The 116,191-nt window shown below is 48.2% G+C and overlaps 3 protein-coding genes across 12 annotated transcripts; 1 reads left to right on the top strand and 2 right to left on the bottom strand.

The window, feature by feature from the left end:
- The first annotated feature begins 16,638 nt into the window (after positions 1 to 16,638).
- CLK3 (CDC like kinase 3) lies at positions 16,639 to 30,697 on the top strand. 2 transcript variants are annotated; one of them, XM_003986949.5, is made up of 13 exons: positions 16,639 to 16,768; positions 20,245 to 20,396; positions 21,014 to 21,230; positions 23,094 to 23,190; positions 23,468 to 23,534; positions 25,866 to 25,982; positions 26,668 to 26,834; positions 28,032 to 28,126; positions 28,217 to 28,346; positions 28,599 to 28,681; positions 29,096 to 29,175; positions 29,473 to 29,563; positions 30,202 to 30,697. In XM_003986949.5, the coding sequence occupies exons 2-13, from the start codon at positions 20,245 to 20,247 to the stop codon at positions 30,376 to 30,378; spliced, it is 1,473 nt and encodes a 490-aa protein (XP_003986998.1). In that variant the 5' UTR covers positions 16,639 to 16,768; the 3' UTR covers positions 30,379 to 30,697. The 2 variants fall into 2 exon arrangements, with proteins under 2 accessions (XP_003986998.1, XP_006932433.1); XM_006932371.5 differs by having other exon boundaries at positions 16,707 to 16,816.
- Positions 30,698 to 31,052: 355 nt separating this feature from the next.
- On the bottom strand, positions 31,053 to 92,214 carry EDC3 (enhancer of mRNA decapping 3). 6 transcript variants are annotated; one of them, XR_890413.4, is made up of 8 exons: positions 91,667 to 91,857; positions 73,716 to 73,897; positions 70,164 to 70,483; positions 53,256 to 53,591; positions 38,855 to 39,008; positions 36,190 to 36,407; positions 31,346 to 33,532; positions 31,053 to 31,260 (listed from the first exon to the last, which is right to left on the bottom strand). XR_890413.4 is itself a non-coding variant. In XM_011282969.4 (7 exons), the coding sequence occupies exons 2-7, from the start codon at positions 73,877 to 73,879 to the stop codon at positions 33,198 to 33,200; spliced, it is 1,527 nt and encodes a 508-aa protein (XP_011281271.1). In that variant the 5' UTR covers positions 73,880 to 73,897; positions 92,056 to 92,214; the 3' UTR covers positions 31,053 to 33,197. The 6 variants fall into 6 exon arrangements, 5 of the variants coding, with proteins under 5 accessions (XP_011281271.1, XP_019687604.1, XP_011281270.1 ...); XM_011282969.4 differs by lacking the exon at positions 91,667 to 91,857 and adding an exon at positions 92,056 to 92,214 and having other exon boundaries at positions 31,053 to 33,532; XM_019832045.3 differs by lacking the exon at positions 91,667 to 91,857 and adding an exon at positions 92,157 to 92,179 and having other exon boundaries at positions 31,053 to 33,532.
- A 13,723-nt stretch (positions 92,215 to 105,937) lies between these two features.
- CYP1A1 (cytochrome P450 family 1 subfamily A member 1) lies at positions 105,938 to 112,196 on the bottom strand. Of its 4 annotated transcripts, none has more exons than XM_019831733.2 (8): positions 112,039 to 112,189; positions 109,553 to 109,663; positions 108,579 to 109,443; positions 107,903 to 108,029; positions 107,722 to 107,811; positions 107,514 to 107,637; positions 107,282 to 107,368; positions 105,938 to 107,130 (listed from the first exon to the last, which is right to left on the bottom strand). In XM_019831733.2, exons 3-8 carry the CDS (start codon positions 109,416 to 109,418, stop codon positions 106,845 to 106,847), a joined length of 1,554 nt encoding a protein of 517 aa, XP_019687292.1. In that variant the 5' UTR covers positions 109,419 to 109,443; positions 109,553 to 109,663; positions 112,039 to 112,189; the 3' UTR covers positions 105,938 to 106,844.
- Between the last annotated feature and the right edge of the window lie 3,995 nt (positions 112,197 to 116,191).

Raw genomic sequence — 116,191 nt, 5'->3', positions numbered from 1 at the left:
TACGGAGTCCAGAGTCTGCCCTCCCAGCAAGCACTAAGCATTCTATACACGCTTATTCCCACTCCACCCACACCCCTATGAGGCAGTAACTTCGTTCATTTTACAGATGCAAAAACTGAAAAGCAGAAATGTGCTCGAGGTCACATATCTAGTGAATGGCAGGGCTGGGAATGGACTCCAATCAGCTGCCCTAAACTCTCCTGCATGTGCCTCCCTTCAGTGAGGGGCAGGGGCGACCCAGCCCGGTGACAGAAGGAAGCAGAAGTTGGAGGGGGTGTCTGGTCGTCCCAAGTCTCCGTTCCGCCCATGTCCCCCTTGCTGTGCAGTCGGGAGTCACCTGACAGTCCTGAGAGGCTCCAAGATTCTCCTGGACCAGCCTTCCCGGCTCCGCGCCACGCCGCAACCTCCCCCCACCTCATTGGCCAGGACTGGCCACGTGCCCTCCGTATAGCCAATGGGGGGGAGGGGGCGGGGCGCGGGAGGGAAGACCGGACGCCTCCTGCACCTTCTCCTGGGAGTCTCCGCCCTGAAAAGGGGAGTTGGTGGCTTGCGGCTTCTGAGAGCTCGGAATCACCACTGGAGGGAAAGGAAGAAGGAACCAACCAGAAAAGCAGGACCGGGACGAGTGGGGACCTTGCTGCGCTTGGAGGCAGAGAGGTACCGTCTCTCTGGGGGGGGAGGGGGGGGGCACGCCATCTGTGCCAGGAAGCAAACAGGAACCGGCCTGAGGGAGTGAGCGGCTGGAGGGTGGGTGCCCGGCCTGAAGGGAGGGCCCTCCGGGGAGGGCAGCGCCCTGGTTTGGAGCGCACTGGGGATGCGCCCTGGCAGGGGTCCCAAACCACTCATCTCATGTGAGCAGAAAGGAGAAGAATTTATTTTCGGAGTCTGGGGGAGCCCAAGGACAGCGGGGCGTGGGACTGGCCTTGGCAAGTGCTGCCCTTGGAAGGTACTCCTTTTCTTCTGAAGACCAGCTCACCATGCTGCCCAGGCCACAGAGCAACGTGAGATGACCACCCTAAAGGTCAAGTTTATGTCTTCTCCATACAAGAGACCTCCTGGGATGAGCTAAAGTGTCTCCGTCCCAATTCCACGTCCTGGGACCTGTCGGCTCCATTTGCCCTCACTGAAATCCAGCTTTTGACACCATGAAAAACAGGGAAGTTAACAGTTCCCAAGTTTTCTGTGTCCAGTCTTCAGCCCCGAGAGACTACGATTTTGTCTCAAGTCCAGTGATCAGGACAGGGCCACTGGCTCTGTTGGGCTCAGGACCCAGTGCTGGACCCATCAGCTGGGAACTCTGCAGCTCCCACAGCAGCTGTGTGAATGGCAGGGAGGGCAGAGAACATTTTGCAGGAGACGATGCTGGAGAAACAATCTGAGAGCTGTTCTGTCCTTCCATCCTGCCAGGGTCCTCCTCTGCCAAACTCTGCTTAAGTCAGTAGATGGAGGGAATGTTCAGTGACAGAGTTGAGGGAGGTTCTGGAAGCACGTGGCCCAGCTGACGGAGCTCTGTAGGGGAAGGAAGTACACAGCAGGGTGGGGAGGGAAGTTCAGAAGGAGAAAAATGGCCAGATAACCTCAAGGGGGACAACTCTAAGCCACCCTTGCCTCTGGCCATCTTTGATGGCCATTGTATCAAGCTCAGAAACGAGAAACTACCTTTCTGGAACAGGTTAAGGGACCAGGGGGCTTAGCTGCCGTTTTGCTGTGTGACTTTGGGCACATTACTGCCTTGTCTGGGCAAGTTCCCTGTGAAATGGGGACTATAGAGTGATGTGAGGCACAAATGTATCAGAACTCACTTTGAAAAGTCTAAAGCCCAATACCCAAGGCCTTCACCAGTAAGACAGAAGGTTTGTGGTCATCATTCTGCTGGGACAGGGCAGTGAATGGACCAACCAAGCCCCACAAGGACCTCAGCACCCCACTGGGCACTCTCTGCCCAGCTCTACTTCTAGCCACAGGGTCCCCCTGGGAAAGGGCAGGTGGTCTCATCCACTAAGAGTCAAGAACCTTGTACTGACGTGGGCATTTCAGGCCCTATTTCAGGCAGGGGACAGGGAGGCTTATGACTGAAGCCACCTATGACAGGTCCCCTGCCTCAGGCCTGACAGAAACCCTGGTGGGGGGGGGGGGGCTCCACTCTCCCCAGGGAGTCCTTGCCCACCCTTGGTTCTTGAAGCCTGACAGTCTGCTGTCAGCTCACTGGGGGCAAAGGGCTGACCTCGGTCTCTTGTGCAGCAGAGTGAGGCTATAAACCTGGACCCTGGTGGCTCTGGGCCTCAGTGGGCACAACACCTTTCTCCTCCAGCTAGGGCACTGCCCCAAGTGCCAACGTTTCTCAGATGCTCCTCTCCTCCATGGTTCTTGGGCTATGGCTGACACCTGGGGACAAATGAAGCAGAAGCTGACCCCACAGAGGGCAGAGAGGCAGGGCAGGTAACCAGGTATGGAGTAGTTCCGGTTCTATCCAGGGAAAGGGAGGCCAGCTGAGGAATCCATTCAGAATCGCCAAAGGCCCACGCTGGAAGGACCTTGTGGGCCTCTGTCTCCCCCCCACTCTGGCTTGCAGATGGGGAAACAAAGGCAGAGAGAGAAACAGGGTCTGGGTCACACAGGGAGGCAGGGGTTACTCTGCCTGTTCCTCTAGGGAGTCCCCAGGTGTCACCTTCAGGGGTTGAGAGATGGCTGGAGGCTCCCGCCCTCCCAGTGCTAGAGCCCTCGATGCTCAGAGCTACACCAGCTCCTCTCCCTGGGGACACAGTTCTCAGCCTGAGGGTCGGAACTCTTGGAGTCTCCCAGGTCCCACTGGCAGATGTGACCCCATTCTCTAGGGGTCCCCAGAGAGAAGCTAAGGCAAAAGATAGAAGTCCGCACCCCATCAAGCTCCTCCACACAGGGTCATAAAGATGAGAACCCGCGTCAAGGTGAAATGGTATTTAAGCCTAAAGCAGGAGCTGTTCCAGGCCGTGGAACGTGCTATATTGTCCATCACTGGCAGCCCCCTTTGTCTCCTGAATGTATTAAGTGCACATAATGCCTCATTGATAGAATACCGGACAAATAGACTTTGCGACTAAAGCCCTATAGGTAGGTAGTCTTGGGCCCACCTCCATGGTTTTGTGACTTTAGTACCAACTCACTCTAACTGGACCCCAGGTATAGGGAAACTCAGGGCCACCGGCCAGGCGCACTGTCTCGTGTAATCCTCACATCATCCTTTGAGATAGGTATGATAGGCAGTATCCCCCTTTCACAGAAGAGCAAACTGAGGCCCAGAGAAGGCAGACTTGCTCACGCTCACTGAGCTGGTCAGTGGTGGAGGTGACTTGAGCATAAGAAGGCCACTCTCCTTCCTTCCATGACCCCAGGCCCAGAACCCAGAGGTCCTAATCCCTGTGCCTCCAGAGCCCACCCAGCCATGCCCCCTCTTGCTTCTTCCCCGTGTTCCGTTCCTCCGAGAGAATAAGGCAGACCAGGAGATACATCAAGTTCCAGGCCTGGCAGTGTCCCCCCTGGGATTCTCTTAGCATGTCCCTAAATGCCCTCTCCCATCTACCCCCAAATCCTCACGGGAAGGGGAAGAGCTGTGAGGGTCTCTGTGAAGGAAGGTGGTTTCTCCCCACAGAGCCCCTCAGATCCGGGTGCCCCTCACTCCGTGGTCCTCACTTTTCTGCCAGCTCCTGCTCAGAGCCCTCAGCTTCTCAGCAAGCCTCTCTGCCACCTTGGGGAGGAAGGCAGAAAGACAGTGAGCACATTGTAGGGCCCGGGCCCTCCTGGGGGCAGTGCGAGGTTGGGAGGGATTTGACTGAGTCCGGGGAGGGCAGGTCAGTGGCACTGGGGACTGAGCACAGGGGACCGTGCCCCCCCCACCCCCCACCCCCCACCGGGGCATGCAGGCCTGGCAGAGGCACAGAGGCGGAGGGATGCTGAGCACCTGGTTCTGGGCACCTCCGGGGCCGGCTGGTGAGCCTCCAGCTCTGGGTCCCGGATTTTCTGGAGCCCAGCTCGCCTCTGGGCCAGCTCCAAGCCTGCCTCCTTCAGGGAAGTCTAGGAATGGGGGGAGAGTCTGAGAGGGAGTCAGTCACTGGCTCCTACCCTGATCTGGTGCTTCAGGACATCGCCCACCCTGGTTCTCGCGGGGGCCTGCCTGGGACTCTGCCTTGCTGTCGGGCAGGGAGAGGCAGGTAGAACAGCACTTGGAGGAGGGAGCAGACAGCCTCTGCCTCTCCACACCGTACAGGTGACTACAAATTCCCCTGAATACAAAAATATGAATGGGTGATACTCCCTCAGTGCTCCCTATGGGGCTACGCTGCTCAGCCCAAGGGCTCCCCGAGGGCAGGCCAGGTCTCCAAACCCTTTACATCTCCAGATCGTCCCCTGTCTCCCTGCATGGGATCCCTGTGCACTTGCTTTGCATTGACTGGTGAGCCTGCCCTGTGTGCCTGGGCTCCTCCCAGGGCCACCCTGCAATAGTACAAGGTCAAGGCCGCCTGGGGCTCCAGCCTAGAGTGGGTCTAGGCTCTGCTCTTGGCCCTCAGTGAAAACACCCTGATCCTGACTCACGGGCTCCAACAAGTTAGGCACCTCCCCTCCCCACCTTCACCTCCCTGGGGGCCCTTGGTCTCAGTTCCTCCCACCCCTGGTCACAAGGGCCCAGTGTGGGATCAGAGCCTTGTCCTCTGCTTGGGAGGCCCGGTCTCTAGCCCTGCCCCCACCCTGATCTGAGGGAGGGCAGCCAGCACCCCAAGCTAGCTCTCACCTCCTGTGGGGGCTGGAGCAGCTCCCGCCCTGCCTGCCCGTGAGCTCTCCCCTCCGCCTCTGGTGGGGCCCACGCTCGACACTCCTCTGGCTCCTCTGTGGTCCTTGGCTCTGGCAGCTCCTGGGGCCTGGTGGGGACAGCAAGACCTGTACCTTCATCCCCACCCCCATTCTAACATCATTAGCCCAACCAAGGCGAATGGGCCACTCGGCTGGGGCATCGGCCTCGTTCTTAAAAGCTGGAGAGAGTGCGACCCAGGGACAGTAACCCAATGGGTACACCGAACAGGGTCATAGGACCAATGAGGATCAGAACCCCTGAGTACTGCCAACACCACTCCCAGTGTACAGATGGAGACCTGAGCCAAAACAGCAAGGGCCACCAGGCCACCATCCCATCTGTGTCTTTTGGAACCCAGCTGCCTGAGAGGCCCAGGGAAGATTCCACAGTGGCCTTCCCCACAGGCTGTGTCTGGAGGCCGAGGGAGTGGGCTTGACTGGTGCCCACTCAGTAGGTGGCAGTCTGGTCCCCAGACTTCCACAGGGTGGGGAGCCCACCCTCCACGTGCAGACTCCGAGAGCTTGCCTGGGGGCCCTGCTGGGGGAAGAGGGTGGGCGGCTAGGACTCTGGGACTGCTGGCCTCCCTTCTAGGCTGGCTGAACTGTCCAGGTTCTCGTCCTTGTTCTGGGGTGTGAGCAGGCCCACGCCTTGCTGACCCGAGGGCACCTGGCCCTGCGGGTTCCAGTGTCAGCTGCGCCCAAAGTCCTAGAGCTCCCCGGCATCCAGCTCAGCCAGGAGTGCAAGGCTCTTGTCCACTTGTGGACAGATGGGCTGCCCAGGGCCCCACAGCCCCGCCCCTGAGCCCCTGGGTACGACAGGGGCCAGGGCAGGGAGTTTGGGACTCTTTGGGACAGGGAAGCTGAGACCTCTTGAGGGGAAGTGGCTGGTAACTGGCAGAGCCTGGGCCTCCCACTCTTTTGCACCAGGTCCCTAATCTCGGGTTTGGGAAACACTCTAGGGTCATCAGGAAGGGCTCCTTGGGGGCCCCGCTCCCAGGTGGGCCCCATATCATCCCAGCCTCGGGCAGCCTCCAGCTCCTCGCCACCTGCCACTTCTACATCCTGGCAGCCACCTGGCTGTTTTCCTTCTCCAGAGTCTGCATCTTGCTCTGTCGCCGGCCAGATGGAGGGCGGCCCTCACCCCATCTTCTCATGCCCACGAACACTCACACGCGCTTGTGTGTGATCTCCATCCTGGCCCCTCGCCTGCCTCTCCCACCCGGATGCGGACAGGCTGCCTGGGGGCTCACTAAACAGTGCCCACCCCTCCTCACAGCGGCCCCTCCTGTGGCCCCTCCAGCCTTTCTGCAGCCGTGTCAGGGCCTTGGGGCTAAATGAGGGGAAAGAGAAGACGGAACAGCTGGGTCCCCGAGATCCCAAGTCCTACCCAACCCACCCGACAGGAAGGTAGCAGGATGCAAATTGGGAGGCATAAGCTATGTTTGTGTTCTAACCCCTAGTACGTCAGAATGTGACCTTAAAGATAAGGTCTTTACAGAGGTAATTGGAGAGAGCTCTGATCTCATCTGGCTGGTGTTCTTACAAAAGGGAAATTTGGACACAAACATGTGCACAGGGAGAGCACCCTGTGCACATGGAGGCAGAGGCTGGGGTGATGCGTCCGCAAGCCAAGGAACATTGGGGACTGCCAGCAGCCACCAGAAGCCCTGGGAGAGGCAGGAACAGAATCCCCCCCTCAGGGGGAACCACCCCTGCGGCACCTGGAGCTCAGACTTCCAGCCTCCAGAGCCGTGAGACAGGAAGTATCTGCTGCCGAAGCCCCCTGGTTTGCGGTACTTTGTTCTGGCAGCCCTGGCAGACTGCCAGAGGGCGAGTGACATGGAGCCCCAGTGGATCCCCGGTTGGAAAAGGGGATTTTCGCCTCCAAGCGGCCACGCCAGCAAGCAGCGTGAAGTGTGTGGCAACAGGAGCGAACATTTCCTGGCTGCATGCCGACACTGCTCTGAGCCTTCTACATGCGTGTCCAGTTTACCCCTGTTAGCAGATGGGGGAGAACCGTAACTGTTCTTGGTTTGGGGGTTTCTTCCTTACAGATGAGGCCCAGAGAGGTAGAGTAACTTGCCTGAGGTCACGTAGCAAGTACACGGCGGAGGCAGAATTGGAGCCCAGTACTCGGGCTCTGGGGCCCACGGTCTCAACCACTGATCTGGGGACAGTGCAGAGCACAGAATCCTGGGCTGGCGCAGAGGAAGAGAGACTGAGATAGAGACCGGGAGAGGGTCAGGGTGGAAGGAGCTTGAGGTTGGGGATGAGACTGTAGGTGGAGAGCGCCGGAGGCCCCGGGAGCCCCTCGCACCCTCCTGCCAGCCAGATGTTGCCCAGTTTCCCTGGGAGCCCCGGGCCCTGCTCCCCAGAGGACCCCTGCCCACGGCCCAGGGTGGAATTCTAGATCACTCTCCCTGGACAGGCGCAGGGCCTGGGGCACCACTTGCTCACAGGTGAGTCCAGGCCGGGCCTCCCTGGGGACTGGGGAGAGAGAAATGGCCTGGGCAGTCCCCGAGAAGCAAAGGACTGGAAGGCCCTCCGGTTGGGGCCCAAACTGACACTGGTTTACGGGTCATTTGCATGTTGCTTTCGCAGGGCTCGCTCCGCACCACTTCCTTCCCGGCACCTGAATCTGCCCAGAGGTCCCAGCCCTCAGTCACCACGCTTTCTCGCCGGCGTTGTCCGCCCGCAGGCCCCCATCCTGACTGGGGTGCACACCCCATAAAGAGTAGTGTCTCTCCAGGCCCTGAGGAGGCAACCTCCAACCCACAGGGGTCTGGGTTGATAAACAGACAAAAACTGAGATTTCTTTCTGTACAAATGCGCAGTTGCAGACAATCACTGCAAATCTGCTTCCTTGAGGAGCTAACAGCCCTCTCGGAGCAAAGCTCTGGGCCCCAGTTTGAGACACCGATTTAGACCAACTCCACCTTTCGTGAGGCTCAAGGCCAGCTAAGCACTGCTGCTGAGACCCGCTCTCACGCTCCTTCATCTCACGCAGACGAGCCCCACTGCGGCACAGCAGGACCCCCCTCCTGGGTCCCTGCAGCTCCACATCCCTGGGCCTCCAGGCCGCCTCCTTGCTGACTCTCTGTGTCTGTGTCCGTGTGCGCACATCTGGGAACATGTGCGTGTCTCTGGGTGAGTGTCTCGCGTGTATCCTGGTGGGGGGGAGGGAGTGTCCACCAGTCTATCTGCTTGTGCATGTACACGTTTGCCCTAGACACTAAGGGAGGACACTGGCTGGGAGGAGGCCGTCACCAAACTGGACTCGAAGTCTGGTGGACACGGCCCGGGACACCCAAGCCCTTGCCCTGGCCCCCGTCCCACCATTCACCCCCTTGCCCTCTCTACTCCTCATCTGGGTCAGGGACTGTTCTCACTCTGCCACCTCCACATCTGTCCTCTCTGGGCCTCCGCATGCACCCCTCTCTCTTGCTGAAGTGCCCTTCATTCTTTCACTGAGGATGCCCAGTTCATCCTTCAGGGATGGTTCAGAGGCTCAGAAACCCTTCAATTGGGAGGATTTACCTATCCGCTGCCCCCCTCCCCAACTCCTACAATGCCTTTCCCCTCATCAGGCATATATATTTTTTAATGTTTTTTTAATGTTTATTTTTGAAAGAGAAAGACAGAGTGTGAGCAGGGGAGGGGCAGAGAGAGAGGGAGACACAGAATCTGAAGCAGGTTCCAGGCTCCACGCTGTCAGCACAGAGCCCAATGAGGGGCTCGAACTCACAAACCATGAGATCACGACCTGAGCCGAAGTCGGATGCTCAACTGACTGAGCCACCCAGGTGTCCCTAAAAAAAAATTTTTAATGTTTATTTTTGAGAGAGAGAGAGAGAGAGAGAGAGCGAGCATGAGTGGGGGAGGGTCAAAGAGAGAGGGAGACACAGAATCTTAAATAGCCTCCAGGCTCTGAGCTGTCAACACAGAGCCCGACACGGGGCTCAAGCTCACGGACTGCGAGATCATGACCTGAGCCAAAGTTGGACGCTTAACCAATTGAGCCACCCAGGCACCCCAGACATATTTTTAAATGTTGATGTATTTATTTTTGAGAGAGGAAGAGAGAGAGCAAGCAGGGGAGGGGCAGAGAGAGAGAGAGAGAGAGAATCCCAAGCAGGCTCCGTGCTGTCAGCACGTGGGGCTTGAACCCACAAACCATGATCATGACCTGAGCTGAAACCAAGAATCAGATGCTCAACCAACTGAGCCACCAAGGTGCCCCTCTCCTCATCACACATATTAAATTGTAATTGCCCACTTGATGACTGTGTGGCCCCAAACCATAAACTTTTGGGACGAGGAGTGGTCTGATCTGACTTTGGTTCTCCTGCACACAGAAGAGGGCCAGACATGCAGTAGATGTTCAGGGAAGGTATGCTGGATGAACAGGGGGGATGGAAAGAAGGATGGATGGGTGGGTGGGTGGAGCGTAATGAGGAGGATGCAGGAGAAGAGAAGGAAGTGTAGGATAAAGCTAGTGGGCAGTCTAAGAGCAGAAAGACACTAAATGGCTCGCAGTAGGAAAGACTGGCAGTGGGGAAGAGAACGAGGAGAGGGGGCACGTGGGGAGGGAGAGGAAGGTGGGCAGAGAGCACCCACCTGGGGAGACCAGGCCTCGGTCTCTGTCTGGGGTCTCTGCAGTTCTTTAAATTTCAGGGCAACTACCACCTGGTGCCAGCGTGCCTTCCAGCACTCAGCCACCTTCTCTTGAAGCCTGGGATGTGATTCTTCCTTTTCTAGCTCTTTCCTTAGGGGCACTGGCACCTCCTGGACCTAGAGTGTGTTAGTAGAAATGGACACAGTATGGGCCCCAGATCGCCCCCAACCCATTTTCAATGGTTTCTTTCCAAGTTGCATGGACGTCCTCACGGTGTGTTACTGGCTGGGATGGGGACTGGGGCAGAGACACCTCCTCTGTGGCCCCTACACACACAGAGCCCTCTGTCCTGGGCACTTCCACTCCCAAGCATCCTGACTTGAGCCCAGCAGCTAAGGTCATCTTGCCTCCCCCCAGCCTGGCCCTGGGCCAGCAGGAAAGGTTTGGCCATACGTGGCAGAGACAGGACTTGTGGAAGCTGAAAGATTTCCCCCGTGCTCCCCTAAAAGGGCCAGAATGGGACACCCAGGAGTGTTAATACCCAGGGAAGGGAATCTGGGAATTTGGCCACATGATTCAGGATTTGGGGACAGAGGCTGGCCCGCCTCCTGCCCACAGGGCCATCTCACCCAGTGTGAGACGATCTGAGGGTGGGCCTGAGTGGCTACTTGCCAGGCCTCCGGGGGGCACCCCCAGTGCTGCTCGCCACACCACCCTTTCCGCACGCAGCCCTGGTGCTCTGCCCCCGGGGCCTGCACGGGGCCCTCTGACACCGTCTGTGCTCTCCTAGAGGCTGTGGAGACCAGCCTCTAGGCTGCTCTAAGCAGACCACTGGTCACCGGGGGTTCTGCCCAGCTCTTCTGAGAGTCTCCTGTTCACTTGTGAAGACCCCCCTTCCCCCCACTCATGGCTCGGCCTCCACCAGGACTGTGGGGCTCACCTAGCTGGGATCGGTCTGCTCAGGCTAGCCACCAGGCCTTTACCCTCTCCCAGAGCCCTTTTTTCCCTCATCCTCTGGGACTCAACTCTTCCAAGAGGCCTCCTCTGACCTCCCCAGCCCCCAAGGGACTTCTCCAAACCCCAAGCTTTCAATCTGGACCAGACAGGTTAAGGCAGACTGCGTACCACCAAAGGGCGCTTTCTGGGGCCACAGTGGGAACGGTGCATGCTGGAGTTGCGTTGTGTGGAGGCCCTGCTCCAATCTGTCCCTTCTGGGCATTCCCTTTTCCATGGTGTCCCTAGGCCCCTCACCCAACTTTGGAATCCCCAAGGTCAGGGCCTAGAATCCCCTGGTTCTCTGCCTCCCTGGTATAGGTGGGCACAGGCTGGCTCAGCTGGTGCCCTGGATTCCCCTGGGGGGGGGGGGTGCGATCCTGCCAGCTGTCTTGGGCCACTTGACCCAAGGATCAACAGCTGCTCCTGCAGGAAGGCTATATCCTGAGCCTGGGCAGGGGTCTCAGCTGCCCCCATCAAGACGTCATCCGGGCTCTAAAGTGCCCGGGCCCTGTCCCCATCGCAGCTCAGCTCCTGGCCCTGCAGGCCTGACACCAGCATCTCCTGCAGGTACATTCGGTCCAGGATCCTGAGGTCTCCTCACAGCCGCCAGACCACACTGTCTGGAGCCTGAACAAGTTCTTCCCTACCTTCTAGGCTTTGTTTTCCCATCTGGACCCGGAGGGGAGGAGGCCGGGTGATGGCAGCGTCTTCCCAAATGTTGACGGGGAGGGAGCTGAACAGAAATCTTCGCACTGCCCTCCTCTGCCAGCTGCTGCTCTAAGAATGAAGACCAAAGAATGAAGTAGAAGGCAGGGCCAGTGTTCAGCGCCCTGCCAGGCACCCACTTAGAGAAGGGCTCTGGCCCACGGGGCCCTTGGCTCCTCTGGTCCAAACACGGCTGGGCTTTTTCCATTTCTGTCTGCAGTAGCACAATCTTGCCCGTCCTCTGCCACCATGCCCTTCACCCATAACCGGGCACCCTGACCTGTCTTGTGTGTCCCGGTCTGGCCTCCACTCCTGTCTCTGGGATCCCTGCAGCTGGTGCCTCTCCTGCGCCAGGTGGGCCAGGGAGCTTTCCACCTGTTGCCAAGAGGGCTGAAGGCAGCACAGAGCCCCTGCAGAGGGCCATCCCTGTCCCCAGGCACGGCAGTGTCTGTAGATTTTGATAAAGCAGGCAGACTCCACAAGGCCCTGCCTGCTCCACCGCTGCGATAAGCCCCACCAAGGGCCCGGCTGCTAGCCCAGCACAGACCCGAGTCCTGGCTTGTATGCCTGGGACTGTGCCCCACAGCTCTGAGGGGCTGCTGTTACCACTATAGGCTCCAGACACGTAACCCTCCACTTCCAGCTGGACCTGAGACAGCACTCCTCCACACTAGCTGCTGATGGCTTTGGAGCTCCAGCAAAAGGAGTAGGGATGCGACAGGAGCAGACAGGTGGGTCCCCAGGGTCACCCCCAGCATGGTAGGGAGCAGGAGCTCTAGGAGGGTCAGCTGTGGGCTGAGACCCCCGGTGACTAAAAGCTTAGGAGCCTAGGCCATCACAGTGTGGTGCTGCCCACATGGGGCAGGGGTTCTGGGGGCCTCCCCTAGAATCTTCAACTTGCATGAGCCTTCACCTTCCTCACTCCCTGGGGATTGCAGTTTTCGCCAGGGGCAACTGGGCCTTGGAAACTATTCTATCCACTGAGCTGAAACCACCTGCCTCCCTCCCTCTGACTCTCTGGCCAGGGGGTGGGTGGGTGTCACAGGGACCCTGGCCCTTCCTTTGCCTCCAATCCAGTGCCCCCAGCCACACCAGATAATGCACTGCACACCTCCAGGGGCGCCATCACAGAAATGACACTATTCACAGAAGCTCTGTTGGGGACTCGATTCCTGTTTCGTTTGGATGCCCCAGACCTTGACAAGCCTTCCTGAGAACCTGACCCCAGATGTGGGCAACCAGCCCGGAGCATTCTAGAGCTCTCGGCCTGGGAAGAGGATTTTCTAGCTCAGGGGTGCTCCCTGGGCCTGCAGATAAGCAAGGAAGACCAGGGAGAGAAGGACGGGAACCTCACTCTGTGCCCCAGAGTGAGGAGCTCACACAGGGCCCTGCAGAGTCCCAGCTCGCATCCCTGCATCTGCGGCGCCTGTACTCGCTCAATAGGGCCTCCAGGGCCATCCACAGGTGGTCAGCCAACGCTGCCAGGTGCGCTCTGCCAGCCATACCCGCAGGTCCTTCTCTGACGGCCTCCAGTCCTGCTCCAGGGCTCGCTCTGAGCACCTGCCAGGAAAGAGGAGCCCAGCCTCGGCTTGGGCCTCAGGGGCAGCTGTGCCCACCTTCCCCACACTCACTTGCATCCTTCAGTGGGGCTTGGTGAGCAGGCACAGTCCAGTGGCCAGAAGTGACGGGAGTGCCAGGGAGAGCAGAAGGGGCCAGGCATCAGGTCCACGGGGCTCTGCCTCAGTGTGGGTCCTGAGAGCAGGACAGATGGGAAACCCTGGAGTTGGGGCAGTCCTGCCTTCCCAGAGCATCAGCTTCTGAGACCCCTCTTCAGACATGGAAACTGAGGCCCCGGGGCTGAACATGCACCTAAACCTGTCAACCCCAACCACTTGGCCTCGACTTTTCCCTGATGATTCAGACTACAAATAAACACCAGCCTCAGCCCCCCTGAAGTTTTCCGTTCCAACAGCTTCTATGAGCTGTGATGCTGACCACGGCCTGGCCACTTGCTAAACAACCAAGCTCATCTGGCGCTCTCCATCTTGGGCAGGGGGAGCTGAAGCTCAGAAGGGCTCACCCGTTGCCCCAAGGTGATGAAGGGAGTCCACTGTGAACTGGGCCCACACTCCCCCACCCCTGCTGCTCCCCTTCCCAGTGTGGGAGTCTGGAAATGGTAGGGGACAGGGGAACATCTGGGGGACATGGTAGTTTAGCTCTAATGTGGGGGTCAGAGCCCTTAAGCCAAATTACTGCTTCAGTGCCCTCTTTGGCTTCTATAGCCTCAGCTGTAAGGTGGGGGCCCTGAGCCCTAGGCCCCACCAGTTTGGTTAAGGGGCCTCGTGGGGTTGATAGCGGCTGCACACTCCACTTGTCCTTATGCCCACCCACTTCACCTCCAGGGTTTGGGCTTCAGAATCCTAGCACTGTCTCTCTACCCACACCCCTGGGCACCAGGCACCCTGCCCCAGCTCTGTGCAGGCACAGGGAGAAGGTGCTCACTGAGGACAGCGTCACTGGGCTGAGCTCCCCCACCCCCTAAGTGACTTGCTCATGCCTCACATTCCCAGACCCGCCCCCTGTTCAGGATGGCACTACCACCCACCAGCCCTCTCCCCTCAGACACCTTGCCACTCTCCTCTCCCGTCTCCAGACCCACATTCTTGCAGCCCCTCCGGAGCTGTCTCTCCACATTTCCTCTCCAAAATGGACCATGAGGACTGGCCACCGCCCTGCTCTCCCAGGCCCTGGGGAGCACCCACAACTCCCCTCCAGCTGGGTGCTCTGTCTTCCCACTAAAAACAGGCGCTCCCCACGGTAGCCCCCAGCGACCCCTGAGAACCCGAACTCTGCCTGGCTTGGTCGTGGAAGGGCTCGTGGTCTGTCGGAGTAGGGAGTGGCACAGACCAGATGTTGAACTTGCAGAGCCTGTGCAGCGGAAGGCACGGCCCTCAGTGCTGTGGGAGCGCAGGGAAGGGGAGCCTGACTCCCCCTTGGAGCACCCAGGAAGGCTTTCCAGACAGGTGACCCTACAGCCGAGGCTCAAAGATGAATTAACAGCCCCAGAGAAGACAAAGATGGATGCGGTAGTCAGGGTGGGCAGGACAAGGAGGGGATCAGAGGAACTGGGGCCTGGAGGGGGCAGCACGCTGAGCTAGGAGCCCAGCAGGGCAAAAGGGACATCAAGAGGGGCAAGAGTTGCTGGGGGTGTCAGGTGGCTGGCAGCACGGCACAGGGCAGGGGCATTTCCCTGGGGCCTTTGAACCAGGCTGCAGTTCTCAGCCCACACGGAAAAAGACTTGGTGCGCACAAGGGTAGAGGCCTGGGGAAAGAGGCTGGTCCTTGAAGGTCAGAGGATGTGGAACAAGGTTCCTGGAAAGGCATGGAGCAAGGCTCCTGGAGACGACCCACTCGCTTGAGCTCCCCAGGCGAGTTCCCAAAATCTCAGCCTTGGAGGGATGAGGTGAGAGGGTTGGGGGTGGGAGAGTTACCTTTACTTCACCTCAGGTCACATCTTTTTCCAAGTGCCTGATACTCTGCCTCTTTTTCTTCTAGGTGTGATTTCTTTCAGGAACAAAAAGACAAGCCCTGATGAAAAAAATGAAGCTCTGATGGTAGAATCTGAGGCACGGACAGCTACTGAACTGCAGATTTTGGAGAAGGGGCTGGGAGATGGCTCCTGTTCCATTTCAGAAAATGAGATCGGCTTCCTTACTGGGAGGCAGGGCTCCTGGGTTCCTAATATGGAAAGGGATGGTGGGAAGATGGGCCGGCTTAACCCTTAAGAACCTGGCTCCCAGGGCAGGGCTGGAGACGGGAGTTCCCCTCTCAGCTCCTCCACCCTCAGCTGCCCACGCGGTCCTGGCTTCCAGAAGCCTTGGAAAACGCGGGCAACGCGACGCGGTGCGGGGAGGAGACACAGAGTCCATTCACCTCGTGTGAGTGGATGAAACCCCAGATGAAAGCAGGCTGGTGTGGCCGCGGCCTGTGGCCAAGCACGGGGGCCGGGCAAGAATGGCAACTCATTGCCTCCAGCCCTGAGGCAGGATTCTAAGGGAATGGGGACTGCAAGGCTCTCGGTCACCCACAGCACAATCGAAGCACCTCCTGAATTTCTGTATTGGGGGGCGGGGGTGCCTTTAGTTGGAAGGGGACCGGGAGCCGTTCTTGAGGCTGCGTTAGCGTAGCAAGCCTCCCGTTTTCCCCTAGCTTCGGTTGTTTACTTCGGATGGGGGGCGGGAGAGCATCTAACATAGAATTGGGGGAATTAAGCAGCCCCTAGAGCCACGCCGTCAGTGTAAGGGAACGCCAGAGACAGAAGGCGAGGTGAAGCACCGCGCCTCTGGGAAGGGTGGCTCCGCAAGCACTGCGGGGGCGGGGGCACGATGCCTCGCATCAGGGGCGTGCCCAGCCCTCATTGGGGAGTGGGCGCGGCCTGGAGGCGGGAAGGCGGGCGGCCCGCCCTCACAGAGCCGTCCCGGGAGGGCGGGGCATCGTGCCGTTCGGGCCCTGGCGTGGGGTGGGGGCAGTGAGGGGCCGCAGCCTCCCGCTTAGCCGGGCGACGCTAGCGAGGGCCCTGGGGCGCGAACTCTCACAAACCGTGAGGTCTCCACAAAGGACCACACCTCGGCTTTTCTCCCGTGGAAAAGTGGGGTCTCGTCGTCCCGCCCTCACCAGGGGCGGGGCAGCGGGTGGGCGGGGCAGCGGGTGGGCGGGGCTTCAGCGATACTGTCCGCGCGACCTCGGCCAAAGGGGGCGTCGAGTGATTCGCAAAAAAAGGCCAGCAGGGCTTGGCCGCGGCCGAGCGCGGGCTTTCCTCTGGCGGGGGTCTATTAAGCGGAGACACACTGCGAGTCCGCTCACTGCGCCGCTCAGGGAGAACGAGACTCCCTTTCCCCCAGACCCCGTGCCTCCAGAAGCCCCGCCGACGTGGCTCTCGGGTATCTTCCGCGAATCTGCTCTGCATGCACATGGGAATGTGGGCGTGCCGCATGTCTTTAACCTCCCCGCCCCCCCTCCCCTCCGCCACACACACAAAGAATAAGATCTCATTTGCTTCTTCCACAAAACCGAGAGTCGCGACCGTCTTCCTGAACCTCGGGACACAGACTTCCGTCATCTCTGGCGCCCTCCGGGGTCCCGGGGCCAGGCGGGCGCTCAAGGCCCGTCCGATTTTCACTGAGGCGTCAGCGAAACAATGCCCGCTTCTCCGCGCAGAAAGGGTTGGCGGGCACGGGGGGGTGGGGGTCGGGTCCGAGGAGCAGGCACGATCCCCGGCCGGGTCGGGGCTCCCAAAGCCCGCAGCGCGGGACGGCACCCTTGCGGAGTCCTGGGGCCTACGTGCGTCGCGACACGGCGGGGGGCGGGCCGCAGTCGGGGACGTCCCCTCTGCCCTCCCGGAACCAGTCTCCACTGCTGTCGCCTGGACCGGGGCGGCGAAGACGGGTCCTCCAGAGCCTTCGAGTCGGGGGCTAGAGCGACCAGACCACCGAGCGAGGTCGAGCGAGGACTGGCGACGGCTGCGTCACGCGAGGGGCGGGGCCGCCGCGGGCGGAGGCCGGAGCCGGAAGCGGAAGAGGCGCTCGGAGCGGGGAGTGGGGCCTAGCCGCAGCCGGATCCTGGGAGACGGTGAGTGTGGGCCTGGGCCCGCGACGGCGGCGGCGGCAGCGGCGGGGGGTGAGTTGGTGAAGAGGACGTGCTGGGTACGGGTCCCCGAGTTGCCGGTTCGGTCTCGGCCTACTCTCTTTCTTTCTCCTCCTCGGCCCGCCTCTGGCCGCGGCCCCGACCTCTCACCCCTGACCCGCCGCTTCTCCCCCGGAGGGGCGGTCACCACAGACCCCAACCTCTGGATCCCGCGGTGTCGGAATCTGAGCTGCCTTTGAGGCCCCTGCAGGGATTCAGTTTCGGCCCTGCACCTCCCGCGGAATGGGGCCGGGGTCCTACCTGGGAGAGCCTGGAGGGGCCTTCAGACCCCTCCCATACCCTTGGCTCCAGGCTGGGTCTGTAGACTCCTCCTCCCCGCGCGGCCTGGAGTTTGATTCTGGCTCAGGCTGGCCATCCGCCTGCCCCCGGAGTCTCCCCTGGCCGCCACTGGCGGCGGTTATGGGGGAAGGGGCTCAGGTCTCTAAGACCCAGGGCACGTCTGGAAGGGACGCGAGCGAGAGCCGCGGGCCTCCAACGCGTTTTGTTGTGATGATGGAGCCGCTCCAGCCCGGGGGAGGGGCCAGCCCAAGTTGACAGTACAAATGCCCGGGCTGCTCCCTGGTCCGGGAGTCCCTGTGTGCTTTAGTTCCGGGTGCGGGTGCCCTGGTGTGGACCTGGGGTGGGAGTTGCCTGAGCCAGGCCCCCGTCGAGGCGGAGTTGGCGATCTTCCAGCTTCCCTCCTCCATGCCCTTGAAAAGGAGGAGCGTTTCACCCGGTGGTGGCGACTTGTAAGGTGGCAGGTTTGAGGTTGCAGTGGTGGGGCAGCGTCAGCCAAAAATAACCATGGGGCGCTGGAGTGGCTGGGAACCGGGAGGGCAGACGCTGACCTGGCTGGCTGCTCTTCTCGTCAACCCAGTTCTCTGGCCAGGAACAGCAAATGAGAAGCCGACTAGGCCTATGCTTAGAGAAAAGCTGGCATCCTTGGCCTGGTTTCCTTTACGTTATCTCTTTCTTCTTTGTGTAAGAGTAGAGCCTTCCTGAACATAATTGTGACCCTTAACCTCTTTAAATAATCCATAGGCTGGCGTTTCAGAGAATCAGAGGTAATTGATGAGAAATGGGACCTAGAGCCCTGACTAGGAAGATAATGAGGGATATCTGGTATTTCCAAAATTTCAGCTGCTCAGAATGTGTTAAGGGAGAAGTTATCTCTGCTGTGATTACTTTATGTGGTACTTAATAGCTCTCATACCTGTCATCTCCTTTGCCAAGTTGGCTGGGAGGTGTTATCTCCAATTTTCAGGTATGGTAACCGAGGCCTAGAGTGACTTATGTAAGGTCACAAGGCCAGTAAGTGGCAGCACTGGGATTTAGTTCAGGGTTTTCTACCCAGAGCTCGCTCTCTCCTTGAGGAAGGGTCTTAGGGAGGAAAAAAAATCCTTTATGCCCTAAGGCATTTAACATAGACCCAGAGGTGTTACCTTGAACTTTTTTTTGTTTTTACGAAAAAGTTGACTTCAGTAAAGCATTTGACCTGAAGGCATGTGCTAGGCATGTTAAAGAAGTGGCATGATTTAATCCTTGCAGAGCCCTGTAAGAAGTTACTATCCCCTTGTTGCAAGAGGAAGTTGAAGGTCAGAGTAGTTTGTTAACTTGCCTGAAGGCACACAGCTAGAAGTGGCACAGTGTCAGGATTCAGCCTGACATCTGTCTGACTCTAAACCTGTGCTCGGTCTACTAACATGAACACGCACAGACCTAAGAATCCTCTAGGTCTCAGGAGGGAGTCTTTGGCCTGGTGCAGACCAAACCACGTCCCTCCTCCAGCTCTGGCGCCTTGTCCACCCAGCGAGGATGGGCAGACCTCTGCCTGGCCACTGGAGCATCTTCCGTGTCACTCAGTGAGGTGTGAGATGCTGCCTTCATTCCATAATTTGGGCACCTGACCCAGGGTGATTGCAGGAAAGCAGTGAAACATTAGTCACCTGATCAAAACAGAACAGCAGTTTAAGCTTGGGGGAGCTGCTGGTAATTTTACATAGTATTTACCTCTAAGAGTTGCTGCGCCCTGGGCTTCCAGGTGGATAGGAGAAGAAACCTGCTGGGGGGGAGATCGAGGGCAGTGACTTTCTCAGGATCATGGAGAAGCTTCTGGGGCTTTAGTCAGATATGCCTTGCTGCCCTGCTCATCCAAGGGGAGCGGTTGCATTCTGCTCTTCTGATAGACCCTTCTCAGGAGATCGAGCAGCCGCAGTGGGTTTGTCCAAATGTGCTTAGTCAGGCAAGCCCAGGATTGACCACCATTGGAGGTTGGCTAAGGCCAAATAAAGGGTTGGGAGGAAGGCTGGCCACCGTCTCTGGCCCAGCCTTCCAATGGAGCCAATGTCAGAGTTTTGGGTGTGGGTGGAACAGGGAGCTGCTCTCACACATCCATCTTTCCCAGCTGGTGTCTGATCTAGCCTGGCAATTTCCTGTGGTGGATTTAAGTCCCTGCGGAACAGGGATAGTGAGGTGGGGCCCTTTTGGCCTGCCACTCCAAGCTCACAAGCTTGCCAGGCACTCAGCCCTCCGGCTACTCCTGAGATGAGCACAGGAGAAGGTACTGGAACAGGGAATCTGGAAGGGGGCAGTAGTGGTACAGTTAGAGGGGAGGCACTGCTTAGCATGGCACCACAGGTGGCCTGAGGGGCCTTGGACAAGAAACTTGGATGCCCTGAGGATGCTGGCATCATTTACTGGTGCTGAGACAGAGCATAGAGCAGCAGCAGGGGCTGGCCAGACCCCCACGTCTGTTTGGCCAGACCTTCAGATGGCCTAGGGAATGTTGGAGAGACCCTGTGCACCTCCTTCTCCAAGGGCTGGTCTTCTTGTCTCTGCCTATGGCTCCTCCCATTGGTGTGTGGTCTTTGCTCCCTTGAGTGGGGTCCAGTTCAGGGTTTCAGCCAGGCAACTTGGCTTTAAACTTGAGGGCTTTCACCCTTTGCTCCTGTGTGTTGGCTTCCTGCCAACAGCCCTTTGACTCTGGCCTCTGGCTTGCAGACCAGTCGCTTCATACAGCCCCACAGACAGGAGGGAATTGAACCCAGGAGGCTCTCCTTTCTCCCGGGCCTTGATCTCCTGTGATGGTGCTCACCATCACCCCCTACCCACCGCCCCCAATCCACATTCTATCTCCGCACCTGTGCTGGCTCCCCTGGTGCCCCGAGTGCTCAGGACGACGGTGCTGTGCTGGGGAGGCAGCTGTTTGTTTGTTCACTGGTGGAGAAGGGTGTTGCCCATTGTCTGCTGTTTGACCAGTGTGACCTCAGAGTTCTTCTTCACTTCATAAACCCCTGGGAGGGGCTGCCCCCAAACAGAACAATGGGCCTCTTCTTCAGGAGCTCCTAGGCTTCCCGAGCAGCCCTGTGGCTAGAGGTGGCTGGCTGCGTGTTTAGCAGGGCTCTCTGTTCCTTGTGGCCTAGATGCATCACTGTAAGCGATACCGCTCCCCTGAGCCAGACCCGTACCTGAGCTACCGATGGAAGAGGAGGAGGTCTTACAGTCGGGAGCACGAAGGGAGGCTGCGGTATCCGTCTCGAAGGGAGCCTCCGCCCCGGAGATCTCGGTCCAGAAGGTGACAGGGGATTAGGTGGGAGGAAAGGGCTCCTTCCCTCACTGGGACCAGCGAGACGGCCTGGAGGCGTGTGGCAGCCCTGGGTCCCATCAGCTGCCTGCCGCCTCTGCCCTGCGGCACCTTGCTTACTGCCCCTGACCTCATGCGTTTCTGGGCCTCCGTATTCGCTGCCGTCCTTGCTGCCCCTTTCTCTATCCTTGAGCCTTTTTTTCTCCAGCCACGTCCCCCCATTTTCAAAGCCAGCATCTTCCCTGCTGACCCCTGAGCCTTCCTCGATGGGGTTAGGAACACAGTCTTTGTCCTTTCCAGAGGTTGGTCCCTTTGCCCTGTCTTAGCAGCCACAGGGAGTTCTGGGGCGCTGGGACCCTCTGAAGCCCTCTCGCTGCTCACCTGCCCTGGTGCCCTGCCGCCTGCACTGGAGAGTTGCCACCAGCGGCCGAGGTTCTGGAGGCTGGACTTCACACATACACCCTCTCTCCCCTCCCCTCAGCTCCAACAGGCTGCCCTTGTGAGCTCTGTGTAGGGGTCTCCCCACATGCCTTTGGCCCAGAAGCAGAAACCTGGCCGGTGGGAGGAAGGTCCCCATCTCACCAGTGTCTTCGTCCCCCTCCTGGCAGCCACGACCGCCTGCCCTACCAGAGGAGATACCGGGAGCGCCGCGACAGTGACACATACCGGTGTGAAGAGCGGAGCCCATCCTTTGGAGAGGACTGCTACGGATCTTCCCGTTCCCATCATCGTCGGCGGTCGCGGGAGAGGGAGCCGTACCGGACCCGCAAGCACGCCCACCACTGCCACAAACGCCGCACCAGGTCTTGTAGCAGCGCCTCCTCGGTGAGTGGTGGCCAGAGTGTGCCGGCTGGGGCTTAAAGGCCTCACCTCTTTCTAGCCTTCTCTCAGGCTGGCTGGTGTGGGTGAGTACTGCCAGCCCCGTGCACGCGCATTTGGTGTGTGTGCGCGTGTACGTGTGCGTGTGTGTGTGTGTGTGTGTGTGTGTGTGTGTGTGTTGTCTGGTCCAGGTGCAGGGCTGAGCAGCAGGCCCGGCTCCTCTGTCTTCTGGCCCGTTGGCAGTGGCAGTGATAGGGGCTCTGGTTCCGGCGCTGGCTGGCCCCCGGCCTGTCTATGTCTCCGCACGGCTCCAGGCACAGGCCACATGGCGCGAGTGGCTAGGGACACGTAGAGAACCTGATAGGGTTGCCGGTCTGGAGCTGCGTGGCCTGGTCCTTCCCCCCCAGAGATTGCCCGCACGTGCAGCCGCGTGTTCTGACTGGTGTGGACGGCACCCACCTCCGCGGTCTCGTCTCAACACCCCTCCCGAAAGGCCTGGAGGCTGGAGTGCCCGCGGGTAGGGGACGTCTGCCTGTCAGTCAGCTCAGACCGGGAGCTTCCCCTCCGACCTCCAGCCAGGCCCTCTTCAGACCAGCCTCTTCCTGTGAGAGGCGGTCAGGATGAGGGGGACGGGCTGCCTGTGTGATCGCGCACCGGAAGAAATGGCAGAAAGGCCCGCAGCCCCAGGCCTTGTCCGCTCGCGGGCCGCGTGCCAAGAGCGGGGCCTGGCGGTGTTCTTAGCACGGAGGTTGTATAGCTCTCTGCCGAGACTGGGAGCCCCTGCGGCACTCGGGCCCCTGCAAGGAAGGCCACTCGTGTGTCTCTCGGGTTACGTGCTGTCTTCTCTTCTCCTCCCCACCCCTCTTCCCTCCCGCCGGCCTGAGGAGTAGTGGCGGAGGACAGGCAGCCAGGCATCTTCTCTGCACAGCTTTCCTGGACTTCCTTGAGTGGCCACGGGTTGAGGGTTGACTGCAGGTGCCCTGCGTGGCCTGGTGGCCTCCCGCACACTGCCACACGCTGCTGCAGATGGCGGTGCGGGTCTGTGGCTCTGCTGCGTCTCTTTTTGGTGCCTTCTGTCATCACGAGGCTCAGGATGGCCTGGCCTGTGAGTATCACGGGTGTCAGGGCAGGAGCTGGCTTGGGGCCTGTGTGGGCCATCGTGGTAGGAGGCCGGCTGGCCCAGAGGATCCCGGGCTCCTTCCTCGCTCGAGGCCGGTGGCACAAGGGCTGCTGACAGAAGGCCTTTTCTGGTGGCGATGTGAAGTCTGGCCTCGGATGCTGTCTGGGGGCAGGTAGCAGCTTGGCTCTGAGTGGCAGCTGTCGGGCACGTGCAGGGCTGCGTGTGCAAACAGAGGCAGGCAAGGACGGGCTGGGCGTTCTGCAGCTGCCACCCACGCTGGACGATCGGACCCGGGCTGAGCCAGCCACCTTCTTGCGCCGTTCTCGCTGCGTCTTCGTCCCGGCCGGAGCCATCACGGGAGGGCCCGGGAGGGGGACACTCAGTGGAGAAGGGAGTCGGGCTGTGGCTCTCTGCGTGGCCCGGCCCCCCGGCAGCAGAGGCTGGTCGTCTTTCTGAGCGTTTGCGGCGCCCTTCTCTTAGATAATGTCCGAGTTTTCTTTACATACCTGTAGCTGTTTTTACTTTTCTGTTTTTGAAGTCAGTTTGTGTCTTGACGTGTCCCTTGCAATATCCCTATCGTTATATATGCTGTGTGCCTTATGAAATGCTGGGATCTGGAAAATCCAACCAACCAACCCACCGGCTCCTCACCGTCTCCACCTCTGCCTTTGACTGACACCTCAATCTGTCAATCGGAACCGCCTACCATGCGATTGGTCGGATGGCGTTTCGGGGGGCGGTGCATGCAGAGAAGCCAACAGAGCAGTAAGCGCAGCAGCCGGAGTGTGGAAGATGACAAGGAGGGCCACCTGGTGTGCCGGATCGGCGATTGGCTCCAAGAGCGATGTACAGCCACCTTTCGTAAAACTTTACCTCTCTACTTTCTACCCCCCTTGTTAGACGAGACCTCTCCTGCCCGGAGGGGCCTCTATTGCGCGTGGCGCCTTAGCGGGGCCACCAGTAATTGCCTGAATGACACAGACGCTAGCAACTTCTGTTTTTAAGAGTGTAGCAGTGAGAGAGAAACCTTTTTTGTTTTTGAGAATTTGAATGCTGTGAACTTGCAGGAGCTGCCGACCCTCTGCCCTCCAGACCCTCACGCCCTGCTTCTTTTCTCTCCTAGATGAGATCGTGGGGAACCTGGGTGAAGGCACCTTTGGCAAGGTGGTGGAGTGCTTGGACCACGCCAGGTGAGCCTTCCTCCTGGGAAGAGCTAGCCTGGGGCTCCTGAGGGTGGCGGCGATCGGTTTATCCTTTTGCTTTTTGAAGGGTAGCACCATAGCAGGGTGCTGACCTGCACGCGTTGGGGTTCTTCTGCTCCCCGAAGGTCGGGAGACATTCCTGGGGTTCCGCAGGCACGCGCACCCCTGCCCAGGTAGTGCCGGCCAGTGAGCGGGGCTGCCCGCGTTGCCCCACGTCCCCAGGGCCGTGGTGGTGGGTGTTGGAGCAGGGCCAAGGCCCTGGCCCTTACGTGGTCTGGGGCCGCGTCTTGCGATCTCTTTTAGGGTTTGGGCCTGGCGGGGGGGTTGACATACTGCTGCGCCCACACCAAGCATGGGCCCCCACCCTCGGAGGCCTGCCTGAGAGGCCACGCACGTCCCAGTCGAGAGAGACCCGGGCTCTCTTACGTCACAGGCCGTCGCCTCCCCGGAGGTGGCCAGGGTTGATTGTGGGTCCCTCTGAGTGTGCTCAGGTAGAGTTGGGGGTATACCTGTGTGTGTTCGGGTGCTTCGGGGGAACCTTGCTGCCTTCTAGGCTGAACAGGGAAACGCTCTCGTCCCCTTGCCGTTCCTCAAGGCCAGAACTCTTACCTTAGGCTGGGAGGCCACCTCCCTGGAGCCCGTGACCTCCCTTAATGGCACTCTCTTTGGTTTGGTGCGCTGGCTACAGAGTGCTCGTGTCCATGCTGTCTCACTTGAGCCACGTGCCACCTGTCCCGACCCTTCCACGGTGTTAGAGGTGAAGAACGCGCTCGGGGTTTACCTGTACCCCCAGTTGTTGAGGGCTGGCACCAAGAACCACCACACGGGGAGCTCGGAAAGGACAGTTAGAGCCAGCAATCCAGTTAGCCCTGTCGTCCCCAATAAGGTGGTGACGGTGACTGCGAGGAAACCTCCCTGGGCTCCCAGTTCCTGTTTCAACACCCCTCGGACCCAGCAGGGCCCAAAAGGTCCGGGCTGGGACCAGTGGGCCTAGCGATGGGTAGACCACACTGGCCAGAGAGACATGTGGCAGATCTGCGAGCTGTGGCACGTGGGCGCAGCTGAGCTCTCTGGGCTGTGGCATTCTGAGCAACCAGAGGGAAACCGAGCCAAGTCCCTAACGGGCAGGCACAAGGCTCAGGGAACTTTCAGGGGCTCCAAAGGGAGTTGGCCAGTGGGGGTGTTATGAGGAGGTGACCTCCAGCTCAGCAAAGGGAAGGGCCTTATCCCCAGAGCCCTCCAGCCCTAATGCTGGCTGCCTGTGGAAATGATGAGCTCCCTGTGTTGAAGAGGAGAATGCCATTGAGGGGTCCTGTTCTAGGAGCCTGGAGCAGGGTAGCCTTTCCTCTGAGGTCCTTCCCTGCCCTGGAAATCCAGGAAAACGGGATAGGGAGAGAAAAACCGGGTGTTCTCCAGAACATGCCTCTGCCCTGGGGCCAGGGAGACTTTCCTTAGGCACCATGGCCAGCCTCCCAGACACCTCACGGTGTCACGTCCTTGTGGACCAGGGCTGTGTCACTCCCGTCCCCCACCAGGCCTCTGAAGTCTGGCTGTCCCTCCCTGATAGCCATTGGGCCCGGCCGCCAAATCTCAGCAGGTCTCCTGCTCTGCTGGCATCCTGCAGGCGGCCTGCGGGGCAGGGCTGGGGGCTGGGAAATGCAGGGCAGGAATTGTTAAAATCCTCACTGGACACCAAAGAGGACTCCTGGCGCTCGGTGGTCTCTGAGAAATGTTGTGGCCGGTTGGTAGGCAGGCTGGTGGGGCTGCAGGGAGTGTGGTAAAGGGAGTGATCCTGGGGCTCCCAATGAGGTGCTCCCCGGGGCGCCCTTCTACTGGCACCCTTAACCTTCTTGCCAAGGCTTCGTTCCCCCCCCTAGAACCCCCACCCCAGGGGGAGCTGTTTGGAGACGTGCTTATTAGGAAGGTCAGGAGGTGCTGCAAGAAAGTTCTGGGTGGGATGGCCTGGCCAGGGTCAGGGCTGACGGGCCTACAGGTTGGGTTACTGAGTGAGCTGGTGCTGGTCCGTGGGCTAGGCCTCTGCTCCTCTGCCCACTGCCCTCTGGTTGCTGGCAGCTGGCTGACATCAGATAAGCCTAGGCTGGCACGGATGCCAAGAGCGCTAACTCACAGATGCCAGGGGAGAGTAGAGGTCTGGTGTCACCTGGGTGGCAGGGGTGTCCGGTGTCTGCTGTCTTCAGAGCAGGCCCTGTTCCTGGAGTCCTGGATGGTATTTGCCAGGAGGTGCCAGGTGGGGGTGGGGGTGGGGGGACGGGCCGGGGCGCTTCTCACAAGAACGTGCACTTCCTTCCCTGGTCCCAGAGGGAAGTCTCAGGTTGCCCTGAAGATCATCCGCAACGTGGGCAAGTACCGGGAGGCCGCCCGACTAGAAATCAATGTTCTCAAAAAAATCAAGGAGAAGGACAAAGAGAACAAATTGTGAGTGTCGGCCGGGAGCAGGAGGGAAGCCTTCAGTGGGGATGGCGTCCCCTCCAGCCCCGGCTGCCTAGACCCGGGGGCAGAGCCATGTCCTCTCACTGGCCCCGGGCCTGCTCCCAGCTCCCAGAGCCAGGGGAGCTGGGCCAGTGAGTCTCGCCAAAGGAGCCTTTGGATTTCAGTCCAGCCTCCACCCCAAACATTTCTGTGTTCCCAGGCAGTCCCCCAAGCCCCCTATTCTGTGAATAGGGGCCTTGGGGGTCACGGCAGGTGTAGACAAGACGCACGCCTGAAGCCGTTGGGGCTCTGGCATGGTCAGAGAGCTCCGAAGGAGAGCCACCTCCGCACACACAGGCTAAGCAGCTCCTCTCCCACGAGCACTGCGCTGAGCCCTGCAGACTCGAGAAGCTCGGTTAAGGGAGCTGGAAAAAGTGTGTGATGCCATCACTCTCTGAGGTGTAGGGATTATGCCCAGGTCATAATAGATGGGGCAGAACACCTAGGACCGGAATTCCCCCTACAGCAACAGAACTTTAGTCCTTGCCCTGAGCTGGTCTGGGGGACTTCTGTTGGGGAGACGTGCCCCAGTGGCCCGGAGTGGGGACTGGCTTCACCTGAGGGAGGGGCGGGGAGCCAGCCCCCCGCCCTCCAGCAGAGCCTGAGCCCCCCACCCATCGTCCTTCTCTAGCCTGTGTGTCTTGATGTCTGACTGGTTCAACTTCCACGGTCACATGTGCATCGCCTTTGAGCTCCTGGGCAAGAACACCTTTGAGTTCCTGAAGGAGAATAACTTCCAGCCTTACCCCCTACCACACGTCCGGCACATGGCCTACCAGCTCTGCCACGCCCTTAGATGTAAGTGACCACACTTCACGGGGCATGTGGGGTGGCAAACTCGCCCGGCGGTCTTACGCTCCCCCGTTCACACCAGCACGCCATTCTACGGGGCCTGAGAGACACCAGGGCCCCTTTAGTTGAAAAGCCTTCAGGTGGGAATCTCTGGGAGGATGGAGAAGCTTCAGTCCCCTCCAGGGGCCTCCTGAGCCCACCTGTGCCACAGGCACTCGGGAAGGAAGGAGAGCGGCTGTAATCAGTTCGGCTACTAGTACCTTCTCACCTTCCTGCAGAGGATGAAAGGTCAAAGCCTGCCCTGGCAGACCCCACCCCCAGGCGCTGCCCACACGGACACCCTCTGTCTGGCCATCACATCCCATCTGCCCGCCAGCCTTTAAGAGCCTCTTTGGTGGCACACGTGCTCAGCACTGCAGGATTTGTGGGCAGCGCAGGACAGAGGCTCCTCAGAGAGGAGGTAGACAGGCCTAGGGCTAGGCTGTATGCGGTCCGCACAGATGGTGGGGAGGGGGACGGATACTCCAAGCAAGGTGAGCGGCGCAGTGAGGGCCCAGAGCCCGGCACGTGCTGAAACTCACTCTGAAGAAGAGAGGGGCCCGTGCTGGGGAGAAGTGGGTCACAGCGTGCTGAAGGGGGTCTGGAGCCAGAAAGTGAGAGGTGGCGGGTGCCACCGTTGGTGGGGCAGGGGCCGGAGGAAATGGTAGGTATGTCCGCTCAGGCCTAGGTTGTGCTTCACGGGTGGCCCCGTGGTTAGTTGAACGTTGTTCCCGCCACCTTGACATTCTTAATGACTTTTGAATCAAGGGACCTGCGTTTTCATTTTGCCCCGGGCCCTGCAGATCGCGTAGCTGCGCTGGGGAGAGGGACCCATGCCAGGGCTGGTGCTGCAGCTTTGGTGAGAGAGGCTCAGGAGGCCAGGCCCCCACAGAGGAGGTGAAGGGAGGTTTTCTAAGTGGGAAAAGTCTCCCCTGCCCCTCTCATAGAGTGTCAGGACCTTCCAAGGCCCCAAGCACAGAGAGCTGTGGAGAGGGAAGCCGGTGTGGACACAGTCTGGTATCCCTTGGCCTGCTGCTGAGGTTAGGGGTGGGCAAGGCTCTGGCGGGCCGGTTGTGGAGGAGGGAGCCGGCCCGGAGCTGGCAGGAGGACCAGAGAGGCGGCCAGGGTTCTCAAGTTTCTGCTTTTTTCCTCCCGCTCTCTCAGTTCTACATGAAAACCAACTGACCCACACAGACTTGAAGCCAGAGAACATCTTGTTTGTGAATTCTGAGTTTGAAACCCTCTACAATGAGCACAAGGTATCGGTCAGGGCGAGGCCGAGGCTGTGCTCTGGGGTGGGTCGCTCATGGCACGGACTCCTGACCTGGCTCGCCCCCCTTGCCTGTCAGAGCTGTGAGGAGAAGTCAGTGAAGAACACCAGCATCCGAGTAGCTGACTTCGGCAGTGCCACCTTTGACCATGAGCATCACACGACCATCGTGGCCACCCGTCACTATCGCCCACCTGAGGTGATCCTTGGTGAGTGACTGTACAGCCCCCGGCCCTGATCCAGTGGACAGCCGTTGGGGGGGAGGGTACGGATAGAGACAGTGCCCGCCACCAGGGACCGATGCTAGAGTCACTGCGGTTGCCGACTTGGCCTTCCCGAGAAAGGGTTTCCTGTTGAGGTCTGGGCAAGAGTCCTGCCAGCCGGAGTGGCCGCTGCCCTTTGACCTCTCGGCTGGGAGCACAGGGCTGAATCTCATGGTTTCTCCCCATCTTGGCTTTCAGAGCTGGGCTGGGCCCAACCCTGTGACGTCTGGAGCATTGGCTGCATCCTCTTTGAGTACTACCGGGGCTTCACCCTCTTCCAGGTGAGGCCCATCCCGCGTCACTGCGCTGCCCCGCGCGCTGCTCCCCTGGCGAGTGCCGGGGCCGGTGCGGGGAGCCCTTCAATTCAACCACCCACCAGTCGGGGAGTCTGGTGCTCAGCCTCGGGATGGAGGGCCAGGGCAGGAGGAGCGAAGGGCAGAGATGGGCCCAGGCAGGGCACGTTTTGGGAAGAGGTGTGTGGTGATGGATGAGTCCACCGAAAGGCTGAGGGGTGTGAGCCTGACCCTGAGGGAACAGGCTGGCGGGCTGCCGCCAGGTCACAGACCGGGGCTGCTGTTCCACTGGTGGATTTGCCTCTCCTGGGGCAGGGAGGGCACCTGCCCGTCTTTTCTGTCCCTTATTTTCTCTGAGGCTGGTACTGACCCCTGCTTGCTCTATCCACGACCTTCCAATAGACCCACGAGAACCGAGAACATTTAGTGATGATGGAGAAGATCCTGGGGCCCATCCCATCGCACATGATCCACCGTACCAGGTAAGGAGCCGGGTAGCGCCCTTGGGGCTGGCCTCTGGGGCCTTTCCGGTCTTGGCAGTGGGTCACGAGCCTGTCTTTCCGGGACAGCCTGGCTCCTCGGGGCTCACAGCGGCCTTCCCTGCCGTACACACCGAGAGACTCGGCGGACCGCTTGCCCTGCTGGGTCAGGCCGGCTAGGAACCCCGACCCCCACCTGGCTTTGCTGCCGTTCCCAGAGTGCCGCGGTCTACCCCAACCCCCACCTGAGACTTGTGGCCCCTTCCCACCCCTACCATTTGACCTTTCCCTCACTTTCAGGAAGCAGAAATATTTCTACAAGGGGGGCCTGGTTTGGGATGAGAACAGCTCTGATGGCCGGTATGTGAAGGAGAACTGCAAACCTCTGAAGGTCAGTTTCTGGCTTCCCCCAGCTCCCCTCAGGCCAGGGAGACCCCAGGCACCAGGCAGACACACAGCAGAGACAGGCCAGGCTGCTAAAGGCGGCCTCCTGGCCCGGGCTCTGCCTGGGGCCGCACCCGAGGCTGCTGGGCGCAGGCACGGGGCTTCATGCAAACTGCCCCAGAGGGGCCCTGAGCCCTACCCCTTCCCCGGAGGGTGGCTATGGACGTAATTGGGGAACAGCAGAAGAGCCAGATGTCAGAAACCTTGTTGCCTCCTGTCCCTCTCTCTTCTCAGTTTTGGGAAGAACTAGGCAGGACAGAGGGGAGGGGGAGGGGACACGTAGACACGGCCCGGAAGCCTCTGGCAACTGCATTTGGTGCTCGGACAAGCGAATCCTGCAGAGGTGATTTCTACCCACCTGTCAGGACTTTGCATGTGGGGGCAGAGGCACCAAGCCAGCAAGACGCCCAGTAGCCTGACAAGTTCAGAGCAAAACGCTCTACACGGGCATGAGAGGAAAGGAGCTGCTCACTGTCCAGGAGGGGAGACTAGTCCTCCGGGGAGGCGTCACTGCCTCCTTGACCCCCGCAGCGAGGCTTCCCACAGCCCTGCCGTCACACTGAGGCACCTTGTGTCCCTGAGCAGAGTTACATGCTCCAGGACTCCTTGGAGCACGTGCAGCTGTTTGACCTGATGAGGAGGATGTTAGAATTCGACCCTGCCCAGCGCATCACACTGGCGGAGGCCCTGCTGCACCCCTTCTTTGCCGGCCTGACCCCCGAGGAGCGGTCCTTCCACACCAGCCGCAACCCAAGCAGATGACAGACGCAGGCCACCACGTGCGACGGAGAGCGGGACTGGGCCGCCCGGCCCCTCTTCTCCAACCTCCACCACCACCGGGCCCCAGGGCCAGAGCCACCAAACGAACAGTGCAATGTGAAGGAAGGCAGGAGCCCGCAGGGGAGGGGACTTGATACCCGGCTGCCAGAAAGCACAGATTTGACCCAAGCTATTTATATGTTGTAAAGTTATAATAAAGTGTTTCTTACTGTTTGTAACCCCTGGTACCGGTGTGTCCGTCTCCAGGCTCCTTGCCTTCTCCTCCCCCTACCTGATTAATAAAGTCTTTCTTAGCAGTTCAGCTTGTGGAGAGCTAAGTGTGAACTGGGCACGGAAGGGCTAGCCAGTGGAAAGACAGAAGCCAGGGGTCCCTCTGGGCCCAGAAGAAGAGCCTCAGAAGTGGGGGGAACCTGCTGGAGGGCACCTGCTCCCCTCAGCCCGTGCAACCTAGGGGAAGCGGCCTACTGCACCTGGGCAGGGGCGCCTAGTGTTAGTATTCTTCCAGCCCTGTCACCGGCTGGCACTTGAGGCCCCACGTGCCTGACAGCTGGTTTCCTGGAGGCTGTCAGACATGAAATGATCAAGCTGGGCTCCTACGGCCCGAGTGGCGGTACCTCACTGCAGCCTACACAGCAATTTACCACAGAGCGCAGGACTCCGTCATTCAGCTTTATTTTAAGTGCTGGTTTTTAGTTCCCCAAGAACTGCAGGAGTGATAGTCGACCACCTGACTGGGGCCCCTTGGGGACTGGGCACTGGGGGGCAGGAGGCCTCCGAAAAGAGCCGAAGGTAGAGGAATCATGCTTATCTTTAATACCACTGGAGAAGGCCCGGGCTGAAGGCAGGAAGAGGCTCCAGAGCCACCTGCAGGGAGAAGACGGAGAGGCTTGGGCATAAGCTCCCAGTGGTCCCTTAACACGGTCCTCACCCCAGGGCCACTGCAACTTACCGGAGCAAGCAGGGTCCGTTGGGCTGGGGTTCCTCGAGCTCTTCCTTCCACTGTACCCAAGGGGGGGCCTAACTGCATTAACAGGCAGGCACCCGAAATCTGCTTAATGGTTGCTTACAACATACGATGCCTGTAATCCAGCACTGCTCCTCAGATTATGGCCCTGCCTCTAAAGAGAGGGCCCCATCTTGGGAGCTTCTTGGCCCTGAGAGTGAGCAGAAGCTCAGGGAGGATACACACGACAAGGCTCATAGTCTGGCTTCCTCCCACTACTGGAGACAATTTGTTTGAGGGAGGATGGGAGGAAAGGAGGGACCAGCCCTCTGCCCTGCCTCATCTGCTCCTGGCTATGCTCCTATAAGAAAAGTGATAAGTAGCCTGAAACCCAAGGTACCAGGGCCTACCCTGTGTCCACGATCCTTGGCGAGCCCTCCCACTCGCCGCCTTAACCAGAGTGGGTGGGCAGAGAACAGAAGGAAGCCTGAATTCCTGAAAGAGGCTTTTAAAAGCATGAGCTTTTTGCAAGGGCCCTTGCCAGGGACTCCAGGGCACAGCTCCTGTTCTGAAACCAGCCTCCAGTAGGCCTAAGCCTGTGAAGGTCCAAGGGCGTTACTGCCTTAGGACCTGAGCAGCAGTATGTTCCTATGGCTGAGCCCCACCAGCTAGCTCATCTAGAACTAGACTCATTTTGGCATCTTTGAGATAGGGGGCTGGCCCCAAGCCTACTCATCTAGAGTGGACAACCATAAAGGGTTCAAAGCCCAGACACTGTAAGAACTGGGGTGGAGCCCAGACAGGGGAGGGGCATGCGCCCTGCTCTGGGATGACAGCTGCAGAGGACCCTTTCAGGGGAAAGATTGGGGGGGGGGGGGCAGAAGGAAGTTGGGGTACATATGCAGGCAAGGAAGTTGGGGTGGGATAGTGGTAGCCGAATACAGAAGCACCAGGGAGCCTCTTCTGGCTCAGCACCAGGCTCCCCCAGGGACCTCCCCAATACTGAACATTAAAGCTGCACCCTGAGGGCTCTGGCCCCAGACTAGGCAAAGGCTCTGCCCCCAGCTAAAGAGAGTATGGGGCTGGGGGGCACGGCTGGCAAGATGGGCACTGTGGTTCTACAGTAACATAACCTTATACTACCTATGCTGAAAACAGAAAAACAGTATAAAATCCCAATACAGTAAAACCATCCTGATGTCACCCCCTTCCCTGCCTCTCGGAGCGATGGGAGTGGAAAGGAAGGACCCCTGAAAGAAATCCCAGCATAAAACTTGCATCTGCTCAGGAGAAAGGGTCAAAAGCCCCCAAATCAACTTGTGGTGGGGCTCTGGGAAGGAAGCCTCCTCAAAGCCCTCAAAATGAATGCAGAGTGCAAGTCTGCCCTCTAGCGGGCAACTGCAGCACAGCCAGTTCGACATGATCAGAAGGTGGGGCTGCCCGGCTAGGGAAGCAGGGGAGATGAAGCCGCAAGCTCCGGCAAGGATGGGCCCCCAAACAGGACCCACCCCATCCCACAAGGTGCTTGCCCAGGCCCCAGTGACTGTAAACCTGAAACACGGGTCTGTGAGCTGCCTAAGTCTGTAAACAAAGCCCCACCCAGCCGCGAAGGGGGCCAAGTGTAGAGATGCCTAGAGCCACTCAGCCTGCCACCCACCCCGCACACCCAGTGGGAAAGCCTTCCCCGGCTAAGGGCAGGTGACAGGTCATTTTTAAATATGATCTGTTCTCTCACAGAAGTAACAAATCCAAAAGCAAAAAAATTTAACAAGGTCCATGAAGCTTCACATCCTTAAGGCGTTCGTTGTCAAGTTCAGTGTGTCCGGAGCAGCAGGGGACTGCAGCGCCCAGAGCTCCTCTAGGCAGAGTGCAGTGGAATGACAAACTTGCAGCCAAAGGGTGAGTGGTAGCTGATGCCCACCTCCTGGAACACCTGCTGGGGGAGGCCGATGTCGCACAAGTAGACGCGGCCCGCACGCTCCCCCAGTGGTAGAGGCAGGCCCAGAGCCAGTGACCACTTGGCATCGATGCCCTGTTCGCCTTCATGCACAGGAGGGTCTATGCTGAGCACCGGTGCCCGGTTCCGATTGGCCCAGGCGACAGCTGCCTTGTACCAGGGCTGGTCCCGCAGGAAGGCATTCTCGGGGCAGTCCAGGCAGTTGATCACTAGGTCCACGGGGCTAGTGGGCAGATCTGCAGGTGGAAAGAGCACCATCTGGGAATCGCTTTAAGTAGAGAGCAGCCCAGGTAGGGACTAGAGCCCACGTGGCCCCAAGGGTACCTTGTTCTGACACCACTCCGAGCCTCGCCACAGGCTGGCTTTCTCAAGACTGGGTCAGGCTCCGGAAATTCCAAGGCCTAATTGGGCTGGGCACCAGACACCAAGGGCATGTCAGCCCGACGGACCACTGACCTCTCACAGACCCCCAGGCCGAAGCACTGTCCTGATGGCTGTGCAGGCCACCTCTGGGCACAGGAATGCACATCCGACTAAGCTCTGAGAAGGGGGAGCCCTGCCCAGAGCCCAGCAGAAATGGGCTGACTGGCCCCAGAACTGCAAGCAGGCCAGAAGAGAACACACACTTACTTATTCTGCCTTGGGCTAGCCTACTCACACCTCAGGAACCAGCTGGGCCTTGCTCATCCCGCCCTCCCATCTCATGGAAATGGGCCGTCCTTCCAGCCCAATCTTAAGAATGGAGAGGGAAACCTATCACTTCTCCAGGCATTTAAAAAAGCTTCCCTGCTCAAACCAAGCCTCTGGGACAGCATAAAAACAGAGGTCTCAACAAGTATGTTAAGTCTTGACCAACCTAAGAGGATAAACTGAGAATAGAAGAAATCAGACCAAACTCAGACCATCCTCAGACTTAGCTTCTAGAGTTGAAAAAGGAAGGTTTTTTGGGTAGCCAGAGGAAGAACTACCTGGAAAAGGGCATCATGTTACAGATCTCAAGAGTTGGAACCCACAGCAGGCCCCCTTCCTGGCTCTTGGCCTAAAGAAATGATATTTCTCAATTATGGACTCATGGCTTCCTTACTTAGAATAAGCCACCATGATGAGGGGTCGGGGGATGTCCCTGTGGGCCATTAGGCTCTCAACAGTAAGAGTGCTGTCTTATGTTCTATGTGCACACAGGAGCCTGGCCTGATAGGAGACTGAGGTTCTGGCCCAGGGTCTGGCCCCAACTTGCCATCTGACCCCTGGCAAAGCCCTTTCCTCCTATTTCTTCTCTCCACTCCTCCCCAGCTCACACTGAAACTCTCTCCAATCACTTTGCCCCGCCCCCCCCCCCCGAAACTGCTCTGGTCAAGATCATCAGGAGCTTCCGCACTGCTAGATCCAGTGGTCGATTCCTAGTCTTCGTTTGAGCCTAACCTAGAGCTGCTTGCTGGCAGAGCTGACGGCACCACACCCCTGCTTTTCACTTACCTTCTAAGTGCCTAGCTCTCCTGGTTTCCCTTCTCCTTCACTGACCACTCTCCTAAGCTGGTCTCTCAACTCCCTGATTTTTTTTTTTTTTTGAATATTTATTTTTGAGAGAGAGAGAGAAAGAGAGAAAGAGAGAGAGAGAGAGAGAGAGGGAAAGCAGGGGGAGGGACACAGACAGGGGAACAGATGATCTGAAGCAGGTTCCGTGCTGACAGCAGTGAGCCTGACACAGGGCTTGAATTTGCAAACCATGAGATCACGACTTGAGCCAAAGTCAGGACGCTTAACCTGACTGAGCCACCCAGGCGCCCCCTCCCTGACTTCTAAACAAAGAACTCCCTATCTGTTCTCTCTTTCTAGGAGATAGCTTATCCAAGCTCATCAGGGATCATTCCGACCTATATACTTGGCCCTCCAGGCCGGACCCCTTCACCCACCTGCGGACCCATCTGTATCAGTCAACATTTCCACCTGCATATCCACTGAGCACCTCTACCTGAGCTTCTGCTCTTCCTGCCCAAACCTCTTCCCACAAATCTTCCCATCTCAGGATGGCACCTCCATCCTTCAGGTGACTGAGGCCAAACACCTTGGAGTCATTCTTAACCCTTCCCTGTCACATTGCATATATCCAATCTGCAGCCTCTAGCTTAAAAACTGATTTAGAAACCAACCACCCTTCACCTCCTCTACCAGAATCACCAGCCTGTGTTCCAGTGTATCATAGGAGCCTCTTAACACCTCTCTTTGTAAACCTCTAGTCTACTTCCAAACAGCAGCCACAATGATCATTTGGGACCTGAGATGGATTCTATCTTCCTTCTACTTATTCCTCCAGTGATTCTCCATCTCACCCAGGGTTAACATTCAAACCCTTATAGTGACCCACAGGTCCTTTCTTTACAACCAGACCCTAAAAGGTCTCTGCTACTCTCTACCCAGCTCTCGAACACTCCAACACTCTCTAGCTCCCTTCCCTGCTTTGTCTCCGTAACACTGACCACCATCTGACCTAATGGAAACGTTACTTATTTGTCTCTTTGTCTGTCCTAACCAGAACCTAAGTCCATGAAGCATGGATTTAAAAAAAAAAAAAAAAAAAAAAAAAAATCCACCACATCCTCAGTGTCAGGAGTAGTGCCTGTTCTGTAAAATGAACAAATGGGTCCCCAGCTCTCCATATGAGAAGTGGGAGAGGGAGGACAGTGAAGGGATGGGAAGTAGGCAGGTCAATACCCTAAGTACTTCCTTTATGCACGAAAACTTACAGACAGAACAGACTTTACACCTGTGGTGCTTTTCCACATGCCACCACTGGGCGGCAGCACCGGACCACCAAGCTCCAAGAGGGGGCGGGGCGGGGGTGGGTGGGTGCGCGGGGGCTTGCCATATTAGCCCAGCCCTAGCAAATGCTCACCTTTGAGGTTAGATACTTGTTGGCCTTGGGTCTTGCTGAAGAGAGACAGCTCGTTGGTGATGGACTCCAGCATCTTCACAAAGTTGGGCAGGAAGAGGATGACCTGGACATCGTGGTTGGCTAGATGCCTTCCACAACTGATCCCCTGAGCCCCTTTCACATGGGGGCCACACAGCAGGGCCACTGTAGGCCTCTGGTGAACATTTTTGGGATTCAACCTGGAACAGAAGGTAAATAAGCGCTATCAGCTGCAGACCTGCCAATCCCTTGCACCCTAAACCAGACAAGTGCACCCGTTGCTCTCAGAGTTTTTGACAGTCCCAGGCCCCGAGGGGGCCAAAATCCACAGCATCCCAGGTCTACAGGGTGGCACTGGCCCTGTCCCACACATCAGTGTCATTTCATCTGCTGGGTCCTCTCACTAGGCAGTTCACCCAGATCTTGTTCCATATAACACGGTTGCCAGAACACTGCTTTCCGATCAAACCACTGAACTGTTCTATGTGCCCTGTGAGGTCCAAATCCTGCTTAGCAAAGACACTTCTCTACCTCTACAGCTTTCACTCTTCTTCCCCAACATGCTGCTCCACTGAAGCAAGGCTGGCCCCGCTCTGTCCTGTACCTGTAAGGCTCCTTCCTGCTTCTCCTTGTCAAATTCTGACCCACGTTTTCTCTGAGATCCAGCTCAAGGCTCACGTCTTCCAGGATTACTCTGGCTCAACTCCTAAGAAGCTCAGAGCAAGTACTGAAAATGGCAGTTCTAAATCATCCTCAATCAGTTGCCAAACCAAGTTCTCTTTACCAAGCTGCCAGTAAGCTAATAAGGGCAACACCGTAGGTACGGATGGTACCTCTTCCCTAGAATGCTGTGTGGATCAATGGAGGTATAGACAGCATTTAAACAGGGCCTGACACATTATAGCACTGGTCACAGTGGAGGCAGCAGGCTCGGGGCTTCCTGGTCTCCTAGGCTGGCAGCTCCCTTGGATACCCACTTCCTGACGAAGTCACTTCCAGCTCCTGCCATTCAAAGCTGAGCCACAAGTAAGGAAGTTTGGAGGATTAACTCTGGAGCTGTTCCCAACCCACAGACAGTACGCTCTGCCTCCAGGGCAGAAGGCAACTAGAGACCGACAGCAAAAAACAGGCTCAGGTCCCTGCTTAGCAGTGACCGTCACCTACTCTCCCAAAGGGAGGAAGATGACAGATGCTGTTCAAGTCAAAAAGGAAACCTCTGTCCTCCAAATAAATTCTAGGGAATTTAGCAATGCACTCTACCTATACACCAAACCATTTCATTTCCCCCACTACGTTTGCATCTTAAGGAAATACGACAAGTACTTCTCCCTTCGGACAGATACTGCTGCGCTGTGGCGTCTGACTCACCCGTGTCTGTTCCTGAAACGGACTCTTCCTCTCACAGAGGCACCCTGTCAGGACTCAAAGCAGACCATGGCACCGCCTACCCCACGGCAGGGGGCAGAGTCCAGGCCTATCTGGGCGGGAGACCGGCTCCACCAAGTACCAGCAGTGTCAACGTGGCAAGTCTTACAGCTCTGTGAGCCTCAGCCTGCTCAGCCTCAAACACCAGGCTAGATTTACCTTCGAAGTGAAGTTATGAAGATCAAATTCAACACTGTTGTGCAAGCACAGTGATAAACCATATGGGACCCCACACACATGACAAAGATTACTGGCTGTGGTGATCTTTCTCAAAGGAAAACCAGCAACTACTGCAAAGGAGCTGGAGGTGGCCTCCTGAGAGTTCCAACGCAGGGAGAAGACAGGCACAAGGACAACTGGCCCCAAGAAGCCAGATGGAGAGGAATGTGACCTGGTGAGGACATTCGCACCCTGCCCCCACACTGCTGTTTCTTCGGCAGCTCCCGACTGCTCAGCTGGTCCAAAGCCCTACTTTCCAGCCACACAAGAGTGACTTTCCAGATCCCGGCCACTCCCATGCCCTCAATTCCCTCTGCCCTGGGCGCCTTCCCTCCCGACACCTGCTCCTGCCCTCCCTTCCTGCTTGCCCCGGTGAATTCTCCCTTCTCCGCAGGACGCAGCTTAGATGCTGCTGCTCCAGGTAGGACAACTGACTTGCCCAGCCTGGAGTAGGACTGTGGCTTCCTGTACGTTCTTGTTTCCTCTACCACAGCATCGTACTTTCTGGAGACCTCACCAGCCTTCCGGAGGGCAGGAGCAGTATTTCGTTCTTCTTTGTGTCCCTAGTCCTAGCACAAGGATTGACGCATGATCTCAGTAAATGACCACAAATAAAATTAAGCACTGCTCTTAATATCTGGGCCCAAGGGCAGGTAGGAAGGCACCGAACTCCAGCTCTCACACCCAGTTGTCAGGGTGGCTCCAGAAGTTCTCAGATATGGAACTTGGGGTTGATTTGTATCCCAGCCTGTCTGAAGTGAATGACAAGTGCCAAAGGCTGCGTCTCTGAAGGCTCACAGAAGGCAGGCCTCTGGTGGCCAGCAGGAGTGTCATGAACCAGCTATTATCAGGGAGAGAAAGGGTCAAAGGGTTAAGAGGGGCAAAAAACCCCTCGCAGCACCCAGGAAAGTGACTTCACAGAGGGACTCACACTGACAAACTCCTCGGCGAGCAGCACCTGCCCACCATTCTGTCTCCTGCCGGTCTGGAGGCATTTATTTACCTGTTGGGTCCTCCGAGTAGGGTCAATGCCATCTGACTGGCACACACCCCTGTCATCTCCAGTCTCCGCTCCAGAGTCAGCCCGTGCTTCTCGGCCACAGACAACAGCTTTTTATGCAGCTCATAGGAAACACTTGGGACAACCAGGCCCGAGTCTGCAGTTCAAAAGGAGGTGAGGAGAGAAAGGGTAAGTGATAACAGGAAACCAGATCCACAAGTGGGTGTACTCAATCCAGGATTCTGTGAGAGCCAAGACTCTAAGACCAACCCTCCCCTGGCCCATCTGCCTGATCGGGACCGGGGTGTGCTATGCAGCCCTCCAGGGCTCAAGTAGTGGACGGGAAGGGGGTAACAACTTGTTCATGATACCAAAGAGCAGAGGCGAGCTTCAGTGCTCTTAGCAATTTAGCTTTAGCCATAAAAGCCAAGTCTACCAAGATCAATTTTGTTACTACCAGAAAAGGCGGCACAGCATGTAACAGCAACCTATCGGCCACGTCAGAAGGGAACACGCTTTTCCCAAAGTGGGGGGAACGCCATCCCTGGCAGTGGGGCTAGTCCTCACAAGCAGGACTTCTTCCCCAGAAGTGGAACAGACGCTAAGCCTCCTGACACTCTGCTCCCTGCTGCTCACTGTGTAGGCCGGATGACTTGCTCCCATCTGCTCCCCCCTCCTCCTCCTCCTCCTCCTCCTCGTCCTCTCTTCTACTCTCTCCTTCCTCTTTGCTTAAGAAATTCAACGAGCAACTTGTTTCCTCAAATAATTTGTCGTTTTCTCCCCATCTGGGGTTGAGTGTAACCTAACACTTCTACCTCAGGGAAAGAGTACATAGAAAAAAGCAAGCTACTGAGAAGAATCTTCAACATTTTATTTGCCATAAAGAAAGAAACTCAATAAATGTTAGGGAGAATCACAGTCACTGAAAGCACACCATGGAAAGTATTTGGTTTCGTGAGGCCGAGGTCTGCAGTAGCTGGTACACTTGAAAGAGTCTTACCTGCATCAGTTCCAACACACCAGGAGCTGTTTCAGGGCCCAGGAAAACCAGGACAGGAAAGAAATGCCGAAGTAAAAAACTGTGATCTGTAATGGGCAGCTCATCTTGACAACCGATGCCACCTTACAAATACTAGAAGCCACTGGACTGGCCCCAAGGGAGCAGTCTTTTGACTTTTGCCAAAGAGTCCCATTTTGGCCTTACGGACCAACAGACTGATACACAGACTCCAACTGGCAAGGCATCATGGGATTGCAGGTAACTAGTTTTGTCTGGCTGGATCAGGTGCCTTTTTAGATCCTGTGTCTTCATCTATACTGGACTGTAAACTCCTCAAAGCAGGGAAATAAAACCTTTCACTTCTTTGGCCCCCCACCTCTTCAACTTGTCTCAGCAACATTCATCAACAGAGGTGGGTTCTCATCAAGTACTCAAACATACACATGATGCAATCCTGGTGCTATTTCTGGTCTGGCCTAACTCTATGGTAGGAGTTGTCAAGAAGTTCATCATTATCCTACTGGTTCCAGAACCCTCTATAGAAAAACTTGTCTTCCTCACTGATCATTTCAGGAATAATTTCTTGAAGTTCTACCAGGGATCCAGTCCTCCCTACACAGATTCTTAAAACCACACAGAACGAGACTGGTACATTTGAACAACAGGAACCCAAGCACAAAGACTGAACCCAAAGCACCAAGGTCTACATCCTCTCAAGGGAAGGTGAAATAATAATAATTTTTGTAATGATGATAATACAAGAAGTCTACACATCCACACTGACACTATCCTGCGGGTTAACCGAACCCCTCCACCTGCTTGAGTCCTACTCCCGCCTTGGCACAAACAGCGCCATTAGGAACACAGGCTGTCTCCTCTCCCACTCTCTGAAATGTCAGTTCTAGGGAGGCTGCAGCCTGACCTTGCATGTCAACAGCTGATTAAAACAGTCGTTTTTACGGCCTGCTCCAGACACGCACATATTATCAGAACTAATTAGGAACCATTGACAGTGGTGTGAGAAGGTCCAGTGAACTCTCGGGAGTCATAAGTCACTAACAACCCTAACCTGTCAGACAAGCCATGCACCCGCCTACTACAAACCCCTCTTTACCTGCAAAGTCACGCAAGAGAGAGCTTTCCCTCGAGCCTGTGCACTTCTTCACCCAGTTATGTGCTTTCTGTTGGATCTGAAACGGATCAAGGCAGTGAGTCTGAGCCTGCCACCCTACAAATCAAGCTTTCTCTCTGGGTCTACGTCGTGTGCTGCGTGCATGTGCACCCCCTCTCCCATTCTGAGGGCTCTCTGGAGGCAGACTGAGCATTTTCTGCTACCTGTCTCCTCGGCACTTAAGGGTACAGAACTCACAGTACAGGGAGAGGAGAGCTTACCCCAAACCCTGGCTGGTTAAATGCTACAGCAGAGAGCTGCACATCAATGACCAGCCTCTCACTGATCTGGGCCGGGGAAGTGGGGTGAGGGGGTCACCGTTGACGAACCGGCACACTTTGTAGCCTAGGGAAAGACAAGGCCAGGATTCCTTCCTGCTCAGTCTGCCAGTTACAGGGTCTAGGATTCCACCATACCCTACTCAGTTTCTCTGAAAGGAATGTGCAAGCACCACAAAATGTTCCTTTTCCACATTCACACACAAAGTCCAACCAGTCAGACTGGCTTATCAGAAACAAGCAGAGGGAATAAAATAAACTCCAAAGGAAGGGAACCAAGAACATAGCGTGTAAATTGCAAACAATAACACTGCCAAACCTGAACACGAGCCAAGCCTAATTATGTTTGGGTTGGAAGGTGGATCCTTATTGTTCAGGAACCAAAGCAGTAAGATCAGTTGGTAGGGTTTCTCTTAGTATGTATTTTACAGCTGTCGGCGAAACCAGAAAGGGGGACAGGATTATAGCCAGTTCGTGACAAGAAGAGCACATCTTAGGATCTAATTAACCTTAAGGTATCAAGGAAAACGACTCAGGCACACCCCATACAGGCTAGGAGCTCACTCGGCAGCACAAAGCTGCGAGAGCAATACAGCCTCGTTGGCCAGCAGCCCGGTGCCTGCTGTGGCCTCCCCTTCTTCAGGCCTTTGTCACTTCCACACGGCTCCTTCCACTACATACTATTTCAGGCCTCTGCCTCCCTTATGGACATATATACACACTCTCACACCCTCAAGCACCATGTCCAAACCTTCTCCAGCGGCCTCTGCATGTACATCCCTCCCTGTCCCTCAAACCTCCCAGCCTTTCGGTTATGTAACAAGGCTCCCACCACAAAGTGTCATCTCAGATCTAAACTCAATCCTCACACAGACATGGCCCTTTGGTTAGAAAGGCTGTGTGCATCCCAGGTCTTATCAATGAGGAGCACAGCTCATTAACGGGCATGGTGATTTCTCTGGGGCTATGAATGCTGATTCCATTTAGTGGTGGTCACTCAACTGTGGGGCAATATCACACTGGTTGGGTTTTGTTTTGAAGTTTTTATTTTAATCACCCAGTGCTCCTCACAACAAGTGCACTCCTTAATCCCCATCATTCTACTTGACCCATCCCCATACCACCTCCCCTCTAATAACCATCGGTTTGTTCTCTGTAGTTAAACACACTGGTTCTTCTTTGGAGTAAAAACCACCAGTAAGTTCATACCCTCAGACCCACAGTGTACAAGAAAGCCCCTGTAGATTTACATTAAAGCTACCACAAAATGAAATTTGGTGTCCAGTGTATCCCTGAAAGAAGAATGTGTTACAGGAAGCCTAAATACTCTTAATACTCTTTATTAGGGCCCATGATCTGGGCCCTGTTCACTTTACCCCTTTCACCTTAAATCCCAACTCCCACCATGCTCCAAGGCACCTTGGCTGCCTTTTGGCTCCTAAACACCTCAACTCCCTTCTGGCCTTAGGAAGCCTGTCCCCTCTCTGGGGCCTCTCTTCTCTCTTCCAACGCTCTACCCACACTCAAGGCCGGTTCCTCATTCTTCAGGTCTCAGCTTAAAGAGCCCTCAGTCTCAGCATGCTGCTTATTTCCTTCACTGTGCTGAATACAACTTGTAAATAACTGGGTTTTTTTGTTTTTTGTTTTTTGTTTTGTTTTTTGTTTTGGACTATCTACTTTGCCAGACTGTAAACTCCATGAAGGCAGGGACCATGTACGTCTCATTTGCTGCTGTAACCTGTTCTTCTTTGTACCTTCAGTGTTAGCACGGGGCCTGGTGGAGGGTCTACATCAATAGGTGTTGAATTAACGAATGAATGGGAAAGGACACCTATAAAACAGCCTCAGCGCCTTCCATTCTGCAGCTGGACAACAGCCCAGCTGTAACCAAAGGTTAAGTGTGGGTAAGAGGTTTTGGATTCTCTCCTCACGTCTTCCTTCCTCCATTTACAACAACTAGACCAACGCCCTGTCCACAATGGACCTCATTCCTTCAGGTTAAAGCTCCACTGGAACAAGCCTTGGACTCAAGGGTGTAAAGGACTTCCTGACAAGATTACTTCTTAATTATGAAGGGGAGAAGGAGCTTTATGAAGAAGATATCCGGTGGACAATACCTTACCAAGTGATTAAGTCAGCCCCAGTGGTGAGACAAACTGACACTGTCTATTCTTATGATGTGATACCCTGAATAGAACAGAGCCCCACCAAAATCCTGGGAAAAATGTGTTAACACGAATCACATCAAGAGGAAACAATCAATCAGTAAATAAAACTAAGGAGTATACTGCAAATCAACTGGCCTAGACTCTTCACAAATGTCCATATCACAACAGACAACAAAAGTTGTGCGAATCGTCCTGGTTAAAAGTAAACAAACGAGAGATGACAACTAACTGTAATGCACCACTGCTAACTATAAACACAGCTACGAAGGACACTACTGGGACAACTGGAAAGTTGTGGATATGGAGCGAACATGAGGACACATTTGGGTTAAAAGTTTCCAGGGGCGCCTGGGTGGCGCAGTCGGTTAAGCGTCCGACTTCAGCCAGGTCACGATCTCGCGGTCCGTGGGTTCGAGCCCCGCGTCAGGCTCTGGGCTGATGGCTCGGAGCCTGGAGCCTGTTTCCGATTCTGTGTCTCCCTCTGTCTCTGCCCCTCCCCCGTTCATGCTCTGTCTCTCTCTGTCCCAAAAATAAATAAAAACGTTGAAAAAAAAAATTAAAAAAAAAGTTTCCTGAGAGCCATCTCACCGTGTGGCTGTACACACAGCACCGTGCTGAGCGCACAGGGAAGCAAGCAGGGGTAATGGAAGGAAGTAGGAGTGCTCCAACTAAACCTCAAAGGTTCAGGTGTGTACTTGCATTTATATACAAAGTAAATGTGGCAAAATGTTAAGTGAATCTAAAGGAAAAGCTCATGGTGTTCGAAAAGCGCATTGGTGTTCATTATACTATTCTAGCAACTTTTCTGAAAGTTTGAAATTGTTTCCAACGTAAAAAAGTTGGGGGGTAGAAAAGAGAAAGTTAATTAAGTGCCTTCAAATAGGACCAACGAATGTGGGCAGAGTAATAACGCTTCAAGCCAGTGGTGGGGTGGGGAGTGGCAAAAGACAGAGTAAATACAAAGAACATGAAAAAAGACCCTGTTCCCCCAGTCTTATGATCTAGCTGAAAACAAAAAATATGTAGAGATACCAGAGAATACACAGACTGAACTGTGGTCTTGAGCACAAGTGTCATGTATCGATTTCAAATCAGGGGCTGCAGGCGGTAGGTATCAATTCTCAATCTGAACTATGCCTTGAAAGACAGGCAGGATTGTAGCCAGAATGACAGGAGAGAGAGTACTCCAGATGCGGTGGGGAGGAACCATGAACAAAAGTCCAGAGGCTGGAATCTGTGTGACACGAGCAGATGAAAACTTCCCTTCCTGCAGCCCCGGTGCTGACGTGAAGGCTGGCTTAGAGTAGCAGGCGGGCCCAGAGTTCAGAAGGCTTTAAAGGCCAAGTTGTTTTATGCAGGGGGAAGTTAACAAAGACAGAAAGACTATGAACTGGTATCAGATGACACAGGGAACCTGTGGGGTAGCACAAGAAACTAAAAAGCCATGACCATTTCAATGGGTGACTCTGTAGGAATAGGAGAGCCTGAAGCCAAAATGAATACTGAGGATAAACAAAAGTTCCTTGCCAGGGCTGCTACAGAAGGAATCATTACATCTGCTATTAGGAAAAAAAAGGATGTGAGGGGACGCGGGCTACGACATCTGTCACCCCACAGATCTCCAGGGTTGATTTGGCTGGTCTGGCTGGCTAGGCAGGTGTCCCCTTTCTTCCTCACCTTTCCATGTGCATCCCTCCCGAAGCTGCGAGCTGGGTGAAGAGGACGACCTTCCCCAATAGAGGAGGGCCATTCTTGGGTCAAGGGTATACGGGTGGCTCCCCTGCTAGAGCCTCCAAACAAGCTCTCAAGGTCCATTTGTAGGAGAACATAGGGGAGTCAAGCTTTCGAGACCAAATGAGGTGCTGCATGTTACAGTCTGCCTTCAAGAAAGAAAGCGAGAGAGAGAGAAAGAAAAAAGAGAGAAAGAAAGAAAGAGAGAGAGAAAGAGGGAGAGAAAGAAAGAGAGAGAGGGAGAGAGAGAGAGAGAGAGAAAGAAAGAGAGAAAGAAAGAGAAAGAAAGAGGGAGAGAAAGAAAGAGGGAGAGAGGGAGAGAGAGAGAAAGAAAGAAAAGAAAGAAAAGAGAGAGAAAGAGAAAGAAAGAAAGAAAGAAAGAAAGAAAGAAAGAAAGAAAGAAAGAAAGAAAGAAAGAAAGAAAGAAAGAGGAAAAAAGGGGAGGGGGAGGGGGAGGGGGAGGGGGAGGGGAGGGGAGGGGAGGGGAGGGGAGGGGAGGGGAGGGGAGGGGAGGGGAGGGGAGGGGAGGGGAGGGAAGGGAAGGGAAGGGAAGGGAAGGGAAGGGAAGGGAAGGGAAGGGAAGGGAAGGGAAGGGAAGGGAAGGGAAGGGAAGGGAAGGGAAGAAAAATGGGCTCTAGGATCCTTTCTAGTCATGAATTTTTATGAGAAGGAAGAGGCAAAGGTGGCTGCCTATTTTATGCCAGGCACCTAAAGAACGGCGATTGCACTGAAAGGAACAGGAATGGGAAAGAGGCAAGAATGCTGGGAAGGGACGACTGACGGTCGTCGAATTTAAGGAGGATGGTGGATGGTGCATATGTTGAAATCAAACTCCTTCCTCACTCTGGCTAGACACCTGTGGCGCTGAAATGGGAAGAGGATACATATTGGCAAAGTGGTCACATTCACAAAGACCAAATCATTTTCTAAAAAAAAAACAATAAAATGACCAACTGGCAGCTCAGTTGTGAGGTCATAATATATACCAAGTTTCCGGACCCTCCAGGCCTTAGTTTAAATTTTAAATTTAAATTAAGGGGCACCTCGTGAAATTAAATTAAGTGGCTTGGTCAGTTGAGCATCCGACTCTTGATTTCAACTCAGATCATAATCCCCGGGTCATGGGATCAAGCCCCACATCGGGCTCTGCGCTGAATGTGGAGCCTGCTTAAGACTCCCTCCCTCCCTCCCTCTCTCCACCCCCTCCCACTTGCACTTTCTAAAATAAAAAAATAAATTTTAAAAAATTTAACTAAAAATATATGAATTCTTAAATTAAAACTCTTGCAAAAGTTGTCATGAGACCTTTTCCCATGCAAAGACTGTAGGAAGCACAAATGTTCATTACTGGGGGAAGGGTCTAGCCAAGACACCGTCTTAACAATACTGCTCTAAAACCTCATGAGATTGCCAATGACTACAACGAAGCCCCTCAGGCCTAAGTATCTACCTGATTACCCAGGCCCCCAAACTCTGAAGGACAACATACTAAAGGGTTTGACTACTCCCTCAACTCTGTTAGAATCTGAGGTTCCTAAAATCAACCAAGTCACTGTCGAGGAAGTCTGCTAGCAGAGACACAATTTTAAAAAACTAGGTTAACTCTGTTCAGTGCAAAATTATGGTGGCACTTGGCGCAGCACAGGTGTATTAGTGCAGGCGTTTTGATCCAGAACATTTCCTAGAATTTACCTCCTGATGTGTCCCTGTAGCTCTCAGGAGCACAAGCGCTGAAGGAAGTCTCACTACCCTTATGGTAAAATTCTTCAGTGGCCACTTCTAAACTCAGAGATTTATTTCTTTCTGAATTCCTACTGAACACACATAGAAACCCAAAGCAGATTTCCTGTTTACCTGTTCTTCAAGAGAGAAGAACACTGCTGTCTTGAAAGGATTAGAATACTTCTTAAGGGACTGTCAGTGACAAGAGGCAGAAGCAGGCAGCCAGAGCTCAGAGGCAGAAATGGAACGCCAGTGTGGAAGACAACTGCCAGCCTGAAATGCCGAAGGTCAAGCTTGTCCTGACAGCAAGACACATCCCCACTGAAGCTCAAAGACTCAGCCAAGGTGGGAAGAATAAAGAGGCAAGCCACAAAGCAGCAGGAACAAACCAACTGTGGCTTCACCAGCAGCTCCCCTTCGAAGTAGGAACCAGAACTGCTTTTACCAAGACAAATGGGCATGGGTAAGTGGTAATGGACGCAAAGGGAGCTCAGACCAGAGAGCCCCACTTAAACTTTGACTTGATCGTTTTGCAAGACAGTAAATAGTAACTCGTTTCCGGTCATCCTCCTCATACATTTGCTGCTCCTCAAATCTCAGTGGGCAGATAGTATGGTGGCAAAGAAACATCCTTCAGACAAAGCAAATGGGACAACTGCAGAGATTTGGGGCCTGCACCAACAGCCCCCCCCCCCCACTGCCTCCCATCTGGGCTTCTAAATACTAGAGGGCTGAAGGAGGCTACACAGTGGAAAACAAATGGCAGAAGTTAAACAAGAATTCTACCCAATAGGAAGGGTTCTTAAATAAATATACCCAAGAAGAATTTATTAGAACTCAGGAAATGAAGAAATCGAGTTTTAAAGTCATTCCTGACTGAAAGGTTTACTGGACCACTTAATGCCAACAAAATGGGAATAACAAAACGAGGAGAACAGGGCAATCCCACAGATGTGCTGTGAAAACTGTGACAAGCACGTGAAGTACTCAGAACGGTGCTCGTGACATAGTCATCATAAATACCCAATGAACTTTCAATACTATGACACTGATCACAATGATGTTGCTTCTCCTAAAACAGGTTCCCACCATCCCCTTTCTGCCGCCTCTAAACCTTGTACACAGTTCTATTATCTGTTTACACATTTAGTTACTCCTGAGCCCCTGAGGTGGCAGACAATGACTAATGACTTACCCAGAGGGTCTAGAACGGTGCCTGGCACGTGGTAGAAATTTTATAAACGTAGATGCTTTGAAATAACCTTACTGAGGCAGCCTTTGCAATTCTATTTGAAGTCAAATACTGACTAACGATCACAAGCTGGGCATTGTACTAGCTGCTTTTCCACATGATCTCATTTAATTGACAATTTTATCCCACTTTACAGAGAAAGAAATAGGCTCAGTAGCCCCAATTTGGCTCTATAACTCTGCTCTCTGACTCTACAGATGCCTCCTCACTGAAGCCTGCATTAACTCCCTGACCTCTCTCTCAGTGAGGTAACTCTACTGCTTGTCTTTTCTGAGCTCAGCCACAAAGCACTGCGGGCAGAAAAATCACAAAACCATGCAGACTTGGCCCACTGCAGACTTACGCAGTCTAACTACCACTAGACGCTCACGGCCATTCTTCCTGCCCCACGGGCTTGATGCCTTTCAACACTGCCGCCCACTCAACCCTTTTCTACCTGTTTCCAACCATCACACTCCTCTGTGCCATTTCTCTCACAGCTCTTTCCTTCCACTCAGAGCCCCAAACCTCTGGTAATGAGTTATGTCCAGAGCTCAACCAGTCTTGCTGCTCTCATCCCTCTGTCCTCCCACTGTACCCTGAATTCTATCATGAGACCAGTCTTCATAGACTAAAAGTCTTCCTAAAAGAGATTTGAGATAATGTCATTTTCAGAACCCTTAAGCTGCTCTCTATGGCATAGGACAAGGACAGCATATGCACACAAGGCTCTGTGCTCCGGTCCAAAGTATTTTTAATTCCTGTTAGTCCCCCATGCAAACTCAGTGCCCTGGCCAAACCAGACAATGGCCAATCTCCCATGGCTCTTTCACGCTATTCACCAGCACCTACCAGCCCACCCACGCATCTCCTCTTCCTCTCTGCCTAGCGAAGATTGCCCAGTGCTTCAAGGCTTCTGTCCTGCTCCCTTTGTGAAGCCGTCCCTCATCAGCCCAGCCTTCAGGACCTCTCCTGCTTCTCAATATCCAGTGCAATTAATGTCCACGCTCACAGGACTCTAGGCATATATGGTATCTTTCCATTTTCTGATACATTTTAATAACGAATGCAAGGTCTTAGAGTCACTTACACAAAATAAGCACAGTATTCTGACCGAATGGTCGTAAATATTTCTTTTAGAGTATTATGAATGTTGAGCAAAGATTCTACTTCGAAGCCTTATCTCTCTCCTAACTAGTGTTCTTTGGGGACCGCTTACCACCGAACACAGAGAGCGCACACGCATCTCACACTATTTATAGCCAAACTTAACACACGAGTATATGACTCCTGGATATCGTTATTTAGCAGGGTAAGTCCAAGTGGAGGAATATCTGACAATCTGTGACTGTTGGAAACAGCACTATCAAAGGACTCAAAAAGGTTTTCCAGAGAGAAAAGATTTGGGTTAAACAAAGAGCTAAATTTAGTTGCTTCCTGAACGTGTTTTCCCAATCAACAGACCTTTTAGAACACTGCCCCCATCACACACACACACACACACACACACACACACACACACACACACACACAGTTGGCAGAGGATTGCCAAGAGGAGTGTAAGCAATGACAACATAACGGCTTAGAAACAGTTGACACCACTTAGCATGCAGTCAGTGTGCTGGATACCAGCAGCAAGCTGTCGGAATCCCAAAACCCAAGCCATCACCAAATGGGTAGTAAACATGTTGTTGCTCTTTTGCTACCCTGGGGATTAGCAGAAAACAAGGTATTTGGGGTTCTAGGACACGAATGCTCAAAGGCTAGTTGGGGAGCCAGCCAAGTCACTCCCCCCAGAGGCTGATCTAAGCTGGCCCATTCCTGAGGGAATACTAAAAAGAAACGACTGCAGTCTATTTTGCTATTACATGCCCTTCTCTTCTTATACTATATTCTTCTTCCTTTTTAACGTATCCACATTTGGAAGATAAAATGAAATATAACAGATAAGGTTTATAAGAGCCTTTATCTCTCTGGGCCTCAATGTCCTCATGTGTAAAATGAGAAAAATCATACTAAGTGATCAAGTAACTTAACACTAACATTTGATGGTCTTAGGTTATTCCCCCACCTATTCCAGATAGTCTGCCTTATTCTAACTGTAACATTTGCATAGTAAACCCAAGTGGAAAAGTGCCCCCAGCCGTGCACTATCTGAATAACAGTAAAAACCTACTTTGAGGCTTGTCTCTTGTTCCTGGAGCAGAGTTGAAAACCACCTGTAGGAGAAGCTGCTCCGCAAGGCAACAGCTCGCTTGCTCTACTTCCAGCATAGACCCTGCTTGGCAAAAGGGCTTCATTTGCATTCCTGATCACTATTGACGACAAAGAGGAAAACCAGATGGCATGAAGCTGCAGGGCCTCTCCTCCTCTCACTGTCATGCCTCAGTCAGGTACAACTGGTCACTATACACAAGCCGCCATACCGGAGTTCTTGGCTGAGGACGAGCTCATGGGGTTTGTAGTATGTTTGTTAATGGCAATTCTGGAAAAGTTTCACGTAAGAGAGGGAACTTTTTACTTCGGTCATTAAATTAAACTAGGTGCAAAAATCAAGTTAGGGAGGTGGAATGTATAGTAGGAAAAAACTCCCACCCCTCCCCTTTGCCTACTCTAGCAATGTTTTCTCAGGTTCTTTTTAGATCTGAGAATCTTTCCTGAGTCTATCATTCCCTCCCTTTTAGCCACTTCATTCCAAAGCAGTCTATATCTCCCCAAGCTCAGGGATTTCAGGGAAATGACAACCGCATGGCCCAACCACCTCAGCTCAGAGAGCCACCAGCAGAGGCAGCTTATTTTACAAATGAGGGCAGTAAAAAAGGGGAGCCATAGGGGTAGATAAATAGTAGAATCTGTACTATCAGACCTGTTGGATGACAGCTGCCTTTGAAAAGTTTAAAATCTGGCAAATTAAGCCTGATTCTGAGCTAGGCTGTTTGCCTACGAATAGGTGGTAAAAATCAAAGGAGTTCAGCAAGTTACACTGTCAGTGCCACTTAGGGAAACTACCTTAGTAAAGAGGCATGCCCACCAGAATCTGCCAGTGACCGATGGAAAATAACTTGGTAATCTCTCTTCGCCTCAGAGTCGGCTTATTTTTTGTTTTAGCGTGGAAAGCACATGCAAATTTCTATACTCAGCAAACCAAATACATCAAAACCCTATTACTGTCTACAAAAAAGCCACACCACATCTGATTTTGCTCCAAATGTAATTAAGTCATCTCCATAATACTTCCTATAACTGCTACTACTGTTCTAGATTTATATTCCCTATATTCAAACCCTCAAACCAAAATGAATATTGTACTTAGTTCCTTCTCTACTTAATTAAAATGATTATGATTCCTCCTTTGTTCTTTAAGATCCTTCAGTAACAATGGTTTTCAAACTGTATTCCCAGAAGCCCAGATAATAATGTGGTTTGGGGTGGAAGGGACAGGGAGAGGGGTGAAGAAGACCACTTCTCCACAGCTGCATTTATCTGCCTCAAATGCCACGTTTGAAGAAAAGATCCTAATACTAAAAAAAAAAAAAAAAAAAAAAAAAAAAAAAGAGGAAATACAAACCAAAACCATACTCAGGTATCACCTCACGCCAGTCAGAGTGGCCAAAATGAACAAATCAGGAGACTATAGATGCTGGAGAGGATGTGGAGAAACAGGAACCCTCTTGCCCTGTTGGTGGGAATGCAAACTGGTGCAGCCACTCTGGAAAACAGAGTGGAGGTTCCTCAAAAAATTAAAAATAGATCTACCCTATGACCCAGCAATAGCACTGCTAGGAATTTATCCAAGGGATACAGGAGTGCTGATGCATAGGGGCACTTGTACCCCAATGTTTATAGCAGCACTTTCAACAATAGCCAAATTATGGAAAGAGCCTAAATGTCCATCAACTGATGAATGGATAAAGAAGTTGTGGTTTATATACACAGTGGAATACTACTTGGCAATGGGAAAGCATGAAATATGGCCTTTTGTAGCAACGTGGATGGAACTGGAAAGTGTTTGCTAAGTGAAATAAGTCATACAGAGAAAGACAGATACCATATGTTTTCACTCTTATGTGGATCTTGAGAAACTTAACAGAAGACCATGGGGGAGGGGAAGGGAAAAAAAGTTACAGAGAGGGAAGGAGGCAAACCATAAGAGACCTTTAAAAAAAAACTGAGAAGGGGGGGTGGGAGGGAGGGGAAAGTGGGTGATGAACATTGAGGAGGGCACATGTTGGGATGAGCACTGGGTGTTGTATGGAAACCAATTTGACAATAAATTTCATATAAAAAAAAGAAACTTGGGGCACCTGGGTGGCTCAGTTGGATGAGCGTCTGACTTTAGCTCAGGTCATGATCTCAGTTTGTGAGTTTGAGCCCCGCGTCAGGCTCTGTGCTGACAGCTTGGAGCCTGGAGCCTGCTTGGGATTCTGTGTCTCCTTCTCTGCCCCTCCCCCGCTCATGCTCTCTCTCAAAATAAAATAAACATTTAAAGAAAAGAAAAAGAAAAAGGAACTTAAAAACCATTGAGGTAATAGACTAGACTACCCAATATAGTGACCTAGGTGACTACCCAGGCACTAGTTGGTTACATGAGAATTAGGACTAGCCAAACTTCCAGATGACCAGGGCTCTCAGGAGATAAGGACAGCATAGTAAACAAACGTAATTTATTAAAACCCTAATTTTAGCCAATGGTGTCAACCATCCATCTCCAACTGTTTTTTACCCCAACAACTAGTGAATCAGAGTTGAACCTCTGGTAAAATGTAAAGGCAGTAATAGGCAAGCCAAAGTGAAAAGTCAAAGATCTGATTAGTTGGCTCCTATGCCTTTAGTTGTTAATCACAACACACTAAATAAAGAGCAGACCAGATCCTGTCAGATGTAGGATATAAATGGACATGAAATCAGCCCCCTACCCTATGCTGTGATAGGTAGGATGCTACATTAGCCACAATTCCCAAGAGACAATGATAATAAGCCAACCGCAAAGCCACTTTAGTTAATTCCTACTGCAAGCCTCTGATTCAGAATCTAGGTCATTGTGTTTCAGGCATAATGGAGAGGGAAGAGCAGCCGGTGGAAAGCGGACCTGGTGCAACTCACCAGTGCAGAACTCCTTGCTCACGTTGTGGGGCACAGTGATCCGCCGGTAGACAATGGGCTCCGACTCCAGGATGTTCTCATCGTGGCGGTACCGAGTAGGCCTTTCATTTGGGATGCCCCGGGAACGGGTACCAGTTCTCCTCTCATAGGTATCAATCTCTTCAAACACAGCTGCCTTGTCAAAAAGGGCCAGGTTCCCTTCAAAATCAAAATCTGTGTCTGGGATCTCCTCGATATCATCCCCAAAGCACTCGTCATCTTTATTCTTCATTTGGCCATTCTTTAATCCACTTTTCTTTGGAGTTGCCTGATTTGGGTGTCTGCTACTAGATGACCCTGGAGGGAAAAACAGGGACTAAGGTCAGTATGCCGACAGTAAGTGCTCAGTGGAAGTGGAAAATACATTAGTGCTTTATGGAGAGTGTTACAGGAATCAAAATGAAGATTGTAAAGAAAGGTAAGCTATTCCTAGATCGTATTAAGTAGCACAAACTACCACAAATCTCCTGGAATAATAGATTTCATATATTACCTAAGTAATAATAAATATAAAATAAGTACAACTCCTGGAAATCCTAACCAGTTCTACCCTTCACAAGGAAACTGGTAATGACAGAGACTTTTTTTTTTAACAACTGAATGTCAAAAAAGTGGAAGGGCGCAATCCCTATCAAAATAACACCAGCATTCTTCACAGAGCTAGAACAAACAATCCTAAAATTTGTATGGAACCAGAAAAGACCCCAAATAGCCAAAGCAATCTTGAAAAAGAAAAGCAAAGCTGGAGGCATCACAATCCCGGACTTCAAGCTATACTACAAAGCTGTAATCATCAAGACAGTATGGTACTGGCACAAGAACAGACACTCAGATCAATGGAACAGAATAGAGAACCCAGAAATGGACCCACAAACGTATGACCAACTAATCTTTGACAAAGCAGGAAAGGATATCCAAAGGGATAAAGACAGTCTCCTCAGCAAATGGTGCTGGGAAAACTGGACAGCAACATGCAGAAAAATGAACCTGACCACTTTCTTACACCATACACAAAAATAAACTCAAAATGGATGAAAGACCTAAACGTAAGACAGGAAGCCATCAAAATCCTAGCAGCACTTCCAACAGATCCTAGAGGTTCCATCAAAATCCCAGAGGAGAAAGTAGGCAAAAACCTCTTTGACCTCAGCCACAGCAACTTCTTACTCAACATGTCTCCAGAGGCAAGGGAAACAAAAGCAAAAATGTACTACCGGGACCTCATCAAAATAAAAAGCTTCTGCACAGCAAATGAAATAAGCAGCAAACTTAAAAGGCAACCAACAGAATGGGAGAAGATATTTGCAAGTGATGTATCAGATGAAGGGTTAGTATCCAAAATCTATAAAGAACTTACCAAACTCAACACCCAAAAAACAATCCAGTGAAGAAATGGGCAGAAGACATGAATAGACACTTCTCCAAAGAAGACATCCACATGGCCAACCGACACATGAAAAAAAATGCTCAACATCACTCATCAGGGAAATACAAATCAAAACCACAATGAGATACCACCTTACACCAGTCAGAATGGCTAACATTAACAACTCGGGCAACAACAGATGTTGGGAAGGATGTGGAGAAAAGAGGATCTCTTTTGCACTGCTGGTGGGAATGCAAACTGATGCAGCCACTCTGGAAAACAGCATGGAGGTTCCTCAAAAAATCAGAACTACAATATGACCCAGCAATTGCACTCACTACTAGGTATTTATCTAAGGGATACAAGTGTGCTGTTTCAAAGAGGCACATGCACTCCAACATTTATAGCAGCACTATCAACGATAGACAAAGTATGGAAAGAGCCCAAATGCTCATCGATGGATGAATGGATAAAGAAGATGTGGTACACACACACACACACACACACACACACACACACACACACGCATGCACACACAGGGGAGTATTACTCAGCAGTCAAAAAGAATGAAATCTTGCCATTTGCAACTACGTGGGTGGAACTAGAGCACATTATGCTAACCGAAATTAGAGAAAGATAAATATAGGACTTCACTCATATGAGGACTTTAAGATACAAAACAGATGAACATAAGGGAAGGGAGGCAAAGATAATATAAAAACAGGGAGGGAGACAAAACATAAAAGACTCTTAAATATAGAGAATAAACAGAGGTTTGGGGGAGGGGTTGAGGGGGGAAGGGCTAAACGGGTAAGGGGCATTAAGGAATCTACTCCTGAAATCACTGTTGCACTATATGCTAAGTTGGATGTAAATTAAAAAAATAAATTAATATCTGAAAAAACAAAAAAAATAAAAAATGAAAAGTGGAAGGGCAAGGGTACAGCAGTCTCTTCCCACAGGTCTGAGTGGTTTGACCCCAAATGTCCAGGAGTAAAGAGAGAAATACCCCCAGAGTAAAAGAAGATCAACTCCTCATAACCTGAAGTTCACAAAAAAATACTACTCAACTGGCTCCGAATTCTATGCTTCCCAAGCAAACAACCTTCTAATTTTTAATGTGGTCTTAGCCTAGAACCCAGCAGGAGGGAATCTCTGGTTTAGAGAGATTCCAGATCTTGAGCCAGATATACATCTATCACTGTAAGTTGGTATTTTGACTTATAAACCTGTTTTTAGATCTCTCTCTCTTTTTTAATGTTTATTTATTTTTAAGAGAGAGAGAGAGAGAGAGAGAGAGAGCGCGTGAGCGAGCGCAGGAGAGGGACAGAGAGGGACAGAATCCAAAGCAGGCTCCAGGTTCTGAACTGTCAGCACAGGGCCTGACTTGGGGCTCAAACTCACAAGCGTGAGATCATGACCTGAGCCGAAGTTGGACACTTAACTGACTGAGCCACCCAGGCACCCCTAGATCTCTTAATGTGATCTTTTCTCAGAATTTAATACTTATAGGGAAGCAATTTTTGAACCATCAACCGACAAGGATCATACTGACCTGATTCTACAGTGACCACACCAAGATGCACATCAACACCAGAACAGCAGACACTCTCTATCTGGCCACCACACATCAGTCAACTACTCTTCTAGCAGCCAAGACAGAAAACCCCACAGAATTCTCCAGACCATCCACTCCTAGAGAATCCTGAATTGAGTTTATATTCTGACCATCCTGAAAGGGTGGACCAGGCTAATGGTATGCCAAACTGAACCTCCAATATGGTTTAAATAAATGTGATGTGCTTCCTTTTGAAAGACTGAGATCATTAATTACTGAAAATACTTAAATAGAGGTTAGAATGATCATGAGCAAACTCCCTCACATACAGCATCCCAACTATACTGCTCTAACGTCTCACAGCAACTCCCTTCTACCCCATGGAGGAGCCAGGACACCTAGGCTCTAGCTGCAGTTCTCATTAACATGTTACATAATCTCAATTTCCTTGTATGTAAAATGCTCACTGTTTTATCCCCAGCAGAGTTCCTAGCACACAGCAGGCAGTCAATAAATATTTATTTAACAAATTAATCAACATTGGCGAGATCAATTGCAATAATTATTCTGAAAGATGTGTACTGTGCAAATATAACTCGTGTCCCCACGTCTTCCTATTGCCAAATATTGGTATAGAAAAGGGCTGAGCTGGAAGATGAGATTTAGGCCTCTGAAAATAACTAAGCTTGGCCAAAATTATAAAGGAGAGGAAGATCTAGCTGAGCCACCATCAACAGCTTGGATTATAAAACAATGACAAGATTGTCAAAATGTGGGTTAAGTTCTAGTTCCAATAATCTGACAAAAACATTTAGTGAGAGCACGCTATGTGCCACAGCCAGGTAAATAACCAAGACATGCTACTCAAAAAGGAAGGAGGAGAGGGGTAGCTGGGTGGCTTAGTCAATTGAGCGTCCAACTCTGATTTCGGCTCAGGTCATGATCCCAGGGTTGTGGGATCAAGCCTTGTGTCAGGCTCTGTGCTGAGTGTGGAGCCTGCTTAAGATTCTCTCCCAGTCTGTCTGTCTGTCTGTCTGTCTCTCTCTCCCCCTCCATCTACCCCTCTCCTCCGCTTGCACTCTCTAAAATAAATAAATAAATAAATTTTTAAAAATTTTAATAAAAAAATAAATTCTTAAATTAAAACTCTGGCAACAAGTTGCCATGAGACCTTTTCCCATGCAAAAACTGTAGGAAGCACAAATGTTCATTACTGGGGCAAGGGATTCTTGATTTCAGCTCAGGTCATGATCTCATGGTCGTGGAATCAAGCTCCTTCTGCTTGGGATTCTGTTTCTCTCTCCGCCCTTCCCCGCTTCGTGCTGTAACATAAATAAACTTTTTTTTTTAAAGGAGGAGTGATATATAAGCAAGCAACTAAAATACAACGTGGTAAGAATTATAACAGAAATTTATATAAAGTATCACAGAAATGTGGATGCAAAAAGCAGAGCTGGATTAGGAATGGGAGAGCAGGCATGAAAATACAAGGTCAGGGTAACACCCTCAGCAATAGAAGCAGGCAGGGGAAGAACTAGAAAAAAGTCCAGTATACAGGACTAATGTTCTGCCTCAATATAAATCAAAGCATACTATTAGAAAACAGGTCTCTGGCCCTGTGGTCTCGGCATACCCAGGAGTGTAAAGGATGATCCACTGGGATGAAGGGAGAAGGTATTTCATACTCTATTTTTTCTTTTAACTAAAAAGAATAAGAAATTAGGCTTTATGAATTTAATGTTCAGCTAGAAATTGGCACCCTTATGAGGTTTCATGCCAGCCAATCACTGCCAGTACTTGAGATGTTGGAAGAAAGAGTGATGTTCCATAACAGGACGTGTATCCGTGCAAATGGACTTGCATCAATTTTTTTATGGTAAAATGTACGTTAACATAAAATTTACCATTTTAACCACTTTTAAGTATACAGTTCAATGGCATTAAGTACATTCACACTGTTGTGCAACTATATACATTTTTAGCTACTAAAGCATACTAAAATGAGTAAGTGGCTTAAAAAAGATTCCTATAAAGAAACTATGCATTAAAGATAATACTAATAATGCAATCATAAGTGAACAAAAGAATGGCAGAGCTAACACCTCTCTGATTCCTCTTACAGGTCTTCTTTAGCTAGAATGAAATTTTAAAAAAATTGATCCGATCTAAGAAGATGGTCTCCCAAATTCAAAAAAGTATCAAGGTTATTCCAAACATGAATCCATATGGACTATCATTGATTAACCTCACCCTAAGTGTATATTCTACATCAGGAGTCTGCAAACTGTTTGGCGCTCACCAAATTCAGCCCACTGCTGTTTCTGCAAATATGTTTTCTTGGAACACAGTCACACTCATTTGTTTACATATTGTCTAAGCCCACTTCTGTGCTGCAAAAGCAACGTTAAGTATGTGAGACAGAGACTTCATGACTGGCAAAGCCTAAAATATTTAACATCTGACCCTGTACAGGAAAAGTAGGCCTCTCAGAGAGAGGTATTCTTTCCAGTTTTGCCTTTTTTTCAGCTACTACCTTTCCAGCGATGAAGAAATTTTTAATTTCTTAATTAACTGAACCCAGGACCAGTTCTTTGAACCTCTGTTTCATTCAAAGTGTTCAGGGTGTCACTTATTAGTCTTTCAACTCCACACTCAGTCTCTGCGGTGTTGGGCTGGGACTCCACAACTGCATTTCTCCTCCTGTCAGGTCCCACTACCAGTAGTAGACATGTGAAGAGAGTGGAAGGAACAAGGAAGGAGGAGTGACACGGGACTGTCTCCTTCTTGTTCGCTTGCTGTTCACACCAGCATTGCCCTGGCAGTCGGTTCCGGTCTCCCGTTTTCCTTTCCGCCTCATGCAGACAGAACAAGCTTCAGTGCAGCTCCCTGGAACTAATGGCACCAGCTCTGAGAAGCCTCTTCTCCCAACTTCAAGTTTCTGATAACAGCAGCCTGTTCCCTATTTCCCCTCCCTCAATGTCTCTTTTTGCTTTTTTGGTCTTCTAACACCTACTTAACCAATTCTATTAAATTTCTTCTGAAATAACTAGTATGGTTACTATTTTCTTAAGTGTTGGGGCGCCTGGGTGGCGCAGTCGGTTAAGCGTCCGACTTCAGCCAGGTCACGATCTCGCGGTCCGTGAGTTTGAGCCCCGCGTCAGGCTCTAGGCTGATGGCTCAGAGCCTGGAGCCTGTTTCCGATTCTGTGTCTCCCTCTCTCTCTGCCCCTCCCCCGTTCATGCTCTGTCTCTCTCTGTCCCAAAAATAAATAAAAACGTTGAAAAAAAAAAATTAAGTGTTATACCAAGATTTAAGAAAATGAGTGACTCACAGCTAATCACTCTGTTCTAACCAAGTATTGATGTTTAATAAGCAAAAAGGTTTTGAACCATTAATAAAGTATTCCTTTAAAAATATTTCATGTTTATTTCATCCCTTGTAAATTGTAAAGGTAAAGAACTTTCTGAATTACAGACACACAGATATACACAGAAATAGTGCTTACAGCTCCAACCCTAAAATCTCAGACATGGGCCAAGATTAAACACAGACCAGTATAGATGTTAAAGGGCCCATCTTCTCCCAGTGGGGATGAAAATCTTAATTGACTTGAGCTCAAAGTAGACAAACAGAACAGACTAACCAGATTTGCTGTTGTCTCTCACCCAACAGAAAGCAGGTATCTAGAAACATTAATCCCCTTAAACAGATCAAGTGATCAAACCATAAAGCCAAACCCCTAATCACTGCTGCTACCAATGGGGAACAGCTTAACTATAGACAAAGCAAAATCACAAAATTAGTAAGGTAAAATACTAAAGAAACAAAGTCAGCCAAGGTCCTATTGCTGCCCTGGATTCAGTCCTGGGAGCCAAGAGAAGATGCACCTGGGCTTCATCTCCTCAGAGGTACAACACTGATTTTTGTTTTTATAGCTTTACTGAGGTTTTATCAGTACACAAAAACCTGTATATACTTAATGTATACAATTTGATGAGTTTGGACATATGCAAAACACTTGTAATACCACGACCACAATCAAGGTAATAAATATCTCCACCTCCCCACCACCTCCAAAAGAGTCCGTGACTCATAGTTATTCACTCTGTTGAAAAACCAAATATTAATTTTTCAATAAGCAAAACATTTTGAACCATTAAACCAAATTTAAACCAGTATTACTGTGAAAGCTTACTTTGTGTTTATCTAGTCCTTTTTAATTTGTTCCTCTGTTTCTCATATCTCATGTATATAGCATGTATGTATCGTAGAAAAAAAGCCAATCAATTGGTGAGCCCATCAGGAGTTGTGTCACAGAAATGTTTACTTTTACAAAAGGAAGTAAAAGAAACCTAATGAACTAATAACATCAATATTAGGAGTCAAATACTTCATGCTTAGTTTAAGGCACTATTTAGGCCAAAGCACAATTTCCCTGAAGCTGAATATAGTTTATCTGAAAGAAAGGAATCGGGGTGGTCTCCAGGAGTCTCTTCATGTCAGCCAACTGTACCTATAATCATATCACTGTTCACTGAACCCAAAACACATTTCACATTTCACCAGGACAGAATTTTGATCAGTATTTTTCTATATTCATTTTTAAAATATTCATTAAGCATCTGCTATCCACTAGGATCTGTGTTAAGTGCTGGAGAGTCAACGGTAAACAATATCAATATAGCCCCAGTCCTCACCTGAAGTTACTCTCACCCCCCTTTACTACCATTCCCAATCACTTCTGCAGACCCAACAGTCAAACTGCCTGTATCTTCCACCATGACACTTTCAATAGGCCCTTGCCACAGGTAAGCAATTTTAGAGTTTTTTGCCCTGTAAGCAGATTCTGTTGTTGCCTATCTAATGTCCAGATCTCTTCCTCAGAACAATACCCATTTTTGTTCAGATAGATACCATACCCTCCTCTCAGGGGAGGGAACAGGTAAATTTCTAACTCAATCATGGTGGTTCTCATGCCAACAACTGATTTAAGCATGGGCACGTGAAGAATACTGGTCAAGAAGACAGAATGGGGTGAAAGGTGGAGAGTAGATCTTACAGCAGTTTCTGATAACAAGGTTTCCTCATTCCTGAAGAACTTTTGATTCTCAATCAGGGGCACTATTATGCCCCAGTGGGACATTTGACAATGTCTGGAGGCATTTTTGGTTGTTACAAGTGGGGGTGGTTGGGAAATATTCCTGGCATCTAGAAGGTGGAGTCCAGGGATGCTGCTAAACGCTTGTCAACTTGCAGAACCTATGCAGCTGGCACCATCTTAGGCTTTGATATGCACATTATCTCAGCTATCTTCAGACAACCCAATTAACCTTAGCATTCTACCAATGAGGAAACTAAGGATGTTCCAAACCGATATGTCTAAGTTAGGACTTGAACTCTGATCGGTCAGATTCCAAATTCCATGGTATTTGTGGAGACAAGAATAAGGAAACCATGTAACTCTGACAGACCTAGGCAAAGTGAAAAGAACTAGCAGAGGATCATGTCTAGAGAATGAGCATAGAAGGCAAAAGCAAAAAACCTATTCAGTACAGCACAATGGTAAAAAAAGGAATTAAAAAGCAACAGGAAACAAGTATTCCTTTTTTAGAAGTAACTTTTTGTTAATATATGTTCTTAATAGTGCATAAAATATACAGAAAATTGCAGATATTCACTTAACTTTTTTAAAGTTTATTCTGGGGTGGGGGGAGAGAGGGAGAAAGGGAGGGAGGGAGGGAGGGAGGGAGGGAACACTCAGGGGAGGGGCAGAGAGAGAGGGAGAGAGGGAGGGAGGGGGAAAGAGGGAGGGAGGGAGAGAGAGAGAATCCCAAGCAGCCTCTGCAATGTCAGCATGGGGGCCCGATGCAGGGCTCAAACTCATGAACCATGAGATCATGACCTGAGCTGAAGTTGGACGCTTAATTGACTAAGCCACCCAGGTGCCCCGAAAATTGCAGATATTCACTTAACATTTTGACATGTTCCCTTCTAGTCAAAAAATATGCATCCATCTTATAAAGTTTTGTACCTTGCTATCTTGCTTAGGAGCTTCTGTTTCATGAATGATTTCTCCAAATATCTTTTTATAAGATTTTTTTATAGGGGCTCCTGAGTGGCTCAGTCGGTTAAGCGTCCGACTTCAGCTCAGGTCATGATCTCATGGTTTGTGAGTTTGGGCTGACAGCTCAGAGCCTGAAGCCTGCTTCAGATTCTGTCTCCCCCTCTCTCTGCCCCTCCCCCACTCACACGGTCTCTGTCTCTCAAAAATAAATAATAAAACATTAAAAAACATTTTTTGAAGATTTTTTATAGACTATACCCTATTGATGTATACCATGCCTACTGATGAACTTTTAAGCTATTTCTCATTTTTACTGTTACAGACTCAGCCCAAACACACCATCTTGATTACTCCAACTGAAAGATCACCCCCATCTGACCACGTGCAGCAGTGTGGGGACCATTCATCTAGCACTTGCCCCACACTACCTACTTTGTTCTGCAGTTATCTGTGTTTTTACTCTAACTCAAGGACAATGTAAGCAAACAGAGGGCAGAAATTTGTCATTCAGACCTGTCACCCAATTCTATGCCCTGTCTACCATAAATACACAAATCTCTGAATTCATAAAAACAACCATCTAAAAAACAAAAAAACACCCCATACAAACAACAAAAGAGTCTAAAGAAGTCACTAAAGAAAAGGCAACTTGAGATGAACTATGAGAAAGAAAGGCAGCTATCAAATCTTTGCGTGACTGAAAAAGACAGGAAGATGAAGCTGTCAACAATAATAAAAGAGGGGGTATGAGGCAAGGGCTTCAGAGGAAAGGAGTTCAGTCATGCCCAGTATGAACGGACAATGAACTATCCTGAATCTATCACAATGACAGATGAAGACAAGCAATTATCAGCTTGAGAGAAGACAGGGCAAAAGCAGCAAAATAGGAAGCCACTTTGGGCTCAGCCTTAAGACTCTATAAACATCACTTGCAACCAAACCAGAGTTGTGTCTTTAGAAGGTATCAGGTATTTTCTCACACTCTGAATACAGAGCTTACATTCACTCATATGACAAATATACACCAAGGATCAGCTATGTTCCAAACACTGCTAGGAAAGTAGACAGCAAAAAAGGTTTCCAAGAGGAAATACTGACATCATAGGTCAGCAAGAAAAAGATAAGAGATTATAAAGTAAATGAAAAGCAAGCCAATATGCTCAGTTGTCTCTGATTCTTCCTTTTCCTCATACTTTAATACAAATATTGGGAAGTCCTGAGTGAATCAGCTGTCTCAATACTTGGCTTACTCAGCCCAAGGGCCTGGCTCTATGTTTACAATGGCCTTTGGCAAATAATTAAAACGTGTTTGTTTGAAATATAATATATATAAAACTAAACAGCAAAGCCCTTGTTTAGAATTTAAGATAATAAAATATTGGGGGGGGGGGATAAAAAAATAAAATGGACTTTGGCCACTAGGAGAGAAAAGCGCTTCCCTTGGAAAAGATAAACAGTGCTTCATAGATTTCTTTACCTTTCAATTACAAAGGCCAAGTATGTGTTAAGACTAGAGGCTGGCCGCCTTCCTGTGCCATTGCTGCCAGCCTTTGGCACAAAAGCCCTCTGGCCAGGATAACTTACAACAAACCCATTGTTGTGTAACCCTCAGTGCCACTTATTTATTGGTTTTTGTCACACACACATTGTAAAAGGGAACTTTGTCCTGCACTTAGCACGCTAAAGGGCACCTGAAGGTCAATGGCAAATGTTTTAATGTCAGACTCAATGGGCTTCACGAAGAGATAACTGAGAGCATCCGGAACCTTCTTTTCAACTCCCCAACTTCTAGGCCTTGGTAATAATTCAACTTCTTGGGCTCCAGCACCAAGAAGGCACATCCAGGGCACATCCAAGGAGGTTAAGTTATAGTAGGACCTCGGATGGTGGGATCATTGGTAAAATGAACAGACCATACACAGACCTGTATCCTTAGCCAGTCTCAAACGGTTTCCCTCAGCTTCTGAGGACTAATATTCCATTCATCTACTTGACAAATATGGAGCCTGTCTGGGATTCTCTCTCCCTGCCACATACACACTTGCACTCTCTCTCTGTAAAAAAATATATAATTAATTAACTTAGGACCGCCTGGATGGCTCAGTTGGTTGAGCATCTGACTCTCGATTTTGGCTCAAGTCATGATCTCCTGGTTCGTGAGATGGACCCGCACGTCAGGCTCTTTGCTGGCAGCACAGAACCTGCTTGGGATTCCCCCCCCACACACACCCCTTCCCCACTTGCATGTGCCCACATTCTCTTTCTCAAAATAAATAAACCTTTAAAAAAAGTAAATAAAATAAAATCTGCTTGTGCTAAATCTCTCACAAATGTTGGATTAGGTAACTATAACTAACAAATCCCTCAACAATCATCACTAACCTTAACAGAATACTTAAAAACCAGAACTGAAGAGGGGTGCCTGGGTGGCTCAGTCAGTTAAGCATCTGACTTCAGCTCAGGTCATGATCTCACGGTTCGTCAGTTCAAGCCCCGTGTCGAGTTCTGTGCTGACAGCTCAGAGCCTGGAGGCTGCTTCAGATTCTGTGTATCCTACTCTTTCTCTGCCCCTCTACAACTAGCACTCTGTCTCTGTCTCTCAAAAATAAAATAAAAACATTAAAAAAAAATTCTTAAATAAATTAATTTTAAAAAAACAAAACTGGAGATTATATTCCTATACTTTATCAATCTACTAGTTTCAACATCAATAAACATATACCAGGAAAATTTCTATTTACATATCTCTAATGAGAAAAATACTTAATCTCTATTTCTTTATCAATGAAAAAAACAATGATAATCTACATTACAACTGCAGTGGGAAGAAACCAATCTATTTTCTTGGAATCCTTAAAATCCTCTGGCAGACCTTTCTACTCATCTTACAGCGTTCACTAAACAAATAAATAAATGCAACTCAGTTAAGCATCTGACTTCAGCTCAGGTTATGATCTCACGGTTCATGAGTTCGAGCCCCACGTCAGTCTCTGTGCTGACAGCTCAGAGCCTGGAGCCTGCTTCTGATTCTGTGTCTCCCTCTCTCTCTGCCCCTCCCCCGCTTGCGCTCTGCCTCTCAAAAATAAACATTAAAAAAATAATAATAAAAACAAATAAATGCAACTCTACCTATCACAAACCAATTCCAAGCCACATCTCATCATCAAATTCCCAGGTCACAGACATTTTCCAAACTAATCTGGATTCAGAAGAAGTTCTCTGAAAGAGGATAACATTTTTTTTTTTTTTTTGCCATGATCCCTTTACCCTATTTATGTGCACTTAATAATCTAGGGAACAGACTAAACAGCAAAAGCAGAAGCATCATCCACCAGGGGATACTTTTTGAGAGTGACCCAACTTTTTTACCAGAGTGACTTGTTAAAGATCAAATAAATTACTTGCTTGACGTTAACTGCACTCTTTCAAGAGAGTTGCTATAATTGTTGGTAAGGGGAAAAAAATTCGATAGCCTTACCATAACATCCAGCAATCATACTCCTAGGTATTTACCCAACTGATCTGAAAACTATGTCCACATAAAACCTGCACACAAATGTTTCTAGCAAGTTTTGTTCATAATCATCAAAAGTTGGAATCAGCCAAGATGCCCTTCAATAGGTAAATGGACAAACTTTGATACATCCATACAATGAAATATTATTCAGCAATAAAAGGAAATGAGCTATCGAGCCACAAAGACATGAATGATTTTTTTTTTTTTTTTTTAGTTTGAGGGAGAGAGAGTGCGAGTGGGAGAGTGGGGTAGAGGGAATCTTAAGCAGGCTCCATGCTCAATGTGGAGCCCAACACAGGCAGGGCTCAATCCCACGACTCTATCAAGATTCAGACACTCTGGGAATGCAAGCTGGTGCAGCCACTCTGGAAAACAGTATGGAGGTGCCTCAAAAAACTAAAAATAGAACTACCCTACAACCCTAGCAATTGCACTACTAGGCATTCATCCACGGGATACAGGTGTGTTGTTTCGAAGGGATACAGGTGTGCTGTTTCGAAGGGACACATGCACCCCCATGTTTATAGCAGCACTATCAGCAATAGCCAAAGTATGGAAAGAGCCCAAATGTCCACTGATGGATGAATGGATAAAGAAGATGTGGTATATATATACAATGGAGTATTACTCGGCAATCAAAAAGAATGAAATCTTGCCATTTGCAACTACGTAGATGGAACTGGAGGGTATTATGCCAAGTGAAATCAGTCAGAGAAAGACAAAAATCATATGCCTTCACTCATATGAGGACTTTAAGAGACAAAACAGTTGAACATAAGGGAAGGGAAACAAAAATAATATAAAAACAGGGAGGGGGACAAAACAGAAGAGACTCATAAATATGGAGAACTGAGGGTTACTGGAGGGGTTGTAGAAGGGGGAATGGGCTAAATGGGTAAGCGGCATTAAGGAATCTACTCCTGAAATCATTGTTTCACTATATGCTGGATGTAAATTTTAAAAAATAAAAAATAAAATTAAAAAAAAAATGATTCGGACACTCAACTGACTGAGCCACCCAGACACCCCAACATGAATGAATGAATCTTAAATGCACTTTAAGTGAAAGAAGCCTGTCTCAAAAGGCTACCTACCATGTGATTTTAATTATGTCATATTCTGGAAAAGGTGAAACCTACAAAGATGGTGAAAAGATCAGTACTTGCAGAGGCAGGGGAGAGGTCATGGAGGAAAAAGTGGAAAGACTAAATTGGTGAAACAAGGGATTCTGTATAATACTGTAATGATGGATACAAGGCACTGCAGGTTAAAACTCAGAACCTTAGAGCACAAAGAATAAGCCTTAAAATACGCAAATTTTTAAAAATTCATTGAGGTGGGAGGATCCCAGAATGGGAGGCAGAATGTGACAAAACAATCTGTTACAAATGCATAAAACAAGTCAACGAAGGGAGTGCGGTACAGGTTAGTAATTCCAATAGTGCTATACCTGTGCACTGGAACTGAATGATTTAAGCCCATGGACAACAGATGGCAGGAGACCAGCCTTTCACTGTTAGAGTGAAAGGTGACAGATGAGAAAATAGAGGTGGCTAGAGTGACGTAGGTAGTAATGGATTCAAGCTGGAGACCTCAGTATGAACTCATGCTTAGCTTCATATAGTACAGAAGATTACATATAAAGATAGTATACATGTATATACACTGGTCAAGTATACATATATCTATTTCCCTGCTCTGTCAGCCAAAAAGAGGGGCACCTGGGTGGCTCAGTCTGTTGGACGGCCAGCTTCAGCCCAGGTCATGATCTCGCAGTCGGTGAGTTGTTCAAGCCCCGCATCAGGCTCTGCGCGGACAGCTCAGAGCCTGGAGCCTGCTTCAGATTCTGTGTCTCCCTCTCTCTCTGCCCCTCCCCTGCTCACACTCTGTCTCTCTCAAAAAATAAACATTAAACATTTTTTTTTTTTAAAGGCAACACCCAGCAGCAATGAGCATAGCTAGCACCCAGGTAATGGCTTATAATACCACTCTCCAATAAAATAAACAGGGATCCTTGGAGACATGGCTGATTCTAGGGCTAGGGCAAAAAATATAGAAGAAAATGTGGCTCCTGGGTGGCTCAACTGGTTGAGTGTCCGACTCTCAATTTTGGCTCAGGTCATGATTACAGGGTTGTGGGAGCGAGTCTTGCATCAGGCTCTGCACTACGTGTGGAGCCTGCTTAAGACTCTCTCTCCCCCTCCCCTCTGCCCCTGTCCCACCTTCATGCTTGCACTCTCTCTCTAAAATAAACATTTATAACAAAAAGTGATTAGAAGATAAACCTGGAGCATCTTGTAGGGCCAGAAAATAAAGAAGTACTAGGGAAAAAAACCTACCCACAATAATGGGGGAAATGTCCAAGGAAAACAGGAGCTAACCAAAACAGCTCCCAGTGGCCAATGCCAAGCACTAAAATAAAGCAGTGATGAATTATAACCTAAAGTGTAAGACAAATACTTGTAAGTCCATACTGATAAAAATAAATAACTGAATAAACATGGGAGAAGAGAGAAATCTCAGGTGCAGAAGAATTCCAAACAATGTATACAGATACTCTGCATAACTTTCTACTTAGAGGTGTAGGCTGCACACTGACTTCCTTCCAATATAGGAGGAGTGGGGAGAACTCTACAGAAAAATGTGACATACACACTTCCCTCAGCCAGGTGATCAAGGTCAACATCAAGTCATAAACCATGTTCATAGTACATACCCTTGATATGAAGTGATGAAAATAACTTTTATCACTGTAGTCTTCCACCCTAAACACATAACCCCAATCTAATCACAAGAGAAACATCAAATCCCAATTGAGAATATTCTACAAAATACCTGACCAGTACTCATCAAAATAGTCTAGGTCACCAAAACCAATGAAACTCTGAGAAACTGTCAGATGTAAGAGGAGACATGACTATTAAATGTAATGTGGTATGCTGGATGAGCGTCTGTAACATGGACATTAGGTAGAAACTAAGGTAATCTGAAGAAAATACTTTACTTAATAATAATGTATCAATATTGGTTCATTAACTGTAACAAATTTACCTTAGTAAGATGTTAATAATCCGAGAAAAAAATACTAGGAAAAATGCTAATGAAGGTTATCTCTAAGCACATGAGATTATAAGCTGCTTGACTACATGAACTTTAAACAAACAAGTCAGTGTTTTCAGTAAAGAAAAAAGGGCTTTAAGTGAGAATAAAGCAAAGCAGAGAAGGTTAAAGTCTAAATGAAAACAGTAAATTTCCTATCCAAGCATTCTTTTGTTTTTCAAAAGATGTGGAAGTAACAATTCAATTTTAGTCTCAGGTTTTCACTGTCAATTCAGACAGTTACTTAAGCAATGAAGGAATGAGTCCTGAAATAATTTTTTTAAGTTCCAAAATTTCAAGAGTTTATTCATGAAATCAGGGCATTTTCAAATGTAAACATGTTGGCCCCTAACACAGATGCCACACAGATTCTGGTGAATCTGTTATAATTCATTTTTATAACATTATTCTAGTGAATACATTAAAAAGCATACCAGATTCTAGTGAATTAAATACGGTTCCATAGTGAGTACATGGCATTCAACAATTTGTTAGTGCCAAACACAACTAGGCTATCAACACACCAGTGCTTATTTTCCTTTATGTGTTAGTAAGGACAGTGAATATAGCAAATTTAAAATTGTAGTCTGTCGGAAGGGGTGCCTGGGTGGCTCAGTCGGTGGAGCATCTGATGTCTGCTCAAGTCATGATCTCATAGTTCATGGGTTCGAGCCCCATGTCAGGCTCCGCACTGACAGTGAGGAGCCCGCCTGGGATTCTCACTCTTTCCTCTCTGTCTCTGCCCCTCCTCCACTCACACTTTTTTCTCTCAAAATAAAAAAAATAATAAACTTAAAAAAAATTGTAGTCTGTCAGAGACCGTCCGATCACAGACATGTATAAGCCAATCCCTTCCTTTCCTCTGAGGATGGGAGCCAAATCACAAGTTAGCCAAGAATTTCCTGGAACAGTCAAGTGTAGACTCAACTTAGACATCACCACCACCATCTGTTACCAGATTGAAGACAATAAAGTTCACGCTTTCGTCCACGTGAACTCCAGGCAGGTTACTGACTTTTCTTGAAGGAAGTTAAGTGGGGGAGAGGGTAAGGAGCTGGTATGAATCTCTAACAGCTTATTTTCTCTCCCTTAATCTCCTAAAGGGGTAGACCTACAATAAGAGAATCATGCTGTATTTTTGAGAAGCTTTACCAGCATCCCTTTCACTAGGGTAACAAAGAATTTGTTTACAGAACAGCAGTGGATAAAACCTTATAGCCCTGAAACACAAGGGTAAGAAGAAACATCAACTTGATCCAACTTACAAGAGTTGTGCCGACGACGGAAACTTTTGGACTGACTCAAGGATTCCGTGTGCCTGTCCACATAGCTCTTTGAGCACTGTTGCTGCTGTGGGGAAACGGCAACATCTTGGCTCTTCACATCTGTCCTCTTAGGGATAGTCTGAGGGGCACTGCTGGAAGAGGTTGGCTTCTTCACCAGCTTGCCTGTGCCATTCTGATTGATACCCATTTGGTACCCAACACCAGAGGGGCCTAATTCTGTCTGATGAAGGTCTCCAAAATGTTGATTTTCTCCAGGACCTGGTATCTCCAGAATTTTTAATTCTGTAATGTCACCTGCCCTGAAATACACAAAAGAATCCAAGTCTCAAAACTAATAGTGCCATATTCATGTTCATATCAGTATTCTTCCCAAGAGCCAAAGGGTAGAAACCCGAGTGTCCACTGTAAGATGAACAGATAAACAAAATATGGTGGTACAGACTTACAGTGAAATATTTACTAGGCCTTTAAAATCTTTTTTTAATGTTTATTTTTTGAGAGAGAGGAAGGCAGAGTGTGAGTTGAGGAGGGACAGAGAGAGAGGGAGACACAGAATCCGAAGCAGGCTCCAGGCTCTGAGTTGTCAGCACAGAGCCCGAAAAGGGGCTTGCACTCACAGACTGTGAGATCATGACCTGAGCTGATGTTGGACACTTAACTGACTGAGCCACCCAGGCACCCCACCAGGCCTTTAAAAGGAGGGAAATTCTGACACATGGTACACCACGGATGAACTTTGAAGACAGTATGCTAATAAGTAAAATAAGCCATCACAAAAGGACAATTATTAAATGATTCTACTTATATGAGATATTTAGAATAGTCCCATTCATAGAAAAAGAAGGTAAAAAATTGGTTACCAGGGCTGGAGGAAAAGGAGATTGGAGAGTTAGTGTTTACAGGGTATGAAGTTTCACTGTGGGGTGATGGAAAAGTTCTGGAGATGGATAGTAGTGACAGGAGGCAAAGCTGTGGAGGTAATGGGGGCCAGATCATACTCATATTACACTTTTCTAGTGGCTATAGGGAAGGTGGAAAAGCTAGCGGGAAGAACACTGAGTGAGGAGATCAAGCAAGAAATAGAGGCAACGAAAAGGGCAAGTGACAATACAAATGGAGAGGGGAGGATGAAACCAAGAGACATTTGGACTCCATAGGGTTTGGTGACTAAGCATGAGGATCAAAGAGAAAGAATTTACAATGACTCCTAAGTTTCTAACTCGGAAAGGTATAATTAGTTACCGATTAAGGGTAGACCTTTGAAAGAAGAAACCTACAGATAACATGATGAGTTCAGCTTTGAAAATCTTAAATTTAAGATATTTTGTGGGAGCAGGGCACCTGGGTGGCTCAGTCAGTTAAGCGTCTGACTTCAGTTCAGGTCACAATCTCACAATTCACGGGTTCGAGCCACATGTCAAGCTTCATGCTGGCAGTGCAGAGCCTGCTTTAGTTTTCTTTCTCTCTCCCTCTTTCTCTACCCCTTCCCCACTCACGCTTTCTCTCTCAAAATAAATAAATTAAAAAAAAAAATATGTGAGCAAATTTCACATATTCATTAAAAAAAAAAAAAAAAGATATTCTGTGCAAGGGGTGCCTGACTGGCTCAGTTGAAAGAGCATCCGACTCTTGATCTCAGGGTCCAGCCCTACACCACGTGTAAAAACAGAAAGATATTTTGTGGGATATCCACCTGGAAATGACCAATAGAAAAAGTAAGTGTCAGGAGTTCAGATAATGGGTCTAAATTAAAGATCTGGGGTCTCAATGTGTACGAAGGTACACATGAAGTGGTCGAGAGAGATTACAGACAAAGAAAAGAATCAAAGACAGAACTTTGAGTAAATCAATCTTAAAAAGTGAGTAGAAGAGGGGCGCCTGGGTGGCTCAGTCAGTTAAGCATCCAACTTAGGCTCAGGTCACCATCTCACAGTGAGTTCAAGCTCCTCATAGGGCTCTCTGCTGTCAGCACAGAGCCCACTTTGGATCCTCTGTCTCCTTCTCTTTCTGCCCCTCCCCCACTCACATACTCTGTCTCAAAAATAAACAAACGTTAAAAAAAAAAGTAGAAGAAAAGGAACACGGTGTTGGGGATGTAAAGGAATGGAAGAATACATGGAAAGAAAACCCAAAGGAGTGACAGAGGAACTAAAAGACAACACTTCAACAGGCGGCATCTGAGTTAAGGTTAGAATGAAGACACTGCTGCAGAATTTGGCAATTAGTTCATCTGTAACATTGAACTAGCGAGAGCTAGTTTAGCAAGATGGTAAAATTAGAAAAAAAAGACAATGGTGGGGAAAAGAAGAACTAGAGAATGAGGCCACAAAGGGAATGAAAACGGACTATTTTGCTCTGAAAAGAACCGTGGGTATAAAGAGAAAGGAAAGGATGGGCAATACCTAATGGCACATGCAAGCTGTGGGTGGACGTGGGTGTTGGAGGGTGTGAACTGTGGGGGAAGGCTGGGAATGTTGGAATGCAAGGAGGAGAAAAACAGTATACAGGTTGATAATGAGGACACAAAAGACATGGAGTAGGGTGTCAAAGGAGACAGAAAAGGATAGTATATGAGGCGTACAGGACAAGGGTAGCCCTGAACACACAGGGTATGTCTTCTATTGAGATTTTAGAAGTTAGAAATAAGAATTGAATACTCCTGAAGATTATGTGAAGGTACTTTTTAGAGAGTCAAGGAAGCTCTCATCTGACCGTTCTGTTGTTGCTCTAACCTAAGAAAGGGAGACTGTATGACAAACTGGTGAAAAGAGGGATGTGAAAACAACAACTGAACTTGCAGACAACTGAACTTGAGATCCATAGACAAACACTAAGAAAAACACATTCCGGGGGGCACCTGGGTGGCTCAGTCAGTTAAGCATCTGACTCATAGTTTTGGCTCAGGTCATGATTTCGTGATTCATGAGATCAAGCACTGTGTTGGGCTCTGCATTAACAGCTTGATCCTACTTGGGATTCTCTCTTCCCTTCTCTCTCTGCCCCTCCCCTACTCATGCTTGCTCACACACTCTCTCTCAAAATAAGTAAATAAACATTAAAAACCAAAAAGAAGAAAGAAAAATACATTTCAGTAACTAAGGACCTCAGCTACTGGAGACAGTGTGCTTCTGGAGATAAATTACAATACAAATCTAAAAGAGAGATACATTTATGCAGTGGGGGGAGGATCAATAAAGGCCTTAGATATAAGAAAACACAAATAATAAAAATCTGAGAAAGAAAATAGAAAGATTATTCTGAATTTGACCCACTTAAATAATATTGAGTGCTTGACAGAGATGAGAAAAATATTTGACAAACCCCGATTCATTGGCTAAAAGTTAATTATGACACAACACAAACTCTATGCTGAAACAGGAGCTAGACTAGAAGAGTTAAGACTGCAAAAATCTCACCTGACAAGACTCTCCTCAAAAGCAGCCCCATACAAGAGAACGTCGGCAATCGGACCTAGATTCAAGCTCCACAGACCGCAAGACTAGATTTGAAGAAATCAGTCAGGACACTCACCTGAAGGTGACTTCTGGCACGAGGCACTTCACTCCATTGTGGAAAGGCCGGGTGAGAGAAATGGTCTGGCTGATCTGATCCACTGCTGACACTCTTCCCTGATAGACCCCCAAGCTATCACCACAGTTGATGGACACAATACTGCCCAGCCAATCCGTAGCCATGTTGCTGATGTGAGACCACTGTAGAGAGAATGAGCCATTCAAATCTTGAGAAACAGACAAATCTTTAATTAAAATCAGCAAATATTATGTCAGGCTCTGAACCAGGTGTTGCTTAATAATACATATTCTGTCACATCCTTAATTGAAGTAATAAAGCATAAAAAATAAAACTTTTCTGTGGGGGGGAGGGTGCCTGGGTGGTTCAGTCAGTTAAGCGACCGACTTCGGCTCGGATCATGATCTCGCGGTTTGTGAGTTCAAGCCCCACGTCAGGCTCTGCGCTAACAGTTTGGAGCCTGGAGCCTGCTTCGGATTCTGTGTCTCTTCCTCTCTCTGCCCCTCCCATGCTCATGCGCTCTCTCTCTCTCTCTCTCTCTCTCTCTCTCTCTCTAATAAATAAACATTAAAAAATTAAATTAAAAAAAAACTTTTTTGGTGGGAATGCAAACTGGTGCAGTCACTATGGAAAACAACACGGAAGTTCCTCAAAAAATTAAAAATAGAACTACCCTATGATCCAGTAATTGCACTACTGCGTATTTACCCAAAGAACAGATGCGATGTTTACATACATACATACATACACACACACATATACACACACAATGGAATATTACTCAGCCATAAAGAAAGAATGAAACCTTGCCATTTGCAACAGCACGGATAGAGCTAAAACATATAATGCTAAGCAAAACAGGCCAGTCAGAGAAACACAAATATCTTATTTCAATCACATGTGGAATTTAAGAAATAAAACAAGCAAAAAGGGAAAAAGAGACAAGTCAAATAACAGACCCTACAGATGAATGGATAAAGATGTCACACACACACACACACACACACACACACACACACACACACACACACAAAATGTATTACTCAGCAATCAAAAAGAATTAAATCTTGCCATTTGCAACTATGTGGATGGAACTAGAGGGTATTATGCTACCTGAAATTGGTCAGAGAAAGACATATATATGACTTCACTCATATGAGGAATTCAAGAAACAAAACAGATGAACATAAGGGAAGGGAAGCAAATAAAATATAAAAACAGGAAAGGAGACAAAACATAAGACTCTTAAATATAGAAAACAAACAGCGTTGCTGGAGGGATGTGGGGGGGGGGGGAAGGGCTAAATGGGTAAGGGACATTAAGGAAGACACTTGCTGGGACAAGCACTGGGTGTTATACACAGGGGTGAATCACTGGAATCTACTCCTGAAATCATTGTTGCACTATATGCTAACTTGGATGTAAGTTAAAAAAAAAAAAAAAATGCTGAGGGGATATATATATATATATACATATATATATATATATATATATATGCAAAAAATAAAATAAAATAAATAAAATAAATAAAATAAAATAAAATAAAATAAAATAAAATAAAATAAAATAAAATAAAATAAAATGACTCTTAACTATAGAGAACAAACAGATGGTCACCAGAGGGGAGGTGGGTGGGGGGATGGGTGAAATACGTGAAGGGATTAAGAGTACAACTCATCTTGGGGCGCCTGGGTGGCACAGTCGGTTAAGCGTCCGACTTCAGCCAGGTCACGATCTCGCGGTCCGTGAGTTCGAGCCCCGCGTCAGGCTCTGGGCTGATGGCTCAGAGCCTGGAGCCTGTTTCCTATTCTGTGTCTCCCTCTCTCTCTGCCCCTCGCCCATTCATGCTCTGTCTCTCTCTGTCCCAAAAATAAATAAACGTTGAAAAAAAAAAAATTAAAAAAAAAAAAAAAAAGAGTACAACTCATCTTGATGTGCACTGAGTAATATATAGAATTGATGAGTCACTATACTGTACACCTGAAACTAATATAATGCTGTAGGTTAACTATACTTGAATTACTTTTTTTGTTATGTTAATGAATAAGCAATATAATTTAATTTATATAAAGATATTATAATTGCTTTAAAGAAAAAACAGTAAAGATAATATTTACCTAGACATCAAATCACACAAACTATAACCTTTTTATAAATAAATCAACTTTGACAGGAAAATGGAAGGCATCAGTCTACACAATTTCAAGGCTTATTATATGGGTATGGTAATCAAAACTATGTGGTATTGGTGGGAGGAAAGATATATAAATCAATGGAATGGAATAGAAAACCCAGAAATAGATACACACAAAAATGCCCCAAAATGATTCTGACAAAATGCAAAAGTAATTCAACCAAAGTAACATAGTTTTTACAAATGGTGCTGGGGCAAATGGATATCCATCAGTAAAAAACTAAACCCTGACCTAAGTCTCATAATGTACACATTTATTAAAAATGATTACAGACTTGGGGCACATGGGTGGCTTAGTCGGTTGGGCATCGACTTCGTCTCAGGTCATGATCTCATGGTTTGTGGGTTTAAGCCCTGTGTCGGGCTCTGTGCTGACAGCTCAGAGCCTGGAGCCTGCTTCTGCTTCTGTCTCCCTCTCTCTCTGCCCCTCCCCTACTTGTTCTCTCTCTCTCAAAAATAAATAAACATTAAAAAAATTTTTTTAAATAATTATAGACTTAAATGTAAAATGTCAAACTATAAAACTTTTAGGGACAATATAAGAGAAACCTTCAGGATCTGGTGAGGCAAAGAGTTCTTAGACGCCAAAAGCACAATCTATAAAAAGAGAAACAGATACACTGGAGTTCTTCAAAACTAAAAACTTTTGTTCTATAAAAGACCTTGTTAGGAGGATAAAAAAGACAAGTTACAGAATGGGGAAAATACTTTTCCAAACCACATATCGGAAAGAGACAAGGGACTAGTATATAGAATATATAAAGAACTCTGAAAACCCAGTAGAAAAAAAATCCATTAAAAAATGGGCAAAAGACACAGAAAGACATTTCAAAACAGAAGATATACAGACAGCAAACAAGCACATGAAAAGATGTTCAACAGTTCAACATCATTAACCATTAGGGAAATACAGTTTAAAATTACCATGAAAGATCACTACACATCAGCCAGAATGGCTAAAATAAAAACTAGTGACAACACCAAATCCTGGAAAGGATGTGGAAAAACTGGATTCCTCACACACTGCTGACGGGATTATTAAATGGTATGGCCATTGTGGAAAACAATTTGGCAATCTATAAAAAATATTAAAAACATGCAACTATTACCTGATTCAGCAACTGCACAACTGGTCATTTATCCCAGAGAAAGCAACACTTAAGTTCACACAAATAGGCCCAAACTAGAAACCAAGATGACCTTCAATGGGTGAATGGCTGAACAAACTGCGGTACCATAGAGAAAAAGTAAAAAAAAAAAAAAAAAAAAAAAGCCAACCCCATCAAGTTACATTCCATCTGATTCAATTTGTGTTAACATTTCTGAAATGACAAACTACAGAAATGGAGATGAGTTGTTCCCAGGGTTTAGGGAGGGGCTGAGGCAGGAAGGAAATAAGGATGGCTATGAAAGGGCAACAAAAGGTCTATAAAAGGGATCCTTGTAATAATGGAAATATTCTGTATCTTGACCACATCAATGTCAATGTCAATATCTTAGTAGTGATACTGTACTACAGTATTTGAAAATGTTATTACCAATGAGGAAAACCGGGAAGGGTATATGGAATGTTTCTGTATTGTTCCTTACAAGTGCATAAGAATCTACAATTATCTCAAATAAAAGGTTTAATTTAAAAAAATCAGGGTCCCCTGGGCTCAGTCAGTTAAGCGTCTGACTTTTGATTTCAGCTTAGGTCATGATCTCACGCTTGGTGAGACTGAGCCCCACATGGGGGGGGGGGGGGGGGGGCTCTGTCAGCCCAGAGCCTGCTTGGGATTCTCTCTCCCTCCCTCTCTCTGCCCCTCCCCTGCACTAGCACACACACTAGCTCTCAAAATAAACATTACAAAAATAAAAAATAAAAAAATTTTAAAACATCAATGTCTTCTACCACATTAACAAAATAAACAAGGAAATCACATATGATATCAATAAATGCAGAAAGACAGGGGTGCCTGGCTGGCTCAGTTGGTGGAGCATGTGACTCGATCTTGGGGTTAAGTTTAAGCCCCACACTGGGTATAGAAATTACTTAAAAATAAAATCTTTAAAAAATAAATAAATACACAAAGATAATCAGACAAAATTCAATATCCATTCATGAAATCAAAAAGGGGGGAGTGAGGGCATCTGCAAAACAATTATAGTGAACACCATATTAATGGTGAAATAATGAATCCTTTACCCCCAAAGACTGGGACAAGGCAAGGATATCCACTTCCATTATTTCTACTTCTAATCAACACCATACTGTAGGTTCTACACTGCAACAAGAAATAAGAAGCACAAATAATGGAAAGGAAGAACTAAAAATGTCTTTACTTGTAAACCATATGATTGACTGTGTATGTAGAAAACCCTAAGAAATGTACCAACTAAAAACATCCTACTAGAACTAATAAATTACTTTAGCAAGGTCACAGGATACATGCTCAATTTAAAATAAACTGGGGCGCCTGGGTGGCGCAGTCGGTTAAGCGTCCGACTTCAGCCAGGTCACGATCTCGCGGTCCGGGAGTTCGAGCCCCGCGTCAGGCTCTGGGCTGATGGCTCAGAGCCTGGAGCCTGTTTCCGATTCTGTGTCTCCCTCTCTCTCTGCCCCTCCCCCGTTCATGCTCTGTCTCTCTCTGTCCCAAAAATAAATAAAATAATAATAATAATAAAAAATAAAAATAAACTGTACTCTCAGTTTATTTTAGCAACAAACTGAAAATAAAATTTTAAAATACTATTTGTAGTACTATTAAAAACCATAAACTTTACTTAGGATAAAAAAACCATTACTTAGGATAAATCTAATGAAAAACATGCAGAACTTCTACAATGAAAAATATAAAAGACCACTGAGGAAAATTAAAAGAGGATCTAAATAAATGGGAGAGATGTACCACCTTCATAAGTCAAAGAGCTCAACATTGTCAATTCTCCCCAGTCAAATACAAATATCAATAAAAATCCCAACTGGTCTTTTTGAAGAAACTGAAAAACTGATTCTAAACGGCATATGGCAATGCAAAATACTTAGAACAGCCAAAATAATCATGAAAATAAAAAACAAGGCTACATGTTTTATACCACCTCATTTTAAAATTTACTATAAAGCTATAGAAAATCTGTGGTGTTGGTGCAAGGCTAGACAAAGAAATCAATGGAACAGAACAGAGCCCAGAAACAGACCCACACTGACTTCCAAGCAAGGTACCAAGATAAATCAATAAAGAAATTCAAGTATTTTTCAAAAAATGGTGCTAGAACTAGATATACAGGAGGAAAAATAACCTTGTATTCCTATCCCATACCAGATACAAAAAATCAATTTGAAACAAACTATCTAAACATAAAAGCTAGAACTATTAAAGCTACTAAGAAAACAGTGTCTTAGTGACCTTGGGTGAGAAAAAGCTTAGACAAAACACAAATAAGTACTAATCATAAAAGAAAAAAAAATCTGATGAATTAGATTTCATCAAAATGTAAAAGTTCTAATTATCAAAAGTCACCATAAAGAATATAAATTGGAAGAGATGCGAAATATATATATATATATATATTTTTTTTTTTTTCAGTGAGACTAACTGGGAGGCAACTAGAGCAGAGCATCTGAGAGCTGATGGTAAACTGTAATAGATCAACGGAGATGGAAAGAAGTTGACCTTTCATATAGGTGGTCTGAATCTAATGATGGTTTAATATGATAGGTAACAGAAAGGAAGGAGAAAAAAACTACTGCTAAGAAAATAAAAGGTGAGTGGAACACACATAATCCCACAGCCTTTAAACACATACCATCATGTTGTGCAACAGCAGCAGCAGCAGCAGCCAGCATTTACTGCACATTTAGTATGACTCAGCCAAAACTTTAGGGGCGTTCTTCCCTTCAATCCTCATGACAATTCTACGGGGTAGCTACTTTACTAACCCATTTTATTTTTTAAAAGAGTTTTTAAAATGCTTATTTATTTGAGAGAGAGAGACAGAGAGAATGAGCAGGGCAGTGGCAGAGAAAGAGGAAGAGAGAATCCCAAGCAGGGTCTGTACTGACAGCGCAGAGCCCAACATGGGGCTCAAACTCAAGAACCCTGAGTCATAACCTGAGCCGAAATCAAGAGTCAGATGCTTAACCAACTGAGCCACCCAAGCACCCCACTTAGTTTTCTTATTGAACATTTAGAGAATTCCATCTTTCACAATTATAATTAATGCAGCAATGATCAATTTCATATAGTGCTTGTCCTAAATTATTTTCTTAGGATAACGCCCCAATCAGTAAAAAGTAAAGTCATCTAGCTTTGATTACAATCTCCCAGAGCAGAAAGCTATTTTTTTCCACGTCATATTTTTTCAACTTCTTTTCAAACCAAATCATTCTCTGAATGGGGTTAGTCATACATTTAAAATAATGGTAACATAATAAAATATTTAAGAAGATATTCCACATAGTCTAGCCACATCCCAAAATCACTTCTATGGAGGCTACCTCCCAGACTTGGCCAAGCCAAGCATTTCAAGAAGCAAAACAATGGTTCTTTCTTCTACTATCGCCCCAAAACAAGAGGGGGGAAAAAAAGGTAAAGCCAGTCAAGAAGAAAACATTCACAATCAATATATCCGATAAAGGACTTGTATCCAGAATACATAAGGAATATTTACAAATCAGCAATAAAAAAGGAAAAACACATTTTTTAAATATGGGCAAAAGAAGTTATCTGAATGACCAATAAACATATCAAGAGCTGCTGAACATCATTAATTACTGGGGAAATGCAAATTAAAACACAATGAGACAACTCAAACATCCATGCTGGGTGAACAGATAAACAAAATGTGGTATATACCTAGAGTGGAATATCATTCAGTCTTAAAAAGAAGTTCTGATATATGCTACAACACAGATGAACCTTGAAGACATTATGCTAAGTAAAATAAGCCAGATAGGAGTTTCCTACAGCAGTCAAGACACTACCCAACACAAGAGACTATTCTACCACAGAGACAGAAAGTAGAAGGTGGCTGCCAGCAGGGGGGGAACAGGGAATGGTAAGTTATTGTTTAATGGGCACAGAATTTCAGTTTGGGAGTCTGAAAAAGTTATGGATGGTGGTAATGGTTACACAACAATGTGACTGTACTCAATGCCACTGAACTATACACTTAAAATAGTAACTTTTATACACATGTATTTTACAACAATAAAAAATCATTATGTTGGAAAAAAAACACCGTAAGATACCATTTTGGTATCTTGGCTTAAAATTTAAAGGACGGTAGGTGACACCAAATGCGTGTGATGATATGGAGCAACTGGAACCCCCTTACACTGCTGATAGTGTAAAATGATACTATGACTTTGGGAAAGAGTTTAATGATTTCTTACAATATTAAACACATACCTATGACCCCAAATTTCATTCCCAGCATTTACCCAGGAAAAATGAAAACATGCTCAAAAAGGAACTTGTACACAAATGTACACAGTAGCTTTATTCACAATAGCAAAAACTAGAAACAAGGACAAGAGATAAATTATGGTATTAACAACAAAACACTACTCAGCAAAAAAAAGGAACAAAAAACTTACACTACAACAAAACTATGAGTAGCTAATTCTACCCTGTCTTTCTGGTATCTGCTAAAATGTCACCACCCCAAAGAGGCCTTCCCTGGCTACCCCCAATCTAATGTCACTACTCACCATCACTCTTCAACACCTCATCTTCTGTTATGGTCTCAAAATTAATCACAACACGAATTACCTTATTAGTTTATGTTGTATCACCCCACTAAAATGTAAGCTTCATGAGGGCAAGAGACCTTTTCTGCCTTGTTCAGCCAGTAAGAGTGTCCAGAATTAAAAAGAAACTCAAATATTTATCTAATCAATGAATGAATTTACATGTCATAAATCTGACAGAAGTTAATCACTCAAAATCTAGAGTATATAAATATTTATATTTAGATGCCTTGGCCCTTCTTGGAAATAGTTCTAAAATCAGAATACCTGTTAAGCATACTCTGTGCAAAATCCTACAAAGATATGAAATCCAGCATTGCCCTACATACAGAAGGAAGTCAGGAAATAGCAGATGAGTATAAACATAACATACAATACTAAGTACAAAATGAAATACTGCTTGGCATTCTCCATGAAAAAACAGAAAAGAAAGAGCATTTCAAGCTGTTTTCAAGTATTAATTTCAGAAATACACCTACATAAAATATACAGCCTAAAAAAGGAAAAATAAAAAACACTCGTGTGGTAAAAAGAATATGTCCCATCAGAAACACAAAACCTAAAGAAAAACTCAGGGAATTTTCCAGTGATCTAAGTAAGTATCAGAAAACTATGCTGACAGAACAGAAAATAATGTGTTAGCAGGATCAACTGTTAGTTTTTTTTTTTTTTACATTTTATAAAAAATTTCAAACATACACAAATGTAGACAGAACAGCATAATGAACCCCACATACCCATCACTGAGTTACAACAATTATCAATATAAGCATTTAAGAAATCAGGTGAATTTCCGATGCAACCCAATTTCCACAACACTGATGATGGTAAAAGGCACAAAATACACATACTTTAGGCTTATTTCCCATGTCCTGACCAGCCTTTGTCTACTTTAGTATCACAGAAGTATGAATGTCCTCTCCCATCATTTATACTCCGTCATAATCCTACTCTGATGCTTGTATTATTAGCTGCAGAATGAAAAGCTGTAGTAACAAGAATTTTTTCAACTACCAGAAATTCATGAGATGTGAAAGACTTTTATTTCTTCTTTACCCAATATATATATATATTTAAGACACTGATGTTGTTTTTAAAAAGCTTTTGCACAACAAACAAAACCAAAAAAAGGAAAAGGCAACCTACCACTGGGAGAAGATATTTGCAAATGATATATCCAATAAGGGTTTATTTTTTTAATGTTTGTTTATTTATTTTGACAGAGAGAGAGTATGTGCACAAGCAGAGGAGAGGCAGACAGAGAGGGAGAGGGAAAGAATCCCAACCAGGCTCCACACAGTGCAGAGCCTGATGCAGGGCTCGATCCCACAAACCATGAGCTCATGACCTGAGCTAAAATCAAGAGTCAGACACTTAACTGATTGAGCCACCCAGGTACCCTCTCCAGTAAGGGTTTAATATCCAAACTGTAAAGAACTTACACAACACAAAAAAATAACCCCAATAATCTGATTAAAGATGGACAGAGGACCCAAATAGACATTTTTCCAAAGAAGACATACAGATGGCCAACAGACACATGAATAGATGCTCAATATCACTAATCATCAGGCAAATACAAATCAAAACTACAATGAGATAGCACCTCACATCTGTCAGAATAAGCAATACCAAATGGACAAGAAACAATAAATATTGGCAACGATGTGGACAAAAAGGAAGCCCTGTGCAGTTGGTGGGAATGCAAACTGATACAACCACTGTGGAAAACAGTATGGAGCTTCCTAAAAAATTAAAAATAGAGATTCCAAAAAAAAAAGAAAAAGAAAAAGAAAAAGAAAAAGAAAAAGAAAAAGAAAAAGAAAAAGAAAAAGAAAAAGAAAAAGAAATGGAAGGGAAGCTTCCAAACTCATTCTATGAAGCCAGCATTACCTTGATTCCAAAAACCAAAGACCCCTCTAAAAAGGATTACAGGCCAATATCCCTGATGAAGCTGGATGCAAAAGTTCTCAACAAGATACTAGCAAATCAAACTCAACAGTACATTAAAAGAACTATTCACCATGATCAAGAGGGATTCATTCCTGGGTTGCAGGGCTGGTTCAATATTCATAATCAATCAACATGATACACCACATTAATAGAAGAAAGGATAGGGGCGCCTGGGTGGCACAGTCGGTTAAGCGTCCGACTTCAGCCAGGTCACGATCTCGCGGTCCGTGAGTTCGAGCCCCGCGTCAGGCTCTGGGCTGATGGCTCAGAGCCTGGAGCCTGTTTCCGATTCTGTGTCTCCCTCTCTCTCTGCCCCTCCCCCGTTCATGCTCTCTCTCTGTCCCAAAAATAAATTAAAAAAAAAAAAAAAATAGAAGAAAGGATAAGAACCATATGATCCTGTCAATAGATGCAGAAAAACCATCTGACAAAATACAGCATCCTTTCTTGATAACAACCCTCAAGAAAGTAGGGATAGAAGGGATACCTCAACATCACAAAAGCCATATACGAAGGCCCACAGCTAATATCATCCTCAATGGAGAAAAACTGAGAGCTTTCCCCCTAAGATCAGGAACATGACAGGGATGCCCACTCTCGCCCTGTTGTTCAACATAGTGTTGGAAGTCCTGGCCTCAACAATCACAACAAAAAGAAATAAAAGGCCTCCAAATTGGCAAAAAAGAAGTCAAACTTTCACTCTTCACAGATGACATGATACTCTATATGGAAAACCTGAAAGACTCCACCGAAAAACTGCTAGAGCTGATAGATGAACCCAGCAAAGTCACAAGATATAAAATCAATGCACAAAATCAGCTGCGTTTCTATACACCAATAATGAAGCAACAGAAAGAGATATCAAGGAATCAATCCCATTTACACTTACACCAAAAACCATAAAATACCTAAGAATAAACCTAACCAAAAGGTAAGAGATCTGTATGCTGAAAACTATAGAAAGCTTATGAACGCAACTGAAGACACAAAGAAATGGAAAAACATTCCATGCTCATGGAATGGAGGAACAAATATTGTTAAAATGTCAACACTACCCAAAGCAATCTACACATTCAATGCAATCCCAATTAAAATTGCACCAGCATTCTTCTCAGAGCTAGAACAAGCAATCCTAAAATTTGTATGGAACCACAAAAGACCCCACGTAGCCAAAGTAATGTTGAAAAAGAAAACCAAAGTGAGAGAAATCACAGCCTTTAGCCTCTACTGCAAAGCTGTAATCATCAAGACAGTATGGTATTGGCACAAAAACAGACACACAGACCAATGTGCATGAGAACCCAGAATTGGACCCACAAATGTACAGCCACCTAATCTTTGACAAAGCAGTAAAGAGTATCCAATGGAAAAAAGACATCTCTTTAGCAAATGATGCTAGGAGAACTGGACAGCAACATGCAGAAGAATGAAACTGGACCACTTTCTTACACCATACACAAAAATAAACTCAAAAGGAATGAAAGTCCTAAATGTGAGACAGGAAACCATCAAAACCCTAAAGGAAAAAAAAAGGCAACAATCTCTCTGACCTCAGATGCAGCAACATCTTGCTCGACGCATCTCCAAAGGCAAGGGAAATAAAAGCAAAAATGAACTATTGGAACCTCATCAAGATAAAAAGCTTCTGTACTGCAATGGAAACAATCAACAAAACTAAAAGGCAACCAATGGAATGGGAGAAGTTATTTGCAAATGACATATCGGATAAAAGGTTAGTAGCCAAAATCTATAAAGAACTTAAACTCAACATCCAAAAAACAAATAACCCAATGAAGAAATGAGAAGACACGAATAGACACTTTTTCAAAGACATCCTGATGGCCAACAGACACATGAAAAGATGCTCAACATCACTCATTATCAGGGAAATACAAATCAAAATCAGTCTGATTCCACCTCACACCAGTCAGAGTGGCTAAAATTAACAACTCAGGAAACAACAGATGTTGGCAAGGGTGTGGAAAAACAGGAACCCTCTTAGAACTGTTGGTGGGAATGCAAACTGGTGTAGCTGCTCTGGAAAACAGTGTGGAGGTTCCTCAAAAAATTAAAAATAGAATTACCCTACAACCTAGCAATAGCACTACTAGGAATTTATACTACTAAGATACAGGAGTGCTGATTCATGGGGCACATGTACTCCAATGTTTATAGCAGCACTTTCAACAATAGCCAAATTATGGAAAGAGCTCAAATGTCCATCAACTGACAAATGGATGAAGAAGATGTGGTTTAGATATACAATGGAACACTACTTGGCAATGAGAAGGAATGAAATCTTGCCATTTGCAATGTGGATGGAACTAGAGAGTATTATGCTAAATGAAATAAGTCAAAGAAAGACAGATATCCTATGTTTTCACTCATGTGGAATTTGATAAACTTAACAGAAAACCACGGGGGAAGGGAAGGGGAAAAAACAGAGAGGGAGGCAAACCATAAGAGACTTAAATACAGAGAACAAAGTGAGGGTTGATGGGAGGGGTTTAGGGGAGAGGGGAAAATGGGTGATGGGCATTGAGGAGGGCATTTGTTGGGATCAGCACTGGGTATTGTATGTAAGCGATGAATCATGAGAATCTACTTCCAAAGCCAAGAGCACACTGTATACACTGTATGTTAGCTAAATTGACAATAAATTCTATTTTTTAAAGAAAAATAGCCAAATTATGGAAAGCGCCCAAATGTCCATCAACTGATGAATTAAAAAGATATACACATTCATACATACATACATACATACATACATACAGTGAATACTACCCCGCAATGAAAAAGAATGAAATCTTGCCATTTTGCAACAATGTGGATGGACCTGGAGGGCATTATGCCAAGCAAAATAAGTCAGTCCGAGAAAGACAGATATCATATGATTTCATTCATATGTGGAATCTGAGAAACTCAACAAATGAACATAAGAGAAGGGAAGCAAACTGTAAGAGACTCTTAAATACAAAGAATAAATGGAGGGTTGCTGGAGTGGGGGAAGGCAGGGGGATGGGTTAAATGGGTGATGGGCATTAATGAGGGCACTTTTCGGGACAAGCACTGGGTATCACACGTAAGAGATGAATCACTAGAATCTACTCCTGAAGCCAAGACTACACTGTGTGTTAACTAACTTGAATATCAATTAAACAGAAAAGAAAAGAAATACCATACAATCTAGTAATTCAACTACTGGGTATTTACCCAAAGAAAACAAAACCACCAGTGTGAAAAGACAGGTGCGCCCCTATGTTCACTGCAGCTTTACAATAGCTAAGAAATGAAAGCTAACCTAAGTGCACACTGACAGATAAATGTATAAGATGTGGTACACACACAGGAATATTACTCGGTCGTCAAAAAGTATGAGATCTTGCCAAGTGTGACAACATGGATGGACCCACAGGCCATTATGCTAAGTGAAATAAGTCTGATAAAGACAAATACCATATGCCTTCACTTACATGTAGAATCTAAAAAACAAAACAAAGAATCATAAATAGAGAAATGGTGGGTGCCAGAGGGGATGGAGTTGAGGGGATGGGTGAATTAAGTGAAGGGGATTAAGAAGTACAAAATTCCACTTACAAAATAAGTCACAAAGGGTGAATTAGGTGAAGGGGATTTAAGAAGTACAAAATTCCACTTACAAAATAAGTCACAGAGATGAAAAGTACAGCACAGGAAACATAGTCAATGATATTGTGACAACAGTGTATGGTGACAAATGGTACCCATATCCATCATGGTAATAAGCACAGTGTGATGTACAGAATTACAGCTGAAACAAATATAAGATTGTACAGCAACTATAATTTAAAAAGATGTTGTACATTCAAGTTTATATTGGTAATAATTGAGAACTTTTAATAGCTTTAAAACGTGGACTGCCAGTTCTACAATAGAAACTTTTTAAAAAGTAACCACTCGACGTGTAACAAATTACCCTATTATCACAAACTTCCCTCTATGTAAAATACATTAATGCATTATCCAAAACTCATCGAATAGGCTCATTCTATGAAGAAAATTGCTCTATTAATTTAAACCAGTAAATCTAAAACCAGTGAGTGCCATCTGGGTTCCGAATCAGATGAACACACTAAAGAAGGGGGTTTCATCAATCAGAGGGCTAACATCTTTGTGTCAAAAGAAGAGCAACAGCTGAAGCAGAAGGAGATCTAGAAGCCACAAAGAGACCAATCTTTGATGTCTTTTACTTTCTACTTTTCTATCAGGGCCTAATATACATAGTAAGCCTACATATTTTAAGTGTACAGCTGCATGATCTTTTGCATATTAATTCACCCACATTACCACCACCTAAATCAAGACACAGAATACTTTGAACTCCCACGAAGTTTCCACTGTGTCCCCACAAAAGTAGCCATTATTCTGATATTTAACACAAAGGATTAGGGTAGCCCTTTTTTTTTTTTTTTTTTTTTTTTAATATTTTTGAGACAGAGACAGAGTGCGAGCGGAGGAGGGGCAGAGAGAGAGAGGGAGACACAGATTCTGAAGCAGGCTCCAGGCTCTGAGCTGTCAGCAGAGCCCAACTCGGGACTTGAACTCACAGACCGTGAGATCAGGACCTGAACTAAAGTCGGATGCTTAACTAAGCCACCCAGGCACCCCTAGGTTAGCCTTTTTGAACTTCATATAAATGGAATCATGAAGATTCTTATTTATTTTTTTATTTATAAAGGTTCTCTTTTGAAGTGTTTGGTTTCTTTGCTCAATTTTACATCTGTGAGATTCATCCTTATTGTTGTATGTAGCAATAGTTCATTCTTTGTCATGACTATATACTATTCTATTATATAACTATGCCTCAGTGTATTTACCCATCCTGTTTGGGGGGCTATTATGTATAAGGAATTTAACATTTTTGTATTTGTCTTTGTTGGGAACAAATGTGCCCATTTATGCTGGCCAATTACAAAGTCTTAGAATATGTATGGACTAATCTGCTCAAACGCTAAACTATCACTTTTTCCCCATTACGTATGAGGCTTTCCATATCATTTCTCTTAATAAGAGACCTTTAGATAATAAATTCAGGTAGCCCTAAATGATCTTCCACCCATTATGCAACTGAGGCAGCTGCCAAAACAATTTATAAACTACAAATGAAGAACTTGCCAGTTACAAACCAACTAACTTCCATTTCCTCTGCCACATCAGACAGAACTCACACTATTCAGATTGAAACAACAACTCTGGTCAACTAAGGACAGTTATAACCAACAGCTGAGGATGAGTAAGTGGTTACTTATGGGCTTCTGAAAAACTAGGTATTTTTCCATGCATTTATCTCGAAAGCTATTTAATCAAAATCTTGGGAATGGCAGGGTTGCCTGGGTGGCCCAGAAGGCTTCACCAGTAAATTCTATCAAACATATGGAAAAATAAACAATCCTACACAAACTCTTTCAGAAAACAGAAAAGAAAGTAACATTTCCCAACTCATTTTATATGGGTACTATCACTGATACTAAAGCCAAAGACATTAAAAAAAAAAAAACTTCAGTATCCCTCATGAACACAGACATGAAAATTCTTTTTTTTTTAATTTTTTTTAATGTTTGTTTATTTTTGAGAGAGAGAGACAGAGCGTGAGCAGGGGGAGGGGCAGAGAGAGAGGGAGACACAGAATTTGAAGCAGGCTCCAGGCTCTGAGATGTCAGCACAGAGCCTGACGCGAGGCTCGAACTCACGAACAGTGAGATCATGACCTGAGCCAAAGTGGGAAGCTCATCCGACTGAGCCACCCAAGCGCCCCATAGACACGAAATTCTTAACAAAATATTAGCAAACTAAACTCAGCAACATATAAAAAAATATTATACACCATGACTAAGTGGGGTTCATTCCAGGAACACAAGATTAGTTTAACACCCAAAATTCAAGTAATGTAATACACCATTTATACATATCTTACACATATCTCAGAGGTTTAATACAAAAAAGGTTACTTGTATATTTTAAACACATCAAGGGGTGCCTGGCTGGCTCAGTCGGTGGAGCGTGCGACTCTTGATCTCAACAGTCTTGAGTTCAAGCCCCCACATAGGGTGTGGAGCCCACTTAAAAAAAAAGAATAAAATAAGAACATCAAATTGGATATTTAGATAACTTTGTACGGATCTTCTAGAAGTCAGTATTTACATGCCAAAACTTACATCCTAAATTATTTAAAATGTTTAAACTACTGAAATTTACAATGACCAATTTCAGATGCCAACTTAAATGTGTAAGAGATACACAGACTTTCTAATGTTTCGGACACTAAAAAAAGTTTTAAGACCCTGAGTAACAAGGGAAAAAGAATCACTCATGTCAATGCAACTCAGACAACCAATAAAAAATTACTTCAGACAAGCAACAAAAAATTACTTTTGAAAATTTGACAAATTCCAACGACTTTTAACTTGTACCCCCAAATTAATTTACTCTTTTAGAGTACCCAGACATAAACCTTATATTCCAGGAGAGAGCTAATCAGTGCTAAGGTCAATCTTCCTTTCTTGTCCGATATTCTATGTTCTCCTAATGCAATCTGCCACCACAGTCCCATGAGTTTTTCTCACAACCTAACCATGCCACTGATTCAGATGATTGAAACTCCACTTCTTTTTATCACATGAACCCCTTCCAAGTTACATCTACCTTCTTTTTTTTTTTTTTTTACATCTACCTTCATTACCTGGTATAATTGTATTTTTTGTAACCTAACTGAAATTTCTCACATTTGTATGACCATTTCGTTTCATTAAACTGCACTGGGAAAATCTTGAGATTAACCAGATGATATTTTCTCTCTTCACTTCAAAAAGGTAAAAAAATCTGATAAGCACACCTTTCAGATAAGGCTTGAAATACACACTGTATATAAAGAAAGTGATATAGCCTCAACTCACCAGAATCCCAACTGTAAGTTGTATTCATAAATCAAACCTTTCCAGACCTAGAGGCTCAAAGTCATGACTCCATCTAACTTTACCACAATCTGGCAAATTCCCCTATGTCATCCACCAGGTCATCATAAAAAAGATGTAATGAATGCCCTCTAAAATCCTGACACGCTATCACTACATTCCTTTGAGACACCAATTTGAAGTTCCTGTCCTGTTGTTCTGGATGAATTTATAACTCTAGCAACCCTGCTCCTCTGGCTAGGATACATTTCCACTTTGAATTCTCAGAAGTCACAAATATCTTAAACATTTTCTAATCCAGTATTTTTCAAACTACAGGTCTTTGGCGGTCAGACCTGTTGGCAGTCAATTTAGTGAGTAGCAATCAACTTTTTCTTTCGATGAAATAGAAAATGTCAAGGGGCATCATATGTAGAAAGGATAAACTTTTGAGGGGTATGTCGTGTGTACTGTGCCCATGCTGGGAGCACACACGGAGTCATGATGTATCTAACTGTGGGTCCCAGGTCAAAAAAGTTTGAAATACCCTTTGCTAGTCCCACAGCCCCTACCCCCACAAGGAAGTTCCACCAAAAAATTCTAAGTGATAAAAAAGTTACGTTATTTGTAACCATCTTTATTTCATTGAGAGAAACCAACAGATAGGAATTTTGAACTCAGTACCCCTAATCTGCCATTCATAAAAAAAGACTAGAATCCATCTGAGGTTTCCAGTTGAAATAGTGACCTGCTCACAGACAGTCATTTATGTTCTGATGGTCTTACTAGACCGATACCTGACAGCGGACCGAAATCACTGTAGTCTGTGGCTAGGTAAGAGTAGAAAAACCATTCCACTTCCTCATCCGCAACCACAGGAGAGGATTGTTAGGACTCCTCCTAGCTCTGGAATTGGAAGATTCATTGAAAGCCAACTCGCCAACCAGGCGAGGACTACGCCTCGCACACGCCAGAACACTTGAACCACTCAACAAGCCAAATGTTGATAAATTCAATCAACAGCACACAAAGGGTAAAGAAGCTCAGGCTTAACACCTACGGCTGGAAAGAATCAAGAGGCTGCGCCCCGGCGGGTATCGTTAACTTCTCGACCACCTTTCCCTCTCAGACCCCAGTTCACCTCTGTCCTCAGGCTATCAGTCACGGAGGTGGCACCCGCGCTGTTCCATGCCACCCTACTCCGTTGTGCAAAAGGACACTGAGGCATGGAGCAAAGAGTGGGCTAGCTGCCCCGGCCATCAGCGAGGCTAAACCAACAGCCTAGGCCGCTAATGCCTCCCCCCTCCCACGCTTCCCGGGCTGTTTAGAATCCTGCTGCCCTCCGCCGCCCACCTCAAACCACACCCCCTGAGGCAACCCCTAGGACCTGACCCCGGCTCGCGCCCGCCTCTATAAAAGTCTACAAGGCCCGGAACCCCGAAGCCTAAAAGCAAACCCGCTTGGCAACCCCGGAAGCCCCCTCCCGCGAGCGCCCGTACCCCAGCCGCCCCGCCGCCCCGCCGCTCCCACCTCCAACGCCGTCTGCCTGTCGCCGCCTCCGCACACCGCGCCAAGCGGACCCCGCAACACCAGGAGACCCAGAGGCTGATAAGGGGCTTCTCCACACCCACCCCCACAGTCGCGGCCGCCGCCGGAAGCGCCCCGCGTCTCCACACCACCGCCGTGAGGTCACTTCCGGCGCGACGCCTTGGAAACCGGAGGGCAGGCAGTTGAGGGGCGGAGCTCCCGGGAAATTTGAGAGCCTGGAAGAGCGCGGCGAATGCCCGCGCTGCGGCCTCCGGAACCGCGCCTGGGCGTCCATTTTGCGAGCCCCGCCTGCTCACGCGGGGTAGGGGCCTGGTTGGAGTTGGGGCCCTGACCCACTTTCCGGCCCAGTTGTGATGAAAAGTTCCAGCTTTCTCTCCAGACCCCTCGGGCTTATCGCCGCAGAAGAGCTGAGGACTTTGGGGAGGAGGGGGTGCCTGGTGGCGTGGACGTCGGCGTTTGATCAGTTGTAACTGTGGAACGCAATAAGCAGGCCCCTGCAACGGATTAAAGGAAACAGATTCCCCTTGCGGTTGATCTTCGGAGTGGAATCTGCTTCAGCTCATTTTGGAGTTGGTGCTAGCCAATGTGTACTTGAGTGCCGCTCCCCCCCCCCCCCCCACACATCCCAGTACTTGGTACATGGGTAAGTGCCACTCTCCTTGTGGCATTTTAGAGCATTGGTAGTCTTGGTTTTGAAAAAAAAAAAAAAAAAAAAAGGAGGCGTTTAAGACCACGACTGAGTATAATGAGGGATTTTAGACCTTTCAAGTTTGCAAGGTCATCTTAAAGCCTGATGCCACGTTTGAGAACCACTGCTTGGGCAGGTAGCAAAGAGTAGGACAGTGGTTCCAAACACGGCTCTACAAAATCAGTTGAGGAATTTAATAAAATTTTCTCTCTCCAGGGAGTGCCTTCCCCTCCCCCATCGCAAGAGATTCAGTTTTCATAGGTCTGGAGGAGCTCTGACATGTATATATATATTATTTTAAACGTTCTTTACAATCAATTCTTTGCACATCCCAGATTTGGGAGCCATTGCTGTATGAAACTCAGGGTTGAGTTTTGTTCTAGCTCTACCTTTTGTTTTTTACATATATCATTTTTTAACGTTTTATTTATCTAAGTAATCTCTACACCCAAGGTAGAGCTTGAACTCATGACCCCAAGATCAAGAGTTGGATGCTCCTCTGACTGAGCCAACCAGATGCCCCTACCTTTTGTGTTTTTTTATGACAGCTGTGTAACTTGAGATAAACTGGAGATAATAACTTAACAAAATTGCTGTAAAATTGCACCCGAACATGACTGGTATTCCTAAAAAAAAAAAAAAAAAGGTGGTTAATTCTCTTGTGCCTTCTTTTGGTTAAGTGTTCTATAGTCCACTTGGAACCATCTTTTAAATTCACAGGTGAAGTCAGTCCTAGAGGCCACTTTTAGGCAACAGGCTTGAGCAATGGAAACCTGAGTAAGGTACAAGGTGACCACCCAGCTGAATGCAAACGGGCACATTAGGCAACCAACCTCAAAACAGCCATAGACCCTAGCTGACTAATGGGCTACTTGCAACCAGGCACAGGTACCAAAAAGGGAAAATTCTATATGTTGCCATACTTCCTCACTCCCTCCCCCTTAAGTACAGCCCTCCTCCACTGCCTTCTGACAGTCTCTCCTTTGCTGTCCTGCCCGCTGCTCCCTTGCAGTGTATTCAGTAAATGTCTATCTCCTTTGTTCTGCCTTGGGTGAATTCTTTCACCTCCTGCGCTACCAGCCTCCACCCAATCTGGAGGCCCCACATCAGCCTTCAGTCATGTGGTTGTTCTCTGCTGCCCCATCATCTTGCACAGTGCTTGCCAAGAGTAGGTGCTAAAATAAGTGTCTGTTGAATGAAAGAAAGAATTGTCCCAAGACCCCCTGCATAGACTGCCTAGAGCTCAAACTGGGAAGCTTTTAGTAAGATCTGAAGCCCTATTTGGTCAGCCATTAAACTTTGGAAATGAGATCAACTGCCTTAATTCCTCTGCTGAATTGCTCTGCTTAGCAAAAACAGTGTATTGTTTTTGAACTTTGACCTCATGGAGGGATCAGTCACCCATCTTTTAATGCTTTTACACATTGAGTTTCTCATTTGGCCTAACTGGAGTGGCAGATACATCCAGAATTGTAAAGGGGAACTTTGTTTTCTCTACACTATGTCTTCATTCTTCTTTCTCTAGGGCTGGTTGTCTGAGAACCACAACAATTCTCTCTGAGAAAGGGATTGTTTCCCTTCCTGACCTGAGCACAGAGAAGTTGCTTTCATTGAGTTCTTTCAGAAACCACAAACCAGTGGCATTGGGCAAAGGTTGTTTAAAATACACGTTCCTAAGTCTTACTCTCAGTCTAATTCACTGACTCTGGGGTAGGATCCAGTAGTCTGTATTTTAAAAGACTTTTTTTTAAGTTTATTTATTTTGAGAGTGTGTGCAATTGAGCCGGGGAGGGGCAGAGAAAGAGGGGGAGAGAATCCCAAACAGGCCCCAAGCTGTCAGCACAGAGCCAGAAACGGGGCTCCATTTCAGACAGATCAAGACCTGAGCCAAGATCTAGAGTGGGATGCTCAACCCACTGAGCCACCCAGGTGCCCCCAGGAGTCTGTATTTTAACAAACTCCTCAGGGAGTTCTGATGCTGGTGGCTAAAATATCATAGTTTTGGAGGCACATTAAGTTCTTTGCTTAATGTTAGATAGCAAAGCCTCCTAGCACCACCATTCCCTCCCCAAGCCTCCGACCACCATCCCAAGCCAAATCACACAGAAATTGACAAGGTTTACTCCTCCAAAGCCAAACTTAGTTCTTTCCTTTTTCATCTTTCTCCTTCTGCTCTGATGGTTCGTACACTAATGCATATCCAGTTTTACACAAGAGGTATGTTCTCTCAATAGGATCTAGAAGTGGGGGTGTTCATTAATTATACAATAAATTCAAATTAAAGATTATAATTTTACATAATTAGGGGAGAGGGGAAGTCCTGCTGTAACACTGTTCCAAACACCCTGTTTTTGCTACAACCACCAGCTATACAGATTAACTCTCCATGTGTTAAATTGAACACTAGTTCGGACAAGAAATACCATATACCCAGAACATCTTGTGGTACAAGAAAGCACGGAAGGTATCAGACTACTAGGTTTTTGCTAAAAGAACTTGGAAGCTAACTTAAGAAGCTCCCACAGGTCAAAAGTAGGACAACTGAGCATCGATGAGAACAATGGAAATTCATCGAATATATTAAAATCTGTGTGTTACTAATGATAATTTTATTTTTTCAAGTTTTATTTAACTTTGAGAGAGAAAGAGAGTGCAAGCATGGGAGGGCAGACAGAGAGGGAGAGAGAGAATCCCAAGCAGGTTCTGCACTGTCAGCACAGAGCCCAATGCAGGGCTTGAATCCACAAACTGTGAGATCATGACCTGAGCTGAAGTCAAGAGTCGAATTCTTAACCAACGGAGTCACCCAGGAGCCCCACTAATGATAATTTTGAATAACTTAATTGGAACCATACTTAACCACACACCTGGCACTCCTATTTACTCAAATGAAATTAAAGCCTGTATTCACATAAACACTGGTACACAAAAATTGGAAATAACCTAAATGTCCCTCAACTGGGGGATGAATAAACAAGCTATGGTAGACCCATGCAAACAATAAAAATTAATATATGAACAAAATGAATGAATCTCAAATGCATTATGTTAATTTAAATTCAGACTCAAAAGGCTATATACTGTATAATTCCCCAAGACAAGGAAGTAGGGGAGGGGGTGCTAACAGTAAGCATGGGGTTTTCTAGATATAATATCTAGGCTGAGATATAAAGAATGAAAAGGGAATTATTAGGTGATATAGGAAGGTCATTCCAGTAAAGGGAGAATTGTATAGAAAGCCAAGGAAATGTGAGTGAATCACAGCCCATCCAGGGAAATACAAGTCGCTCAACTTGAATGGAACGTATATGTAAAGGGAGGAAGTGATGACAGATTGATCTGGAAACGTAAGCAGAGCCAGATTCCGAGGAGCCTTCTATGCCATAAGGAGTTTGGATTTATCCTAAGGGCAATGGGAAACAAATGAAGAATTTGAAGCAAGAGAGTATCCTAGTCAGGCTTGTATTATGGAACATGGACTTGAATGAAAACTGGGTAAACTCAGATGAGAAATGTTGAAAAGCCATGGTAAAGCACCAGCAAGTGGGGCTGATGAGGTGACCACAGACAAATTATAAAGATGCTCAGGAGATAGATCAACCGCCAGCTTTATGGCTAAGGCAAAAGATTGTTTGGCAGTGCTATTTGCTCAGATATGGACTCGAAGAGGATGAAGAGGTTGTGGGTAGGCAATAAGAGAAGAGGGGGAAAAGATAGAGGATAAATTCAGGTCTGCATATGTTGAGTTTAAGGTGTGTGGGAGCAGTGAAAATCCTGAGACTTGGGAAATTGGGAGCCTTGCGCTAGACTCCACGCTTTAGATGGTCCACACTCTGGAACTCCTTAAGGCAAACCTTCCTCTCTGGGGCTAAGAGGGCATGACTACCCAGAGCTCACACACCCCTCTTTCAGCCCTGCTGTATTTCACATTCCTAAGATACCAAATTCCTTTCCAAATGGCCTGAGTCCACTTTCAGCCCATAGATAAGCATCTTGCCCAGGTCATCCTGATGGTGGACCTCACTGCCATTGTGCAATACCCCTAGGCCCAAGGAGTAGACAAAAATGTGGCTGCTTGGGAGGGGTGTGGATGGAGCTTAGAAATTCAGGCTGGAATGTTCCCCCATGTGGATCTGAGAAACCCCTCATAGCGTGGGGTAGAATAGGGATAGGAAAAAAAAGGGAAACAGTTCAGGGTTCTCCATGTGTGTTAGGAGTGGGCCTGCTGTGAGGCATCTGGTAGGAAATTGGAAATGTGGATCTGGGGCTCGGGAGAGATAGAAAACATTTGGAAGTCATCAATAACCAGGTGGTACTTAAAGACCCAATAATGGATGATGTGGTCCAGGGATGGCATACAGCAAGGGAATAGTCAAGGGCCAAGGACAGAACTCTGATGAACACCATTATTTAAGAGATACACATAAGGAGAGAATGATTCAGAGGAAATTGAGAAGCTGCAACTAGGAATACAAAAGAAAACTCAGCAGTGGGTAATGCCAAAGAGACCCAGAAAAGTGATCATTTTTTTTTTTTTAAAGAGAGAACTTTAAGAGAATAGTTAACAGTGCTAAGTACTGCAAAGAGCTTCAATCAGAGGAAGACTGAAAATGTCCATTAGATTTAGTAACTAGGAGGTCCCTGGTCATTTTGACAGGGGCTTTATGAGGGAGTGAAGGGGCCAAAAGTCACATGTCAGTGGATCAGGAGAGAATGGGAGATGAGCAAGTGGAAGCAGTGAGTGTGGACAATTTCAGGAAATTTGACTATGAAGGTAAGAAGTGAGACACAATAACAGTAGTGGCAACTAAAAATAATAATCATTCAGCGACAGAATTTACTACTCACCCAATCCTCTCGAAGACTTCCCAAGTTCCCAAGTTATAGAACTCCACCAGGTACTGCTGCTGGTTGGAGAGAGTTATCTGAACTGGGTAGACCTTACCTGACCAGCAGAGTCAAATTTCTGGGAGCCATTGTAGATGGCTCAGTGGGCAGCACCCACTTGCCTCTCCCAACATACGGAAGGGAGTTTTAACAAGACTTACTTTGCCTTATTGCCCTGTGGGCCACACTAATAATCTCTAATAAAGGCATCAACCAGTAGAGAATTAACTCTTAGGTCAAGAACAGCACGGCACTAATCTGCAGTTTTTGACTTGACAGTATGTGTTATGGAAGTCTAGAAGGGTAAAGCTGAAGGGTGCCTGGGTGGCTCAGTCAGTTGAGCACCCAACTGTTTGTTTTTTTTTTAATATTTATTTATTTTTGAGAGAGAGAGAAAGACAGAGTGTGAGCAGGGGAGGGACAGAGAGAGGGAAACACAGAACCTGAAACAAGCTCCAGGCTCTGAGCTGTCAGCACAGAGCCGGAGGCAGGGCTCTAACTCACGAGCCAGGAGATCATGACCTAAGCAGAAGTCAGATGCTTAACATACTGAGCCACCCAAGCGCCCTCCTTGTTGTTTTATTTAAAATAACCTAGGGGGTGCCTGGATGTCTCAGTTGGTTAAGCGTCCAACTCCCGATCTCAGTTCAGGTCTTAATCTCTGGGTCGTGGTTTCAGGCCCCCCGCATTGGGCTCTGTGCTAGCTATGAAGCCTACTTGAAAGGAAAAAATAAAGGGGCGCCTGGGTGGCTCAGTCGGTTAAGCGTCTGACTTTGACTCAGGTCATGATCTCACCGGTTTGTGGGCTCAAGCCCCATGCTGGGCTCCATGCTGACAGCCCAGAGCCGGGAGCCTGCTTCCGATTCTAATTCTGTGTCTCCCTCTCTTTCTGCCCCTCCCCTGCTTGTGCTCTGTCTCTCCCTCTCATAAGTAAATGAACATTAAAAAATTTTTTTCAAGGGGAAAATAAAAATTAAAACAACCTAAGAGTTTAGGAAAAGGCAGCTAGGAAACAAAAATTAGATTTTCAAGAATTGAGGGGGCATTTACACAGGTGAGGCAAAATATAATTTATTGTCTGAGTAGAGTATGCAGAGGACAAAGGATATTATTTAGTTCTTCATCTCTAGAACAAGCTGTATATTCCAGGCCATAATATTCCTTTAGGAAAAAGTCCCCTTTTTCCTACCATATTTAAATTGAATATTTTAAACTGACACCATTATATGAATACATTTAAAGATTTAGTCATACCCTACAGTGTTGGGAGACAATATTAAAGTTTCCATTTTTAATCTTAGAATATGATTGATTTTATAAACATATTATTAAGTAATGTATATCACATTAGCTTTGCTATTTTTTTTTTAACTTTTTTTATTTTGAAAGAGAGGGGCAGCATGAGTGGGGGAGGGACAGAGAGAGAGGGAGAGAGAGAATCCCAAGCAGCCTCCACACTGTCAGTGCAGAGCCCGATGTGGGGCTCCAACTCACGAACCATAAGATCAGGACCTGAGCTGAAATCAAGAGTCAGACGCTTAACTGACTGAGTCCCCTCCTCCCCCACCGGCGCCCCAGCTTTGCTACTTTAAGTTAAACCTGTACAAAGTAAAGATTTTTCCCTGACAAACAAAAGCTGAGGGAATTCACCCCCACTAGACCTGCCTTGCGAGACATGCTAAACGGAGGTCTTTAAGCTGAAACAAAAAATGCTAGTTAGTAACATGAAAGCATATGAAAATATACATCATACTGGTTAAAGGTAAGCACATAGTCAAATTCAGAACACTAATACTGTAATATGGTGATGTGTCAACCACTTAATTCTAGTATAAAGGTTAAAAGGACATACACTTACCGTGATGACTACCGAGTAACGTATAGAATGGTTGAATCACTACATTGTACGGCTGAAACTAATATAACACTAATTACATTTAATTCTACTGGAATTAAAGAAAGAAAAAGGTTAAAGGACAAAGTGATTAAAATAGCTATAGCTACAATAATTTGTTAATGGATACACGATATAAAGAGATGTAAATGGTGACATAAAAAAACAAAAGCAGGGAGTCAAAGAAAGAATAGAGATTTTGTATGTGGTTGAAGTTAAATTGTTATCCATGTAGGGGCACCTGGGCAGCTCAGGTCATGATTTCGTGGTTCGTGAGTTTGATCCCCATGTCAGACTTGCTGCTGTCAGTCTGTCAGTGCAAGAGCCCGCTTTGTATCTTCTGTCCCCATCTCTCTCTGCTCCTCCCCCAATTATTCTGTCTCTCTCTCTCTCTCTCTCATTCTCTCTCTAAAAAAATAAATTTAGAGGGGCGCCTGGGTGGCGCAGTCGGTTAAGCGTCCGACTTCAGCCAGGTCACGATCTCGCGGTCTGTGAGTTAGAACCCCGCGTCCGGCTCTGGGCTGATGGCTCAGAGCCTGGAGCCTGTTTCCGATTCTGTGTCTCCCTCTCTCTCTGCCCCTCCCCCGTTCATGCTCTGTCTCTCTCTGTCCCAAAAATAAATAAATGTTGAAAAAAAATTTTTTTTAAATAAATAAATAAATTTAGAAAAAGCGCTAAAAAATAGTAAATTGTTATCCACATAAAATAGACTGTTACAAGATGTTTTATGTAAGCCTCATGGTAACCACAAATCGAAAACCTACAGTAAGATTCACAGAAAATAAAGAGAAGGAAATCAACGCATACCACTATGGAAAATCATCGATTCGCAAAGGAAGGCAAAAACAGAGGAAGAAAAACACAAGGGAACTACAAAATAGCCAGAAGGGTGCCAGGGTGGCTCAGCTGGTTAAGTGTCCAACTCTTGATGTCGGCTCAGGTCATGATTTCAGGTCGTGATCTCCTTGAGGTCATGAGACCTAGCCCCAAGTCAGCCTCTGCGGTGGGCGAGGAGCCTACTTGGGACTCCCTCTCTCTCCCCCCCCCCCCCATCCCTCACTCTCTCAAAATAAATAAACATTAAAAACAATGGTCAGAAACCAATTAAGAAGATGGCATTACTAAATCCTTGTCGATAATTATTTTCTTTTGCTTTTTTAAAAAATTTTTTAGTGTTTATTTATTTATTTTGAGAGACAGAGCATGAGCAGGGGAGGGGCAGAGAGAAAGAGAGAGAGAATCCCAAGCAGGCTCCACTCTGTCAGTGCAGAGCCCGATGTGGGACTCGATCTTACAAACCATGAGAAAAGAACCCTGTACCCATTGGCAGTCACACCCCATTCCTCCCACCCCTAAGCCCCTGGCAACCACTGATCTGCCTTCTGTCTCCATGGGTTTTCCTATTCTGGACACTTCATATAAATTAAATCATATAATATGTGGCATGTATGTAATATGTGGTCTGGCTTCTTTGACTTAATGTTTTCAAGGCTCATCCATGCTACAGCATGTATAAATGCTTCTGATACAATCCTTTTTATGGCAGAATAATATTCCATTGCGTGGATACACCACATTTTACTTATCCACTCCCCAGGTGATGAGTATTTGAATTATTTCCAGGTTTTTTTTAGCTATTATTAATAACACTGTTATGAACATCCATATGCAATTTTTTGTGTAGATATATGTTTTAATTCTCTTGAGTATACACCTAAAAATAGAATTGCTAGATTATATGGTGACTCTGTGTTTAACCTTTTTAGGAACTATTTCCCAAAGTGGCAACATCATTTTGCATTTCCACAGCAATGTATGATTATTTATTTTCTTTTAATTGGAGTATAACTGACATGCAATATTGTATTAGTTTCATGTGTAAAAGACAGTAATTCAACATTTGTATACATTACAAACTGGTCACCACAATGTTTAGTTACCTTCTGCCACCATACAAAGTCAATACAATGTTATTGATTATATTCTCCTTCACCACGTCATACCCCTAACCCCTTTCCTGTCTGGCAACCACTACTCTGTTCTCTCTGGAGAGAACAGATGAGTCCGGATTTTGTTTTGTTTGTTTGCTTGTTTTGTTTTTTAGATTCTGCTTATAGGTGAAACTATGCAGTACTTGTCTTTCATTGTCTAACTTATTTCACTTAGCATAGTGCCCTCAAGGTCCATCCATGTCACTACAAATGGCAAGATTTCATTCATTTTATTCTATTCTCTCTCTCTCTGTCTCTCTCTTTCTCTGTCTCTCTCTCTCTTTCTCTACACACACACACACACACACACACACACACACACACACACCTTCTTTATCCATTTACCTGTCAATGGACACTTAGGTTGCTTCCATATCTTGGCCTTTATTAAGTAATGCTACAACAAACATGGGAATGTATATTTTGAGTTAGGGGTTTTGTTTTCTTCAAACAAATACCCATAAATGGAACTAACAGATCCTATTGTATTTTTTAAGTTTATTCATTTATTTTGAGAGAGAGGTGAGGGGCAGAGAGAGAGAGAGAGAGAGAGAGAGAGAGAATTCCAAGCAGGCTCCACACTGCCAGCACAGAGCCAAACACAGGGCTCGAACTCCCAAACTGTGAGATCATGACCTGAGCCAAAATCAAGAGTCAGATACTTAACTGACTGAGCCACTCAAGCATCCCTGTTAATTTCTTAAAATTCTATACACTTATATTTTTTTAAGTAGGCAGCATGGAGGCCAACATGGGGCTTGAACTCAGGACCCTGAGATCAAGACCTGAGCTGAGATCCAGAGTAGGACACTTAACCTTTAACCAACTGAGCCACCTAGACACCCCTATACATCTTTGAAGTCTCTTTTAATTTACAAGTTTTCCCTCCAATTCTTTCTTTCCCTTACAAATTTTCTGTTGAATACCCCAGGCCTTCAGACCTGTAGCATCCCAAGGTCTGAAATTTACTGATTGCACACTTATGTTTCTGTCTAGCATGTTTCTTCATCTTCTATATTAATTGCAAGCTGGAAGCTGGATAAAGCTAAGTTATTAGACTTTTGTTCAATCCCTCTGGCAATACGGTTAGCAATGTTGGGTTCTTTCATCAGGAAGCACATATTCTGGTTTTCTTTCATTTTTTTTTTTAAACGTTTATTTTTGGGACAGAGAGAGACAGAGCATGAACGGGGGAGGGGCAGAGAGAGAGGGAGACACAGAATCAGAAACAGGCTCCAGGCTCTGAGCCATCAGCCCAGAGCCCGACGCGGGGCTCGAACTCCCGGACCGCGAGATCATGACCTGGCTGAAGTCGGACGCTTAACCGACTGCGCCACCCAGGCGCCCCTGGTTTTCTTTCATTTTTAGGATGCTAGCAGTTGTTCGGTGCAATGCCCAGGTCCATTAATTTGTTGGTGGCTATAAAGTAGTGACATCTATTATTTCTTTTTCATTTATCAATTGGAATACTCAAGAGACGCTTCTTATCTACTATTTGGTTGTCTGTAGGTATAGGTCATATAGGAAAGGTAGGATAAATACTTAATATTTTGCCTTTGTTTCTCTCTTGTTAAAATACTGAATTGGTTCCTCTGAAGGTAGCCAGCTAATTAAAAAATAGATACATAGATGCTTATGAACTCGTGGATTCAAACACATCTGATAGATTTTAATCAATGGCCATTATTGTTGTTGACACTCAAATTGCCCTATCTTTGGCTTGCTGGAGCCTTTTCAGTTGGCTCCTGAATACAATGATCCACTCTTGGTAGTCTTTATGGCTTTTGCTGTCTGGTATAAGCAGCTGTTCCGGACTCATTTTTTTATATTTCCTGCCTCAAATCTGTAACCAGCATTTCTCCAAGAAGTGGAGATTACCTGAATGGTAATCTAAGCATCGGGGATGCTCATTGCTATGAGTTGGTCATTGATTCTAACACGTAGAAATACACACACACACACACACACACACACACACACAGTTGACCCTTGAACAACAGGAGTTTTAACTGTGTGGGTCCACTTATACATAGTTTTGTTTTGTTTTTTATAAATACAGTACAGTACTGTATTTCTCCTCCTTATGATTTTCTTAATAACATTTTCTATTCTGTAGCTTACTTCATTGTACAAATACACTATATAATACATATAACATACGATGACAGTTTATGTTATGGATAAGGCTTCTGGTCAACAGTAGACTATCAGGGGCGCCTGGGTGGCTCATTCGGTTAAGCGTCCGACTTCGGCTCAGGTCATGATCTCACGGTCCGTGAGTTCGAGCCCGTGTCTGGCTCTGTGCTGACAGCTCAGAGCCTGGAGCCTGCTTCAGATTCTGTGTCTCCCTCTCTCTCTCTGGCCCTCCCCTGTTCATGCTCTGTCTCTCTCTGTCTCAAAAATAAATAAACATTAAAAAAAAAACAGTAGACTATCAGTAGTTAAATTTTGAGGAAGTCAAAGTTATACACAGATTTTTTACTGCATGGGAGTCAGTACCCAGAACCCCCACATTGTTCAAGAGTCACTTGTATATGTACATATATACGTATATGTATACTTAACATTTTCTATATTATATCTCTACCTTCTTTTTTTCATACCAAAAATCCTAAGTCTTGAGGGTACATGAATAATGCATGACGAGTGAGAATGCATGAGGATGATGAATTTAGATATCTTCATTATTAATTACTCATTTATTTTACCCCCCCATTAAACTATAGTCTCAAAAAGAAATACTAATATTACCATTAGTAATATGATTACTGAGAACAGTTACATAAATTGTTTTTCATATGCTATCCCCATGTCTCTCACTTTTCTTTTAGAACAAAAGGCAGAAAACTTTTTCTTTTTTACTGTTTTAATCATTTTAAACTGCACAATTCAGTGGTTTTTAGTATATTCACAACATTATACAACTCTTACCACTATCTATTTCCAGAAGATTTCCATCACCCCTAAAAGAAATGCCTGTACCTTCCATTTCCCCCACGCCCTCTCCCCAGCAACCAGTAACCTACTTTCTGTCCCTATAGATTTACATGTTCTAGACATTTCATATAAATGGAATCATACAACATGTGGTCTTTTGTGTCTGGCTTCTTTTACTTAATGTGATGTTTTCAAGGCTCATCTATGTTATAGCATACAATACGAGTTATTTTTTAAGTAAAAAATAAGTCAATAAGGGGCACCATGGTGGCTCAGTCCTGGTTAAGCGTCCAACATCCAACTGTGAGGTTCGGGGGTTCAAGGCCACATCAGACTCTGTGCTGACAGCTCGGAGCCTGGAGCCTGCTTCGGATTCTGTGTCTCCCTCTCTCTCTGGCCCCCACCCCCGCTCATGCTGTCTCTCAAAAATAAATAAAAATGTTAAAAATAAAAATAAAAAAAATAAGTCAATACAAGTAAGATTGGACACCAAATGCCTCATTTCCCTACGTAAGCAGGCTTGCTCCAGCTGATTTCAGCTTGTCCCTTGCAGTAGCCTGAAGCTTTTGGCACATTGGCTCTATCTACTCCTGTATAGCAACTGCCGGTTGCTTGAGGACAAAAGCTAGGCTGGAGGTCACATCCTAAGATGTGTTATCCCTCAGTCCGTCAGTCAGAACAGCTCCTGGTTATGTGGGTCCAGCCTCTGCCCATACTGGGCACCACTAACTACTCTGACATCCCAAATGGACAGGGACTTTCAGTGTTGAAATCTGGGCCACAGCCTGCTTGTGGGGCCCAATGACCAAAGGCCTCGTTTTCCAACTGTGACCAGCCTGGGGTTCCAATAAGGTAGCAGGACCTAAACCGGGCATGACTAAGTGAGGAGCAGACCACAGCTTCTGAGCTGAGAACCTTCCTTCTCCCCCCACACTGTGACTAGAGTCTTCCCTGTTGGACTTGAGAATCTAATGCCACGAGACCCAAGTGAGATTGCCTCTCGTTCTTTGAAGAGGGATCTGCGTAGATAGCCCCAAGATGTGCAGCAGCCCCTCTCCATACCCAACGAGCCCCAGCTCTGAGCCTCACCTTCCTGGGTGATCTGTCTGATAGAGCCCTAATCACAATGAATTACATGATGTGTTTGTCAGTTTGTTCTTCCAACCAGTTTGGGAGGACTTTGAAGGCAGAGACCATGTTTTATTTGCTTTATACCCCCAGTGCCTGGTCTACAGAATGTACTTCATCAACGTGTGATCAGTTAGAGAAGGAGGAAGACAGTGTAGGGATAGAGTCTTGTGCCCCAACTGGATTGCAAGCTTCCTGAGAGCCCTGGCTTCACCTCTTCACTGACTCCTTTTCCTTTTCTTTCTCCCACACTAAAATCCAACATGAGCCTGGGCTCAAAGTGGGCATATAGAGGAGTGATGGCTTCATTCCAGATTCAAAACATTTCCACCATAGGACTTCTGGATAATATCTTTATTTAGCTTAAGTAGAAATTTCTTACACATTTCTGGATACTTGGGTTACAATGTTCTCTATTGCACTCAATAAATTGTTCTTAAGCTCTTACGTATGATAAATGAAGGCATGCCAGTACAATGCAGGCTAAAATATAAAACTTCTTGCATATAAACATTTTTTAAAGGCATTTTAATATTGGGCATAGAGACCTGACTCAGGTGCCTGAATCTGGGCACTCCCTCTGTTCTCTGCTCCTCTTAGGCACAAGCCCCCAGCCCCTCCTGGACAGGAACAGGGTCCTTGCGAGGCCAGGATGCAGCCCTGTTCCTGCCTGCAGGGAGAACAGAAGAAGGCATCGCAGTGTCCCAGACCCATGTGGTTAGACTGCTCAGCCTTATTCAATCTGGGAGACCACCTCTGTGCCTAAGCTCCCTCTTCCCTTCACTCTTGGCAGCTCCCAATTGTCAAAGAGATTAGACAGGCCCTGATGTGGCCTGATCTAAATGTTTCTCAAACCAGTCAGTCCCCACAGAAAGCCAGCCAGCCACTGGGTTTAGAGGCTTCTAGAGAATTCCCTCAAGGTCTCCAGGGGCCTGAGGGGCTCCTAACCCTACCAAGCCTCCTGCCTCAAGCACAACTCTGGAAGGCTCCATCTGCTCCTTTTTTGGCCCCTGCTGTGTCCATTGTCTGTGGTCAATATGCAAAGGAGCAAGTCCAGGGTGGGGGGCAGGCATGATCCTTCATGCTTGCCTGCAGCCCAGACAGCAAAACTCAGCCAGACCAATATCTGTGGGTTTCAGGCCAAGGTTTAGACCGCCCCCCCCCCCCAGACCCCAGGTCAGCCCCCTGGCCTGGCTGCCCAGACAGGCCAGGTAGATAGAGTCTAAGCTGCAGGGCTCTCAGACCCCTAAGTGCGCATCCGCACTTGGAAGTGCTCACAGCGGGCATGCTTCATGGTCAGCCCATAAATAGGGGTCATATCCACCTTCGTGCCCTGTGGCACACTGAATTCCACCTGCTGCAGCAGGATGGCCAGGAAGAGAAAGACCTCCAAGCGGGCAATGGTCTCACCGATGCACTTCCTCTTGCCCAAACCAAAGAGAATCACCTTCTCACTCAGTGCCTTGTTGATGGTGCCATCAGGAGTGAGAAATCGTTCTGGTCGGAACTCAGATGGGTCACCCCATAGCTTCCTGTAATCAGAGACAGGCAGCTGAAGTGGTAGCCTGGGGGCTCCGAAGCATCAAGTGGGTTGAACCCCAGCCCCAAAGAGTAGGAGATGGGCAAGTGGCCCAGGGACAGCTTGGGACAGGGCAGGGTTTCCCCTGCCTCCTCTCAACTTACTGGTCATGGTTGATCTGCCACTGGTTCACAAAGACACAACGCTCCTTGGGGATGTAAAAGCCACTCAGACTTGTGTCTTTTGTGGTACTGGGGAGGAAGGAAGCTCAGTCAAGCTCAGGGCTACAAAGAGATCTCCCTGCCCCCCATACATGTCCTTTCCACCAGCCTTGATCAGGTACATGGTCTGGAGGAAGGGCCAGGATCAGAGAGGAGTGGATGCATGGGGCCTCACCTATGGGGGATAGTGAAAGGGACGAAGGAGGTATGTCGGAACATCTCCAGGATGAATGCTTCCATGTAGGGCAGCTGGAGTCTGTCAGAGAGCCGGGGCTGCCGCTCCCTCCCAATCACTGTGTCTGTAGAACATAAAGGACCATGGATGAAGGGGCTGCCTGGAAGAGGCAAAACCCTCTGTCTTGTTAAAGGAAGCCACCGCCTACCCAGCTCCTTCTGGATCTTTTCCTGTACATTGGGGCTCGTCACCAGGTACATGAGGCACCAGGAGATGGCAGTTGTGACTGTGTCAAATCCTGACCAGGGAAAAACAAAGGGGAAAAAAAATCAAGTGCTTGGCAGGTCAGGGCAGTTGGGCACAGGAAATGACAATGGGGTAGCTCATACCAGCTCCGAAGAGGTCCGAGACAACGTTAACAATCTTCTCGTCGGACAGCTGGATATTCGCATTCTCGTCCAGCCTCTTGTCCTGACAGTGCTCAATCAGGCTGTCTGTGATATCCCGAATGTGACCCTGGGTGGGGAAAGCCCACAGATGAACAAGATCCCAAACCCAGAGCTACCTCTCCATCTGGGCCTGGTTCCTCACCATCCCTAGTACCTTTGTTCAAGAGGTGACTTCTGTACTCCTAGGCTGCCATCCCAGCTTCCCACACCTCTTCAAGGCTCCCTCCTGCCCAGAGTACTGGTGGCCCCAACTCAAGGGACACTTGAGACAGAGGTGTCCTCTGGATATGCTCTTTACCCTTCTCTCTCCCATGAGGCCAGGAGATCAACTTTTTAACTCTCCCTGGTCCCCAGAACAACTGGCCTAGGGTTCTGCACAGACTTGCTGTCCAGTAAATATTGCTGTCTGACAGAAGGAAAGAAAGGCTAGCCAAGGAAAAGTTCTAATTCCCCACCAAGGATGGAGTCCACTGTACCACTGGCCTCAAAACCCCAGGGAGGAAGATCCCTGAGAGCCTACCAGACCCCCCCCCCACCGCTGCTCCATTTATCTCTGACCTTCTGGCCCCAACCCTACCTGCTCCCCACCATCCACCCGCCTCTCCCCAGCCTGTACCTTCTCAAAAGTTTTGTAGTGTTCCTTGACCATCTTATGAATGAAGATGGAGAACTTCTCATTCACATCCTTGAAGAAATCCAGGGCAGGGTTGGGTAGGTATCGAAGGATGGGGAAGAAGTCCACAGGGTTCCCAGAGGCAGTGCCATCCCCGAACTCATTACTCAGGTTGACTATGCTAAGCAGCTCTTGGTCATCATGGTCATAGCGCCGGCCAAAACACATGGCGCAGATGACATTGGCCACTGACACCACTACATATCTATAGGGGTCAAAGTGCCCAACTTTTGCCATCAGCTCCTGGAACTTGCCAATGAGGTACTCAGCCTCCTTGCTCACATGGTCTTCCAGGTAGCAGGAGGATGAGGAAGCCGGGTCTGAGGCAATGGAGAAACTCTTCAGGGCGTTCTGGGCCAGGCGCCTGCGGGCGGCCCACACCGGTCCAGAGTCTGGGCTGAAGGACATGCTTTGGCCCTCAGAGATCAGAGTGAAGCTGTAGAGATTGGGCCGCCCCTTGAAATCATCACCCTGACGCACCAGAGCCTGCCGGATGGTGTCCAGGCCGCTGAGCACCAGCACGGGTGTGGAGCCGATGCGGATTTGCAGCACGTCCCCGTAATGCTGGCTCAGCCTTGCCAGCACCAGATGTGGGTTCTTCCCCAAGGTCAGCACATGCCCGAGCAGAGGCCAGCCCCAGGGCCCTGGTGGACTCTTCAGGCCTTTGGGAACCCGAGGCTGCCAGGCCCTGACCACCCAGAACACCAGGCAGAAGACAAAGGAGGCCAGGAGAAGCTCTGTGGCCGAGATGGGGACGGAGAGTCCAAACACAGACAACATCATCAGTGTAGAGATCTCAAGATGGCTGCTGAGAGGTGGGGCGAGAAGAAAAGATGAAGATATCAGAAGGGGGGATGTGAGGAACCAGCATCTGAAAGTGTCAGCATGCTAGTCAAAGACAGGGGAAATCTTCCTACCCAGAACAGCCAACTGGATATGAAGGAAAGGAGGAGAGGAGAGAAGCTGTTTGTTGAGCTGCCACTGTGTGCCAAGAATTTCACTGCCATTCATTCAGTCCTGGCCACCGCCTATAAGGTAGACCACAGTGAGGCTCAGAGAAGGTAAGTAACTTGTACAAGGTCACACCGTCAGGAAGTGTTGGATCCACACTCCCAAGTGCCCAATTTCAGAATCCCGCTGCACCAATCTGAATGGGTTTTCCAAACATCAGTCTGTGATTCCCATATGGCACCTGTACTGTTATTTATTTTGTGCTTTTCTAAGACCAACTGAAGAAAAACAATTTTTATTAGTTGGCTCCATGCCCAGCATGGAGCCCAACACTGGGCTCAAACTCACGACTGTGAGATCGAGACCCTGAGGTCAAGACCTAAGGTGACATCAAGAGTCAGATGCTTAACTGACTGAGCCACCCAGACACCCTGCTAAAATCAACTTTAAATCTACCCACTGAGCATGATTCCACATACAGACATCTGCGTGAAAGAACAGGTTTGATTTTTCCCCCTCATTAAGCGGATAATCAATATACGTCACCCCCAATCCCCTTGAATACTACCCACCACACTTGGGGAAACACTGCCATCAGGAGAGCTAGAGATCGTGGGCTTCTTTTGCCTAATTTCACATTTGGGGAAATTGACCTCCAGAGGGGTCATTGACTTGATTAAAGTCACCCAGCACTCACCGACAGAGCCAGGACTCAGACTTCTTATGGAAAGTTCCCTGGGAAGTTTTCAGCTCCTATCACAGAAACCTCCCTTTGAAGAGTGGCCAGATTAATCAATGAAAAGGTGTTTTTGTTTTGTTTTGTTTCATTTTGTTTTGTTTTGTTTTGTTTTGTTTTTCAGAACCCTCAGTTTTTTTTACTGCTCACTCCCGGGGTCTAGGGAATCCTGCCAGACCAGACCTTGGGAGGAGAGAAGGGAGTGGAAGACCACTGCCTAAGCCACACTACCAAGCCTCAGCTCTCTGAGTTCAACTGACTCATAGTTTAAAAGCAGTTGGAGACAAGCTACATTGAGGTTCCTGGTCACAGAGGTCCAGGCCAGGGTTTTTGTTGGGCTCAGTTCTCAATAAATGAGTAGTCTCAGCCTCCCCCACTTACCAATCACTAGAGAGCAGAGAATAAAATGGAAAGCCCCCACCAGATAAGGGCTGCAAGAAAATGCTAGACTGGAATAAGGGACATTAGGAATCAATCTAGATTTAACAGAGGTGGAGATAATACTTTCTCTCTAGGCTTGTTCTAGAAAGGGTGCGCAAATTCATGGAGGAGTATCCTCAAGATATTGGCCTCTGACTGGGGTAACTGCCAGGTGCCCTGGACTGGCGATGAGGAGACTGAGTATTCCAGGTTCCATGGCATGGCCTTGGACTTGTCATTTTGTCTTTCTGGGCTCCAGTTATGTCACCTGAGAGAGGGGGTAGGATATGATCTCCGGTTCAGGGTGCCCAGCTAGATCCGAGAGAAAGAAAACCCACATCTGACCTGCGGAACCTCACGGTCTGACTAGTGAGGTTTCCCCACAGGAGAACTACCCAGGATGGGAAGATTGTCTGGCTCCTACCTTACCCATATAGCCATCTCTCTAGGGCAGCCCCCTGGAGAAGCTGGATCTCAAAGCACACTCAAGCCCTGACTCTGAGTGAACTAGAGACGAGCCTTGGTGTGCCACAGTGTTCCCTTCTGCTCACCAAGTGCCCCAAGGACCTCTAGCCTTAGTGAGATGGTAAGAGGCCAAGAGAGATGTGATTGGTGAGTTTTCAGGGACTGATAGTCCAGCTCTCTACAGCTAGCAGTCTTTCACACTGATTGCCCCTGCCCAGTACAAGCCAGAGAAGGCAGTCAATGAGATAGGGAAGGCCCGGGGCAGTGCCCGGGACTCCTATTCAGATCTGCATCTTTTGTACTGGCCAGCACATCTTGGCTCTAACAAGCCATGCCTTGGGAGGGTAGAGACAGCCAGGCGTAGCCTACAGACAAGGCAAGGTACAGCTGGTAAGAACCCAACCTTCCCCTCCATCCACTCTGACCACCCATGAAGAAGCCCTCTCATCACACTGCCTGACAAAAGGGCTGCACATGATCCGAGCATTTCACAGTTGTGTCCGTATCCCAGCCTCCCAGGTGACCCTAATGGGGAAGCCCCAGGGCCTTCAGGGAGTCAGTGGGAATGGAGCTGGAGACTAAATCCTGGAGACCTTGGAGGGGGGCCATCTAATATCTAGAATTCTGGCACCAGCTGTGGGACCTTGGGCAATGCCTGCCCTTCCCCCTGGCCTCAGTTTTCCCACTACGGAGCTGGAGAGCCTGGTCACCAAGGATCCTCTTAGCCTCCTTTTCTTGAGGTGCTAGACCGGTGGCCACCTAGGAAAACCTGGAGGCATCAAAATTTTCTTTTTGTTGGGAAAGGGAAAGCCATAAGCTCCCAGCACTCACCTGTGGCTGTGAGGAGTACTGAACTCAGCTGAGATACGTGGTCTCTTAAGCCAGGACCCCAAAGAAGATCAGGGGAGACTCCTAGACCTGTCACCTTCAGGATGAGGGTGAAGTCACTTCGACCTTTATAAAACAGCTTGCACGCTTGGCCACGCCCTCTGGAGCTCGGACAGAGGAAGGGGCGGGCTGAGGGGGGGGGGAGTGGTCTCTCTAGGATGGAGGGAAAGGAGGGAGGGAAAGGGAAGGAAAGGGGGATGGTAAGTGGGGGAGAAGACAGGATTGGGGGAACTCAGAGGGACTGGTAAGAACCCACTATGGGCACTCCTCATCCTAGTGCCAGCACATAAAGGGGTGAGGGCTGGGGACACCTGGGACACCAGTTCCAAGGTACCCCATGGACAGCACAGAGCCCCGCTGAGGTGGGAATTTGAAGGAGAAGTCCCAGGACACCCCGAAGACACGGTATTGGGAGACCTCCATCCCCGGGCGCGGGGACCCCTCACCCTAATTTTTGCATGCACTGGAACTTGCAAGTGCTCGCAAGTGCCTCCCCTCGCTACTAGTTGACAGGAGCCCGGCAGGCGGGGCCAGGCTGCCGTGTGATGACCTCTTTCCCCCGGGTTACTGAGTCCGGGCTCGGGCTCGCGTGAGAAGCGCGGCGACCCCAGCCTCGAGGTTACCGGGGCCGGAAGGCCAGAGGCGCCGATGGGCTGGCTCCGTTCGCCAAGAGCCCCCAGAGCCCGGGCGACTAGTTGAACTCTGAGCTCCCGGACAGACCGGCAGGAATGCATGGAAACCTGCGGTGTCAGTCTCGCTGAGGGCTCACTGGCTCTCACCAGCTCTAGGGCCACTTTGGAATACTGTAAACCAGAGGTACCTCCAGCCGGGACCCACCCGCCCTCGAGGTTCCCTCTTGACTCCGGGGTCGCTAGCATGTTGGCGGGGCGGAGAAATCGGGAGGCGACTGGGGCTGCGCGGCTAGCTCCCGATGGCCGAGGAAAGGAGGACCCTCGGGCCGGGCAGGGGAGGGGGCCCAGGGACCGAGGAGCCGGGCGCCAGGCGCAGATGCCTCCCCAGGCTAGCGTGCACGTGTCTGGTACATCCCTCCAGGGGGCAGAGGTCACGCGGCCCATCCCTGCCCCACCTGGCCGGGGGCACGATGCCCGGGAGTTGCGTGAGAAGGGCTCGGAGACCTGCGCAACCACCCAACAGCCCAATTCCCAAGCTCGGGTACCGGCAAAGTCACGCGAAGGGGGCGGGGAGTCGAGGGCGGGGCTCTTAAAGAGCCAGTCCCTAGCGAGCTTGGAGGTGAGGGTGGAGCGGGAGTAGCCGCGAAGCCTCGGGTGCACGACCGGATTGGGGGGCGGGTGCGGTGCAAAGGGCCCAGGTTTGCGTGCGGAGCTGGGCTTTTGCCTCCAATCAGGCGCCTGCGTGTGTCCGTATTTGTGGCCCACGCCTGGGGGCAGACACGCAGACCCAACGCCTGGCTGGCTGCCTCGAACGCTGTCCTCGCCCTTGCCAAGCCTCCCTCCATAGAATGTGCAGGGAGAAAAAGTTGTATTTGCGTGTCTAGCTCAACCTGTCCCAAACTAATCACGTCACCCGCCCTCCCCGTCGTGCTCCCGAACCCAGCAAATGGCACCGCCATCCCCTGGCCCAACCAAAACCAGAGCCTCCTCCCCTCTGAGGTTCCATCACCTTGCGCTCTACTCACGCACGCATTGGACAAATATTTACCAGACCCCTACTATGTGGCGGGCGCTGTTTTGGATGCTGGCGACTGATATAAAAGTGAACAGAACTGACACCGCTCCTGCTCACATGGAACTTATGTTGGTGGCCCCCGGAGTGGGGTGGGGTCGGTAATGCACAAAGAATGTCAGAGGGTGAAAAGTAAGAGAAGGGGTAGGAATCACGTTGGGGGAAATTGCCATTCAAAATAGGGTGGTCAGGGGCGCCTGGCTGGCTCAGTTGGTGGAGCATGCGACATTTGATCTCGGGGGTTGAGAGTTCAAGCCCCATGTTTGGCGTGGAACCCACTTTAAGAAAAATAGGGTGATCAGAGAAGGCCTCACTGAGAGAATGACACTGAGCAGAGGCAGGTGTGTGGAATCAAGACTCAAGACGCACCGGTATCTGGAAGCAGAGTGCACGGGGCTGGGGAAACAGCAAGTTCAAAGGACCCTAACGGTGGTCTTTGGGAGGGAGCAGTACCAGGGGCACTAGAAACACCTCCTCCGTGTGAGATGGACACATTGTGGGGTCTGAGACAAGGAAGATCGCTCTGGCTACTGTACTGAGAATAGATTACGTGGAGGACACACTTCTCCACCTCAACATCTGTCCAGCCCTGCTGTGTGTCTTTGGCCAGGACCCCAGCATTGCTCCCTATTGTTAAAATGGCCTCCAAACCTGGTTCCCACTTGCCTGTGGCTCCCTCCGATTCCTTCTCTAGCCTGTTGGATCCAGAATGGTCTTTCCAAAAATGGAAAATCTCATTCTGTCACAACCACGCCCCTTCAGTAGCCCCCATCTGAACAAACCCCAGAATCTTTAGCAGAACCTACCTGGCCTGACCACCTCTACTTCTAATCTCCCCTATTTGAAATCTCAGCTAAAACATCACTTTCTTTGGGAAGCCCCTACCCCACCCCAAATCCTCCCCACAGCTAGTTTGGGGTCTCCTGATCTGTGCTTCCAACACTCCCCCTCCCCCATGGTGATTCTCAGAACACTTGACCCCTGCTAGGACCCCAACCCAACTCGTCATTCCTGCCTCCATGTCCTAACACAAGACAAACACCAACCTGGGAGAAACAGATTGCTAAGTCAAGGCCTTGCAAGATATTAATAATTGGTAAAGGAGTTAGATCCACTGGGTGATATTTTTTTAAATTTTTTTCCAACGTTTATTTATTTTTGAGAGACAGAGAGAGACAAAGCATGAGGAGGGGAGGGGCAGAGAGAGGGGGAGACACAGAATCCGAAGCAGGCTCCAGGCTCTGAGCTGTCAGCACAGAGCCCGATGCAGGGCTGGAACCCACAAACCACGAGATCATGACCTGGGCCGAAGTCAGACACTTAACTGACTGAGCCACCCAGGCATCCCTACCTGGGTGATATTGAGCCCTAATGCTATAATAGTGGAATTTAAGCAAAAGGACAGGCAGGAGACAAGGGAGGTATGGGTGTCCATTCTACCTAGCATCCTTCCATTCATTCCACCTCTGTACCGCTGGCTCAGCCTGAGGAGCTTCATGGCACCCAGTAAAGGTCTGTCCTTTAATCTCAGTTGGAGCTGGAGCAACAGAGAGTGGAAAGAACCCATGTGGAAACTGTGACAAGGGAGCAAAGAGCAAGGCACCCCCAGATCCCTATCCTGCTCTGCAACCCAGTCTCTCCCTTTGGCTTCCCAGAATCCCCACCAATGCCCTAGCTCTAGAAAATCATGGCAGCCTGCTCATCAGGGATGGAGACTGTCTGCTGGGGCTCCTGACCAGGGAGCCAGCAAACTCCTCTTGGTAGAAGATGCTTTGCTCACATTCTCTAAGGGGCTCTTGACCCCAGATAAATTCATTAGCTAATTAAGCCAATTTCTTTCCCACTTCTCAGGCACTTTGAGCTGGAGAGACTGACACCAGAACGAAGGCCCAAGGACATGTGGCAAATCAGAGTCCAGAACTCTGGCCTCTTCCTTTCTGGCCAGGGCTCTACCCACCATGATTTATTATCCCAGATTACCAGCAAAGCCTCAGGGGTCCAAAGGTGGACAGGCTCAGCCCCTGGATCAGGGGCCCCCATTTCCCCATACTCCTGGACAAGAGTCTGGAGCACTGGGGTGACAGGAGGCATTGCACTTCTCATCAGCAAGCCCTGTCTCAGTGAATAGCCCACAAGACAAAGGGGCCTCCAAATCACCAGGCAGAGAAAGAGGGAGGCAAGGCAGGTGGTTAGAGAGCCTTGGCATGGAGCTGAACAGCCCATCCTGGGTCAAAGTTTACATGCCTTTGCGTGAGAAGATCTTTGGCTAGGATTCCCTAGCAATCGATTGGTCTGATACCAGGAACATGGGGGCAGGGGGGGCAGTGAGGAGGGGGAAAGGGCTCTGGGCTGAGGGTCTTGGTCCAGCCAAGAGTGTTTGGTCAGCACTGCT

Source organism: Felis catus, chromosome B3 (genome assembly GCF_018350175.1).
Source record: "Felis catus isolate Fca126 chromosome B3, F.catus_Fca126_mat1.0, whole genome shotgun sequence".
Classification (NCBI taxonomy): domain Eukaryota; kingdom Metazoa; phylum Chordata; class Mammalia; order Carnivora; family Felidae; genus Felis; species Felis catus.
The sequence above is the reverse complement of the archived record's forward strand: the minus strand, read 5'-3'. Positions and strand labels throughout refer to the sequence as shown.

What these genes read in the sequence shown, in the direction of transcription:
- EDC3 (XM_011282968.4), bottom strand. Translation starts at nt 91,753, where the DNA reads ATGCCTCAGTGTCCTTTTGCACAACGGAGTAGGGTGGCATGGAACAGC. An exon ending in CTGATAGCCTGAGGACAGAG is followed by an intron (nt 73,898 to 91,666) that starts GTGAACTGGGGT and finishes TTCTCTCTACAG; the next exon opens with TGGTCTCACATCAGCAACAT. An exon ending in GAGCAAGGAGTTCTGCACTG is followed by an intron (nt 39,009 to 53,255) that starts GTGAGTTGCACC and finishes TTTGAACTGCAG; the next exon opens with ACTCGGGCCTGGTTGTCCCA.
- CLK3 (XM_003986949.5), top strand. Translation starts at nt 20,245, where the DNA reads ATGCATCACTGTAAGCGATACCGCTCCCCTGAGCCAGACCCGTACCTG. An exon ending in AAGGACAAAGAGAACAAATT is followed by an intron (nt 25,983 to 26,667) that starts GTGAGTGTCGGC and finishes GTCCTTCTCTAG; the next exon opens with CCTGTGTGTCTTGATGTCTG. An exon ending in CCCTCTACAATGAGCACAAG is followed by an intron (nt 28,127 to 28,216) that starts GTATCGGTCAGG and finishes CTTGCCTGTCAG; the next exon opens with AGCTGTGAGGAGAAGTCAGT.
- CYP1A1 (XM_011282840.3), bottom strand. Translation starts at nt 109,418, where the DNA reads ATGATGTTGTCTGTGTTTGGACTCTCCGTCCCCATCTCGGCCACAGAG. An exon ending in CCTTTCACTATCCCCCATAG is followed by an intron (nt 107,369 to 107,513) that starts GTGAGGCCCCAT and finishes CTTCCTCCCCAG; the next exon opens with TACCACAAAAGACACAAGTC. An exon ending in TGGCAGATCAACCATGACCA is followed by an intron (nt 107,131 to 107,281) that starts GTAAGTTGAGAG and finishes CTCTGATTACAG; the next exon opens with GAAGCTATGGGGTGACCCAT.